Source organism: Camelina sativa, chromosome 2, assembly GCF_030686135.1.
Source record: "Camelina sativa cultivar CO46 ecotype springtype chromosome 2, ASM3068613v1".
NCBI classification, from domain to species: domain Eukaryota; kingdom Viridiplantae; phylum Streptophyta; class Magnoliopsida; order Brassicales; family Brassicaceae; genus Camelina; species Camelina sativa.
Genome location: NC_141881.1, coordinates 18,236,167 through 18,348,093, shown reverse-complemented (window position 1 = coordinate 18,348,093; position 111,927 = coordinate 18,236,167). Strand labels below are relative to the sequence as shown.

General features: G+C 34.4%; 10 protein-coding genes, 1 long non-coding RNA gene, 1 other non-coding gene and 3 pseudogenes across 15 annotated transcripts; 6 read left to right on the top strand and 9 right to left on the bottom strand.

Moving 5' to 3' along the window:
• The first annotated feature begins 13,644 nt into the window (after positions 1–13,644).
• Positions 13,645–15,681, top strand: LOC104724931 (adenine/guanine permease AZG2). The gene has a single exon (XM_010443504.3). It carries the CDS (start codon positions 13,695–13,697, stop codon positions 15,336–15,338), a length of 1,644 nt encoding a protein of 547 aa, XP_010441806.2. The 5' UTR covers positions 13,645–13,694; the 3' UTR covers positions 15,339–15,681.
• A 6,705-nt stretch (positions 15,682–22,386) lies between these two features.
• LOC104752099 (UPF0481 protein At3g47200-like) lies at positions 22,387–23,523 on the top strand. The gene has a single exon (XM_010474168.1). It carries the CDS (start codon positions 22,387–22,389, stop codon positions 23,521–23,523), a length of 1,137 nt encoding a protein of 378 aa, XP_010472470.1.
• A 5,506-nt stretch (positions 23,524–29,029) lies between these two features.
• LOC147948816 (uncharacterized) lies at positions 29,030–29,826 on the bottom strand. Its single transcript, XR_015573742.1, has 3 exons — positions 29,608–29,826; positions 29,267–29,537; positions 29,030–29,182 (listed from the first exon to the last, which is right to left on the bottom strand). It is a non-coding gene; the product is annotated as an uncharacterized LOC147948816 (long non-coding RNA).
• A 6,100-nt stretch (positions 29,827–35,926) lies between these two features.
• LOC104724915 (uncharacterized) lies at positions 35,927–37,671 on the bottom strand. Its single transcript, XM_010443488.3, has 4 exons — positions 37,239–37,671; positions 36,460–36,870; positions 36,255–36,305; positions 35,927–36,156 (listed from the first exon to the last, which is right to left on the bottom strand). The coding sequence occupies exons 1-4, from the start codon at positions 37,630–37,632 to the stop codon at positions 36,104–36,106; spliced, it is 909 nt and encodes a 302-aa protein (XP_010441790.1). The 5' UTR covers positions 37,633–37,671; the 3' UTR covers positions 35,927–36,103.
• A 77-nt stretch (positions 37,672–37,748) lies between these two features.
• On the bottom strand, positions 37,749–40,491 carry LOC104724907 (pentatricopeptide repeat-containing protein At5g50280, chloroplastic). The gene is made up of 2 exons (XM_010443479.3): positions 39,345–40,491; positions 37,749–39,249 (listed from the first exon to the last, which is right to left on the bottom strand). The coding sequence occupies exons 1-2, from the start codon at positions 40,220–40,222 to the stop codon at positions 37,941–37,943; spliced, it is 2,187 nt and encodes a 728-aa protein (XP_010441781.2). The 5' UTR covers positions 40,223–40,491; the 3' UTR covers positions 37,749–37,940.
• Positions 40,492–40,860: 369 nt separating this feature from the next.
• Positions 40,861–42,656, bottom strand: LOC104724899 (KDEL-tailed cysteine endopeptidase CEP1). The gene is made up of 3 exons (XM_010443467.3): positions 41,871–42,656; positions 41,402–41,778; positions 40,861–41,310 (listed from the first exon to the last, which is right to left on the bottom strand). The coding sequence occupies exons 1-3, from the start codon at positions 42,313–42,315 to the stop codon at positions 41,044–41,046; spliced, it is 1,089 nt and encodes a 362-aa protein (XP_010441769.1). The 5' UTR covers positions 42,316–42,656; the 3' UTR covers positions 40,861–41,043.
• Positions 42,657–48,328: 5,672 nt separating this feature from the next.
• On the top strand, positions 48,329–49,340 carry LOC104752088 (F-box/LRR-repeat/kelch-repeat protein At1g09650-like; annotated as a pseudogene).
• Positions 49,341–49,741: 401 nt separating this feature from the next.
• Positions 49,742–50,863, bottom strand: LOC104752078 (putative F-box protein At3g17560 pseudogene; annotated as a pseudogene).
• A 5,244-nt stretch (positions 50,864–56,107) lies between these two features.
• On the top strand, positions 56,108–56,214 carry LOC147948815 (small nucleolar RNA R71). Its single transcript, XR_015586158.1, has one exon. It is a non-coding gene; the product is annotated as a small nucleolar RNA R71 (small nucleolar RNA).
• A 7,993-nt stretch (positions 56,215–64,207) lies between these two features.
• LOC147948814 (uncharacterized) lies at positions 64,208–64,831 on the bottom strand. Its single transcript, XM_087468678.1, has one exon. The coding sequence runs from the start codon at positions 64,829–64,831 to the stop codon at positions 64,208–64,210; it is 624 nt and encodes a 207-aa protein (XP_087324804.1).
• Positions 64,832–68,187: 3,356 nt separating this feature from the next.
• Positions 68,188–69,901, top strand: LOC104724875 (RNA-binding protein CP31B, chloroplastic). Its single transcript, XM_010443436.2, has 4 exons — positions 68,188–68,874; positions 69,087–69,188; positions 69,258–69,542; positions 69,634–69,901. Exons 1-4 carry the CDS (start codon positions 68,476–68,478, stop codon positions 69,694–69,696), a joined length of 849 nt encoding a protein of 282 aa, XP_010441738.1. The 5' UTR covers positions 68,188–68,475; the 3' UTR covers positions 69,697–69,901.
• Positions 69,791–71,149, bottom strand: LOC104724883 (protein-L-isoaspartate O-methyltransferase 2). 3 transcript variants are annotated; one of them, XM_010443456.3, is made up of 4 exons: positions 70,874–71,149; positions 70,491–70,758; positions 70,239–70,403; positions 69,791–70,149 (listed from the first exon to the last, which is right to left on the bottom strand). In XM_010443456.3, the coding sequence occupies exons 1-4, from the start codon at positions 71,036–71,038 to the stop codon at positions 69,899–69,901; spliced, it is 849 nt and encodes a 282-aa protein (XP_010441758.1). In that variant the 5' UTR covers positions 71,039–71,149; the 3' UTR covers positions 69,791–69,898. The 3 variants fall into 3 exon arrangements, with proteins under 3 accessions (XP_010441758.1, XP_010441750.1, XP_087341459.1); XM_010443448.3 differs by having other exon boundaries at positions 70,491–70,761; positions 70,874–71,120; XM_087485333.1 differs by having other exon boundaries at positions 70,491–70,752; positions 70,874–71,120.
• Positions 71,150–71,294: 145 nt separating this feature from the next.
• On the top strand, positions 71,295–74,090 carry LOC104724865 (autophagy-related protein 16-like; annotated as a pseudogene). The gene is made up of 5 exons (XR_015580421.1): positions 71,295–71,605; positions 71,699–71,825; positions 72,326–72,507; positions 72,578–72,773; positions 72,870–74,090. The product of XR_015580421.1 is annotated as an autophagy-related protein 16-like (transcript).
• Positions 74,091–82,145: 8,055 nt separating this feature from the next.
• LOC147948813 (uncharacterized) lies at positions 82,146–82,745 on the bottom strand. The gene has a single exon (XM_087468667.1). It carries the CDS (start codon positions 82,728–82,730, stop codon positions 82,146–82,148), a length of 585 nt encoding a protein of 194 aa, XP_087324793.1. The 5' UTR covers positions 82,731–82,745.
• Positions 82,746–96,584: 13,839 nt separating this feature from the next.
• On the bottom strand, positions 96,585–100,469 carry LOC104724855 (quinolinate synthase, chloroplastic-like). Its single transcript, XM_010443416.3, has 7 exons — positions 99,002–100,469; positions 98,353–98,637; positions 98,055–98,273; positions 97,791–97,970; positions 97,223–97,714; positions 96,974–97,135; positions 96,585–96,890 (listed from the first exon to the last, which is right to left on the bottom strand). Exons 1-7 carry the CDS (start codon positions 99,737–99,739, stop codon positions 96,828–96,830), a joined length of 2,139 nt encoding a protein of 712 aa, XP_010441718.1. The 5' UTR covers positions 99,740–100,469; the 3' UTR covers positions 96,585–96,827.
• Positions 100,470–111,927: the final 11,458 nt, after the last annotated feature.

Genomic DNA, 111,927 nt, shown 5'->3' with positions numbered 1-111,927 from the left:
TGGCTATCCTTATGGGAAGAAGGCTTGGAGGTCTACGACATTGAGAGGCAAGAATTTTTTATGAGTCGTGATGTTATTTTTTTTAGGACAAGTTTCCCGGCGTCTCTCATCCTACTCCTGACCCATCTCCTCTGTATCCTACACCTCAAATCATTGATGACTGGTCATCCCCATTACGTCCTTCTCCTCCGTTGTTGGCACCGGATGCTTCTATACCGCCTCTCACGGATTCTGTTCCACCAAGTCCTTCGCCTCTCAAGGACTCTGTTACACCGAGTCCTTCGTCTCTTACTGACTCTGTTAAACCGAGTCCTTCGCCTTCTCCTGACTCTGGTTTCTCCTCTTACTGCACAGTCTGCTACTCCGGTTTCATCACCACCGATCTCTCCTCGGTCCGCTGATCTACCGATCATTGAGTCTCCCTCTTCGTCTCCGTCAGTCTCTTCGGTGTTACCTTATACGTCTGACGTTTCTTCACCTAGTCTTCATGAGTTACTCGGTCATGGTCAAAGGGTACGCAAACCCTCTGTTTTACTCCGGTTACTAAGCCCACGACTGTGCGAGTTCTACTTGAGATTGCGGCTGCTAAACGATGGGAGGTCGACCAAATGGATGTTCAAAATGCGTTTTTACACGGTGATTTACATGAGGAGGTTTATATGAAGTTCCCTCCTGGTTTTGAGAATCCGGATCCTACAAAGGTTTGTCGACTGCGTAAATCTATCTACGGGCTTAAACAGGCGCCTCGATGTTGGTTTGCCAAGCTGAGCACTGCCTTGAAGAATTATGGTTTTAAGCCGAGCAAACCCGATTATTCACATTTTTCTTACATCAAAGGGAATATTTGTTTACATATCCTGGTTTATGTGGATGATTTTGTCATAGCTGGTAATGATATCTCTACCATCCAGCGGTTTAAAAACTATCTTGGTCAGTGTTTTCACATGAAAGATCTAGGGAAGCTCAAGTACTTTCTTGGCATTGAAGTGGCAAGGAATACCGAAGGCATTTTTATTTTTCAACGTAAATACGCTTTGGATATCATTGCCAAAACCGGACTACTTAGCTCTAAACCTGCACCTAATCCTATTGAGGTTAATCATAAGCTTCTATGGGATGCTAGTCCCTTCTTTGACAAACCAGAAGCTTATAGGCGTTTAGTGGGTCGGCTCATTTATTTGACTTTCACCAGACCCAAGTTGTGTTATGCAGTTCACATTTTGTCTCAGTTTATGAAGGCGCCTCGACAAGCTCATTGGGACGCTGCTCTTCGTACAGTTCACTATCTTAAGGGTTCTCCAGGCCACGGTATTCTCTTTCGAGCTGACTCTGATCTTTGTCTAACTGCTTATTGTGATGCTGATTGGAATGGTTGTGCGTTGACCCGTCGCTCTCTTAGTGCCTACATTGTTCTTCTTGGATCTTCTCCTATTTCTTGGAAGACAAAGAAACAAGATACCTTGTCTCAGTCCTCTGCTGAATCAGAATATCGTGCTATGGCGTTTACTTTGAAAGAACTAAAGTGGCTTAAGCAGTTGTTGTCTACGTTTGGTGTTGCGCATCCTCAACCGATGCGTATGTTTTGTGACAGTCAATCAGCCATATATATTGCTGCAAACCTCGTTTTTCATCAACGGACCAAACACATTGAGTCTGATTGTCACTTCGTTCGTGATGCTGTTCAAGAGAAGCTTATCACTACTGATCATATTACTACTAAGGAGCAGCCTGCCGATATTCTCACTAAAGCTCTTCCTGCTCCGACATTTGACTACTTGCTTTCCAAGTTGGAGATACAAGATCTTTTCCCTCCAACTTTGGGGGGAGGGGAGGGGGAGGGGTATTGAGATAATGATCACTACATATTATTGTAATCTACATAATATTTAGGCTTATCGTATATTCCTTATGTTTAGATCTTCTTTGTATAAATACTTCTGTTAATCTAACAATTACACTTTTATTCATAACAATTATCAATTGAGAGTACATACTTTCAACTAAGCTAGAGGAAGGGATTTGACATAATGAAACTAAACGTTATCTTCTTTTTATTGTGGGATTCTGAAATTTTTCGTAAACAGTAAAGCATCATACACATCATAATTATAGCATATGTGATTTGTGGGTGCTCTTTTGTAATATTGTTCTTTTTGCCCATAATTAATTCAATATGTGTTTCTTCTATCAAACACACGTGCATTGACCATATATAGTTGATTAAGCAAATGCTATAGAAGTTAAAATTATTTCATTCGAGGAAGATCAAACTCCATAGGAGCAGCATCAATGTCTATAGATATCAGTCTCCATAGGAATATGATCATCAGTGAGATCATCATGTGGCTATACAAGAAAATGAAAACGTAAAAAGACCAGCACATATTTATCTTAGTAATCAGTACTGTGGCGTAGAACAAATTGTATATTTATATTTCATAAGGTTGGGTTTAGTTATCAATAATCTCTAATTCCCCAAAAAGAAAAAAAATTGTCGATCATCCACAAACAAAAAAAAATATACATTATATTTTCGTACTCTATTATCAGTGATAACGTTTTGCTGGATATCTTAAGAGCTTTAAATTCATATGGAACTACCGCGGGACAAAAATTTATAGATTATATTTTTTGTTTTTCATGTTCTTTACTTAAGAGTTTGTTTATTAACTTTGATACTATTTATGTGATTTTAATAATATGTTACGATTTTAATACTATTATTAGTGGATATTGTTTAAAAATTATATATGTTAGTTACTTATATTTACTCATTATTTTAGTTACAAATTAATAATTGATTGGAACCTGTAGTACACCGCATGATAAATTTATTTTATTGCAATAATTTTTAGTTTATTCATTTTTATAATTTACAATATAATTTTTTAATTAGTTTATTTCACATTATTATTCATATAGTTTAAAATTATAGACATGTTTTTTAGTGGTTGTATTTGCTTAGCAAATGTGTGAATATATATTAGTGTATTAAAATGATTTTAGTGTAGTAAGTTCGGGCAGAACAATACCTGTTATCCATATTTAACCATTTTGAAGAATAATAGTACCAATAAATATATAAATATTATATTCATTTACTCATGGTAAAAACCTAGCATCGGGGATTGATTTTTTACTATATGTCCCGTTACTCGACCCGTTACACCCAAATTATCTATACTATTAAAAGGGAAGCGCTTTTAATAAAAAACATAGGGTTAGACATTATTACAATGAAATGCACTTAAATATGAATAAGGATATGTATAATCCTTGAAACCAAACAGATTAAATTCAAAATTAATTGGAACCAAACAGATTAATAGTCATTACACTAGCCAAACAAATATTAAAAGATATTAAATCATAAAAATTGGAATAATTAAGACCTACCACAAAATCTAAATAAAGCAACCCACATAATTACTAATTAGTGTAGATTTAAACAACCAATTAAAACTAATTAGCGTTAAATTTATAAGGGAGATTCATAAAATCTTAGCAACTTAATCTAGGAAAATCTCGAAAATTAACACCAAAATCTCAGAAAAATCAATTAAACATAGATAATAAGGAAATCAGAATCAAATATATACCTAATAATTTGTGCTTTCCATTCGACAATTAAAAATTAAGAATCATTATTTTCCTAAACTACTAACCATTGGAGTAATCTTAGGAACCATAACTATTAAAAGATTTTCCTTCTAAATGATAGCTTATTTGTTGTTGTATAAATATGGCTTCTATTGTCAAGTCGATCACTCGGATTCATAGGTGTAGTTCTATTAAAATATTTTTTTGGTATTATTATTTTTTTTTTGTAGTGTTTTTGGTGTTTCTTTGGTTCCATTAAAATCAAAATATTTTTTTTGATGTTTTTTCTCACATGCCTCAACTTATTGATTTGTTTCAGAGTTTTGTTCTCAGAGATTAACCCAGTGGCATCTTGAGTATGAAGCAAAAAAAAATACGTGAACATTAGGATAAAAGGTTATGATAATTTCTTGAAAACGAAAACTTGCATGATTAAACGAACTGGTCTATTGTCTAATCAAATTATTGAAATTGATTGATTAAAAGACTTTTAAAAATGATATATGATTGTAATGTCTGTATTTTCTAAGGTAAAACAGGGAGAAGTAAAATCGAGGCACTTCTTACGTGAAGTATTACTTGTGATTTATTTTATTGTATTTAGAGTTATATAGATGAAAACAACATGTAATTCTGTACTAGATATATATGTGTGGTATAAAAAATAAATTATTTATTAATATATTACATTTTTTATTTCATATTTTACGGGTAAAATATTTTTGATTGGAAGATAAATAATCAAAAAGATAATTTTGTTTTTTGGTCGTATAGACCAGCTAATTTTTTGACCAGTTGGATTCTGGTCAAATTAACTTGTGGATCTTTCTTTCCAAATTACAAAATAATTGAAATTAAATCAACAACAACTTGATAAGTAGCCAATAGTTATGAACGTGTTTAAAAGTGTTCATAACTCATCAGATTATTAATATTGATAATGTATATATTGGAACTTATGTAATTTTAGTAGCATATTATTTGATATTTCTAAAATGACCATCTAATTTAGAAAATATATATATTATCTAAACTATTGCGGAAAAAAATATGAGGATGATAATTTTGGGTAACACGTATTCAAGCATGATAGATGCATACATAATATTTACTTATGTGGATTACATGGGACGGGTTTTTTTGTGGATTAATATGATGTAAAATATTACAGGGCAGACATAGCAGACGAGTTTAACCTGCTTGATAACTATATTTAGGTCATCCGGTTCAAGAATTTTTTGGTGTTTTTAGTTGGTTTGATAGTTATCGAGTTAAACAGAACTCTAGCTGATCATTAATGCAGATCACAATCGATTCAGGTTTGCTATTGATCCAAAAATTATGGTGAAGCAATAACAATATTATGAAAAGCAACCCAATATAAGTTTATGTTCTAAATGTCATATCAAATAAATATATCTACCAATAAAACATCGTACATATATGTAGTTCTGAATCTCTTACATATTGGACTAAAATATAAGCTCTCTAATAGTTAAATTATTATTAAAAACCTTAGTTATGCGATGGAAAAATCTTTATTAACATATACGGGATTAGACAAATTTTCTGTCCCAGAATAAATATACCATTTTCTGTCGCAGAACATAGTAAGTCCTTAATGTACAAGACACTATTACACTAGGGATCGAGTACTGCTCCCTACGAATGTAGGAATTTGGCTAATGGGCCGACCTGTTATGATCCAATGATTTACAAAAGAAAAAATATATACCGTTTTCTTTTACTACTTTTTTTTTTATGTAGTTGTCTTTATTGATAACAAAATCAAATTATATCATTTTTTTGTCTAAACCGAATGTAGAATGTGGATCTTGAAAATGAATGACATTCCTAAAAAATTGTTGACAAACATGTTAAATAAACTTAGTTTTTGAAATCAATCCCGCACGTATGTGCGGATCCAGATCTAGTTACCTTTAATGACTATGTGTTGTACATGATCGACTATTCCTCCACACGGTTAATCTTTCATTTTGCTATTTCTGTTTCCATCTTAATAAAAACGAAACAGAAAAAATAATTTAACTAAAAACCCTGTTAAAAAAAGACTCTAAACGACATCTTCTTAGTTACTATCGAAGAAACAATTTCTTGTCGGCAACACACACCCGTCTCTTGTTTGAATCTATTTTTTTTATTTGCGAAATAATTAACAATAAAATGAAGAAGTGCACTTGACTCATCTCCATGGACCCGTGAAACAAAGCCGCTTCGATTCGATTTGATGTATGAATAAATTGTTCCGGTGTCAGCATCTACGTTAGGGTCTTCTTCCTTGGACTCGCGCTTGATTCTCCACGAAATAGTCGATCCAAGAGACAAAGCCATTGAATTGAACACTACAACTTCGATTCAATTCTTAAAGACACCAGCAAAGGTAATTTATATAAAAATTATGTTTCTACGATAGAATTTTGGATATTTTGGTCGAATTTTTGTGATCTTTCTTTGATTGGTCTTGGATGATAACTCTGCAAAAAATGTAGTCACATTAGTAAAAACAACCCTTCTTAAAATAAAAGAAAAACCAAATTATTCATTAGATGATCGTGATCAAGCACAAGTACACCAATATAACCAACATGAAAAAAAAAATTATATTATAAAGTTCAGTAAGCAACAACTAAAACCAAATGAAAAAACTTGTATTGTATTTCTTCTCACTCATCCATCTACTAATTCTTCATTTTGCAATAATCTAGCGTTCTTTTTTCTTGATAAAAATAATCTAGTTTTCCCTCCATCCACCTTATCACTCTTCACGCTCTCAGTCTTCAGTTTAATCGCTTCATTCTTCATTTGAGCATTGGTTATCTATCAAAACTGAAAATGCAAAATAGATGTTTAGTTTAAAGAGAGTAAATCTAACCAAACAAACAAACAACAATCTTACCAGCATCATTCTCCATTGTCCTAGAAAATAACATTTTTCAAAACGTCTTAGATGCTCCTTTTCACGAAAGCATGGAGTTTTGTACCCTGTAAAAGAAAGTTTATGTGAGTATTTCTACATGATATAATAGTTTAAAAAGGTGAGATAATACTATAAGAATATGTATATTACCTTCACATCACTGAGCACCATGTCGAATGTTCCACCAAATCTTGTTGTGTATGTATTTCAGGTATGGAGGACCTTCATTTTCACACACCACAACGTCTTGTACGGGTTCACGTCATTGAAGAATGCTAGAAACTGAGTCGCCATTGTTAATTAATAATTACTATGAAAAGAAGAATTAAAAAAAGTTTTTATTATGAGGTAAGTTAATGGCTTGATGAGTTAGGATATCTAATGATATTCTATATTTATAGAGAACTTAGATAATTAGGTTATTACTTTGATCGTTGATTGAATAACTTGGAGAAGAAGCACAATATCTTAGATATGATCAACTGTTTAAGGGTTTATTTAAATTAAAAGTGGAATGAAGATACCATAGTTTTAAGCAAGATTAGAAGATATATAAAGATTGATTGATCGTTATGATCTTTTTTTGATTGAATGATTGTTTATGATTGAATATTTCACGTAATTCTGTTTAGGATATAGCCGTAAAAGTCGAACATGTAGTTAATACGGTGGTGGAATAAAGAGAGAATATGCATGCTTTTGATTGAATGGTTAAGATTGCATCTATCATTTAAAGCTTTAAGAACCCGATTAGTAAATCGGTTATTATTTGATCCAATTAAAAGACCCATGGTTAAACACGCGGATCCTATGTTAATTTTGCAATCGATTAATTATTCTCACATTTGTCCTTTTGATTTCAATTAAACGTTTCCTTTTGTCATAATTCGATGGCAATTGCTGTAATTAGTGAAGACATTTTAGACATTTTTTCAAACGTACTCCTCTTTTAATTATAAGAAGATGTAGACATATAATTCATGCTATATTGGTTGCCAGTGGCGGACCCATGTGGAGGAAAGGGTGCCAGATGACCCCCTTAAAAATAGATATCAAATATTTTGTATACTTGTCGCTGATTTGGTTAAAAGACATTTTTTACCCCCAAACCAAGGATCATATCGATTCTTTTTTTTTACCATAATTTATATGTTTTAGTATCTCTTATATATTAAAAGAGAAACATTCTCACACAAAATGCTGATGTATCGCACTCATAGAGCTCCAGACACTATTTCTTTTATTTGTCATCAGTTTCTAATAATATAATATCTACATTTACATACCATTGTATTTTTCCAAAATATAATTAACACCCAAAATTAAATTCTTATATTCTCTTTCTAACTTAATTATATCTTTTAATTACATTTTCATAAAATCTTTAAAATGAATTTTAAGAACTCTTTGTTCATATGATATGATTATATAAGATTGATATTATAATAATTCTCACGGATTAAATTTTAATTATTATATCAAAAGTTTATATATATTTTTTAAATAAATAAATATATATATACTACACAATCGAATTTTAGATTCTAAATACCGATAAATAAAATAGATTTTGTAAATAAAAATTACAGTAAAAATATTTAATAATTATTTTATATCGCATATAGTGCAGGTTGTTACCTAGTCTTTTTATTATCGGACTACACAGGCTATACAGCCCATTCTTCAATTTTTTTTCGCCTTATTTTTATCAATTTTTGTTTGTTTCCCTTATATAACATCTATAAAATTTAGTTTGTAAATGACATACCTATTTTAATAATAAATAGGTTAATATAAAAAGGTAATAAGGTACATACTTTGTTGAAATATATTATATTATATAAGAATATAAAGTATTTATAGAAATATACCATTTTCTATTTAATTGATCTCAGTAAAAGAATTTCTAGATCAACACTGGTTGTCAAATGTCTTTTTTTTTTTTTTTTTTGTCAAAAGGTTGTCAAATGTCTAGACTCAAGAGTACCTGTAAGTAAGATAACATAACGTACGGTAAATTAATTACGAGGATCGGTGCGCTTGATTTTTCATGTTTTCGAATAATATATATATATATATATATATGTTTTATCATCTGAATTTTTTATTGAACCTAAAGAAAGATGCCAAGTTAAAATTACAACAAGCGACGGACAACTGGATGTCTTTGCGATCATTAGGTGACGCCGCGACAGACTACTGAATATCCCCGTGGTCTTTAGCCCAAAAGAGTGAAACAAGCCCTAAGAAATTAGGATACATAAAAAACAAACACAAAGACACAACTATAAAACAAAAGTTTTGGAAAAACTGAAATCTAAGCCCTATAATTGACAATGGCATGAGAGACTCTCACAAAACTTCCCTATAGAACCATTAAACGTCGGATGCACCAATAAAGCTGGATAGACCTCACACGGAAGCCAAACTAGAAGCAAACCGACAGGGAGGAAAGCAAGATACCAACGCGACCAAAGACACAAATACAACTCCCATAGCAGCTCACCAGCCAGACGGAGAGAACACAAAACGCTAGTGTTAAAGAATAAACTTTAATATCGACTGGAGACAAACAACGCAAGATCAATGTTCTTATACGCGGACAATTGTCGACCACAGTTTCAGCCACCTATAGACATAAAACTAGTGATTTCCTCGCAAGAGAAGAACTAGAGACCGATTTTACTGCTTCGACTAAAACCTAACTCCAAAGGTTCCAAAGAAAACTCAAAGAGAGGCTAGTAGGTGACTCAGCAGCAAAATCCCTCCAAATGGCTCACACCAAGAACGAACCTAGAGCAAAACACAACCTCAAACCAGCAAGAGGACTCAAGGGAGAGGTAGATCAAATATCCAATTTCAAACCAAACAACAAAGCCAAATCCATCAATTCAGGCCTCACATACCACAAACAACCCTAAATGAAACCATGGTCACACCACACAAACCCACTAAAAAACTAAAGCCACCATCAAGCGAACATGGAATATACCAAACACGCTTAACTTGATGAAAATGACAACGATTACCAGTCAGAGAATCAACCACACCTCCCCATAAGAAGAAATCCCTCGGGCGTACACCACTGAGCATCACAACGACAAAGATCTGGATCTTCAAAGGAAGGGTGAGACTCCACCGAAACAGCAAAAGAAACCAATAGATGGCCGAAGAGAGAGAGATACACAAGAAAAAAACAAACTAAAAGGACAAAGAAGGCACAATGCCGGGGCTATAAAGCCACCAGACGTTGGCCGAGAACAAGAGCGGCACTGTTTTGGGTTTTTTAGAGAGGAGAGAGGTGGGAGAGAATTAGTTTTTTAGGCATGTTTTCGAATAATATATACTTGTTTTTTGGTTATAATATGTTCCGAATTAAAGACAATGGGGTAAACTTCTTTATTCATCGAAATAAAATTTATATACATTATTATAAAATTAAAATTTAAACCAATCTTTTATAAACCACTCCGACATATAATTTCGTTTTAATTGTAAAATCTAGATCTTAACCATCTTAATTATAAAATCAAACTGATATATAATTTCATTTTAATTGTAAAATCTAAACTCTAATCACCTCATTTGTAAACCCAAACCGATATATAATTTCTTTTTAATTGTAAAATCTAAACCCTAACCACCTCATTTGTAAACCCTAAAATTAAAAACCCAAACTGCTCTTTTATAAACAAAACCGATATATAATTTCGTTTTAATTGTAAAATCTAAACCTTTATCACATTATTTGTAAATTCAAACCGACACATAATTTTGTTCTAATTGTTAAATCTAAACTCTGATTCTCATTTATAAACTCAAACCGATATATAACCTCATTTAATTGTAAAATCTAAACCAAACTAATATTAATTTTTCTTTAATTAAAACTATACGTAATTTGTTTTCTTAGGTTTTTTCTCTTTTTAATTTAGTTTCAATTTATTTTTTAAATAAAATATTATATAAAAGATTCTGATTGGTTGAAAAAAAGGAGGTGAACAAAAGACCTAAATATTTTTCCTAATTAAATGTAATTTATTGAGACATAGTATTGAACTTTGGAAAGAAGTGAATCAAGTTAACAACTTCATGTTTATATTATGCTCAACAATCATCTAGTTCACCCAATTTTTCATCTATTTTTTTTTTTTTTGACAACCAATTTTTCATCTATTATATAGAGATATATAGACATAATACACTGGATTACTCCATATAAATGACACTTGGTTGTCTTAATTTGTCCATAAACTTTGAATAATATATTTTCTGCACAAATTAAGGATATTGCTTTCGTTAATTTAAGATGTTAATGTTTGTCTTCTTAAAAGCCTAAAAGGGTAACCCTCTTTTCAATCTTTGGTCTTAATAAAATTAAAATATACACTGCTATTATTTTAACATAATCTGCACATACGCATGCCAAGAGTTTTTATTTTTTATATATATAGCATCTATACATTGAAATATTTTAATTGGAACAATATGAAATTTTCTAATAAATTTATCGGGATGATTTTTTTTTTTTTTTATTATTATTATTATTATTATTATTATTATTATTATTATTATTATTATTATTATTATTATTATTATTATTATTATTATTATTATTATTATTATTGCTCTTGGCTTTTATCAATAAGAATAAAAAAAATATAGCTACTTGCGAAAAAAAAAATAGTACTGTTGTTGCTTATTTCCTCTCTACCTTTTTAATCTACATATAGACAAATATGATGATCCTTTAACGTTTTGATTCGTATCCTTAAATGTTATGTGGTATATCGATTGCATCGATGATCTCGACGTACGTCATAGTAGATTATGAATGTATTTAAATGGTTAATAAGATGCTTTTGACAAAACAAATATACGTATGACGTTCTTTTTGGTTTTAGGTGTGAGAACATTCTTGTTTTATTAAATTAAAATATTCATTTTTCGTGTTTGTCATTTATCCTAGCGAACATAACATAACCATTTGTATAAATATTTGTTTCAGTAATTTCAAATGTTAAATAACTTAAATTTTAATATAGTAATCATTTAGAAAACTTTTACTTTTTAAAATTAATCATCTACAACATTAAACTCTATTTTAATTATAGAAAGAAATCTTCATGATCCCCGACTCAAATTTAAGTTTTATTCGACAATTATAACTAGAATGCTATGGCACAAACTTCATTACGTTAAACTGCATAAGATAAGAGCATGCCTATGTGCCACTTTATCGTTTTTGTTGAAAATAACATATATAGGTGCCATAGCAGTTCATTTCTATAAGTTAACATAGAAGGAGACAAAAGATCTATGTTTATTTCTCTTTTGATAAACAATAATTTACAGAAGTTAAAATTCGACCGATGGAATCTTCACGAGCTGCGAGGACGAAAAAAGTTTTGGGGACAAAAACCAAGTGCATGTGGAGTATTGTGGCCTTAATGATTAATTTAGCTTTTGTGCATGTATATAATAAATTTCAGTTCCTAGGAAATCAATATTGTATTGGACAAACTGCTTCAAATTCTGCATTTCCATAGGTTTTATCTATTAACACTTTAACAGGTATACTTAATTATTTCAGTTATTCCATTAGTATCTATATATACACGAAAAACTAAAATTTATGAAAAAGTCTTACCAATTATGTTACATCAATAAGACAATAATCGATTCCAGTAGTCAACTAAGTGCTAATTATATATCCGTTATGGTTTTACTTTTTGTAACACAACTTGTGTCATATAGTATAAATCTACGAGTGTTTTAGCCAGCTATCTATTCTTTATCGTACAAGAAAATAGCATAAAAATCGTTCAACTGTGGTAAGTGGTAAAAATACTTCTTATATCCATACAAATTTGTTTTAGGACTAAAATATAGAATGTTGCTAAGAATCATGTACAGCTCTTGTGGAACAAAAACGGACTCTTGCATAAACGTAACTAAGACAGACTGTGAACTAAATATGCAACATTTAGTCGAGTCACAAGGTAGATAAATGAGATGTCCAACTAGGTGAGGTCAAGGAGAATAACACTAGTTGACTTTCCTAGTTTATGGCTCTCCTCCATCGGAAAACTGGATGGTATCACCCCCGAGAACTCTTGATTAAAAAATGTAATGACCAACGCATACTTTCTTTAAAACCAGACAATATTGTATGGAGTATGAAAAAGTGTAACGCTGAGAAATTAATTCTTGACATTATCCCGACAATTTGCTAAAATCATATAATCTTTCATAGAAAGAAAAAAACGGCTGAAATGCGCTTTTGACTTGAAATATGGATAACTGAAGTCTGAATGCGATCAAAAAGTCATAATTACGGTTATGATATACATAATAAAGACATGTAACATTATATCTTGTGGAAAAAAAAGGAAGAGTGAATATGAGGTAGAGATATAACTTTCGAAGAGTGATAAATATATGTGGTAAGATGCTATAAGATAAATTAAATAGCGTGTTACATAACGTGACATCGGAATATAATAAGATGCTAAAATAAAATGTGTTATTGATAAAATAACATAATACATGCTTAAATAACGTGTGAAATCAACTGTTAACCTACATAGGATTTCACATACAAAATAGAAAAGATGTGGATATATTTTAACAGATAAAATTATTTACATGTTTTTTTGGCGAAGACAAAGTATCTACATATCAAAGATAGATTATTCTGACTTTATCTTATAAGAAGATTCTCAAACATATATAGTTTGAAAAATAATTTGAAAATGCTATCAATGCTAATTATTCTCTTCTAATTCTGATTTGCCAAGTTCACCAAAAAAAAAAAAAAAAATTGATTTGATTCTTGGTCCTTGGACCGGAGCCAATGCCTATAACTTCTAGACAATGACTTTTTGCGGTCCTTTATCTATTGTAACCCAAAAAAGTAACAATTTTCTAATCAAAATTTCGGTCAAAATAGGCTTAGATATTTAGATTTTCTTCCATAGATACAAGAGACGAGAGTATCACGTGGTCGTGTTAGCTTTTTGTATTATTTTCTCATTAGTTGAAGAGAAATATATACTTGTTTTCTTTGCAATTTGATTACATTTGAGTTTCTTTTTTGTCAACTTTGTATATTTAAGTTCGTGTTCACATATTTATATCAGTAGTATATATATGTATGACATCCTCTTCCTGCATTTGCTCCCTATATTCCTCATTATTATTAGTCATGGGGGGAGAGAAGAAGTTTTGCAAGTCGTGGAGCGACATGAAGAAACACTTAAACGACACCATTTCCAAGAGCTTCGCCGGTCGTTTCTTCAAGCTAGAAGCAAGAAAAACAACTTTCACAACTGAACTCCGAGCTGCGACCGCCACATTCCTCACCATGGCTTACATCATTACCGTCAACGCCAATATTTTAGCCGACTCCGGTGCCACATGCTCCTTCAACGACTGTTCTACCGTGGCCGGTTCTTCACCACCAGGGCCAGAATGCGTCCTTGGTTCTAACCCTGGCTACGAAGAATGTATTTCCAGGGTTAAAAAGGACCTTGTTGTAGCTACTTCTTTATCAGCCATGGTTGGTTCATTAGCAATGGGTTTGTTAGCTAATCTCCCTTTTGGACTTGCTCCCGGTATGGGAGCCAACGCTTACATCGCGTACAACGTAGTTGGCTTTCGTGGCTCCGGTTCAATCTCTTACCATACCGCGATGGCCATCGTGCTTCTTGAAGGATGTGCGTTTCTCGCAGTGTCCGCTTTAGGACTCCGTGGGAAGCTAGCTCGTCTCATCCCTCAAACGGTGAGACTAGCATGCGCGGTTGGTATAGGAATGTTCATCGCTTTTGTTGGTTTGCAAATGAACCAAGGCATTGGGCTCGTTGGACCGGATAAGTCAACGCTAGTAACGTTAACCGCGTGTGCGAAGATGGACCCCGTCACGGGAGCTTGTCTAGGAGGGAAAATGAAGAGTCCTACGTTTTGGTTAGCAGCTGTTGGGTTTCTCATAACGAGTTATGGTCTAATGAAGAACGTCAAAGGTAGTATGATTTACGGAATCGTGTTCGTTACGGCTGTTTCTTGGATTAGAGGCACTGAGGTCACAATCTTTCCACACACTCCTCTAGGAGACTCAAACTATAACTACTTCACAAAAATCGTTGACTTTCACAAGATCCAGTCAACGTTAGGAGCTATAAGCTTCACGGAGTTCAAAAACAGCGAGGTTTGGGTTGCGTTCGTTACACTCTTCTACGTTGACCTCCTCGGCACGACCGGAGTACTCTACACGATGGCTGAGATCGGAGGGTTCGTGGAGGACGGGAAGTTCGAAGGAGAATACATGGCTTATCTAGTCGACGCCGGCTCCTCCGTGGTGGGATCGGCGTTAGGGGTCACTACGACGGCGACTTTCGTGGAGTCATCGGCGGGGCTGAAAGAAGGAGGGAGGACGGGGCTAACGGCCGTTATCGTCGGATTTTATTTCTTGGCGTCGATGTTTTTGACGCCGTTAGTTACTAACGTGCCGAGGTGGGCGGTTGGGCCGTCGCTGGTGATGGTTGGTGTGATGATGATGGGAGTTGTGAAAGATATCAGATGGGGAGAGACTAAAGAAGCTGTTACGGCCTTTGTGACGATCTTGCTTATGCCGTTGACTTATTCTATTGCTAATGGGATTATTGCTGGTATTGGTATATATCTTGCTTTAAGCATGTACGATGTCGTTTTGGGAGTTGTGAAGTGGCTTAATGGGGTTAGGAAACGGGTTATGAGAGAGCATAATCAAGTTTCATCAGTCGCTACCGTCGAGATCGTTTGATTATTGACGATATCACAAAACCGGTTTTAGTGGTGTGTGTGAGTGTACACCGGAAGTGGTGGAACTTTTCACATGGTCGGTCGCTGGCTGACCATGCAAAGACCCGTCATGATTGCTCGGTGGTTTTTTTTCTTTGTTTTACTATTTTTTTTTTTGGTAATTTAGTTTGCGTAGGCGAGCGTAGTGAAGTAACATTGGATGCATCAGCTGCCATGAACGTGTGTTCGATAATTCATGGCTGCTTGTGCATGCATTGTTTGTACTTTGTAGGGTTTAATGTTTCAACTAAATGGCTTCTTTTGTTTGTAGCCAATATTTCAATCAAAGACGTTTGGATCCTAAATCGCATTCTGGTTTCTTCTGAATTTGGTATTATGATAATTTACCTTAATAGGATTTAATTTTGAATCTACTTCATTAAGTAAACTGGGTTTAATTATAAATTTAAGAGGATTCAACCCTTGGCTAAAAAACTTTTTGGGGGCTTTATTGTACAATTGGCTGTTTGCAAATGTCATTAGGCATGGACATGTTCATGGGCCTGGACATACTCCTTTACTCTTTTGGATTGGCTTCTTCATACTTATTAACTTACAATGCCTTCTCAGTTTCTCACCTACACAAAAGATTTTAACAAAATTTTAATAATGCGTATTTCATTTTTATTATGGTTTTGGTTTTGGTTTAGGTTTTTTTTTTTTTTTTTTTTTGAATAAATGTTAAATTATATTCAAAGAAAAATAACGTTTTACATCAGCGTTTGTTTAAAAAGACTGTAAATTATATAAAATTTCTGTTTATCCCTGTTGAAAAACTCTCTCATCAAAACCGTGTAGCGAGCCAAAGTTGCAGACCCTGAGCATAACGTCGATCACCCATCCTCTCAATAGCCAGTAGTTGTGCTCTTATCTGCTTATCAATCCAGCCTATAAGAGTTATCGGAGAAGCAGGAGTCTCCCCATGGCGCCTAGCGTTTCGCTCGCGCCATACAGAGTAGACCGTGAGTTGAAAAGCGTATCGAATTAAAAACCCAGTCACCCGATCAGTCTGAATGCCAGAGATAATGTCAAGAAGCTGTAACCAGGATGTAGTGAAGCGAGTCTTATAAAGTGGTTTCGCTATTCCAGACCAAACTTCAGCAGTATAGGGACATGAGAAAAACAAGTGATCTCTCGTCTCTACCGGAACAGAACAGAAAACACAGCTCACATTACAACCGTTTCTCCAAGTGATCATTCGGTCCCCTGTCGACAAACGATTATGTACTGCTAGCCATGTGCAGAAAGAGAATTTCAGAGTTGCATGAACAAACCAAACACCCTTGTGCCAAGCTACCTGATTTGAAATTGTTCGTATATGATTCCAGGTATCCCTTGTTGAAAATGTGGCCTTATAGACATCGCCTTTACCACGCCATAGAGCTCGATCTGTCTGGGAAGGAGTTCGAGATTCATACGCTTGATGAAGAACATCTTCAATGTCACTTAAGAAAGGGATGCGGTGTATCCTTCGCCGTCGATGGTGCCATGCGTCCTGGAGAGTCATATTTTCCCGTATACCCAAATCAATCATGCCTCTTGAACCAACTTTTTCCAGCAAATACCCGTGGTCTGACCAGTTATCATACCAGAAGGACGTAGTAGCACCATTATTCACTTCCACCTTAACAAACGTTTTAGCCAAGTCTCTGTATTTTAAAAGTCTTTTCCACATCCAAGAGCCTGAAAGTGATGCAGGCTGGACCGACCAGAAACAACCACCCTTAAACAGATTCCTCTTTGACCATTGAACCTATAATGATTCCCCAGCAGAGACCAAACGCCAGACCAATTTTAAGCAGCTTACATCATTTGTCTGTTTTAAGGACCTTAGCCCTAATCCACCTTCACTCTTCGGTTGACACACCGCTGACCAAGATAACTTTGCCTTATTTTTATTCAAACTCGGACCAGACCATAAGAAAGCAGAACATATACTGTCCAGCTCTGCAATGCTTTCCCATGGGAGTCTAAAAGCACTCATCCAAAAACTGGCTATACTCCATAGCACCGACCTTATGAGATCAAGACGACCTGCGAAAGAGAGATTACGTGCTGTCCACGTTTTGACTCTATTTCTGATTTGGTCTAGTAAAGGGGAAAGATTGGCGGTACTGATGTTGTCGCATCCTCCAACCGTTATCGTCGCACCAACCACAAGTGGAGAATTGTTTTCACGGAGAAAACATCTTTGGAGACTGTTAAAAAATGACAATGCTCTATTGGTTTGATTATTTTAGGTTCTCTACTTTTTCATACTTGCTTAGACAAGGGTTTAGGAGCTTCCAGGTAACAACCTATTTTGCACTGTTCGTATTTCTGGTATCCTAGCTTCCACTTTGTTCTTCAGTATATGATTTATATCTACATTTACCCACTCACCAGATGTTGTTGGCAAGATATCCTCATCTCGAACATCTGAAAACAAAGATCAAAACCACCCTTCAAGACAACCTTCAATTTAACACTGACTTGCATTTTAGAAAGGTTAGCTTAAATTTCTATCAAAATATCAGTTTCAATGTTTAGTCATAAATTTATATTCCAATCTCTTATTCTCTTCATCTAAAATTCTATATTGTCCCATAAATTTTAAACGGCCAAATTCTGCTACTATAATGGCTGACTGGCTGGTTCCTTAATATGTATATTTCATGTGTCTGTATTCTTACTCAAATTATTGTTATGATTTGAGGAAAGTTCTAATGTCTCTGAAGCATTTTTTTCTTTAGATCACGTAAATGATTTGCTCATTGCACTATTTATTTTTAAATCCCATTATCGCCTTTAAAATCCCAATAAATTAGCTCACATTTATATCAAAAAATCAAATTCAATGTATAGTCATAAATTTATATTCCAATCTCTTATTTCTCTTTATATAAAATTCTAAATTATCCTACTTTTAAATGGCCAAATTCTGCTACTATAATGGTTGACTGGCTGGTTCCTTAATATGTATATTTCATGTGATTTTATTCTATTTCGTACTCAAATTATTGTTATGATTCGAGGAAAGTTCTAATGTCTCTGAAGCATTTTTCCTTTAGATCACGTAAATGATTTGCTCATTGCACAATTCATTTTTAAATGAAAATGGAGGATTTAAGATCTCAGACAAGGAACTGAAGTTTATGCAAAAATGTAAAGTAGTAGTCTGGACTGGTGGTTAGGTGGAGGAGAAAACCTTTACGGAATGACCAAACAATCAAATAAAAAATTTAGTTACTCTTATTTTCTCCTTTAAGCTTTTTTCCTATTGCCATATTGAGTAAGCTGTAATAACATTTTCTATTTTATCTCAATGAGTTTAAAAGATTAATTAAGGTATGGAGACATCATGAGCCTACGTGCATGTACACTACGACGTATTCATAAAGTCAAAACAATGTAACTTAGCCTATGATATATATCACACAATGGTATAATTGTGTTAGAAAATGATTTTTTGAGTTTAAATTTAATTATAGATTCTTTTATTTATATATTATTCTAATTTGGATATTTGTTAAAATTACTACGGATAGAGAGACCTAAAGCTTAAAATAGATGATCATATCTCTATTATATATATGTCAAAGGAAGACATTAGAGAAACAACGTTAGACGAGGTGATTTGTAATTGATTTTAGTTAACTTGTGATATGGGACTTAAATTTCAACTTTCGCTTATGTCTTTACATAACAACTAAATAAAGATGATGAGGATTTGCCTTAAACAATGTCAAAGTGAATAAAATCACCAAAATATAATCTTTATTTTATTTTGTTTTTGAATTAAAGCCACTAAATAGGCTTTGAAGTTTGAAGGATTCATATCATTTTCCGTCTTTGTGTTGACAGGACAAAAAAGGTGTTTTTGATGTTAGGGGTTACCAACAATTAAAAGGAAAATAAACTACACATTATCTGAATCTGAGGATGAAAAATGTGCAACATTAAGAAATATAATATTTATTTTATTTCTCCAAACTTCATCATCTTTAATAAAAGATTATTCATGGGATAAATTCAAAACTCAAATGATGGTAGATCTCAGCTATTTCTGTAAGGCCACAACGGAAACAACGTCCAAACAAGTTATTAAGTGACATGTATTGATATGACTATATGAGTCTATCTTCTATAATTTTTAGTTGACAAATTACGTCTTGACCCAACAGAAAATTCAAAGTTGATGATCATTTACCCATACAGCTTACATCAAACATGTTACTATTCTCGAAGTTGTTTAAATATTGATTGACCATTTTAATGTTAAATATCATTTCAATGTTTACAAATACATTGCATAAATCATATAATTTGTAATCACAAAATTTGCCAAGAATGTATTGCAATGTGGTTACATCACAAAACAACATGTCCTAGAAGAGAATCAGTCTAAGCTTTTAAACATTTTGTTATTCAAAAAAGTAAACATGATTAATAAAATCCAATATACATGAGGGTGTAGTTTAATAACTTTTTTTTTTAATCGCCAACTGTTTTCATTAAATATCTTAAAAGGATTACATGGTAAATAGGAGCCTAATTACAAGATATAAAAGCCCAATTAACCCAAAAGTATTATAAGCAGAGAAACAAAATGAATGGGTCAATAAGGGACATGTGTATAACATGTGTTTGCGTGCACGTTAAAGGGGAATTGCGACGACCGATCCACGTCACTACCACCGCCTTTCTGCCGGAGCTGAAACTCTGACCACATCCAAATTTCCGGCAAGTATAGCAGTTTGTCAACAATATGGTCTGTCAAATTTCAGCTTGTAACTCCAAAATTCACCAAATCTTTTTGCAGCTTTCTCCGAGTATGAAAGAAACAGAGAAACTTGAATTTTCAGATTTGTTAAGCCCCGGAATACGCGAGAAGGTGAGATGTCAGATCAGTCGCAAAACACGCTCTCCTAATCCGTTCTTCACCAGCCACCGAATTCCTTTCTTCACGATTCACAAACCCAAGGAGAAACCGCCATCCATAGCCGATCTAACGGCCCCAATAAGTTATGAAGATTTACACCCCTCATGAATGGAATCGAGCAATTTGACAATCCAGAAGCTTCGTCCACTACTCAGCTTTGCCTCCTTAAACCATAAGGAGATCTATGAGGTTCTGCAACAAGAAGAGAAAACTAAAGAAATAGCCACCAAAGTTATGATACACTCGCACTTAGCCGAGAAATATAACCGGACTTAGCCGGAGACAAAAAGCCAACGATAAGTTTCGTTGGAAAATGAGAACGAAAGCTTTCTCTCTCTGAAAGATTTGAGAGAGAGAAGAGAGAGAAAGCGTTCCAAAGAGGGGGTGTAGTTTAATTACTTAAGATACATACTCTTCCCCCAAAAATTAATATCATTTTTATCAATAATAAAAACCAATTAAAAAAATAAAATACAGAAAGATGAAAATCTAACAGTAAAAAAAAATTGCCAATAAAACAAATATGAAGATAAGCCCGTGCGGAACAACTCCTAATATATTATAAAAGTAGCAATTTACGGGAAATGTAAATGGTTACAACATATCTCTTCGATTGATCCCACCAGAGTCAACCCGCGTAGTAAGAATTGTCTAATATTAAACCAGCAATTCACAAAGATTATCTAGTATTAAATAAGTGCTAGTATGTGATAACGTGAAAGATCGAGGCCAGAGAGCATCTATATCTATATATAATTAAAGCAAACTGCTTATATATATCTTGTTTGAACCTAGTCTTCTCTCAATCTCTTGTTTTCAAGCTGAAATATTCCAACGATCGATGTGTTCTTCACACAGAGAATCTTTATACTAATAAACAGGTATGGTTTAAAAATAACTTTTGTAAATTAATATTTGAAACATTAATAAGCACAACATATTGATTTTGGATTGTTATTCATCATGAGCTAATTTTGCATTTGGCCACCAATATGGTTGTGTGTTTTCAATTCTTTTTCACATTTTGGAGGCAATAATGGTTTTTTATATTTTCTTATATATGCAGGTAAGGAAAAGATGGATTGTCTGCCCAACGACGCTAAACAAGAGAAGATTATTCTAGGGTCCTCATCAGGCGCCATCTATGGGGTATATATATATTCATTCATCTTATTAAAAAGGTTTTACGTTCAACAAATCAACGACTTGTTTTTAATTCATCAGAAGCGTACTTTTGGGATTCACCTTATTGCATCTTCAAGATCCCTAATTTCTATATACTATGCATTATAAAAGTTAAAAATTTAAGTTATAGGGTTTAAAGTACAGGGTTTGGAGTATAGGTTTATGATTTGGGGTTAAGCTTTGAATTTATGATTTATGAATTAATTTCTAAGATTTAGAGTTTATGATTTAGGTTTTGAAGTTTAGTTAAGGGTTTGGAGTTAAATTTTGAAAATTTTGATTTTCTTAATTAGCGACTGATATGTGACTTCTTAGCGACATTTACTATGAGTCCCATATTAGTCGCTAAATAGTGTCACTAAATCGGTGACTATTTAGCGACTACATATTTTGGTATACAATATAGTCATAAAATAGTGGCTAAATTACAACTAAACTAGCGACTACGATATGTAGTCGTAAAAAAACGACTGATATACGACCAAATATATATAGTCGTAAAATAGTTGCTAAATAGTTGCTACATAGTCGCCAAAAATGACGACTACATATATAGTCGCCAACTGTAGTCGTAAATCCATGTTTTCTTGTAGTGAACCACAATGCATATGGCTATCAACCCACAGTAGTTGCCATAGGCCCTTACTATCGTGGAAATCAACAACTAAATTGGATTGAAGAGCAAAAAAGAAAAATTTAAGAAATTATTTATAAAGAATACAGGAAGTGGTGTGAACGAAGAGGCACTATATAAAGCATTGGCACTCAAGAAAAACGACATTAAAAAATCATATTTAGATCTTTCTGGAGCGGTGTCAAAAAAAAGAAAGAAAAAAAAGATCCTTCTGGATCTTCATATGATTATGATCAAGATGCTCGTGATAATGAAGCTCTAATCAAAATGATGGTTCTTGATGGTTGTTTTCTTCTCGTATTGTTCCTAACTAATGCAGGAAAAATCCCAAAGGAAAATGCAATTTTTAGTATGCCTTGGGCTCTTCCATCTATTAGGAGAGATCTTCTTCTTCTAGGAAATCAAATTCCACTGGTTGTTCTACAGACTCTACTAGACACAGCAATTTTTTTGCAGCCAAGTGATTTACAAGAAATCGCTCTTAAGTTCTTCAACGGTTGCTTTAAAGTTGGAGAACAATCTTTGGTAAAGAAACACCCCAAATTTGAAGCAAAGCATCTTCTTGATCTGATCCGTCAGACTTTGATTCTCATTCAACCTCACGCTGAAGGAGACAAAAATGCTGCCATTCTCATTCAACCTCCTCAAACTACTAGTGTTACAACTCCAGCTGAAGGAGACAACAATGCTGCCATTCTCAGTCAACCTCCTCAAACTACTAGTGGTACAATTCCAGCTGAAGGAGACAACAATGCTGCCATTCTCAATCAACCTCCTCAAACTACTAGTGTTACAATTCCAGCTGAAGGAGACAACAATGCTTCCATTGCACGTCAGACTAGGTTAACATTGCCAGTGAACAAGCTTCGTAGCCGTGGCGTTAAATTTGAGGTCAAGAAGGGTGCACGGACATTATTGGATATAAGTTTCAAAAATGGCGTACTTCAAATTCCAGAAATAATCCTGGATGATTTTATTAGCGTTTTTTTGTTAAATTGCATTGCATTTGAGCAGTTCCATGCAAATTCAACAACCGAGATAACAAGCTACGCTATGTTCATGGGCTGCCTTATTAACAGTGAGAGAGATGCAGCATATCTTGCTGAGAAAGGGATCATACAGAATTATCTCGGAACAGATCAAGATGATGTGTCTCGATTTTTCAAGAGAATCTTAAATGATTATGTGTTTGATGACGAAAATAGCTACTTGGCAGATGTAATCAAGGATGTAGACGAGTATTCTTCGAATGGTTGTAATGTGAGGTGGGCAAGTTTCAAGCAAACTTACGTGGGTTCTCTATGGATTGCTTTATCAAAGTTAGCCGCTTTAGCTATTCTTTTGCTTACGATAGCTCAAGTGGTCTTGGCAGCTATTGCTTTAAAAAGCGGCAACAAACAAGGTTGATTATCGTTCTTGGATTTTGTGTTGTCATGTTGTTTAATTGTTGTGTGTGTTCCATGCAGCGCATCTTGACTAGCTCGTGTATGGACTATTACGTGTATGATTCGATGGGTCTGTTTCTTGTAACTTTCCATTTGTTTTCAAGTTCTCTTCTTAATTCACGTCTGGTAATTGGGAATGGTTTTGTAACTTATGTTTATGATTCAAAGCCCTCTGTAGCTTCTAGCATTTTAATTATAAACTTGGGTTTGCAAGAGTACATTTGATTTTTATAAAAAGAGTCGTGAGAGAAGTTCTCCAATATATATTTCTTTCGACATTCAACTTTAATGAATCAAGAATTTAACTATTTAAGCTAAACGCCCTTCAATTCACATAATACTAGGGAGGTACCCGCGCCTAAAGCGCGGTATTAAGATTTTAATAATAATTGTTTTGTTACTTTATGATATGTTATTTTTCTAAACTAATTTTTTAAAACTTTATAATATTTTATTGGATTATAAATACATTTTTGTATTTGCATATATAGTAAAAGACTTATTTCACTAAAGAAAAATAATTTTCTAAATGTGAATTACTAATTGAGTCTTTTAAATAAACTTCTAAACTGTAGTAAACAGCTATTGAGATTCAATAAGTAATACCAAATTTTGTAAGAGCGTAAGCAATTTCCAAAAGTTCGATATTAGAATGTATTATCTAAATTACAAAATAAAGTTTAGAGTAACGGAAAGTTGGATTTGAGTAGCGGTTAATACAAAAACTAAAATATAGAGTCCTTCAAATAGAAGAAAAAGAGACAGCCAACATCCCATTCTTTACATTTGAGTTACTGAGCTTTAACCTTGTTGGTTCATCACATGTTTTATATAATAACGCCCAGCAAATTCAGTCCTGCAAATATATAAATTCTTTTAAGAAATTTGACTTTAACATCATACAGAACTTGATTTCATAAAAATAATTACATCTTACATAGCCTGATGATGCTCCAGTCCTTCGTACTCTGGTTTTATGAAGATCTTCGAAGAGTTTAAGGTATTTTCAAGACATGGTGAACCTATGGACATTTAGAATTTTAGGTAATTTTATTGATTACCTTATGATAATTAAAACTTACGTTACATACCTTCATATTCTCCAACCCTCATAAACCGCATTACACAGAATACAGGTTCGGATTTGTATATGAGATGGCACCCGCTTGATTGCCATATGGTCCTGAATTCAGTAGCGTGGTTGTCTTTGAGACGACACTTCACAGTCTCACACCTACATGTTTATCAACTCAATTAAAATGTTGACAGAAACTAATTTGAATTGTAACAATCATAAAGGGAAATTAAATATCTAGTACCTGCCATTCAACAATGTGAGAACAACTTCATTAATATCAATGATACTCCCAGGCCGTCTTCTATCTTCAACATCCATTATACACACACAAACATCTAATTTGGGAAAATAGAGAATATAGGTTTTCAAAGTGTTGCTAATCTATTATTGGTAAAGTGTTATTATTCCTTTTTTATGTGAAGAACCAATACACAAAGTTTCATAAATCCTAAAATTAAGAATCTACTTTTCAAACACAAAGATACCAATTAACTATATAGACGGATTGTTTCAAACTAATATAATCAATTTAAAAAATACTTACCGAAAGTTATGGGATGATATATTCTTCCATGTTTTATGTCATCCAAATCCTCGAACCTAAAGTAATTCTTAGGACTCAATGATTCGAGCAGCGTCATTGTGGTTTGACCCGTAAATTTAATCTGATAGGGGTGATGAGTATTCATATCCTCCAGGGTTGGATAGATCACTTTGAAATTTCTAATATTGTACCACTCACCATCGTATATATATTTCGGGAGGTTAGCGAGTGTATCGTTCAAATAAGGAGCTTCAATAGTGTCACCCTTCACAGTTTAACAAAAAATTTGTAAGAAGTCTTTTATAAAACAACTGTTAGAACTCAAAATTTAAGTAAATATCATTCAGATAATGACTCTAACCTTTTGATCCACAAGAAGCAGAACTCGTTTTTTGAAGAACTCTCTGACTGTCCAAGAGTGTAAGACCTTGACATTGATACACCAATTAGTTCTTTCTCGAACCAGATCAGCAATATAATCGAATTTCATGATTCTCTCTAATTAGGTTTTGCTTGATTCTTCAATGTTAACGAAAACAAAAAGGGGATTTTTAATTTGTAAGAATACAAAGAGTCACGACTAAACGTTGCGTCTCAATCTTTTTAGTTTCTCGCTTTAGTCTGATTATTTTAAATTATAATATTATATAAATAAACACAGTTTTAATATAAGGTTCATCACATTTTTTAAGTAGAAAATATAATTTATGTTAACGTGTTTAAGATGTTTATACGTACTCAATTTTCAAAACTTAACACTTGGATATTAATATGTTTTTCCGTACTCATTTTTAAAAACTTAACACTTGTATATTGATATTTTAAAAATATGAGCATTCTTGACCATAGTAACAATAATCCAGTATTGAAATTTGAAGATTCGAAAGTAAAGGTGAATAATTTAAAACATAGAGACGTAGACATAATAAAAAAAAACACATGTTGATGTATTTTTTGGCTTTGTTCTTGGTGGGAGATGACTTCCAGGTATTCTTACAACAATTCAATCATTTTTTTGTGCGTGCTCTCTTCCTGGTGTTCCTATAACACAAATCATAAATTAAAAATATATCTTCGGAACATTAATATAAGAAACTAACAATAAAGTGTAACATACGATCGTCTAAATATTTCAACTTCTGGAATCTCCGGGTTAAGTCTAACTTGAGTACATATAGTGTTGGATACAGACCTCCTTCCTACAACACATTTGATTTAGAATTCTGATTAGTTATGTATTATCAAATATAATTTAAAACATTCTAAACGAATGAATAGAGTATGTACCTTGGAAGACATCAATTACACCCCATCGAATAACACATATAAGGCTTTCACCTATAGAATCTTTGTAAGTCTTATAGAAATCGTCAGCCGCTATTCCGGTTAACTCACACCGCAAAAGCATACCACTAAATAAAAATATTTAAAATATCAAACGTTAATATATTTAAGGAGTGTCCATTGGATAATATGTTTAAAACCAAATACCTGGAGTCACGAAGGTCAAAGGAAATTCTATGGTACATAGAGTACTCTAGTGTTTCGTTCCCTTTTGGAGAAGAAACTTGCTTCTTGTACTCTTCTTCTTCAGTCTCAGCATCTTCACTTGTTTCAGAATCATATTCGTCGTCTTCAGTATCATCTGTGTCATCCTCATAATCGCCTTTACTATCTTCTTTGTCTACATACAAAATTTCATAAAAGCCTTCATCTTCTTTACCTTCCTCTTCTTCACAATAATCCTCATCAGAACAATTTCCGTCATCGTATTCATTTTCGGATACATCAGAGTCGTCATCATCCGAGTCAGTGTCATCTAAATCATCCACATCGTTTGCAAAAGTATCTCGGCAGCACATCTTTAGCAACTTACGAATATGATCACTTTGTGATCTAACCTCATACTTTTTGCCATCATTCGGACCCATCGAGTCTTTTTTATCATTCCAAGTATCCATTTTACCAACATTGGTAACTTCTCCAATGACATCTTAAAATATAAGACGCAAACTCATATCAAAATAATATATAATATATAAAGATACCAATTATGAAAGTTTCTAAAGTAGATAAATAAAATAACTCACCGATCATGTAATCATCACAATAAGAACCATTTAATATTCGATTATAATCGATGAATTCAAAATATTCTTCACCTCCAACAATCGAAGTCTTACTAATCTTGGTCTTATACAAAATAATAATCTTGTATCGATGCGTGGTAGCTCTGCATGACCCATATTGATCGACAACTTTAAAATTTTCAAGCTCAATCAATCGCCAAGATGAAATTTGGACACAAATCTGTCATAAACATCACCACGAAAACTACACTGGATCTTTATACCCTATTTAAATAAAACAAATATAATTAAATTTCTATCAAAATTTGGAAAACCTGATTACCTAACAATTTAAACAATTAGCAAACCTGATTATCACTTAGGACCATCTCTAGGGTTGAACCAAGACGAAGAGTTTTTTCTTCCCATAAACACAAAATCCTAACACGAATTTTCCATTCGTATTTTGAAGGATTCAAACGTGAAACACGATCAGTCGGACAATTCGTAGCCATAATTTAACCTGCACTAAACTAAATCAATTATTATATACAAATTATGATTTTGAAACATAACTAAAGAATTATGTGTCGAAAGTTTTAAAGAACCTTGGAATATTGAAGAGTTTTGGATATTGTACTTAAGATCTGTCAAACGTCTCTGTATATATATAACCTTAGAAATTAGTATATTTTCCTAAATACTAAAATAAAATATTATGAGATTCGTGTATTTATAATTAATAATAGATATATGCAAATATATCACATATATATCTATTATAAATTTTTATTTACTTATTTAGACAATATTTACTTGCATCATAATCTTTATATTATGTAAAATCTAATTAATATATTTCATTTCCAAAATATAATTATTTTCATGTTTATCACTTTAAGTTTTCAATAATTATTATCATTCAGATAATGATCCGTATGAAAAAAATATATATAACATATTATAAAGATATATATGTCATTCATCTGATTATATAAATGGCATGCATCTGTCATTCATGAAAGGTACTCTGTCAAAAGTATCTTTAAAAGACATATTTGAACATAAATTAAAAATCCCATAAGAGTTATTCGCATAATATGCCAAAATATAGGTCTAATATTAAAACAACAAACAGCTTAACTTAATTCAATAGTAAGTAAACGAAAGTTTTTTACGAAATTTAGGAATAGGCGAACAAATCTTAACATTAGATCGAATCATTAGAATCACTCTCATCTTCTTCTGAGCCGTTGTAATCTTCATCGTCTGATGATTCATGGAAACAAAGACTGCGAAAGATAAAGGAACATAATAACTAAAACATCTTATAATAAAGATTCCATATTAATAATCTGTCATAGTATAGGAAATTTAAGAACTTACAGTGCAGGATCTGTAGTGAATGCTCTTGCTTCGTTACCAAGTAAAAATTTAGAACATCTTATTTGAGACATTAGACAACGCCGACCTTTTAAAAAAAATAAGTAAGTTCCAAATCTTTAATTTGATATATTGGCTTATCTAAAACAAATGCTTATATATTGCTTAATACCTCCAAAGACAGAGCAAAACGTAAGCACACACAATATTGGTTCACTGGCATAGGAAGGACTTGCAACATGTTGTTCTCATTTTTCACGAAATTCCGAACATGTATCACCGACGGCAATACATTCAACCTGTTCGTTACTTTGCATTAAAAAAAACAACAATTGACAACTTCAGTCTTAATAATTATGTACTATTTTCATTGGCAAAAATAAATCAAATGAGGTAGTACTTGTTTTTAAAATTTTAAAACTATAAACTTACTTGATGTCAATTACAGTAAAGGGAAGAACCTCTTTCAGACCATTGAATCCAACTTCATTTTCTAGGAAAACAATTTTACGACCTTACCTTACCCTTACCACCGTTCCACAAAAATCTGAAAAAATCAGAAAACTATGAATCTAAGGAAATAATGTTTTATAAAAACAGTAAGTTAAACAGTATATTTAAATTAATTTACCAACACAACAATTACTCTCATCTTCTGCAGCATTTTCCACTGTTAGTGCATCTATTAGATGAAAAAAATTGTCTCCACATCTAGGAGGGATCGGAGTGATGCGAGTTTGGCGAGTGATCAATATTTCGAAAGAATTGTTACAATTCCTGTAAATATTCTGATTTTCAACAACTTGGAACTTGTAAAGAAGAAACCATCTTCCTTCTTGCAACACGTCTATGTACTCAGCAAAGTAAAGCTGACTTCTGAATTTAGCTTCAATTCTTTTTCCCTAAATTATATGAAAAAACTAATTTCAGATTTAAACTTTAAGGAGATGATGGATATAAATGGATTGTTACCTTCTCATCAACCAAGATCAAACAAATGTAGGTAGGCTGCATTATAATGATTTCGGGTATCCACAGCCTCAGTACTTTAATAGCAACACTCAACCTATCTGTTGATGGATTCAAATCTTCTATGTATGCAACCATCTCCTTGTTTGGTACTTGGTTATTTTTTAGAAAGAAGAAAGGTGAGAGGTTAGACGTTAGAAAGAAGAAAGGAGAATAGGAAGAGTGATTGGAAGTTACGTAAAACAATTATGTCAATTTGGTAATGTCAGTTCGAAATTGTTTTAACCAATGCGAAGACTTTGAAAATAACAAAAAACTTTTTTATTTGGACTTGCATCCATACATGCATTCGTTCATATTCTCGGTTTGAATTTTGCTGTTGCTTGAATTAAAGTTGTTACTAATCGCATATACCATAATTTTTTCAACGATCTCAATTTCTATTGAAATAAAAATATGAGAAATATGACGATAACAGCTTTATATTGTCTTCCATATAATAGCTTTATGACGATAAGTATTTTATATGTATTGAGAAGACTGTATATCATACAAAACTCATTAAAGTGAAATAATTTCAAAAAGATGAAAGATAAATATAATAAATTTAAGACTACTGTTACATTTAAAGAAATTTCAAATTAATTTAACGAAACAAATATTATAGGAATATTGTATGGCGATTGAAATTGTCTTCTCCTTGATTTTCTCTTCCATATCATATCTCTAGGACACCAAACAAATGGTTTTGGAATTTCAGAATAAGTAATTCCTTTGGCTTGAGCAACTTGTGTATTGAATATAATCCATTCCGAGAATTTAGCTGTCGTAGCCATCAGACGATTCATACCATTATCCTCAGGACCATCTTCATTGTAGCATTCCCTAGGTGAAACCTGTTCAATATTTTAGTTAAAAGTAAATCAAAATTACCAAATAAAACATGTTTATATAACATTTTAAAAATAGATAAAACATGGTAGAATTTAAGTTACACATAAAATTACATAACACGATTTAAAAAAAGCGAAATACCCGTAAATCGAATCCATGGATATCTACGATCATAATAGTCCTGAAACATGGCAATCCAAGTTTAGACAAAACTACTATTTATTATTATAAACTATAAATAATTTTTAAAAGGAAAATACAATCATGATAAGAATTATAATTATAAGAAATTATACCTGATATTATTAAGTATCAAAGTCTCCTCCACAATACCTAAATCAAAAAATTATTATTATTCTATTATTATATATGAAACAACCAGACAAACAGGTAAATACAATTACTCTGTAGATCTGTAGTGAAACTAATATATAGTAAAATATAGTAATATATAATCTCTGGCTCGCAACCAATATAATTTTGAGATCATGACAAAAGAAACTAATGTAAATCATCATTCAAAATAGTAAAATGTTATACCCCTTTTTAAAGGTGAACCAACAATAACCGAAGCTTGGTGAGATTCGAATGTTGGTTCCCAAGAAAACACTACACGAACAGAAAAACACATTAAATTAGGTGAATAATACAAAACAGTAAGATTTGAAATTTTACTTTCCAAGTAACAGCTACACGAACATGAAAATAAAAGTGAATCATAAGAAACAGCAAAATCTGAATACAATTATTATATATGAAACAACCATAGAATCAGGTAAATACAATTAATCTGTAGATCCGTAGATTATTCATAAACACATTATAGGAACACCAATATAAATTTGAGATCATGACAAAAGAAACTAATGTAAATCATCATTCAAAATAGTAAAATATTATACCCTTTTTTAAAGGTGAACCAACAATAACCGAAGCTTGGTGAGTTTCGAATCTTGGTTCCCAAGAAACCACTACACAATCAGAAAAACACATTAAATTAGGTGAATAATACAAAACAGTAAGATTTGAAATTTTGCTTTCCAAGAAACAGCTACACGAACAGGAAAATAAAAGTGAATCATAAGAAACAACAAAATCAGAATACAAATTAGAAATTGAGAATATGAACGAATCTATAAAACTCAACAAAAAAAAAACGATTTTATACCTTGATTAGAAGATGAACCAACAACAACCAAAGCTTTATGATTTGTAGATCTTGCTTTCCAAGAAACCACTATACGAACAGGAAAATAAAAGGGATCAGTCGATGTATCATTAAAAACAGCAAGATCGGAATACAAATAAAAATTTGAGAACATAATAAAAGAATTATTAAAATTCAAGAGAAGAATGCTTTTTTCGGGTTATGGTGAAAGCATACGAAATTATTGTATTTATAGTTGTAAAGCATCTATATTTTTAGGGTTTCTAGGTTTTTAGGGTTTACAGAAAGACGGTGTTTTCTCATCGGGCTTTTTTCATGCATAAACCCATAATTTTTATTTACGTGGATCTTTAAAAAATCTAACCTAAGCCCATTAATTACCCAATTTATGCGTGTTATATTATGGTCATGTATCCTTTGATTAAGCGTGAAAGAGATCTTATTCATAAAATTTAGGGATTAATTTAGCAAATTCTATTTGTGCAATTAACTTTTTATGCAATTAGATTATTTCTAATCTGATTTTTGATTTATTTTTAATGCGAAAAATAGGTAATTTTACGTTCAGGGGCAAAATATTACAACGTGAAGGGCAATTTCATTAATGGTATAATGGTAAAATTTTGCTGAGATTGAATGTGGGACGTTTTCACTTCTCGTTTAATATAATTGATATGAGCCTTATAGATTATCACTTATCAGACCAATGTCAAACTTTGGTTATGAATTAATGGCAATACTTTTTGTTAAGATTTTTTAATTTTCGGATTTTGGATTAAATCTTTAATGATAATATATATCTTTTAGTTTTTCGTTTGTTACCGATAAAGAATGCATACTTTATATATATAGCCTTATCTCATGAAATTATTTAGAATTATATGAGAACTTTGCTTTTATGTAAAGAAAAAAATATTTAATAAGAAAAAACAAAGAGACTATATTTTGCAATTGAAAAAAAGTTTATAGTGGAAACTCATGTAATATATATTGTTCTTACATGAGCAACAGCGGCTGGTTTTCTTCGCTTTGATATTCGTGACTAGTATTATACTTCTCTGAAGGCAGCAAATTAAATAAAAATCATCTTGGCATTGTTGGTGTTATCACATTGTTTAATTATCCATGTGCACTACTTGGTAAGTCTTGTGTCCCAATTTCAAAACTTGATAATGCATTACAAAAAAACGATTTTGTGTCTTCTCTCCATGTCTTTTTTTTTCTCCATCTCTCACAATTTGACCCCAAGTGTTTTAAGAACCAAAACACATGGATTTTTTATGCCAAAACACTTAAACACAAATTTTCAAAAAACTAATTTTTAAGAACCCGAAATGAGGTTCAACCATTGGAGAGTTTAAAAATTCAAAAACTTTTAATGAGTTTCTAAACTTTTGAATTTGCAAAATTTAAATTATAATTTAATATTAGTAAAAACCTATGACCATTGGAGATGTTTCTATTGGCTAATGGACTAAAATACCAATGGCTAAACGTAAACCCTAGTCTATATAATCCGCTTTTCACCTGAACCTGAAAAAACAAAGAAAAGAACCATGGATCTTGTCGGGAATATGGTGGTAATAAGATACAACAATGTAAAAAGAGTTTAGTTTAGTTTTTAGATCTATTATTGTTTATCTCCTGTTTTCTTTTCTTTAACTGTTTTGTTATCTGTGCAACATTTTAATTACACTCCATGGGATTACGAGGATTACGAGAGATGAGGTAGGAATTTTTTTTGAAGCTTGAGATGAAGAAGATAAAAAAGGGACATTGATGAGAAATTTTATTTCATTTTTACATCTAACATTTGGTTTTTATATATTGGTTTGCTCTGGGATAATTCCTTGTCTTGTCTGTTGTATTCGTTGTATAAACAGTATAATTTTTAAAGTAACTTTTAATTTGTATTTACTTACATGAATTGGAATTGCATCATAATTTCTTGTAAAGATGAGGTAAGGAGAAAGATTTGTTTTGATGAGAAATTTTACATATCCTATTTTTTATTAAGAACTAAGGAGAAATGTAGATGGCATCAAACCTTTTGTTTTTATAGATAGGTTTGATATGAGATATTTCTCTGATATTGATGACCACAATTGCAGCGGTCCACCAGGCCTGTTCGTTTGCGTCGGCCAAACCCACGGTACATGGATTAAGTCGACCAGGGGAGCAGTTATCCGGTTTTGGTTTGGTGCTTTTAATGTTTTCATTAGATAAGACTTTATCATGTTAGGATTTGGCTTTGTAGGATTGGTGTTATCTCTTCTTAACCTCCTGTACCTCAATAGTTATGTTCTTCTATAAAACCCAAAAATATATTAGTAAAGAGGTAATCTTAACTATCCACTTAAAAACTCTTGTGTCCTATGTTCTCTTAAACTCTGATCGGGACCTTATCAAATATTTATTTGATATATGTTTGTTGTGTTGGTTTAATAAAAAATATTTTTTTAAGTAACATTAAAATTGTATTTACTTACACCAATTAGAATTACATCATTATTTATGGTATAGCTATATTTCCTTCTATATTATGTTTAATTTTTTTCATTATTGTTTTTTTATATTGTCAATTTTTTTAGTATTGTTATGGTCACAAGTCACAGTTATTAAAAACTTGATTGGATATAGTTTTTAATTCATTAATTAATACACATGGTAAAATATATTATAATGGCATTCTAATAAAAGTGAAAACTAATTTTTTTGTTATTGATCAAAGTCATATAGATTGAACCTAGCTAGTAGCTACTAGATGCATGCATACTCAATAGATCTGTTCTTCTATAAAACCCAAAAATATATTAGTAAATAGGTAGTCTAACTACCCATTAAAAAACTCTTGTGCCATGTGTTCTAAACTCTGATTGGGACCCTATCAGATATTTCTATGATATATGTTTGTTGTGTTGGTTTTATAAAAAATATATTTTTTAAGTAACATTAAAATTGTATTTACTTACACCAATTAGAATTACATCATTATTTATGGTATAGCTAAATTTCCTTCAATATTATGTTTAATTTTGTTCATTATTAATTTTTTATATCGTCAATGTTTTTTAGTATTGTTATGGTCACAAGTCACAATTATTAAAAACTTGATTGGATAAAGTTTTTAATTCATTAATTAATACACATGGTAAAATATATTATAATGGCATTCTAATAAAAGTGAAAACTATTTTTTTGGTTATTGATCAAAGTCATATAGATTGAACCTAGCTAGTAGCTACTAGATGCAATTTTACTTAATTAGTGCATATTATTAATTAATAACAACCCCAAATTCAAAAATAAATTGAATTTTAAACGTAATTCTCTACGTCAATGAGCATGCATGCACATGTATGGATCTACTTATTCTATTGTGTAAAGAATAAGAAGTGGCAACTAGTTTAATGTTCAGACTATGTACAATGGTTGAATTATTCAACACCTTTTTTTTTTTTTTGGGCAAACCCTCTTATTCATTTTTAATACTCTATATTATCTTCTCTCTTCCACATCACATTTCAACATCTAATTAACTTTTATCCTCTACAAAAATTTTGTTTAATATAATTACAACACCTTAAGCTACCATTTTTAATGCTTTTATTTTTTATGAAACAGTTTATTAATAACATTAGTTAATTATTGATTAATATTAAAATAAAATCAAGAAGAGTTACTTATTTTATTAAATAATGTTTGGTTATGTTTTTATGATATATGTATATATATATATATATATCAAATGCAATTAATATAGAGGAGAAATAAAGATAGTTATTAAACACATATATTGACATTTTTTATCCAAATTAAATAAACAAATCTCTATTTACACTACAAAAAATATGCTTGGAGACATTGGTATTTTTAAGTCATTTCTTTAACTGACGCAAAAATGTTAAAATAGGACAGCATTTAGCATTGTTTGGTTAACCAACATTATATTTTATTATACCAATATTTATTAAATTTCTGAGGCGCTCTAACACTTCGAGAAAAAAAAAACATCATTTGTTTAACTAAAGCAAATATATTTTACATCGCTCAATGTTACGTCAGTTTAGTAACTAATGCAAAGTTTTTAGAGTCGGTTATAACCGACTTGAAAAACCTTCTTTTTTTGTAGGACATGAAAATGATGAATTTTGGTGCTAAATTATTTATATACATATATAATTATTCTGAAATAATTAATGTTAAATAATTGAGGGAAAAGATAATGCCAACATCTAAAGATTCAATCAATGTACTCCATTTGTTTCCATCAACATTTTATTGAGGCGGCAAATTTGGTATACAAAGTCAAAATTTTGTTGAAGTATACACAAAACGTTACATTATGATTTCATGTAATGAAACTAGCAAATGTGAAGAATGAAGTAAAAGTAAAATTGGAAGCTTAGTACGATTTTTATCAATGATGATAATTACTCATTGTCTTCTTTGAAAGCCTATGCACATAGTTATGAAGTAGATGATCAGTGCTGCAAAAAGAAAAAGAAAAAAAAGGTAATAATTTAAACTAAGATGAAATAAATTTGTAAAAAATAAATAGTACACGTAAATGCATTTTGAAACTTACATCCAAAACTTTTTAGTTGAAAATGGGATGATGCACCGGATGGTGTTATAACTATACATTAACAAAGAGAATCATTAACTTTTCATTAAATTAGTGAACCAATTGTTTAGAAAATTTGGTATAACGCTAAACTGGTTCATTTGGACCTACTCTGTATAACCCAATTAACTTTTTAGTATAAGAGAAGTGATGATACGATACTGACCTGAATCACAGTTTGTAGTGGAATTGTGGTTGTCACACATACAAACATGCCTGAGCCCTCCACCATCAGCAGATTCATAGCCACAAGTCCCAGAAGTTGCAACACACGCACGACAAAACGCATCACTTCCTTGCAGCTCGTACTTGACACGTATCCCATAAGCCCAATCAGACGGTCCTCTAAGCTTCAAGGGTGCGAGATTATACGCACTACTGTATCCTTCACACTCCAACTTACTTAGATTGATCGCTTTTACGGACTCGAACCCGACCGCACAACACATGGGTGGACCTGACCCGGAATGTATACCCGGTTGTCTGTATCCGACCATGTCCCAAGCTGGACACGACATGTATTCTTCGCAGCTCATTCCTGAGATGTTGCGGCACGGCACTTTCTTTTCCGGGAAGCCTATAAACCAAATTTAACTGAACTATTAACCAAAATCTAAATGTGTTTATAATTTGATTGGTTTTATTTTCTTAAAAAAACAAAATGTAACCAAATTGAGTTTAGGTATATAAAAAACTAAACCAGATTATTTTTATAATAAAACAATTAATTGTCGATGTATGAAAAATACTTGTGAATTTGTGATCGTATTAATTAACGTAATAATAATGCACTCATATTTGAAAAATATCCAAAACAAAAACGAATCAAACCAAAATTGCACAAACCAAACCGAATAGAAATTGGTATTTCATTCTATTGTAAACCATATTATAAGAATTTTTTTTTTTGAAGTATCTGTTGTAGACTTGTAGTAACTTACTAACCTTGAAATATAGGAGATTTAGGAGAACATCCAATCAACATAAAGACATTATCAGAGGTAGGATTGAAATAAGGAGCTCTCCAATCCTCAGCTTCAAAGCCATTGCCTTTGCCGCCGAGCACGATGGTTTGGCAGGTCGACATGTGAGGATCATGCAGTGTTATGGACTGATATGCGTAATCGATGTCCAAAACTCTATAAGAACCTGAACTTATGTGAAACATCAGCACATCGTTCATACAAAACAAGAGATCTCTATACCCTGGATGCCCACATCCATTTCGGATGCCAAACGGATAGTCAATGGTTATGTTTCCACAGTATGATCGGCATGCATCCACAATGTAAAGCTCCATGAGTATCAGAGAGGATAGAATCAAGATCAAGATTTTCATTTTCTTTATTTGAGTTGTTTACAAGAGAGTGATGTGTGTGATCTTTGATGCAGAGAGTAAAGAGTTATATCTGAAGATTGCTTGCAGCCTAAGAGATTCTTTGCTTGTCGGAACAATAAAGCTAAACTTCTGCACTTTTTACTACACATGACCAAAGTATGTCCTAGGGACAACATAAAATAAGAATGCTAATAGATATGGCTACAGTACAAATAACAGAGAATATATTGAATAATGAATACAGCTAGATTTGTATAGCTTGAGCCTCCTCACTATATACCAGTAAAGCATTTATATAGCTTTCAGGCTCAAGATCGGCGAGGATCAGGAGAAGTAGTTCTGTTCTTTTTGTATTTCCAGAACTCATCCTTCTTCCCTTTCGTCTTAGCTTTAACCCGACCAAATTTGCTATTAATTATACCAAGTATGGCAGTTTTATCCTTTCTGTTCTTTGTCTTCGCCTTGTCTTCAAGAATCGCCCTAAGTTTCTCATAAGACCTCGGGTCTGGTACTTGCCCGCTTTTAACCATCATCTTGTGGTAAAAGAAAGCCCTTTTGAAGTCTCGAACACGAACAAACGCGTAGATCATGGTCGAATATGTGATGGAATCAGGTTTTAAGTTAAGAGCAGCCATTTCCTTCAACAGCTGTGGCAATTTCGCATCTTGTCCTCCCCGTGCGTACGCATTCATCAGCATATTGTAAGTCAATACACTTGGCTGCAAACCCATTTTACCAAACTCAGAAACAACATCCCTTGCTTCGATGTAGTGTCCTTGTTTGGCAAACCCATCAAGAAGAGTGTTATACGTTATCCGTGTCCCTTTAATTTTTTCTCTCAACATTAGTTTCCAAATTTCCATCAGCTTTGCAGTATCACCAGATCGTCTGAATGCATCGAGAAGTGATGTGTATGTTTCAACAGACGGTTTAATCCCCTCTCTACACATCTCTTCAAAGGAAGCATAAGCTTTTTCGTGCCAACCACTGACCGAGTAAGCATGAATAAGAGCTGTGTAAGAATGTGACGAAGGTCTCAAACCTACTTTCTTCATCCGCAGGAAAGCATCAGCAGCCATATCACTCATCTTCTTCGTCCTCCCATATGCACTAATCAAACACGTGTACGCTTTCACATTTGGCCCTAAACCTAAATCCTCCATCTCCCTCAGAAGTGTCTCAACAATATCAGGCTGCATCCTTCTAGCATAAGCATCCATGAGAATGTTATAAGTTGCAGCTGTAGGCTTCAAGCCTTTAGCTTTCATTTCAGCAAAAAGACCTTCCACTTCTTCTATGTGGTTGGATTTGTTGTAAGCATCCATCAGCGTATTATACACAATCGTATTCGAACGAATACCTTTCTTCTCCATCTCTGTTTGAATCACAAGAGCTTCTTCTTTTAGCCCTTCATCACAAAACGATTTCACAAGGCCACCAAAAACATCCTGACTCCACTTCACACCTTTCTCGCTCATCTTCTCAAATATCTCCCAAACTTCTTTCGCACTTCGTCCTGCTTTCCTCATGGTATTTATCATTATAGCACAAGTAACATTATCCGCATACACATTGATCCTATCCATAGCTTCATACACTTCCCAAGCATCATCATACCTAACAAAAGATCACCAACTACAACATTTGAGTAAAGCTTGAACAAAGACTACAACTTTACATTCTCCATGGTGCAAAGAGAACAAAGCACATACCTTTGAGAAGCTGATAGGCCAGAAATGGCGGCATTATAGAGACGAACATCTCTAAACTCGTCCTTGTCTGGTAAATTACTTAGCAGAAGCAGAATCTTATCAGCCATTCCTTGTCTACCTAGCAATGTAAACAACACAGAGCAAGCACGAGGCGAAGCAAGAGAAGGTTCTTGCAAACTCATCCATTCATAGAAATACAAACAACTCTTGACAAAACCAGATTCACCCATCATCACCAATGCATCTACACACTCTGTATCACTAACCCTTTTTTCGAAACCTGATAACATCTCTCCCAGAGTTTGATTCTCTTTCAAATTCTTAGCAAGTTCCAAGATTTCCCCAGCGACGTCGCCATTTTCAAACGGAGTAAGCAGCACACAAGGTGTTTGTTGATTTGCCACAGAGACTGGTTCCTCGGACTTGGACTCGATCTGGGTTCCAGAGTCAGCGAAGTCTGAAGCCAAGTGCCAGGACGTTCGACGATTCTTCTGGAGGGAGAATTTGGATTCACGAGCTGGGTCTTCGGTTGATTCTGATGTTAAAGTTCGTGACTTGAAGAATTTAAGAATTGGGTCTGTGAACTCATCTCCTTCTTCTTCTTCTTCTTCTTCTTCTTCATCAACTTCATCTTCTCTGATAATATTTGTCGAAGAGTCTGGTTGTGGAACACTATCTGGTAAGGATTCATCGAAGCAGGAGAGGAAAATGGAAGAAGAAGATGATGAAGACGAAGGGGAAGTAGCAGAGAGAGAAAGGGGTTTTCGATAGAGTGAAGAGCGAAGAAGAAGATAAGGTTCAGGGAGGTGAAGTCGATGAGATAGAGGAATTGAAGTATAAAAGGATTGGGTCGCAAGAGAAGAATACGCCATGGACATGGCTCAGCTTCAACCTTCAAGCCAAGTAAATAATATTTTGCAAAAGAAAGGTTTACTACTACTACTCTGTTTTGGACTTTTTGGTTTAGCTGTAGTAATTTTTCTTTTTACTTTTAATCACACAAAGTCTAAGATTGTGTGCAAAGTTTCTAAAACATTACAACATTATATACAAATTAGCCATTTGTTCTGAAATTTCATAGCTTTACAAATCATCTCACAATTTTTTCTTTTCATTTTCACATAATTGTTGGAATAAGAAAATAGTTAACGTAAATGAAGCTTGATTAATATCATTATAATGGTTAGGCTTGTGTTACTCATTTATGAATTATATTGGTTAGAACATGAACAGAAACTGCAATAAAAACAATAGTCTTCATAAAAACGTGTAAACAGTAGAAGATACATAGATAACTTAGCAAACTAATCCTGTTGTTTGTGTGGTGTAGTATCTTCTTCCTTAGTTTTATGTGTTTGTATCTGAGTAGCTTGGTAATCTATCTTTCTCATTAATCTAATATGAGTTGGCATAAAGATGAAAAAGGTTGCGGATCAAAAGAAACTTCATTTTATCACCGACTCACTTATTTTCTGCCAAAAAGCCTTAAGCTTGTGTGTTCTTTGGTTTTAGAAACTAACATAAAAACCATATATTTTTTTATCATTGATGAATTAAAAAGGTTCCCATCAACTTCATACGTACATTGAAAAAACATAATATCCTATAAATAAATAAATCTAAAAACCCAAACAAGCATCATAAACAAATGATGATCAAACTTATTATTTTCTTTTATAATATAAAGATTAAAGAGCTTTTAGAGTTCATCTTTAAGCGAGTCCGAGGAAAGTCCAGTAGGATTAGTGTTGGAGTTCTTGAGAGGGTAAGAAGCCTCCATTGCAATACCACAAAGTCCTTCTTTATTACGGATACCTCTTTGCATTCTTATGTATCCTTTCTCTCCCCATTCCTCTCCCCAAGAGTTCTTCACGATCCAATACTTTGTTCCGTCTATCGTTGTTCCATAGCCTACGACCGCAACTCCATGGTTTAGCTCTGTTCCACATCGTCCCGTAAACACTCCCTAATGAAACCGTTGCATGTGTTCAGACAAAGAAAGATTAATACGTTTTTAATTACTGAAATTATAGTTTGTGTGTTGTGAGTTATCTTACCTCCGAGTAGAACTGAAAGTCTGAGCCTCCAGCATCAATAGCAACCGAGACAGGTTGATTAGCAACAGCTTTCATTAGATCATCCTCGCTGTTCTTGGGAACATCTTCGTGTCCATCGATTGAAACTACCGGAGCGTTTTCTTTCTTTGTGTCACAAGTTTCATCAGAAGCTTGGTAAGGGTACACTAGCTCGGTCGTGAGTCCTCCTTTCTCCTTGATGAAATCAAAAGCAAGGTCCATTAACCCTCCGTTGCATCCTTGGTTCTGGTTTGTATCGCAGTCCACAAGCTCTTGCTCTGATAATGATGTCAGCTTTTGAGTTCTTATTTGGTTGATCCCTTCCACCGCCACAACTGTTGAAAACGCCCAACAACTCCCTGTAATAACCACATACCTAACGTTTTGGTGATTCTCATTTTTATATAGTATTTATTTTAGATTGAAGTATTAATGAAAAGAAGAGTTTTACCGCATTGGCCTTGGTTTTTGACAGGAGTGACGGCTCCATTCTTTCTCCAATCAACGGAGGTTGGGAGAGTATCTACATTTGCATACATGAAGCTCTTTGCGGCCTGTCTTTCCCCTTGAAGCATCCTATGATGTTTGATGTTTGAACCAGCGTATGTTCTCCTAAATTCCTCACTAGTCATGTCACCAAACTTGTTGAGCTTGAGCTTGTAAGATTTGTCCTTCTTGTTAGTCTCGTGGATGTGCTTCACGTTGTGCTTGAACACGTTGAACCTCTTAGCCTTCTCTTCAAGGCTCCTAGCAGCAACCGTGTGGTGACTCCTCCACCGTTCGTATAGCTCCCACAAGCTATCCTCTGATTCCACATCTTTGTCATGGAAATCTAAACCTTTTGTGGTTTCAAGAATCATAAGCATGCAAAGTGCAAGAACAATGAATCGCTTCATCTTTTCGTCTCTATGGTGCTTGTTGGTATGTTCTTTTGATTTGGAATGAGTTTTGTGTGGATGGTAATGACTAAAGAGAAACTGTTTATATATAGGGAATGTAAATGTTGATGAGAGAGTATTGTGATGACGTTATGTAATTAATATACCAAAAAGGTGTTAGAGGATTACTTGTGGGATTCAACAAAGATTTCAGGTTAGTGACAAGGATACATTAATTAATTGAGATGTAAAGATCAAACTTATAATTATTGAACTTTATGTTGATGTAGTGGTGCAAGCAAGCTCTTTCATTTTATTTCTGGAAACATTCGGTGATGAAATGACTCAATTATAAGTGTAAAATGACATTTTTATATGAACAACGTATGTGTACTGATAATTGAACAAAGCACAACTTGTACGCAACGATTTGTCTATAATAGGAACTCTGTTATTGATGTAACCTAACTATGATTAATTATAGTGATTATGTATTTTTTTCTACTTCTACAAATATGTATGCATATGATAATTTGGAAAAGCCGTATGTGACTAACTATTTACATTATTTTTTATTTTTATTTTCCTTTTCAATAAGAGAACAAACTTGTTTGGTATGTCATATTTTCTAGATTATGGTTTTCTGGAGCCGATTAAATAGAAGTCATTTTTAGTCATTGAATTTTAACTTTTAACAAAGCTTTGAAGTTTGAACTCAACTATTTTTACTCCCTAACTTGTGTCATTCAACTAAAAGACATTACAATAACTGTTGTCCAAAGACTTTTAAAGAGAGATGTAAAATTTTAGAAATATGAGTATGTTGTCAAAAGAGGATTGTGAATGCTAAATTTCAGAAATAAAAAGTTAGGAAAGTGCTGGGAAGTGTGTGTAGTGATTTAACTGATATTGGGGGAAAAGCAAATAAAAAAGATAAACGCGGACACACACACAGCGAACACGCACATCACATCACCAACCAAGAGGATGCAGTGTCATGGGTCATATGACTCATGAATTGCGTTTGCTTCTAACGTTTGTTTCGTTTTATTATTATTACTTTTTTTTTTTGAGAAAATTAAATGGAATGACAAAACTATAATTGAAAAATCCAATCATCAGTGAGTACCGTTTAAATAAAAATCGTTAGCAAACGGTCTGCATACATAGTTGTCTGCATATCTTAATCTAATCCACCATGGCACCATACATAGTTTCCTAAACGGTTGTGCGTGACCGTAAGTATAGTTCCCGATTTCGCCTAGAGATTTCTCTCAAACGGTTAATCGTGGCCGTATGACTCAAATCTTCTTCTTCTTCCTTGCACAAGTGACCCTTGAGATACAAGAATCCTGAAGGTTCACTGACGAAGCTTTTAATAATAGCTTTGCGTTCGACATGCTGGCCAATACCATCAGTGGCCAATGCTTTAAAATTTATGTAGAGGATTGAATTTTTGGCCTGGAGCGGCGCCTCCTCAGTAGTTTCTATCGCCACTTGAACAATCTCCAAGTTGGAGAGAACGTCCTGCAACAACAACAGTTTTGAAACAAGAAAATTACAACCAACAGTCACGCTCGGTGGTCTGTGCATTGATATGCAAAAACAAAGAAAACGATAGACTTACATCTGAAATCTTACTATCACATTTTAGAACCGCAAGCTCCAGGTACAAAGAAATCCAGCGTGTGTACGGCAACTCTGATCCCTGCACCTAATATCACACACTTGATTCTTAAATGATCATGAGCTATAAAAAAAAAAAAAAAAAAAAAAAACTGTGGAGACTAAACCATACTTATTATATGACTGACACATGTCTTCTCTTAGTTTTAAAGGCCATTGTTTTTAAGTTTTCATATTAGGCTTGACAAAATAAGACCAATTACAAGCCCAACAAATATAATTGACAGCCCTTACACTCATCAGAAGTATACGAACCAAACATGTCGAATTCACCTGTACTCACCTTCTCACAACCATTGTTCCCAGCAGCTACCACCTCCGATGTACCTTCACAGATCTCATAATCATTGAGTTTCTTTGGTTTAATTCTCCTACTCCACCTCCAAATTCTAAATCATTTCCGGTTTAATGTCTTTGTCAAGATCCCGAACACCTATTTGAAGTTCCAAACAGTATGTAACATTAATCCTGTCCAAAATCGTTTTCAAATTGTTTGGAATCAAATTTAAATTTTTTTTAAAAGGGGTTTAGATCTGCACTACCAATTAGAATCATATTAACCATTATTATGATTACATTATTTGTATTACTTATTACAATCTTTAAGGTAATTAAAGACAGTATGTAACATTAATCCTGTCCAAAATCGTTTTCAAATTGTTTGGAATTGATGTCAAAAAAAAAAAAAATGTTTGGAATCAAATTGAAATTTTTTTAAAAAGGGGTTTAGACCTGCACTACCAATTAGAATCATATGAACCATTATTATGATTACGGTATTACTCATTACAATCTTTAAGGTAATTAAAGAATTTCATTGAAGTATATCCTTCATTTTCATCTTTACGTTTACCACCAAATTATAATGTAATGAAACTAATACCAAACACCTATGATTTCATGGTCATTAACATTTCATTCCAATCTCTGATTACTCTCCCTCAAACACCTAAGTTTTCTTTTTAAATAACAACCTTTGACGACACTAACCTTCTCTCTCTTACAGCATGGGTAAAACTAAAACAATACCGCCCTACTCTACCCTTTATTCAACCTCCAACGAAACACACAACACTGGTATCAATAGGATTGTTGTTCGGGTCATCCATATTTGGGAAGTTCGAGACTTTCGAAGAAACAATATCTTACTTATTGTTCCTGATGAAAATGTCTCCTTCCTGATGAAAATGTATATTATCTCTATTATTGTTCCTCTTGACCCCTGATTTACCTCCATTTTAACATATTCATTTCGCCTTTGTTTCAGGATTGTGCTATACAAGCTTCAGTCCTTCCTAATCGTGTGCCTAAGAAGAGAATCAGTCTCAATTCTCAATTCTCAATGTGGTTACATCACAAAACAACATGTCCTAGAAGAGAATCAGTCTAAGCTTTTAAACATCATCAATGATTAAAGGCCAATTGTACATCATCAATGATTTGATGTTATCGCATCCTCCAACCGTTATCGTCGCAACAAACACAAGTGGAGAATTGTTTTCACGGAGAAAACGTCTTTGGAGACTGTTAAAAAACAACAATGCTCTATTGGTTTTGATTATTTTAGGTTCTCTACTTTTTCAGACTTGCTTAGACAAGGGTGAGGAGCTTCCAGGTAACAACCTATTTTGCACTGTTCGTATTTCTGGTATCCTAGCTTCCACTTTGTTCTTTAGTATATGATTTATATCTACATTTACCCACTCATCAGATGTTGTTGGCAAAATATCCTCATCTCGAACATCTGAAAACAAAAATCAAAACCACCCTTCGAAGACAACTTTCAATTTAACACTGACTTGCATTTTAGAAAGGTTAGCTTACATTTCTATCAAAATATCAGTTTCAATGTTTAGTCACAAATTTATATTCCAATCTCTTATTTCTCTTCATCTAAAATTCTATATTGTCCCATAAATTTTAAACGGCCAAATTCTGCTACTATAATGGCTGACTGGCTGGTTTCTTAATATGTATATTTCATGTGTCTGTATTCTTACTCAAATTATTGTTATGATTCGAGGAAAGTTCTAATGTCTCTGAAGCATTTTTCCTTTACATCACGTAAATGATTTGCTTATTGCACAATTTATTTTTAAATCCCATTATCACCTTTAAAATCCCAATAAATTAGCTTACATTTATATCAAAAAATCAAATTCAATGTATAGTCATAAATTTATATTCCAATATCTTATTTCTCTTTATATAAAATTCTAAATTATCCTAATTTTAAACGGCCAAATTCTGCTACTATAATGGTTGACTGGCTGGTTCCTTAATATGTATATTTCATGTGATTTTATTCTATTTCGTAGTCAAATTATTGTTATGATTCGAGGAAAGTTCTAATGTCTCTGAAGCATTTTTCCTTTAGATCACGTAAATGATTTTCTCATTGCACAATTCATTTTTAAATGAAAATGGAGGATTTAAGATCTCAGACAAGGAACTGAAGTTTATGCAAAAACGTAAAATAGTAGTCTGGACTGGTGGTTAGGTGGAGGAGAAAACCTTTACGGAATGACCAAACAATCAAATAAAAAATTTAGTTACTCTTATTTTCTCCTTTAAGCTTTTTTCCTATTGCCATATTGAGTAAGCTATAATAACATTTTCTATTTTATCTCAACGAGTTTAAAAGGTTAATTACAGTATTGAGACATCATGAGCCTATGTGCATGTACACTACGACGTATCCATAAAGTCAAAACAATGTAACTTAGCCTAAGATATATATCACACAATGGTATAATTGTGTTAGAAAATGATTTTTTTGAGTTTAAAATTTAATTATACATTCTTTTATTTATATATTATTCTAACTTGGATATTTGTTAAAATTACTATGGATAGGGAGACCTAAAGCTTAAAATAGATGATCAGATCTCTATTATATATATGTCAAAGGAAGACATTAGAGAAACAATGTTAGACGAGGTGATTTGTAATTGATTTTAGTTAACTTGTGATATGAGACTTAAATTTCAACTTTCGCTTATGTCTTTACGTAACAACTAAATAAAGATGATGAGGATTTGCCTTAAACAATGTCAAAGTGAATAAAATCACCAAAATGTAATCTTTATTTTATTTTGTTTTTGTTTTTGTTTTTGGTTTAATCACCAAAATGTAATCTTTTTTGCAGCTTTCTCCGAGTATGAAAGAAACAGAGAAACTTGAATTTTCATATTTGTTAAGCCCCGGAATACACGAGAAGGTGAGATGTCAGATCAGTCGCAAAACACGCTCTCCTAATCCGTTCTTCACCAGCCACCAAATTCCATTCTTCACGATTCACAAACCCAAGGAAAAACCGTCATCCACAGCCGATCTAACGGCCCCAATAAGTTATGAGGATTTACACCCTTCATGAATGGAATCGAGCAATCCGACGATCCAGAAGCTCCGTCCACTACTCGGCTTTGCCTCCTTAAACCATAAGGAGATCTATGAGGTTCTGCAAAAAGAAGAGAAAACTAAAGAAATAACCACCAAAGCTATGATACACTCGCACTAAGGCGAGAAATATAACTGGACTTAGCCGAAGACAAAAAGCCGACGATAAGTTTTGTCAGAAAATGAGAACGAAAGGTTTCTCTCTCTGAAAGATTTGAGAGAGAAAAGAGAGAGAAAGCATTCCAAAGAGGGGGTGTAGTTTAATTACTTAAGATACATACTCTTCCCTTAAAAATTAATATTACCTTTATCAATAAAAAAACCAATTAAGAAAGATGAAAATCTAACAGTAAAAAAAATTGTCAATAGAACAAATATGAAGATAAGCCTGTGCGTAGCACGGGACAACTTCTAGTATATATATATATATATAAATGCACAATTCAGTCCCTCTTAGTAGTTACCTTTAACTCTAGAACAAATCACATCCAAAAAGCCACACTGCGTTTCATCAACTCGAACCTGAAAGGTTTGACTCGGACTATTGGCAACTGGATCAACTGCAGCCAAAGTCATGAGGAAAGAAGAAGAACCACTAGACCGGAAGTTGAATTTGATTAGATGATGGAGCTCGAAGTTGGAAACCTTTAAAAAAAAAAAAAAAGAGAAATTAGTGTTGACTGTGGTATGATAACGTGAAAGACGTAGGAAACTAGTTTATACCTCCTTCAAATTGTAACGATGAAGACCCAATCTAGCATAACGGTTGACCAAGGGACGATAAGGATACAAGAGGGAGTGGAAACCTAGACAGCTGAAGGGCATCAATCCACCCATAGTACCTGGTGGTCCAGTGATACCCTCGATGTCGAAAAGAGATCAATCGAAAAAGAAAAAGAGAGTTTGAGAAGATTCATACACCGAACGATATCGTCGAATTGAAATCATGGTGAGGCTTCCGGTGAAATCTCGATCTCTGATCACGTCCAAGGGTTTTGGAGAAAGACACAGGGCTCTTGAGCCAAAGCAAAGAGTGCAAACTTCTTCTTGTCAGTTATCATGTTGAAGGAAGCCAGTTTCTCTTTGAAAACAGTTGCCTTGGAGACGACGTCAGCTTCTGTGGTAGATTAAAAGACTTTTAAATTCGAAATATGTAGTTCGGATCTCTATATTTCCGAGAGCTGCGATGGGCTTGTCTGCTTGTACAGCACTAAAATAGCAGTAAAAGTGATATAAACTAGTATGGCTATATTTTGTCAAAAAAAAAAAAAAAAAAAAAAAAAACTAGTATGGCTATATAATATACAAATTTGGTATTGACTGCTACTACGTGCGAGGTTTTGGATTTAGAAGACAAAACCTGGAAGTTCGTGAATACTATTAGTCTTATCATCATAATATCTTGAGTCATAATCTGTGGAGTGATCCGGGTCCGGTGTTTGCAAACGGATCACTCTTGACTCTACTGGCTCACGGGAGATGAAGATGGACATTCAACTCCAAATACCAAATTCATAGTTTTTGATATTCACACTGCAGAGATGTTTCAAGTCGTTCAAACCCCACCTTTTATTACCTCTGATGATTGTTATGGTACCTACTAGATGATCTATGCAATCTTGATGGTCGTCTCTGTATATCTGAGCTGTAGGGAAATAAGCAAGACTTTTGGTGGAGGGTTAAAGACGGCACATATATGGGAGAACATCTTCTCGGTTCACTTACCCTCCACTTACACTTTGTTTGGTATTGACTCTCCACGCCTCCTCACACCTTTGGCCATTTGCAGGGACACCAATAAGGTCATCCTCTCACTTTTCCGTATAGAAAACCTCGTCGCTCTTGATCTTGATCCTCACTCTAAAGGTTATCATTTGTATTTCTCTGGTTACTACGGTTTAGCTGTTCCTTATTTTCCATGTTTATCACTCTTTCATTTTATTGAAAGAGAGACCTAGCTCTTCATATATTGGCACTTTTCATTCCTAGTTTCCAACAGAGTCCTTCTTATATTGGTTCATCTAGGTTTCATGTTGGTTTAGTTTTATAGTAAGCTGGCCTAAAAACAACTGTGGCTTGGGCGGTTTGTTGTATCTCTTATCTTTCGCTCCCTTGCATTTATTTACCTTGAAGAGAAAACGAAAATAATTCTAAAGAGCCCTCATAGAGCTTTTTTCATACAAAATTGTCAACAATAATAAAAATAATATACAAAAAAATTCATAAAAATAAAAAAATGGAAAAGTGCCTTTATTCCGGTGGTTAACTAATCGAGATTTTAATGTAGATTGGTGATTTTGTATTCAGAAAAATCTTTCTTAGATAAACTCAACTGTCTAGTATATATTTATTGCTGGATTTAAACTAGTCTTGGAACATAACCAAACATAGTTGGGCAACTATTGTAGCCTCTATAATCGAAAAAACCAAAACCGCGAGACACTTTGTATTCATCTTCTCCAACAATGTATACCTTGTTGAATATCCTATCCTCTTGGTCTTTCTCACAACACACTGCGATTTTCTTCTCCTCGTCAATGAAAAAACTCATGTCACGCGAAAACATATGGGGATGAGGTTTAAAATCCACTGTTAAGAACCTTTTCCACGACACAGATGTGGTCTCAATCTCATTGGTTATCCATATTTCCATCTTTTGTGTCGCCTCTCTCTGATATAACAACGAAAGATGTTCTTCTCTAACAGCCGATAGAGCTATTGTATCGTGTCTACCTTCTTTCCATTGAAATGGAACACACAGACATTGTAATGTTTCCGTCCAAAAATCAAAGCTAAGTAGAGAGTACTCATTGCCTTGATTAATCCGCTCAAACAGCCAATAAACATCTCCCTTCAACGACACGCCACGAGATTTTAAGTAGCCTTCAGGACTGAAGGCATCGAGATTTCTCCATGAATTTGAGCTAAACTCATATATCTCCAATTCTTTGTGGTAGCTATCCCGAAACTTCAAGATTTTGTAGCCATGGCACAGCTCTTTGTATACGTATCCGAGAGCATACACATCGTCTATCTGGCATTGGGTTTGCTGTTCGACCCATTTAGATTGCCCCGTAAACATGTTCCAAACCACAAACATGTTACTTTTGGTGGTGCATAGCAATATGCCCTCACAGTGAAAGGCTTGAGACAGATCGACTTCTAAATTATTATGATAGGGATCGTTTAGCTTAATTCCACGTTTGAACAAGGGAGCATCATTCATGGCAATTTCATTGATGTAGGAGCACATTGAATAAACCCTATATTTCAACACCACGAGAACATGATACTTCCTTGTAGATCTAGCATTAGCAATTTGCTTTTTGATGAATATCGGATCTTTGAGTAGATCTTTCAACCGTTTGAAATCATACCGTAGCCGTCTCAGAGATATCATCGTAACCCTTGAAAGTATCTCATCTATCAGTTTCTGTGGAAGATCGGAGATCTTCGTTGTTTCTCTTGTGTGTTCTGACATCGATCTTACAGAGGAGAAAGCTTTGAGAGTAGTAATAAGAGAATATTAATTAGGGTTTTAAGTAACCTTCACGCGTGTTCCCTCAATTTTATCTATTATGAAAAGCTTATAAAACAAAACAGAGAATGTGAGTCTCCTTAAATAGAGATCAACCAATCAAACAAAAAAGAAAATTCAGGATTTTTTTTTTTTTTTTTTAAACTAAAATAGAGAAAAGATACATATATTATATTTTCCTTAGTCAAAAAAGAACATAAGGAAAAGGAAACAAGGCTGAACTTGTAACACAAGCAAAGCTTCTACTTCTCAAGCTAATAATAATAACAAATGAAAATCTTTTTAATTTCAGTTAATAATTATCTCGTCTGCTTTTGGTTATTATCATGAGACTGGTGCTCGAACTCGATTTAATCATATGCAACGAAGGATTATGATCAACAGGTCAATTAAAACCTAATGTGTACTCCACCACGATCTAGTGGTATCGTTGTAACACTTCAGGATCGAATCCACAGGGACCAAACAATTACACTATGAAATTATGTAGATTAAATATATCTAAGACAAAAGAGGAAGTTTTGTGAATAAATTAACTAATCAAAAACGGAAAGTAAATAAGTTGTTTCTAAATCAAAAAGGAAATATTGGGCGCAGGGAATCAGTTAGGAGACATGACCACGAAATTAGATGATAAATTGGGATAGCATTAAACACCGTTCTTGAACTCAAATCTCGAATGTAAACCAACCTACTGTCGCAGCATTAGCTATCTAGGCAAGGAATTGATAAAACTCTAAACCGTCGTTTGAATCTAAACAATCCTAGCAAGCAATAAGTTCAAGTTTGATTATGTTCACAAGGTGCCTCAACTTCAACTGTCGTTGGCTAAGGATCACCTTGCTCACCTATGTTCTTTTCAAGCAACTCAACAACACTTTTGGTGCCCCGATGAATTAAACCTAAGATCTTAATCTAGGTGATCAATCTAGCTTAAGCATTAAGAACAACAATAGACGAAGAACAATAAGATCAATCCCTAATCTAACAAATCTAGCATCAATTAATCATAGAAACCCTTCTGAAACCCTAAACCCAACAGTGAAACTACTCAGACATGGAGAAGCAGAAACAACAAATCAATAATGAAGAAAACATAATTGAATTGCAAAAGGATAGAAAATAGGATTTAGAAATCTTCTCCAAAGTGTCAAGAAGGATTAGAGATCTTCTCCCCTTTGCTCTCAATACAAAATAGTCTCAGAAAATAAAGCTTATGTCTCTGGAGGCCGTGCCTCTAACTTAAATATCAAAATAAAACCCTAAAAGTCGGTTTAAAACAAATAAGGAAAAGTTGCGTCGGGGACGGGGACTGGTCGATCTCGAAAGGATCAGTCGATCCGGAACGTTTTTCTGCTTTCACTCCATCTGCTTACTAGCCCGAATCAGTCTTCAACCAATTAGCTCCAGATGCATGTTTTCACCCCCAAAACGCTCAGATTCCTTCCAAAGTCACCTAGGACCTGTAAAGACTCACAAAAGACAAAAAGGACTCTAAAAGCACACTTGGACCTAAGAAAAGACTCAAAACAATCCTAAAAACTATAGTTAAAACCCTATAAAATACAGACACATCAATTCCCCCGGACTTGAATCTTTGCTTGTCCTCAAGCAAGAACGGACAGAAACTCAAGAACAAAGAAAAGGTTTGAAAGTGGAAACTCACATATTCTTGGGAACTTCTTCTTTGCACTCTTCATCACATCAAACTGAGAACTACTTTTTGTACTCTGCCCATGATTAGGATCAACACTCCCTACTCTGAACTCCACAGCCTTAGAGAACCTTCAGTCTCCCCATCGTTGTCTCTCTACATCAGATTAGTAAAAAGGTGTGGTCTTACCATGGGAGTATCGATCATCGAACTGTTGACTCCTTCAACCTCTTATCACTTAAGACCTCCTCTTATGCTCCCTTTCCTCTCTCTTTTCTCACTTCCAAAGGATTGATTTCTCCCTAATTTTCTAGGATATCATTTTATTTTTTTTTATCAATCCTTTGCTCTTTTCTTGCGGACAGGTTTCCATGAGTTCCAAAAGATGCACGGGTTTACGCACAACCCTCGGTTCACTTCTTTTATTACCTATATCCTCTTCTTCTTATATTTTTCTTTTCTCTTTTTTTTACTGAGTACTGAAGGGAAGAGAGAGGGGGTGCATACTTTGTGAGGAGATGCACGTCTTGTAAGGCTTGAAGGGAGGAGTCTTGTCCGATGTATACCAAGCCCCAAGGTAAGAAATTAAATCCGGTTAAGTCCTGTTAAAGCTAGAGACAACTTCTGGTTCAACTTAGTGTTCTCCTTGGCGAGTGTCTTTTGGGGCGTGTTGAGACTGCTCATGTTCATTCCAAGCTTCATTCTAAATCAAAAGTACTAAAGCAATCATAAGAGTGTTAGGTCAAAGCAAAAGATTCCTAGAATTGATCATAGTTTCCCAAATTTTTTTTGTTTTTTTTTTTAGACTCGATAAAATGACTCAAAATAAAAGAAAAACTAGAAGAAAACAACTAAAGAAAACGACATTAGTAACTTGGAGACATCCTCCCCCGGACTTACTTCACACCGTCCCGGTGTGAAAGCAAAGCCAAGAAAAGAATGAATCCGACAAAGAAAATAAGAAAAATGAAAAAGAAAAAGAAAAGAAAAGAAACAAAAACCGGTGATCTCGCATCTGGTGGTGGAGTGGTGTTGGCAAGGGTGGGGACTGACTGGTCTCAGGGTGGTATCGACCGATCTGCAACATTATTGAACTTAGAGACACCCGCAGAAAACCACCGGGATCGGTCGATTTGTAAGAAGGATCGATCGATCCGAAGCTCCTGGAACAAAAAGTTTTGCATCTTCTGCGTTTGGAACCTGTTCCTGAAAACACTTAACACCGGACGTGATTTCACCGTAATAAATTCTAAAAACAAAACCAAAATCCTAAGACAAATAAAAAGAAAAGGGTAAGCCAGCACAAACCCATGGGTTGCCTCCCATAAGCGCTTGTTTAAGGTCTATAGCTTGACCGTGGTTTCAGGTGTCAAGTGATAGGAGGATGAGAACTCATATCAGAACAAGCTCTCCAATTCGTCAACTTAAGCTCCAAAGTTTTTTTCAGCATACCATCCATTGCTTCTTGGCCTTTTTCTTTAAACTCCGGAGTAAGGATGGCTTTAACTTTAGAGAAAGGCCGAGATATTCCTTTGCACTTCACCTTGTACTCAATGGTGTCTTTAACATATTTCTGGGGTACCAAGGTTATGTGAAGATCTGGTATTACTCTCTCTATCTTTGGCTTATCTCTCTTCTTAACCCTCTTAGACCTCTTCTTAGAAGAATGACTGTCTCCATCCAGGACTTCGTTGACCTCATTCTTATCACCATTCTCTCCCATTGTCATGACATCCACCTTCTTCTCATGTTCTACGACTAGACAAGAGCCATGTCGTATAGCTTCATTTGCAGTGATTGCGTTGTAGAAGACTTTATCATCAATGTTAGAGAAAGTGATCCTCTTATTAGGCAAGTCAACAACTGCTCCCACTGTTGCTAAGAAAGGTCTCCCAAGAATCAAAGGCATAACAGAACCCCCGCTCATTTCCACAACATGAAAATCTGTAGCAACCAAGCAATTCCCAACTCGAACATCTAAATTATTAATGAAGCCTTGTGGAGTCGTGGTGACAGCATTTGCAAACTTTAGAGAGACCATAGAAGCCATCATATCATCAATCCCCAATCTCTCTGCAATAGCCTTAGACATTACATTCACACTGGATCCAGTATCACAAAGGGAATCCTCAAAGTTCACTCCTAGGATGGAGCATGGAACAACAAATCTTCCTGGATCTTCTAACTTGGGTATCCTTTTCAAAGATGGAGCATGAATGCTCTTCTCTCGAGCCAAAAACGCCTTAACCTCCACCAAATCTTTTTCTTCAACCACAACATCATTGTAAACCTTCTTAAACAAAGAGATGTGCTTTACTGCCTCTGTAAAGGGAATGTCAGCGATGAACTCACTTATAGCATCTTTGTACCGACCATACTTCTTTTCATCTAGAGGTTTCTTCTCTTGTCTTCTTGGAAAAGGAATTTGTGGCCTATAGGGCTTTGATTCCACAAGAATTGATTCCTTGGTATCTGCATCAGGAACAACTGAGCTGGGTTTTCCCATACCTGCAACAGGGACCGACTGGTCTGGACGTGGAGCGGTCGATCTAGGACTTTTTGAAACTGGTTCTGCGTCAATGACGAGATCGATCGATCTATAAGGGGGATCGGTCGATCCAACTTCTCTGGGGATCAAACTCGAATTAACAGAATGGATGGGACCGGCTGGTCTAGTCTCAGGATTGATCGATCCCGTCTATGCGGAAGCCAAACATGAGTTGATCACAGCACAACTCAGCCCATCTTCGATCCCACCATGGAGTGTTATAGCATTGCATGACTCTTTGTTCTTAGAGCTAGAAGAAATAGCAGAGACTCTCTTATCAATGGAATCAACACGTGAACTCAACCTCTCAAATTTCCCATTCAGATCATTGAACATGCTATCAATCTTGACATTAATCTCAGCAGAACTTTTCTTATGGCCCTCCAACAGTGCTTGCATCATCAATTCAAGTTTGTTATCTTGTGGAGTTGTAGATGGGGCTTGGTATCCTTGGATATTTGAGCTACTAAATCCATCACCTTTGTTCTGAAATCCTTGCGAGAAGTTACCTTGTTGATTATGTGGAGGATACAGCTGATCTTGAGGATTCTCAACGTTGGTGCTTCTGTAGGAGAGATTAGGATGATTCCTATAATTCTGATTAAACCCATGATTCTGATAATTCCCTTGTCCTCCTACATAGTTCAGCTCCTCTGTCCCCTCAAAACCTGAATTTACTCCAACTTGATGATACGCACCCGTCTGCCTGTCGCACATGTTGACAGCTTGCTGATCTCTCTTCAAAAGAAGGTCTACCTTGGCATTGAGACTCTTAATAACATCTGTATTCACGGAGCTAACGACACAGACAGAACGGTCATACTCTTGACTATGATTGCTATTACTCGCTGCAAGGTTTTCGATCAAAAGGTTTGCTTCAGCGGCAGTGTTTGTAGAAAAATCTCCTCTGCTGGCAGTATCGAGTGCCATCTGGTACTTCTAGTCAATACCTCCATAGAAGATGTTCATAAGATTCTCTTGTGAAAAGCCATGATGAGGACAGTCCCTCATACACTCCTTGAATCTCTCCCATGCTTCACAAAAAGACTCTGTACCACCTTGTGAGAAGGTAGTGATCTTGCTCCTTAACATAGCTGATCGTGACTTAGTGTAGAAGTGGTTCAGAAACTGTGCTCTACACTGTGCCCAAGTGGTAAGTGATCCTCGGTCCAAGAGATTTAGCCATCTCAAAGCCTTATCTCCTAAAGAGAATTGGAACAAAGTCAACATGAGGTAGTCATATGGAACTCCATTAGACCTCGTGGTACTAGCCAATCTCTCAAAAGCTTCAATATGGTCCAGAGGGCTCTCTGATGCTAATCCATTAAACACACGGTTCTGGACCAAATTGATCAGGCTATGCTTGATCTCATAATCTTGTCTTGCAGGAGCAGGAGGTTGAATCGCAGACCGATTCGCAAATAGCCTGTTGTGAGCATCTTCATCCCTCAAAGTAGTTCGTCTTGCTGGTGGATTCAGCTCAGCTGCATTATGCTCTTGTGGTGCAGGAGGAGGAGGTGGAATAACGACCTCTTGAGGGTTAGGTTGACGAATTTCAGCGTTGTATCTGTCGTCCATAGTGTCTGACTGGGCTTTTGCTTTTCGGTTCTCTCGTTCAAGCTGTGCTAACTCTCCGTTTTGCAGATTACGCAAATCAGTAGGCTTGTGGCTCCTTGTTTGCATGCACCTAAAACACAAGAGAAAGAACACAAGAACTAATTAGTAAATATAAAGAATAAATCTTAGACTAAATTTAAATCTAGAATCTCAAAGGCAATCGTTTTGGTCCCCGGCAACGGCGCCAAATTGATCAACAGGTCAATTAAAACCTAATGTGTACTCCACCACGATCTAGTGGTATCGTTGTAACACTTCAGGATCGAATCCACAGGGACCAAACAATTACACTATGAAATTATGTAGATTAAATATAGCTAAGACAAAAGAGGAAGTTTTGTGAATAAATTAACTAATCAAAAACGGAAAGTAAATAAGTTGTTTCTAAATCAAAAAGGAAATATTGGGCGCAGGGAATCAGTTAGGGGACATGACCACGAAATTAGATGATAAATTGGGATAGCATTAAACACCGTTCTTGAACTCAAATCTCGAATGTAAAACCAACCTACTGTCGCAGCATTAGCTATCTAGGCAAGGAATTGATAAAACTCTAAACCGTCGTTTGAATCTAAACAATCCTAGCAAGCAATAAGTTCAAGTTTGATTATGTTCACAAGGTGCCTCAACTTCAACTGTCGTTGGCTAAGGATCACCTTGCTCACCTATGTTCTTTTCAAGCAACTCAACAACACTTTTGGTGCCCCGATGAATTAAACCTAAGATCTTAATCTAGGTGATCAATCTAGCTTAAGCATTAAGAACAACAATAGACGAAGAACAATAAGATCAATCCCTAATCTAACAAATCTAGCATCAATTAATCATAGAAACCCTTCTGAAACCCTAAACCCAACAGTGAAACTACTCAGACATGGAGAAGCAGAAACAGCAAATCAATAATGAAGAAAACATAATTGAATTGCAAAAGGATAGAAAATAGGATTTAGAAATCTTCTCCAAAGTGTCAAGAAGGATTAGAGATCTTCTCCCCTTTGCTCTCAATATAAAATAGTCTCAGAAAATAAAGCTTATGTCTCTGGAGGCCGTGCCTCTAACTTAAATATCAAAATAAAACCCTAAAAGTCGGTTTAAAACAAATAAGGAAAAGTTGTGTCGGGGACGGGGACTGGTCGATCTCGAAAGGATCAGTCGATCCGGAACGTTTTTCTGCTTTCACTCCATCTGCTTACTAGCCCGAATCAGTCTTCAACCAATTAGCTCCAGATGCATGTTTTCACCCCCAAAACGCTCATATTCCTTCCAAAGTCACCTAGGACCTGTAAAGACTCACAAAAGACAAAAAGGACTCTAAAAGCACACTTGGACCTAAGAAAAGACTCAAAACAATCCTAAAAACTATAGTTAAAACCCTATAAAATACAGACACATCAGATTAATTCGTGTATAGTCCGAATTCTTAGCACAAGTAAGAGCCGTGATTCATACACTTTTTATGTTTGAATATTTATACAATTTGACTCTGTAATTGAATTTCTTATTGGACCTAGGTGCTCTTCAATGTAGAAGAATGGACTTTGAGGAATTATGTGCAGCAGTATTGAGTGTCCATCAGCTGGAAGCTTTTGATCGATGGGAACAACACGCTCGTTGTGTTTATCAGCTTTTCGAAAAGGAAAGAAACTGACCCACATCAGGATCATTGAAAATTTCCTTAACAAATCTAAGATCGGAGTAGGTTGTTGTTCTGCTAGCATCTCCTTCATTATATTTGTTTAGTTTCACTGAGAAATTATGTTTTCATATATCTGTTCAGCTGTTCTATAATTGCCTACTTGCTGAAACAGAGGATTTTTTTCTTTTTCTAATGTGTTTAGTTCTTGTTGCATGTCAAGCTCAAGACCGTACTTTTTAAAGATTGGTCTAAGCTAGAGGTGTCAAGCGGGCTCCATGCCCGCGGGCCTAGCCCAAATAGTACCTCTGCGGGGCGGATATGGACACTAAATATTAGGCCTATTAAAAAGCAGCCTTGCGGGTCTAGCCCAAGCGGATTGCGGGTTATAGCGGGTTATGTCTGCGGGTTAGCGGGTCGGCCCGCGGTCTTCAAATATTAAATAAAAATAAATATTTAATATAGATATATAACTATTTTTATATTATTTTAAATATATATCTTTTAAAATTATGTGACAATACAAATAAATTTAATATAAAAAACTAAAACATCTATAAAAATCAATATAAACATTAATTTTATTTAAAATTATAATTTATTAATTTTATTCAATTTTGTTAATATATTATTTAGGCCCGCGGGCCGGCCTGTTAATCCGCTGGGCTTAGCGGAGCGGACTTGGACATAACTTTTATGTCCACGGGCTTAGCGGGCCGGCCTGTCGCGGTCCAAAAAATTAAAACTGTCCGTCGCGGATGGCCCAAATGGACGCGGGCCGGCCCGTTTGACACCTCTAGTCTAAGCTAGTCTCATGTAATCAGCTTATTATATAATTGATATGCAATTTCCGAACCCGAAAATCTAACCCGTACCCAATTTAAAATACCTGATTCGAATCCAAAACAAATGTTGACATTGTACCTAAACTAAAATAGTGGTACCAATTACGGTTTGAAATCGGAGTATGAAACTAAATAAATAAATATATCAAATTATAAAATGCATATAGTAAATCAAATAAAAATTTTATTATTATTTATAAATAACGAATCAAAATTTACATAAATATTTCCTCATACTGCAAAGTGAGTTGCAATCTAGTACTGTAATCTAGTACTGTAATATGGTACTATGGTGATATAATAAAGTGAGTTGCAATCTAGTACTGTAATATGGTACTAATATGGTACTATGGTAATATGGTACTATGGTAAGTGAGTGAGTTACATAATATGGTAATATGGTAATATGGTACTATGGTACTGTAATAAAGTGAGTTGCAATCTAGTATTGTAATATGGTGATATATATATTGTCTATTATATCATCATTAGAGATATTTTGATCTAATACTTTTTTTGAACAACCATTTTGATCTAATACTATTATGATGATGATATTCAACTATTTGTAGCATATATGATTATGAGAAAAAATTACATAAACAACAGTTTCAAATCACATCTCTTTGAGCAACACTAGTACACTACATAACTGTCTCATGTAGTATAATTAAAATAATGACAGAAATGAAGTATAATTAACTATCATCGAATATAAGAATAATAAAAAAAAAAAACTAATTGTTCTTTAGATTTAACTTCATAGTATCACCATATGTTTCGTGAAAATTTTGGTTGTTTTTTTTTTTTTTTTTTTTTCAACCAAACATTAATAGATTAAAATAGAACTCCAAGATTGGTTGCCCAAACAGGAGGATAAGAGTTTACAAAAGATGATTCAGAAAGTAGAGATCTAGAAGACCGAGCAAGATAATCCGCCCGTACATTGACATCCCGTGGTATCCTGTCAAGGGTGAAGGAAGGGAAAGAAGTTCGGAGCAAAGCAAAATCCTCCAACAAATTTGAGAAAGCAGGCCAATCGTCTGGTGTCTGCACCATCGCAACTAACTCTGCACAGTCCATCTCGAAAGCTTGGCAATCAACTCCCGCCTCCATCAAGGAAGCCATAGCCCAGATCAACGCTTGTAATTCCGCATGTAAGGGAGAAAGGCTTCGTCGTTGACTCCGTGCTCCCAACAGAAGCGTTGAATCTTCTTCACTGTAGCACCACCAGCCCAGACCCTGAAAAGAATCCGTACATTTCCAAGAGCCATCCACCTGACAACGGGGAAAGGAACCCCTCTCCTCCAATAAAGGCGGAGGTTCCAGATAACGCGCCGAGAAGGATTTGGCCTCCTCCCACAATAATTTATCATTTGCTGCTTAATTTAAAATATCTGTTGGCTCAAGCTCAATACCTTGATAAACTTTTTTGTTCCTATCTTTCCAAATTGACCATACCACCCAGGGAAGACGAAGGGCTATATCTGAAACCCCGGATTAGGAAGAAGCCTACCAGAATATGAAATCTAAATTCGCATAGATCGAGTCATAAGGAAAACCTCCCTGATCTAGCACTACTGGAGACAACTCCCAAATACTTCGCGACCGTGGACATCCAAAAAGTGCATGATTAATAGTCTCTACTGCAGAATCACACCTCTTACACAAAGCATCACACCGGACACCCCGATTCGCAATCCGTTCTAACACCGGAAGAGTACCCGACCCAACCTGCCAGAAAAAGTGTTGAATCCTCGAGGGGACATCCAACTTCCAAGACTGTGCCCGCAAGGCCACACAAGTCGGCCCATACTCAACATCCGCAATTAATTCCCGGGCCAACCGATAACCGGATTTGACCGAATACTTTCCTGATTTAGTAAAATGCCATAATAGTTTATCCGGCTGAGAAGTTTTACTGACCGGCATGCTCCGAATAAGAGAGATATCCACTTGATCAAAGAATTCCTCCAGAGTAGGCAAATGCCAGTCCTTCGTAACTGGATTAATTAAATGATTAACCATCAAACTCGGCAACCACAACCTTCCCCGACCATTCGCTGGTCGTGGACGAGTGTCAGGCAACCATGGATCTCGCCAGACCGAAATCGAATAACCTGAACCTACCGCCCATCTCGCTCCCTGTTCCACCAACCCCTTAGTAGAATAAATACTTCTCCATGCAAAGGAAGGATTATTTGGTTTCCTTGCCATAAGAGGATGTTTGTTCCTGAAATATCGTCCTTTCATCACCCGGGCCATTAAGGATGTCGGATTATGAATTAAGCGCCAAAACTGTTTAGCCAACATGGCTTCATTGAATTGTTCCAAAGCACGGAAACCTAATCCTCCTTCACATTTATCTCTACACAATCTATCCCAAGCAACCCAATGCATACCTCGAGCCTTATCATTAGACTTCCACCAGAAGGTAGCTATCACACTCGTTAATTTAGACGTCAAATCCTGTGGTAGCTTGTAACAGGACATAACGTGGGTGGGAAGAGCCAACGCCACCGATTTAATCATAATTTCCTTACCACCCTTTGATAAACACTTGGCATACCAACCGTTAACGCGATCATCTAAACGATCTTTAATATAACTAAAAACCTTAGCTTTTGAGCCTTGCAGGTTTTCGGGAATACCCAAATACGAACCCATACCGCCTTCCTTAGAAATACCAATAACAGATTTCAACTGTGATCATACATCATCCGGCACCTTTTTACCAAACATGATAGAGGATTTATCCAGATTAACCTCCTGTCCTGAAGCTCTACCATAACTGCCAATTATGTCCATCACCGTCCTACATTCATTCGGCGTTGCCATACAAAAAACAGACTATCATCCGCAAACAACAAGTGCGAAACCGTAGGACTATCACAGGCGATAGTGATACCCGTTAATTTCTTCTCCCGTTCTACCTTTTTAATGTTAGCTATCAAAACCTCCGTGCAGAGTATAAATAAATATGGCGAGAGAGGATCCCCCTGGCGTAATCCCCTTTGTGGTCTAATAAAGCCACGGGGTTGCCCATTTAGAAGAACTTGATACGACACTGACGAAACACACCACATTATCAACGAAATCTATTTCCTGTCAAATCCCAGTTGGACCAAGACCGCCTCCAAAAAATCCCATTCGACCCGATCATAGGCCTTACTCATATCCGTCTTAAATGCCAGAAACTCCGAATTACACCGACGGTTAGTATTTAGCCCATAAAACATTTCCTGAGCCACCAGGATATTATCTGTAATTAACCGACCGGAGACAAAGGCTGATTGTGTTTCTGAAACCAAGAGAGGCAAAAGACGTTTCAGACGAAAACACAATACTTTAGAAATAATTTTGTAGCTCACATTGCATAGACTAATCGGTCTGAACTCTGCCATCCGCTGAGGCCGTTCAACTTTAGGAATAAGGCAAATATTAGTCTTATTTAAAAGCGGATCAAAGCTGCCAGTTCGGAAAAAATCCTTAACCAAGGCCACTAAATCGCCTTTAAGAGAGGACCAGAACCTCTGAAAAAACAGAGCCGTCATCCAATCAGGTCCTGGAGTTTTCTCCGGATGCATAGCAAACAAAGCCTTTCTGATTTCTCCTTCCGAGATATCCCGAGTTAAAGCTCTATTCATGCTATCCGTAATAATTGGGTTAATTGCTTGCAACATTTCCGAAATACCCCCACCGTCAGATTTCTTAAACAGATCCCCAAAGTAAGTCGTAGCAATGTGCTCCATACCCGCAGATGATTCATCCCAAACATTATTAGCATCAAATAAACCAATAATCCGATTACGCACCCTACGTTGTTTGGTGGATGCATGAAAGTAGGTAGTGTTTTTATCTCCAACCCGTAACCAAAATTTCCTACTCTTCTGCTGCCAATAAATCTTCTCATCATGGTAAGCCTCCTTCAATTTCCTCTCAATTCCCCGAATTTCCTCCTGCGTGATCGAATCATCCATCTTCGCATCTTGTAGGGCCGTCTTCAAAGACAAGATGATCGATGGACCAGTACTGACATTATTTTTCCGCCACCACGAAATCGAATTCCTACAATTTCTTATCTTGTCGACAAAACCCAGAATCCGAAAATTCCTTGTTCGATTCCACCCCGACTCTACCGCGCCAACTAATCCCGCCTTCCCCAACCAGCGTTTATCAAACCTGAATTGCCTCTGCCGTCGCCGGACCGCTATCAAACAGGTAGCTAAGATTGGACAATGATTGGACCCTATCATCTCCAGATAATCAACTCTCGAGTTTGGGAAGAATCCGTGCCAATCCTCGTTACCCAAAGGCCGATCCAATCGACACCGGACCACCTGATTATTGCAACGATTCCCTCGCCAAGATAATTGTTCCCCATAACAAGGAAATTCCAACATCCCACAATGACGAAGCATAGAAATAAATGGCTGAAAAGAAGAAGCTGAACGCAAGGCACCTCCCTGCTTTTCATGATTCTCAACTAATTCATTAAAATCTCCAATTATAAACCAATGATCAATGCGGAATGAGCCAATATCCGTTAATTTATCCCAAACTTTGTCACGGTATTGGGGGACCGGATCCCCATAAACAAGAGACATAAATACGGTTTGTTGCCCAATTGAAACTTATGTATCAATAATATGATCATTATCAAAAAGAATAGAAAGGTTTAATTCATTCTTGAAAAACAAAGCTAAACCACCACTAGCCCCGCGGGGTTCAATAGTAAACAATTTATTATAGCCAAACTTATTTTGAAATTTCTGTAAATAAGAAAAACATTTCTTTGTCTCTGATAAAAAATAAAATATCTGGCCTATTCTTCCTCCACAAATTCCCCAAATAATTCTCTGTCAGATCAGCCCCAATGCCCTAACAGTTTTTTTTTTTTTTTGTCATCTGATAGAACTTCAAGGAAAAAGAGTCTAGAAAAGTACAACCGAAGATCAAAAAAGAAAGACTGAAAGACTGAAACAGAAAACTAAATCGCCTCATGTCTAACTTGATTGTGGAGCCAAGAAGGCCCTCCAAGTGAGAGATAAGACTGAAGTCTACCATCCCTTGTTACACTCTTCGCAATTGCCACAGCCACCGTGTTTGCAGAAACCGCAACCGCTGAAGCTCTCCAAGACGTGAAGTTTGATAACTTCTCATGTATGTTACTCAGGAGAATACTGAAACGCGGCCAAGCAGAAGGACAGTTAATCGCCTCTATGACCATCCTGTTATCCAACGCAAGCTCGACTTTGTCAATATGTAGAATACGTAAAGCATCCAATGCCCACAGAAGGCATTGCAGGGCCGCTACAAACCGGGAATCCGCAGGTGAAAGAGCATTCCTCGCATGGTATAGAACCTGGCCAGTCTCATCTCGCAGAATCCAAGCACCACCATTTAGACGCGACGAGTTGTACCATGAAGATCTAATATTACACTTAACATACCCAGCCATCGGCTTTATCCATTTCTTTTCCACATTACCTTGCTTCATAGGATCTTGTGCCGTGATGTCTACTGGCCGAGACTGAGCTTCCTTCCACTGAGTAGCATCTTCCTGTGCTTTGAAGACTAACTCTCTTATATCCCCATTTTTTCCTTGGAACATCACAGTGTTTTTATGTTTCCAGACCCCCCAAAGAATCTACGGAATCGCTAACCTTACAGAACTGGGGATCTCCTCATCCTGTATGACTTTGAGCAGGTGTTCCCAGTTTATGTCAATATTCGTAGCAGAGAAACCACCAATAGGGCTAGGAATATTGGCTAAAGCCAAAGCTTGTCAAGCCACCGGGCATTCAAACAGCAGGTGACAAATAGTTTCAGTAGTTGAGCCACACCTCAAACATCTCGTATCTCCACCACAACCTCGTGATGCCAACCGTTCAGAGACTGCTAAGGCACCGGACAGCATTCGCCAGAGGAACGTTCTGATCTTGGGAACAGTTTCCACCTTCCATACGCTTGCCTTTAATTCATTGAGTTTAATCAAATCATCAGAACGAGGCTCGTAGAGTGTAGAAAGAGTCTGCACCAGCTAGTATCCACTTTTAACCGAGTATGAACCTGACTTTGTGTATGGCCATATAAATCTATCTCGATGATCAAGCTTCAACCGCATAGATAAGATCCGCTTAGCATCATCTATAGGACACAAACAAAGGACCTTTTCCTTATCCCATGTTGCAGCGCCTGGTGTTCTGAGGTCAACTACTTTCATGTTGAAATCAAAGAAAATCTGGGACCGAAATGGAGCTCGTGGATGTTTGTCCATTATCCATTTATCTCTCCAAACCAATGTATCACAACCGTCGCCAATCGACTTCATCAGACCAGCCTTCAGCAAATCACGCCCATGAAGAATGCTTCTCCACGCGTAAGATGGTCTCGATCCAGCACCACACTCAATGATAGATGTTTTGCGAAAATATCTACTCTTATAAAACCTCGTTACCAAAGAGTCAGGGTTATTAAGAATGCGCCATGCCTGCTTGGCCAATAAAGCCTGATTAAAATCTCCTAGGTCCTTGAAACCCAACCCACCTTCTGACTTTGATTTACACAACTTCTTCCACGCAACCCAAGCAATCTTCCGCCTCCCCTGGCAATTACTCCACCAAAATTCACACATCGCACTCGTTAACTTCCTGCAAAGATTTTTACTCAGCCGAAAACAAGACATGGCGTACACCGGTAATGCCATAGCCACCGCCTTCAATAACACTTCCTTACCACCCAAAGATAGTGACTTAGCAAACCAACCCTGCAGTCTGTTTTGGAGCTTATCACCAATGAAACCCAATAGCGCCTGTTTAGACCCACTAAAACACTCAGGCAATCCTAAGTAAGTTCCTGTACCACCCTCCTCATAAATGCTTAGTGTTTGCTTAACAACATTCTTTGTTTCCTCACTTATCCTCTTCCCAAAAGTAACAGCGGACTTGGAAAGATTTATCATTTGGCCAGACGCCTTACCATAACTTTGCAAACAAAGCATAAGCTCCTCACATTCTTCTTTCGTTGATTGGCAAACAAACAAACTATCATCAGCGAAGAGTAAGTTTTGTATGACTGGGCAAGACTCATTGAACCTGAACCCTGTGAGACGCTCCTGTTGATGACTTCTCTGTAATGCATACACTAAAGCCTCTGCACAGAGGATGAAGAGGAAAGGAGAAAGAGGATCTCCCTGTCGAATACCACGTCCCGGTTTGATCAGCCCAAAGTCGCAACCATTGATGAGGACTGAAAAGGATACGGATCTTACACACATCATTATCCACTGGACCCATTTTACAGCAAACCCCATCTTGATGAATAACTTCTCCAGGAAATCCCACTCTACTCTATCGTATGCCTTCGACATATCCGTCTTCACCGCAATGAAATGCTCATCAAACTTCACATTCGTCTTAAGAGCATGCACGATCTCATGAGCAATTAAAATGTTGTCTGATATCAACCTTCCAGCAACGAAAGCTCCCTGAGTTTCCGAAACTAGGTCTGGAAGACAACGTGTCAAACGAGAGCAAAGTACCTTGGATACAATCTTGTACAAAACAGAACACAGACTAATCGGCCTCATGTCACTCATTTGGTTTGCATTTGGCTTCTTAGGGATCAAGCATAGTTGAGTATGATTCCATCCTTGCGGCATCACCCCTGTCTGAAAGAATCCTTGTACCTCTGTAATGATATCCGCACCCACAATATGCCAATACTTCCTGAAGAAAGCACCGGTCCAGCCATCCGCACCAGGTGCACTATCACCCTTAATATTAAAGGCCGCTTGTTTAATTTCCTGAGCCGAGACTGGAGCTGTTAAACGCACATTCATGTCCTCTGATACACGCGGTTCCATGCCTTCGAGTAGATCCTCAATGCCAGTGGGGTTTGAAGTCTGGAACAACTGAGAGAAATACTCCGCAGCTATATCACCTTTAGAACCCTCTTCAAAGCATTCCACCCCATTTTTGTCAATCAGAGACACCAGACGGTTCTTCAATCTTTTATACTTGACACTCCCATGGAAATATGCTGTGTTTTTATCCCCTATTTGCAACCAAGTTTCTCTACTTTTAGTCTTCCAGTATACCTCTTCTTCCCTGAAAGCAACATTTAGTGCCCATTTGATCTGTTGCAGCCGCCTAAAATTTGGATGAGTCTTTGTAGATTCAAACTCCAGATCTTTTCTGAGCAGCTGGATTTGTGAAGCAGAATTAGTCATGTGTGTTTTCTTCCAACGAGACAGAGCACGACGGCACTGAGAGAGGCTTGCCATCACCAGACTGCTTGTCATCCTGTTCCCCGCTTCCCACTGCTCTCTAATGATTTTCTCAGTATCAGGTTTGTTGATCCAACGTTTATCAAACATGAACCTCCCTCTGAACCGTGAGTCCGCATCCACCAAACGAGTGATTATTGGTCTATGATCTGATCCTAACAGGTCTAGATACTCAGTGTTAACTCTGGGAAATAGATCAAACCAGCCACTGTTTCCAAAACTGTGATCCAGTCTGCACTGCACCCATACATTCTCTCTTCTGCCTCCCCAAGAGAAATGATTCCCAGTACTTGGAATCTCCTTTATTCTACAGTCTCTTGCTAACGTACGAAAATGGTAAAAAGAGCTCTCCGGTTGTCTTGGCCCTCCCACCTTCTCAGAGTTGTCCATGATTTCATTGAAATCACCAGTAAGCATCCACGCGGCATCCCGTTGAATCCCAATTCTGGTAATCCTCTTCCATACCTCTGATCGCAAATGCCGTGCTGGATCACCATATATAAAGGTAATATAGAATTCTAAAGTACCTTTGATGATTTTTGTATCTATCAGCCTGGAATCCGAATGAAGTACTTCCACCTGATAGACATCTTTCCAGAACAAAGCCAGACCTCCGCTCAAACCAATCGGGTTCACAATGTGAACTTGATCATACCCTAACCAATCTCTGACAGTTCAATTATTAATTTTTGTTGTTTTAGGTGAGAAATATTATAGATTTTTAGAATAAGGGATTGACTGGTTCAATTATTATTATTATTATTATTTGAAACAGTGTTTTTTTGAGGCTGAATATCAAACACTGTTCAAACAAAAGCCCAAACACCGACCCAGAAGAAGCTGATTTGATACTATTTTAAAGAGAGGAAAAAGAAATTATACTATTGCAAACCCTCCTCGTCTCTCTCACTTTTACTCTTCTTCCTCTTCAGTCTTCACCTTGTAATCAATCTCTCCAAAATCAGAAAATGACTTCTTCAGTACTAACCTCAAGCTTAAAGCTTTTAGCTATGGCCAATTCTTCCTCTTCGACCCCTTTCTGTATTCCTTCTATCTTCAACATCTCTTCCTCTAAGCCTCACCGCTCCAATTTTTACTTCCCTTCACGACCCATTGATTTCACACTCTCTCTCAATTCCAAAACTCTCCGTAACTCATCTCCTGTTGTTACTTTTGTTTCCCAAACTTCGGATTCGGCTGAGGAAGAAGAAGGTGAGGATGGGAGCATCGGAGGTACTGTAGACGGTGGCGAATTCCCGGAGCCACCGGAAGAAGCTAAACTGTTCGTAGGTAACTTGCCGTACGATGTTGATAGCCAAGCTTTGGCTATGCTCTTTGAGCAAGCTGGTACTGTTGAGATTTCAGAGGTAAATTCCTAATTTTTGTGTTTTGACATTGAATCCAAATGTTGTGGCATTGTTACGTCTGGAGAGAGTTAGTTTAGAGTCTTAAATTTCATTGTTTGATTTGCCTTAAAGGAATGATTTTTTTTTTCATGGGTGTGATTTGAAATTTGGTTTTATAGATTGATTTGTTTTAAAGGAATGATTTTGTTTCATGGGTCTGTTTTGAATTGCAGGTTATATACAATAGGGAAACTGATCAAAGTCGTGGATTTGGGTTTGTGACAATGAGTACAGTTGAAGAAGCAGAGAAAGCTGTTGAGAAGTTCAATCGCTATGTAAGCCAATTTAATCATTAACTTGTCTCTAAATTCAGATGTTGAGGTTGATTGGTACAACAAATGCAGGAAGTGAATGGGAGGCTTTTGACTGTAAACATAGCAGCTCCTAAAGGATCAAGACCGGAACGACAACCTCGTGTATATGAGGATGCTGCGTGTAGGATCTATGTTGGGAATCTGCCATGGGATGTGGATAGTGCTCGTTTAGAACAAGTGTTTAGCGAGCACGGTAAAGTGGTTGATGCTCGAGTGGTTAACGATAGAGAGACAGGTCGTTCGCGTGGGTTTGGGTTTGTTACAATGTCTAACGAGAATGAAGTTAATGATGCCATTGCTGCTCTCTATGGACAGGTAAAAGGAAACAGTTCTCCATGAGTTTATTTGGTTTATCTTCTTGTGACCTGTGGCTTTCTGTTATCTAATTGTTCCTTTGTGGTTTCAGAATTTGGAAGGCAGAGCAATTAAAGTAAACGTGGCTGCGGAACGACCAAGGCGTGCATTTTGAAAGTTCAGTGAGTCTTGATATTGTGAGATATGATTGTAAATGTTCTCAGTTGCAACTCCGATGTAGCTATGGGAAATCAAACTTGAGTTCAAGCTTTTGTAAACATATTTTCTTTATTACCCATCAAAACATATTACAAAACATTACACAACCTCTACATGTATGTACACTAAGATGGGGGATATAGAGTTTTGTTTCTTGGTCAGAATCCTCCTAACTGTTCGTCACGGCTAGTGAGGGGCACATACCTAACTGAAGTTTCTGTATGTGCCTTGATGGAACCATCCTCGCTTTTGTCAATTACCTTGAGGTCTTGAAAATAGGTTCCTAGTGGAATCACCATTCGCCCACCTGGTTTTAGCTGATCCAAAAGAGGCTGTGGGATTTCTGATGCCGCTGCTCCTACGTGTATCGCATCATACGGTCCAAACTCTTGCCAACCCTTTCTTCCATCTGCCATAAGGTAAGAATGAGTCGATGATTTTGCTCATAAGGGAAAGTTCATCCATACAATGTTTTGAAGTTGGAAAGCGAATACCTACCACCGACATGTAGGGAGAGAGATCCTTTCTTAAGCAAAGAAGCAGCGACACTCTTTTCTATATTCTTGATCGACATATCAACCAATTCAGGGATATGATCCACACCAACAACACGTCCCTCAGCTCCAACCATCAGCGCAAAACAGCCAGTCAAGTACCCGGTTCCTTCAAACATAAGCTTATTGTCATGCTAACTCCTACCCAAAACTCAAACAACTTAGACTATTACATAACATCAAGTATAAAGGTAACCTGAACCAACATCCAAAGCACGCATTCCGGGCTGGAGCTTATCTTCCAAGAGTTGCAAGCAAGTAGCATGCATATGTGGAGCAGAAATGGTGGCATTATAACCTATAGGCACAGGAGTATCAACATAAGCTGAAGAACCAGCTGGTACAAAGAGACCTCTATCCAAATCTTCCATAACTTGAGCTACCCTTTTCGATGATATCACACCGTACCGCTTCAAATTTTCCACCATTGTTTTCTTGCCACTCGAGCCAGCTCCACTCTGAAACTGCTATCACTCCACATATTAAATTCGTCTAAGCACACCAGTCACAAATTGAACCAAATCCTTAAGAAGTAACCACAGTGAGAATAAGTGTTGGGAATAAAACTGAAACATATACCTCCATGTGGAAGAAGGAAGTGAGGAGACGACGGGAGAAGCGAGAGAGATTGAGATTTAGAAACTGAGATGATGAGCCGTGGCAGTGAAGTCTACGTGGTGCACAACAGAGACGACCGTATGCTCTTAATGTGATTGTTGGGCATATTAAAACCGGAGCTCTCATTCTTGGTTTGTTTTGTTATAGATTCTAGTTTCTTCTCTCATGTTCTGTTTACTCTGTTCGTTGTGTTCATACTCCAGTTGGATTCATATCTCGCCACGTAGCCCTCATGACGTGATCTACTACTCTAGTCAGGAATTAGGAAACAATGTAAATGGGCTTTTATAGGCCCAGTAAGCTGATATTCTGATGTTGCTTTCCGGCTACTACTATAACAAAACTTCACGTAAAATGGTATGAATAAAGATTAATTTAATGTATAGTTTACCAATTTTAATTTAATGAAATTACGAAATCATGTAGAAAAATTCATTTTCTTGTTTATATATATTGATCATAAATCATTAAGTAATCATTAATTACAAAATCTGATTTTAATCAATTTTTCAATAAACTAATTTTGTTGGGAAAAATCCAAAAAAAAAATCACATTGCAGAACATTGCAGTTTTTGTATTGTTGTAATTTTGGGGAATCGTAAAGCAGGCGGTGGAACTTAAAGTCGCCACCGTTTCCGATCAAAATCAACCTCTACTCAAACCCTAATTCCGAACTCTGATCGAGAGATGATGTAAGTCTTGATTTGGATCTTTTGTTAAATAAGGTTTTTTTTTACGATTGTGTGAAATTTTTTTGATTCCGACGATCGTCGGAACTTTTTCAGGTCAGTTGAGGAGAAAGCTATGGAAGCGATCAAAGACGCTTTGAGAGCTTTGCGGAAGCGTCATCTTCTTGAAGAAGGAGCTCATGCTCCTGCGATTTCTGCTCTCTCTAAGCCTATTCTTTCTCAGGTAACCTTGTTCGTTCCTTTTATCAATTGCTTCGTATTTCGCCATTTTCATCTTCATATTGCTTAGTAAACATGGAAAGGTTTAAGGTTCTTTCATATAATTTGCACTATGGAATACTTTGCAAGAAATGTTATGTAGTGCTCTTCTTTGAATTTCTTAACCAAAATTGTAGCTCTCTGTATGTTGTTTGTTGTGAGTTTGTCTTGACCTCTGCTTGTGTCTCCTGCAATGGATGATATAAAACATTGATCCATTTCTCCGTTCTTTAATCTGCTTTTTGTTTTTGGTTATGTTGTTGTACTGTTTGTGTCACAGAGTAGTATAAAAGTATGTCTAGTTTAGTTTTAAGTTTATGCTTGCTTCAGTTGAGTAGTATGCCTCGAAGTTTGTATTGGACCCTTTTGTTTTGGTTCAGCTTGGCAGTTCATTTGGTCTTTTCTCTCTACAATTATCTGAAACATGTCCTGAACTCCGGATCTGGTTTATCTATATGCATGTAGGGGTCAGAATGGAAGGAGAAAACAGAAAAACTGGAAACAGAGTTACAGCAATGCTACAAGGCTCAATCCCGACTGTCTGAACAACTTGTGATAGAAGTAGCTGAATCAAGAACTTCAAAAGCTTCTTTACAAGAGAAGGAGTTGTTAATTAATGACACGCAGAAGGAATTAACCCAAAGAAGGTAATAATTGTTTTGCACTGAGTGTAAGGAATTAAGTTGTGCGATCCTTAAAACTAGAGTTGTTCTGTAGGGAGGAGTGTACACGATTACAAGAAGAGTTAGAGGAAAAGACCAAGACGGTGGATGTACTTATTGCTGAAAACCAGGAAATCCGGTCTCAGCTGGAGGAGATGACAAATAGAGCGCAAAAAGCAGAGTCCGAGAATAAAATGTTAATTGATCGATGGATGTTACAGAAGATGCAGGATGCTGAACGTCTTAACGAGGTACATAAGGACTTCCATTTCATTGAGAGTTTCTAATGGCAGAGTTTATTAGTCCCCTTTGGTTAGGCTGGCCTTAATTATTTTTTTCTTACTTAGGCAAATGATCTCTATGAAGAAATGCTAGCTAAGCTGAAGGCAAATGGTTTGGAAAATCTTGCGCGGCAACAAGTTGATGGCGTTGTCCGCCGCAATGAAGATGGAACCGATCACTTTGTTGAGTCAACCATTCCGTCAACATGTGGACACCGTATCCATGCTCATGAAGGTGGCTGTGGTTCAATAATCTTTGAATACAACTCGGGTACTCTGTTTACTGGTGGGCAAGACCGAGCAGTAAAAATGTGGGACACCAATAGCGGGACGTTAATCAAAAGCTTATTCGGTTCCTTGGGGAATATACTTGATCTTGCCGTAACCCACGACAATAAATCCGTGATCGCAGCAAGCAGCTCAAACAATTTGTTTGTGTGGGATGTAAGCTCGGGTAGGGTACGCCATACACTCACAGGCCACACTGATAAGGTTTGTGCTGTGGATGTGAGCAAATTCTCCAGCCGACATGTCGTCAGTGCAGCATATGACCGTACCATAAACTTTGGGATTTGCAGAAAGGTTACTGCACTAACACCGTACTCTTTACCAGTAACTGCAATGCAATCTGCCTCAGCATAGATGGGCTTACCGTATTCTCAGGCCACATGGATGGGAATCTTAGATTATGGGATATTCAAACTGGTAAACTTCTCTCTGAAGTAGCTGGACATTCTTCTGCTGTGACCTCGGTATCATTGTCCCGGAATGGAAATAGGATCTTGACGAGCGGGAGAGACAACGTGCATAATGTTTTCGACACCCGGACTCTTGAAATATGTGGGACGTTGAGAGCATCAGGGAACAGATTGGCATCGAATTGGAGCCGATCATGTATAAGTCCAGATGATGATTATGTGGCTGCGGGATCTGCTGATGGGACGGTTCATGTATGGTCACTATCTAAAGGCAATATTGTGAGCATTCTCAAGGAGCAAACATCTCCTATACTGTGTTGTTCTTGGAGTGGGATCGGGAAACCATTGGCATCCGCTGATAAAAACGGATACGTTTGCACATGGACATGATTATGAAACAGTTTGAACACACTGGTTTGTTAACTCAATGCGTCGTATGCTTCCCAAAAGGATGGATGGGCGTGTATACTTTTGTCTTGTGGTGAATTCTTACCCTCTAAAGAACTTGCATTTGATGAAATGTTTCCTACCGTATATAATTGTTTTCTAAGGTTCATTTCAGTTTATTGCTCAATTTTTTCAAAACAAATATATTTAATTATCGACACCATGAGCACCACTATTTGGGTATGTTCAGTGACGCTTCGGATACTGTAGTTAGGAAGTTAGGAGGTTGAATTTAGATGTCGTGTGACCCTCAAGACTCGAATTAGTATGGTATATGTCGAGAATTATCTTGGGTCCATACACTGCTGTCAATATGATTATGAATTTTTCATATAATGAGAGTTTTTGATGATTTTTTTTCTTGGAATAATAATAGCATTTAAATCCAAAAGTGTTATAAAACATAACATAAAAATATAATATATGTATATCTGTATATATGTTTTTTTTTTTTTTTTGTCAAACAGTATATCTGTATATATGTATGTATAACTATATACACTATAATATATAAGGGGAGAGAGACTGGAAAGTGAAGGAAATTGTTTCTTGTGTTGTTCATATCTTTTACAAGTGAAGCAAAGTACATATATATAGGGGTTTAGTAAATGGATAAGCATTGGTTACTTGATTACTAGGTAACTTGGGGACCAAGTGATTAGAAGATAAGATCAAGGTGATGGATAATCAATCTTATGATTATTCGTTTATAAAACTCCCCCTTGATTATCCATCACCATTTACTTATTGTATAATGATCCATTAAAAACTTTATCATAGAAAAACCATATAGGATAAAAACTACGATAAGGGAAAAGGAGTACAATGACACAATCTCCCGCTAGAATAGACAAGTCTTGTTCTCTTCATAGATTTCATAGATGACTTATATCGTTCACTCTTTACTTCGAACAAACGAGTCTACTTTTCTTCATGTATTTCGTAGATGATTCATATCAATCATTCTCTTCATTCTTCTGATCTAGTCGATATATGACAAAGATTTTGAAGAGAGATAAACCTTCACCATTGATATTTTTTTTTTAAGTCGATCTTCTGCGTGTTATTTGTTGCCTCATTAAAAACCTTATCATGGGAAAACCCAGTGGGATAAAAACTATGAGAAGGGTAAAAAAGTGCAGGCACACGAATCATCAAATTACTCCTCCTGGAAGTATCATCTTCAAAAGATGTATTTTGATCTCTAAAGATGCATTCTGAATGAAATAGCAGGAATGACCTTTGTAAGTAACTCTACGACATTGTTAATTGAGCTAATGTACTGGCTATCAACTTCCTTAGTTTTCTCAAGTTTTTGAGTGTAAGTGAAACAACCCAATCCGTTTTTTTAATATATAATCTAATATCTAGTGATCTCATACTCACTAGCAACCTACCCCAATCAATAACAATAGCGGATAATTAATAAGAAATTCCAATAAACCAATAACGAGTAAAAGAACAACTTAATATCAATTCAGGAACAATCCAAAACATAAAGCAAAGTCATAAAACCGTCAATCCTAACAACTGTTCTAGACAACTAAGTTCCACTCTAGCATCTTCTCAAAGACACAAAGCAAACAATTGAGCCTCTAGAACATCCTCCTCTTCATAGTCTTGATTCCACGATCACACTTTGCATTTACCTGCGCCACAACACAAAAGAGAGGCATAAGTATTACCAGAAATACTTAGTGAGGCAATCTTTTCATCTACTGGGCTATACACATAAGCAATAAGATCTCTCATGCCACAATCAACAAACAATACACAAAGCAAACATGTCGTCAGCCGCTGCTGAAGGTTGGTGTCGACCGACACCAACTAGGTGTCGATCGACACTTGCAAAGGGTGTGTCAATCGATACCACCTTGCGTCAACTGACACACTCCTTGTGTCGATCGACGCATGCTTGACATTTCACGAAAATCCCTAACTGCATCGACCAACACCTCCACAAGGCATCGATCGATATTCGTAGGTCAAACGCACCGTCCTCGCATCAGTGTCAACCGACACAAGACTTGCACTCCTGTCGAGCATCGCCTCCTCACGAACAGAAACTCCAAATCTCGCCTCCACGCTTCTCCTATCCGTCCCACACGATCCCAGGTACAGATCTAAGCCTCATGAGTCACGAACAACACATAGAACTCACAAAAACAATCACATATCACACAAATCACAGAAAACAGATATCTTAGCTTAGATAAGCCATGGTCATGCACTCACATTTGCCAATCAATGAGATCTAAGCCCAAACAACGAAGCTAGCACCAAAGCAACCTTCTCACCATGTCCATAATCTTGAATCCTCACTCTTCAGGAAGAAACTCACCACACAGATAATGAATTTGTTTGCCAATCAACCAATCTTGTTATGAATTTGTTTCAAAAACTTTTTTAAAAAGTAAATATTTTCATTTGTACTTTTCGATTAGTTTTATTGAGATTGTTTAGAAAGAGAGACATAGTCAGAGATTTAATATGTAAATACTTAAAGGAACTAGATTAGGACCCGCGGTACACCGCAGGGTAAATTATTTATAATTAAGATATTTAAATTATAAGTTGTATTTATTGGTTAAATAATTATATAATAATTGTTAATTTTATAGTTTAAACCATAATATTTATTTAACCAATTTAATTAAATATATATATTCTCTGGTACCAATAGTGTTAACAAAATAATAAAATGATGTTTTACCCATGTAACACCGAATTAATGATACTTTCAACTTATATAAATATCGACAAAATCCGTCTCGCTATATAACCCCGTCCCGAGATCTTTTAACTTGTACTATATCATCTTAATTTTTAATATTTAATATTTTGTATGATAAATATTAGATTGAGTTGATATGTTATTTATTAAGATTGTAACCATTTACATTTTATAAGATTGACTCTTCTTATAAAGTTTAAATATTTATAATACTTATAATTCTTAAAACGGTTGAGTAATTCTCATAATTGAAGTTTCGTAAAAGTTTAAATATATTATTAATATTTTAAAGGTCTTCTAACTTTTAAGTACTATTAATATATTATAAAGTTTAACTTTGTAAACATATAAATATTAATAATATTTATATGTTTTATAAATATTTATAATATTTATTTTTTAAAAGTTTTAAATATTTCTAATATTTAACTTTTAAAAAATATTTAAAATAAAGAATCGGAATAAACCAAATAAAATTTTTTTAAGTTTGAATGCTTGATAAATTAAGTTTTCTACTCATTTGTATTCTAAATCATTTTGGTCTCTTTTATAATATGACTTTGAACTATTGCTCAATTTTTTAGGCGATGTGGGATATTGTACCCGTATTTTTTTATTCATCTATTGAGTAATATATGTCCATTTTAATTTTTTTTATTACATCATATGCAAGAAAAAATCACAATTATTATTAACTAAATATATTATAAAATAATTCAAGATAATTTAAATATAAATTCAAATAAAAATGAAAAAGAATAATATATTTATGTTTAAATGAGGTAGACGTATTTTCTATTTTTTTAAATCTTACCTATAATTAATTTTGAAAATGGTAACAAATAGTAAAGTTAATGCATTAAATGCAAAAACTTTCCAAAAAATATTTTTGAGCAAAAACTGCTGCAAAAATACTAGTATAGATAGAGATTATACGAAAAAAAAATATAAAGTTGGAGTTGCGTTGCATTGACCGAAACAGTTTTGGATTGTACCTAGAAAAGGTAAAAGACGTAACAGCATCCCATTTATCTTTGTATTGTACTTACAAATAAAAACAAATGTATGTAACATTTAGGCAATGAATGGTGACATAACAATCACGGATTTCGAAGTGTTGTTTTTTAAAAAGTGACTTTTACGTAATTTACGTTTTACGTTAAAAAGTAACAATCACAAAAATAAAGTAATTTACGTTTTTAGGAGAGAGAAAAATAATTATTTTTCGTTTTTCAAAGAACAAAATTAATATATAGACCGCAGTTGGGTATATAACTCACCAATTAACCAGCGTTTTTGTTTAACAGTTACCTACTTGATATAAGTATTTTCTGTTTAATTTATAACTAATAAAAAGAGTTAATAATCGACTTATTTTTTAATTGTTAAAACTTCTCATAGATAATTTAGTTTTTAAATATAATAATTAGTTCATTAATATTTCATAAGTTATAAAATAATGAGTTTTTATATTAAAAAAAACAGATTTAAAGAAAAGAAAAATAAGTTTTTAATTTTAATTTTTTAATTCACTAATATTTGGTATACATATTATACTTATCTTTCAAAAAATCACATATACAAAGAAATCAAAAAAATTTCTTATAGTATTTTTTTAATTCAAAATTTTATTACAAAAATAGAATATATATCTCATTTGTAGATAGATAAATACACTTAATATATAACTACATATAGTTATTTTATTATAATAAATTTTAAAATATATAATATATACTACATCACCATTTTTACAACAAAAAGGGTGTTTTGCCATGTACTTTGATAATTTTATCTATAATTTGTAATATGTATCGCTTTTTGTATTTTTACCATTCAAACATATTATTGTAAACCGCAAATAGTTTTTTTTTACCAATCAAATTTTGTTCTGTACCGATTATTCTGTGTAAACCGTACTTTTTCTGCAAATGTTCTTTTTATGCATATACCGCAGTTGAACTATACCGGACTCTAAATCCTCTTTTACCGCACAGCCAAATAAGCAGTCACCATTAGGACCCTTAGACTGAAAGAGCATCTCAGTTGCCTTTGCATTGTACTTCAAGATAAAAACAATTGTACTTAACATTTAGCTTTAACCTTCTTTTTTTTCATTTAGCCAATCAACCAATCTTGTTATGAATTTGTTTCAAAAAACATTAAATACCTCACAACTACAAAACACAGTTCATTATAGTCTCTTTTAATGATGTCCTAAAACGTTCCACTATTTAACCAACCACTACGAATACAACTATATCAAGAATACAACTATATCACTTATACAAAAACTATGTCTCCACTTTCATTAACCAAGCAAAATCTCCTCTACTCATTGCCCAATCATCTTCAGCTTTGCATAATCCATCGTTTAGGTAAATATGGTTTCCAATACCTCAGACCACTTATGGCTACCGGTAAAACTGGATTAGCTATTGTGACCCTTGTTTTAAAAATCGGTCTAGGCGCCCGTGTAATCGCCGGTTACACGCTGGACGGGTCCTTGACGCCGGGATTTTACCCTAATCGGCCAACAAATCGGAAAACCAAAAAAAAAAAATTTTGAGGACTTTTAAACTTCTAACTGTGATTTTCTTTCATAGATCTATTATTTGAGAGTTAAAACTATGATAATAACAAGGTAAAACGGCTAATAGTTGAAAAAAAACAAAGAAGCAGTTTTAAATTAGGGTTTACAGATCCTTGCAGTTCGACATACACAAGGAAGAAGACGATGGCATTTTCGTCATTTTGCATTTATTAAAAAAAAACACAAAATGAGAAAGTGGGGCTCAAACTCATGAACTGTGGGCATTTTATACATCCTTAAACTACTGGACTAATGTTAACTCTTGACAATATTTTACAGATTTAATATATTATACACATATATTGATAAAACCCTTAAAACTAGTCCCCGATTAATCCCCGATTTAAATCCCATTTTTCGATTAATCGCTAGGCGCTACCTCACCGCCCGACTAACGCCTAGCGATTTTTAAAACAGGGATTGTGACTAACTCATATGTCCTTAAACATACTTGTCTACTTACTTTTCAACATGCACCTTTTCTTATTGACAAGTCCTCAAAGTTCCACCCTTTCTTCATAAGGTGTGTTAAGGCTGGCAACCCGTACGCCTGTTACCTGGAAAGTCTTCGCCTTGTAGCTAGAGAAGGTAAGATTGACGAAGCCATCAACCTATTGTTCAATACAACCCCATTTTCTGAAGAAATGCAGTTTGCACTTGGTTTGTTCTTAATTTGTGCTGGTCATTACCACGATGGTGTCTCCACGATCACCTCATTTACGGATCGTGTTGGCTCATATGCAATGGCTGAATAATTTTCTGAATCGGTTTTTGAAAACATTCGTCAACTTGGCCCACGTAGGATCAAAAGGTATTGCGATACTTGGCGGTTTTATAATGTTCTAAAGTGTGCCGGTTATGGCTACACATGCACCATGGATTCCCGTTGTGAAGCTTGTTTTGTCTGGTGGAGGAGTATTCAATTCATATGTATGTTTTAAGCTTTAACGTCTTTCCATGTTACGGTGGACATGACATCTTCGCCATGTCCACCATTAAACAAAGTCTATGTCTTCGTTTGCATGTACTTCAGTGTTCTCCATTAATTAATGGACATATCTTTATTCAATGCTCCTTACTACTCTGTGGACTTAACTTATAACTTTGGTCCAGAATGGCAACTAAACTACACTAAAAAAACCTAGATAACCATCATTACAACCAAACTATATTCTGGAACTCAACCAAAACGATAACGTTTGACTGTACTTTCTCGATAACGTCAGGTCGCCATCAATCAGGTAAGACATTGCTCCTTGCCACACACAATGTCCAAAACACTTTACAGGCTGTAATGACACATCCTTTTAAAATTTGAAAATAATTGCCAATTACCTATTAAAAATTTAAAACCAATAAAGTCCAGAGAACATACACCATCACTTTCATTATCCCCTTTTTCATCTTAACATTGTCTCGGATTTACCAACAACATGGGGCGATACAATTACAGTCAGCCTTCTTCCTCCTCTGCTGATTCAGTTAAGTCTCGCGACCGCCAGAATCAAAAGTACGGGATACCCAGGAACTGCTGGTGTGGTGGAAATCTTGAACTAAGTACCCACCAGGACGGTGCAAATCAGGACCGTCTTTACTACAAATGTGCTAGATCTGAGGTATTAATTGTTCCTTATAATCTCTGAAGCTCTGTTTCCATTTATTACACTTTAAATATCCTAGATCTGGAATAAAAAATTGTGGTTTCTTTTTAAACAAGGATGGCGGTTACACCTCAACAAGCTGTGGCACGGGGCCATCCTCGAGGAAATCCACGACCTCCACTGCAAGCTCATCAGCGTGACGACCTTATTAACTACTTCACTCTTGGACCAAATGGCACAAAGGTCTACCCTTCTATGCTGGCTGCCCAAATGGAACATCATGGAGAAGAGATTGCCCACCACAAACAACTTATTCGTGAGTTCAGTGATGGTTACAAAGAACTTGCTTACAACGTCCACAACCTTACACCAAGGAACAATCACCCTTCTACTCCATTGATCTTTCTCCAAAAAGTGTTTAAAGGATTTACCCTTGGCTTTCTCTTTTTTCTACTTATTGGCATACTTTTTTACATTTTTAAGCACTAATGTGTTCGCGACAAATCACAGTCTTTGATGTTGTCTACCAGTCCCAGATTGTTGTCTACCAGTTGTTTTTCAGTGTCCTCTAATCTTTCCTTTTCCTTTTGTTAAGTTATGTACTCTCTGCTTCCCCTGGGCTACTATCTTTTCTGTTGTTTTCATAAGAGTAATTAACTATGCCTTTAATTACAGATCCACAATTTAATTACTTGTCCATCATCACGCATTCAATCTTTCATATAATGCAATGTCCACAGTTTAATTACCTTTCCATCATCACGCATAACTCAGTCACATGTTACAATCATAGTAGCCAAATGTTGAAGGAAATTGTTCATAAAAAGGGTTCCCAAATGCTGAAGGGCATTAAATCTTACAACCATAGTAGCCAAAAGAGTCTTACAACCATATCCCCCAAAATAACAGCCACGTAGCCTAAAGAGTTCCCAAATGCTGAAGGACATTAAATCTTACAACCATAGTAGACAAAATAACAGCCATACTAGCCAAAAGAGTTCCCAAAAGCTGAAGGACATTAAATCTTACAACCATAGTAGACAAAATAAGAGGGGACTCAAAGTGAAAAATCCATCAGCATCCATAACACTTCCTTAACCAATCTTCATTTCTTCAAATTAACGTCGAGCATGTTTTCCTGTTTTGACCTTGTCCAAAACATCTCCCACATTTTGTTACTCTCTCTCTTCTTCTTCTGGAAAACATTGATATCCAACCAACAAATGCTTAGTTACATGGACCATGTTTTTTAACAGTGGACATAAATGTTTAAATATAGTGACTTACATGATGAATTTCACCCTGTGATGGAATCCTTCTCTTTTTTGGCCTTCCCCCCGGGCGCTTTGTCCTTGGTGGGTTTACAGGTACCTCTGTCAATTCTTCTGGGATGTCGACGTCTTTCTCATTTGGAAGAGGTATTATAATTCCTTTGTACTTTTCTCTCCATGGTCCAACAAAATAACAGCAGCTTATAAGTGTGTATGGGTCAATGTTTCTTATCCGACCAGCAGCCAGAGCATGACAGCAAGGTACCATAAGTACGTCAAACACTCTGCAAGTACAAGTTTTTTTCTCTAGTTCAACTGTAAACTCACACCCAATCTCGTCGTTCACTTGGTAAATCCAGTCAGTAGCTCCAAGAACCGCACATTTGAGTGACTCATTCAGATGGTCAATCAATAATTCTTCAATTTCTGGTGTATACCTTGTCCTTGTCTTCCCAGCGAATGTCCTTCTACACCAAAACCACCTCATCAACATTGCTCTTATGAACTCTACCATTGACACTATCGGATAATCAACAGCCTTTTGCATTGTGGTGTTCAGTGACTCTGAGATGTTGCTACTCATCAAATTGTAACGGTTACCAAGGAAGTGTGATAGTGTCCAATGTGGTAGTCCAATCTTAAGTAGATACTCTGCACACTCTGGTTTTGTTTCCTCGATTTGCCTCCACCAATAACGGAAATCACCAACTGTATATGCTCTCCCTGATTTTGAGACAAGCCCAGCAAAACCACAGCAATTATATTTGTGTTTAACATTACGAAAAAGATGAACTGCGCATGCTGCATGATGTGCTAGTGGATACACTTTTGCCAGTGCAGAATAGATTGAAGCATGCCTATCAGATACGAAAACAAGGTCTTCTTCGTCTGGAACAAATTTTGATAGATTATTCAAAAACCACACCCACCCAACATTATTATTCACTTCCACTACCCCAAAGGCCAGTGGATAAATCTGCATATATCCATCCTGGCCACTAGCTGCTACCAAACAGCCTTTGTACTTACCTTTCATCGATGTACCATCTATCACTATAACCTTCCTAAGAAACTTGTACCCATCAATACATGCCCCAAATGCAAAGAAGATATATTTGAACAAAGTGTTACCCTTCTTGTTGACTGTTGTATGCAAATCTGTTATTGTCCCAGGGTTTGTTGACTTAACGAGGTGTAGATACGTTGACAGAAATTTGAAGCTTCCTTCTTCAGTTCCTCGTGTAGCATTAACAGCCAATTCCTTAGCGCTCCATGCTTTCATGTACTTTATCATTACGTTCAACTCTGACAATACCAGTTCTGGTAACTCGCAAGCCCTTGGTCCTTTCTTCCCATTAGCAAATTTGCCTCGCAAAAGTCCAGCCAATATCTTTGCCTGTTGCTTTCTCTCCATATCTAGACCTAGCTGCAACGTTGCAGTCTTGTTCCATTGTAACGGTTCTCACTTCCAAATTCAAGGTGTTTGGAAGATTGACAACATAAACCCTCCAACCACAATTCTTGTCCACGCAGGATGCGATTACTCTTGTTTTGTCGGAAGCAACTATTCGAAAGCAAAAAATCCTCTTCCTAGCATAAAGTGAAAGCGCCTTGTGCATCTCTGCCTTATCTGCAAAGATTCTACCTACATGGATTGCATCACCCGCTCTTTTTAAATCCATGTTTCTTTCATGGCTTGGTAAGCCTCTCATATTATCATGGCATGGTGGAGCGTCATTCAACAATAGAGGATCAGTTTCATCTATCACAGGTCCTCCAACAAAATCAACAAAATCAGCATCCAAACATTGATAACTAGATGAGGATCCCACTGCTACTACCGCATTGTTCATTGGGATTCCGCTAGAGTTTCCCTCTTCCATAACCACATCCTCATCTTCATCATCATTTACACCCGTCCTCACCATGTTAGGATCCCATTCTGGAGGATACTCTTTGTTAATCCTTTCAGTCCACTCATCGTAATCATATTCCGGATTGCTATCCCCAACTATACCATTGTCCACTACTGCTTCTACAGTGGACAATGGACCTACAACATCACCAGATGTGCCAACTATGTCGACGTTTATCATATTGTCCCCCATCTCTCTCATATCAGAAACCGGTACATCACAAAGCCGATCTTCCCCATTGACCACCACCTAAACATGGTCACCCACCATTACATTGTCCTCAGGTTCTAATTCAGTAACCACATTAACCTCATATAGACCCGCTTCACAATTATTGTCCATTCCAATCCCATTGTCCACCGACGGAGCTCTTGTGGACAACCCCTGATTATCCTTGTCCACCACCAGAGCTATTGTGGACAAGCCCTGTTTACCCTTGTCCACCCTTTGAGCCATCTTAGCCTTATGACTTGCTTCTACCTCCTCCACAAACGCCACCAAAACTTCATCATCAAGCCCATCATCTCCTTCATCCGCAACCATACCATCGCACCCTATCCCTATGTCGTCACTCTTTTCTCCATCAGCCGACCCTTTAAAACTCACATAGAGATATAGTTCACCGTAATCCGCCATCAACCCCTTGAACTGATTCCAATCAATTTTTGATCTTAACGCAACCGGGGGCATTTTTCTTTGACTCATAATTCCCGCATCTCCTCTAAAGCAAAAGCTCAAGATTAATTTTGTCTCCCATAAGCGCACCCTGAACAATTTCGCGATCTTCTCTTCCAACTCTACCAATGTCGTCCCTTGATTATACCCTACACACCTCGCCAATTCTCCCACGCGAGGAACAAACTTCCAAATCCCACTAGTTTCACAAGTCCAGTCCCCAACTAAAACACAAACACTTTCTTCCATCTCCTACAAATTTTATGCCAACTAAAACATGTTACGACATTTTCAAAATTTCTTCTTTTTATACTTTCATAAGATGGACATTTATTGCAGCACAATGAACATACCAACTCACTATAAAAAAACTTGAAATAAAAATCTTTGTCTCAATAAATACTAACATACCTTCGTACCAGTGTCTTCGTCCACCATAAAAACTCTCAATTCGTCTTCTACTCTTAAACGCAAGGAACATGTCCGTTAAAAACAAGAAATTCATTTATTTTATTATTAATTCTAATGCTTCCTTTTACCTAGCATTCTGCTCCTTTGTCCACATTAAATGCCAATTCAACTTACCGATGTAATTAATGCCAAGTCATAGGTTGTACTTCCTCGCCGAACACCTATTTTCTTTTTCGCAGGCAGAGAATACTGGGGGTATAAACGCCATGTGATGCGGCTCCTTTTGGTAGATTTCAAAAGGTAACTCAAATGTGGTAAAATTGAAAAACTTTATATGCAATGTGGTACATTTAGTAAAATTCCCTAGAGTTTATACGAAAAAAATATATAAAGTTGGAGTTGCGTTGCATTGACCAAAACAGTTTTGGATTGTACCTAGAAAAGGTAAAACACTGTAACAGCATCCAATTTGTCTTTGCATTGTACTTACAAATAAAAACAAACGTATGTAACATTTAGGCAATGAATGGTGATATAACAATCGCGGATTTCTAAGTGTGGTTTTAAAAAAAGTGACTTTTACACCAATCACGAAAATAAAGTAATTTGCATTTTTAGGAGAGAGAAAAATAATTCTTTTTCGTTTTTCAAGAAACAAAATTAACACATTGACCGCAGTTGGGTATATAACTCACCATTTAACCAGCGTTTTTGTTTAACAGTTACCTACTGGATATAAGTATTTTTTTGTTTAATTTATAACTAATAAAAAGAGTTAATAATTGACTTATTTTTTAATTGTTAAAACTTCTCATAGATAGTTTAGTTTTTGAATGTGTCCTTTTAAATATAATAATTATTTCATTAATTTTTCATAAGTTATAAAATAATGAGTTTTTATATTAAAAAAACAGATTTAAAGAAAAGAAAAATAAGTTAGTCAAACTAAAATTTTCATTTTGAGTTTTTCATTCACTAAGTTTTGGTATACATATTATACTTATCTTTCAAAAAATCACATATACAAAGAAATCATAAAATTTTCTTATACTATTTTTTTATTCAAAATTTTATTACAATAATAGGGTATATATCTCATTTGTAAATAGAAAATACACTTAATATATAACTACATATAGTTATTTTATTATAATAAATTTTATAATATTTAATATATAATACATACCATTTTTACAAAAAAAAAATGGGTTTTGCCATGTACTTTGATAATTTTATCTATAATTTGTAATATGTATCGCTTTTTGTATTTTTACCAGTCAAACATATTATTGTAAACCGCAAATAGTTTTTTTGACCAATCATATTTTGTTCTGTACCGCTTATTCTGTATAAACCGCACTTTTTCCGCAAATATTTTTTTTTGCATATACCGCAGTTGAACCATACCGCACTCTAAAACCTCTTTTCCCGTACAGCCAAATACGCGGTCACCATTCGGACCATTAAAATGAAAGAGCATCTTAGTTGCCTTTGCATTGTACTTCAAGATAAAAACAATTGTCCGTAACATTTAGCTTTAACCTTCTTTTCTTCATTTAGCCAATCAATCAATCTTGTTATGAATTTGTTTCAAAAACTTTTTAAAAAAGTAAATATTTTCATTTGTACTTTTCGATTAGTATTATTGAGATTGTTTAGAAAGAGAGACACGGTCAGAGATTTAATATGTAAATAGTTAAAGGAATAGAGTTTATACAAAAAAAGAATATAAAGTTGGAGTTGCGTTGCATTGACTGAAACAGTTTTAGATTGTACCTAGAAAAGGTAAAAGACTGTAACATCATCCATTTTGTCTTTGCATTGTACTTACAAATAAAAACAAACTAGATTTGGACCCGTGCTAGAGCACAGGTTAAAATTCATTTTATCTGTATTTTAATTTTAAAATAAAATATAATTTATAAGACGTGTAGCATTGTAAATTGAGAAACGATTGTTATTATTTTTGTTTTTTGTATGAATATGAGAGATGTATTTTGGTGAATAGAGATTTGAATGATTTATATCAATGTTATTTAACCAGGACCAGACCGGCCGGTCGGTTCGATCCAACCACAATCCGATAGGTATTCTGGTCCGAGTAACCTCTAAAAACCTAACAAATAAAACCCACTAAAAACCCGCTAAAATCCCGGGAACCGGTGCTTGAACCGGCGGGTCAGATCGGGTTGTCGGTCTCAAATTAAAATATTTTATTTTGGCACTTTAAACTTAAACCAAATTATTAATAAATGTTGTTATTTATAAAAGAATCAGTTAGTTATTTTATCTAATCATTTAAAAGTTTAATTTTTGTTGTTTACTACTTAATTATAAATGTTTTGTTCATATGTTTATAGAAAAGTAGATGTTATATTCATAAAATGTAATCAAACTAATAAACTAATTGACCCGTAATTCAATCGGTCCAACTTGTTGACCCAGTGACCCGAAAGACTTCCGGTTTATCTTCCGGTCCGATTTTAAATACATTGATTTATATTAAAAGCTTGGAAGGGTGTTAGGTCAAATTTGGAATATCCCGTTTAAGATTTTCGGTTACAATTAAGGTCTTATGTATTACTATTAATATATGAACTATCAACTTGTAACCAATTAATTAATATATGGATTAATTTATAATTTATGTATAACCTATTTGTAACCATTTATTAAAATTATAAAGTCTACCAAAACAACGTTGTGTACTTCCCTTTATTAAAAAGGGGATGTATTTAACATTTAAGCAATGAATGGTGAAATAACAATTGAGGATTTCTAAGTATGGTTTTTGAAAAAGTGACTTTTACACCAATCACAAAAAATAAAGTAATTTGCGTTTTTAGAAGAGAGAAAAATATTTTTTTTTTTGCTTTTCAAGGCACAAAATTAACACATGGACCGCAGTTGGGTTTATAACTCACCAATTAACCAGCGTTTTTGTTTAACAGATACCTACTGAATATAAGTATTTTTCTATTTAATTTATAACTAATAAAAAGAGTTAATAATCGATTTATTTTTTAATTGTTAAAACTTCTCATAGATAATTTAGTTTTTGAATGTGTCTTTTCAAATATAATAATTATTTCATTAATTTTTTCATAAGTTATAAAATAATGAGTTTTTATATAAAAAAAAAAGATTTAAAGAAAAGAAAAATAAGTTAGTCAAATTAAAATTTTCATTTTAATTTTTTAATTCACTAATATTGGGTATACATATTATACTTATCTTTCAAAAAATCACATATACAAAGAAATCAGAAAAAAATTTATAGTATTTTTTTAATTCAAAATTTTATTACAATAATAGGGTATATATCTCATTTGTAAATAGATAAGTACACTTAATATATAACTAGTTATTTTATTATAATAAATTTTAAAATATATAATATATAATACATCACCATTTTTACAAAAAAAAAAATTGGGTTTTGCCATGTACTTTGATAATTTTATCTATAATTTGTAATATGTATCGCTTTTTGTATTTTTACCATTCAAACATATTATTGTAAACCGCAAATAGTTTTTTTTCACCAATCAAATTTTGTTTTGTACCGCTTATTCTGTATAAACCGCACTTTTTCCGTAAATGTTTTTTATGCATATACCGCAGTTGAACCATACCGCACTCTAAAACCTCTTTTCCCGCACAGCCAAATACGCGGTCACCATTCGGATCCTTAGACTGAAAGATGATATGATCATGAGACCATCCAAGAAGATCCTTAAGCCTTGTTCAACACGAACCAAGTTGAAGATCAATTCTTCCAGCCAAACAACCATTTGGGATACATTCCATTTGCCAAAGAAGGTTAATCTAGTTGTTCACTTGAAGAGTTTTAGGACCAATTGGTTTAAGAGCTTCCAGAATTATGTATGGCAACCAGGTGTTGTTTCTACTAAGCCTAAGGTAAAGAAATGGTACAGCTTATGTTGTTTCTCATCAGCAAATTGGACCAAAGAGTCAAAGGGAAATAAGTTCAAGAATGCACTTAATGGGTTAATTGAAGAGCTTATGGTCAAAGAGAACATGGGAATTTCTATTGGGGATGATATCTATCAAGCCCAGCCCACTTTGAGTCAAATACAAGCCCAAGAAAGCCCAAAATAATCACCTTATTTTGTGGTCAAAGAGGAGTGACAAAAATGGAGTTCAACTCACCTTGGGAAGAGAAATATGCACCAAGACCAAGAGTTGGGTCTTCATTCAACTATCTATATTTATTGTCTTTTAGTTTCAAGAATAATTAATACTTGGCTTTGTTACCATGTTTCTTAAACCTTATATAAACACATGTAATCTCATTTGAGAGTCATCAATCAATTTTCCTTTTTCATTTTATGAGTCTATCTCTTTGTTCTTTGTCTAGAACATTTCTTTGTTTCTTGGTGTGTAATATCCAAGCAACAGCCTCCTCTTGCTGGACTAGTGTGTCATATCTAGCAGCTATTGGAGTTGGAAATATCAGCAGCCTTCGGCAACTTTTGTGCGATCCTTCAATCCATTAAATCTCCCTTGTTGCTCCTTGCACCCTGGCGAGTTTCTATCTTTTCTAATCCGGCTGAGTGATCCTTTGACTTTGGGCGTATCAAAAGAGCATCTCAATTGCCTTTGCATTGTACTTCAATATAAAAACAAATGTACGTAACATTTAGCTTTAACCTTCTTTTCTTAATTTAGCCAATCAACCAATCTTGTTATGAATTTGTTTCAAAAACTTTTTAAAAAAGTAAATATTTTTATTTGTACTTTTCGATTAGTATTATTGAGATTGTTTAGAAAGAGAGACACGGTCAGAGATTTAATATGTAAATAGTTAAAGGAATAGAGTTTATACGAAAGAGAATATAAAGTTGGAGTTGCGTTGCGTTGACTGAAACAGTTTTAGATTGTACTTAGAAAAGGTAAAAAACTGTAACAGCATCCAGTTTGTCTTTGCATTGTACTTACAAATAAAAACAAATGTATGTATCATTTAGGCAATGAATGGTGACATAACAATCGCGGATTTCTAAGTGTGGTTTTTTAAAAAGTGACTTTTACCCCAATCACAAAAATAAAGTAATTTGCATTTTTAGGAGAGAGAAAAATAATTCTTTTTTGTTTTTCAAGAAACAAAATTAACACATGGACCGCAGTTGGGTATATAACTCACCAATTAACCAGCGTTTTTGTTTAACAGTTACCTACTGGATATAAATATTTTTTTGTTTAATTTATAACTAATAAAAAGAGTTAATAATCGATTTATTTTTTAATTGTTAAAACTTCTCATAGATAATTTAGTTTTTGAATGTGTCTTTTTAAATATAATAATTATTTCATTAATTTTTTCATAAGTTATAAAATAATGAGTTTTTATATATAAAAAAAAACAGATTTAAAGAAAAGAAAAATAAGTTAGTCAAATTAAAAATTTCATTTTAATTTTTCAATTCACTAATATTTGGTATACATATTATACTTATGTTTCAAAAAATCACATATACAAAGAAATCAGAAAATTTTCTTATAGTATTTTTTTTCAACCAAACCTTAATAATTAAAAGAGAACTCCAAGATTGGTGGCTCAAACAGATGGATCACGCCAAACCGAGATGGAGCAACCGAAGCCTACCGCCCATCGCGCTCCCTGCTCCACCAACCCCTTTGTCGAATAAATACTTCTCCATGCAAAGGAAGGGTTATTTGGATTTTTGCCATAAGAGGATGTTTGTTCCTGAAATATCGACTTTTCATCACCCTAGCCATTAAAGACGTCGGATAATGAATTAACCGCCAAAATTTAAAATTTTATTTCAAAATTTTATTACAATAATAGGGTGTATATCTCATTTGTAAATAGATAATTACACTTAATATATAACTACATATAGTTATTTTATTATAATAAATTTTAAAATATATAATACGTCACCATTTTTACAAAAAGAAAATTGGATTTTGCCATGCACTTTGATAATTTTATCTATAATTTGTAATATGTATCACTTTTTGTATTTTTACCATTCAAACATATTATTGTTAACTGCAAATAGTTTTTTTCACCAATCAAATTTTGTTATGTACCGCTTATTCTGTATAAACCGCACTTTTCTGCAAATATTTTTTCATGCATATACCACAGTTGAACCATACCGCACTCTAAAACCTCTTTTCCCGCACAGCCAAATATGCAGTCACCATTCGGACCCTTAGACTGAAAGAGCATCTCAGTTGCCTTTGCATTGTACTTCAAGATAAAAACAATTGTACGTAACATTTAGCTTTAACCTTCTGTTCTTCTTTTTAAGTAACATACGAAATATAAATCGTTATGTATTTTGAGTAATAAATATTTTCCATTGAGTCTATTCATTGTTAGTTTCTCTCCATAAAGTTCTAAAAATTAAAAAATCTATATTTTATTTAGTTAAAGAAATCAATCCTAACTGATTTTATTTAACTTTTTTTGACTACTTTCACATTCATTTCAGATTTTCTTTTCTTTTTTTTCTCGGTTTACTTTACAGAAAATAATATTATGTATTTTCATTTAAATTTTTAGTCTCATTTTTTTAGAGATATATGGAAAAATAATACGTTTTTCAAACATAAAAAGGAATCACATACATTCATTATTTATAATTGGGAAAAACACATTTACCATTGTTCAGCTATTTCTACAGTCTTTTTTTACCATTCCAGACTCTACTTAATTACATCTCATGCTATTGTTTCTCATTTTCTTTCCTTTTCTTGATTTTTCAAATAATTGTTAATATAATATTTTTTTAGAAAACTTTTTAGATGCAAAAAAAACTATAATTTTTTTTTACAATTTGATATGAATTTTGTTTAATCATTTTTAAATATATTATATAAATCTTTTGTATTCGTACATATTTATGATTGTACAAATATAACTTTTACAAAACCATTGCAGTACAAACATATGAAACCCTAAGAATTAAACAAATTACATACACTTAATAATGTGTACAGACATCTGTACACTTAATAATGTGTACAGATATTTGTACACTTAATAAAGTGCACAAATACAAAATTTGTAAAAAATATTTAACATTATCAAAAAAACATAGATTTTACATATCTAAAAATTTTTAGAAAACAAATTTTAATTAGCCAATATTTATGTTTTTAGATTGTATGGAATATAATAAAGAAGACAAAATTTAAAAAAAAAACTCTTAATGCCCACATAATCAGTTTCCTTCTTCCCACTCTCCCTCTCTTTCTTCTTTCTTTTCCATAACTCTCGACCATGGCCAATCACTTTAAATGATGTTCCTTCCATCGCCTATGTTTTGCGCAGAGACCCTTGAATCAGTAGGGCTCTGATACCATGTTATATAGAGTGCTACGGTCGTAACCGTTTGATTAGTAACGGAAACAACGCAAGTATCTAACAAACACCTATTCACGTGCATACAGTAATATACATACCCATATCTAAGTATATAATTAAACATGTAGCATATGACCAAACTCAATTATCACTAACATTCCCCTTTAATTGAGTTTCGGTCTAACTCTAATTGTCTGTCAACAATCTTGAAGTCTCCATGAGCTTCTTCACGTCTACTCCATGATCTTGTCATGATTTCTTTGACTTCTCTTGCAACCTTCTTCCACTCACTTTCTCTAAGGAAATCTTTCTTCTTCTTTCCTTTCACAACTGGCTGTGTCTCCCTTTTATCTCTTAGGTAAGCAGCTTCCTTTCTTGCTTCGTGTCTTCCTCTGATCACCATCACATTCACATCTCTGTGACATATCATGCGTGAAATGAAATTTTTTCACGTCTTCTTCGGTTATCTTTTCAACCGGTTACTGCTCCATTTTTCTTCGAGGTAAGCATCCTCTTTTTGTGCTTGTGCTTGGTGTCTTCCATTAATATGTTCATGTTCATGTTCATGTTCATTTTCTTTTTTCTTGAGCAAGTTTAAATGTAATCTTCTTCCAATCACTATGTCCCACCTAATTTTCTATCTCTTCCTACATCAATCTCACACCACCCTATTTTCCCAATTCTAGATAGTGAGTGTATGTTTTTCATAATTATTATGTTTCAAAAATGTACTAAACTGCTAACAAACACTTTTTTTTTATTATACAAACAAGTTCTAAACGACAAAAATCTACACACCAAAAAGTACTGAATTAGTTTGTTTCTATTTTTTTGCATTTCGGTAATGAGGTTATTTTACAATTATATATGGTTCAATCTCTCTTTTTCCGATTCTCTCTTCATCAAAGAAATCTTATCGAACTATTTTAATAGCTTTCCAGAATTTTCCAAGATTATATATGGACACGCATGTTGAGTACGAATATAGCTAATATCTTTTTTTTTAATGTTGAGTACATTTTTAAGAAATATTGAACGAAAGAATCTGCAAAATCGTTTTTGCAAGTCGTTTTAAATAGCTCGATCGTCCTCGTCTCCGTTGATTAATACTGATATGAGATATCACAACCATCATAGAAATTTTATATAATAAAGATTTGTATATGTAACTTTTCTGGACGGTTCATGATCATTATTGCGGTATAATTCCATCTGTTCTCTCTTTCGTATTCCTCGAAAGATCATCATCTTCGTAATTACTTGCACACAACTAATTGGTAAATCATCGTTTTTTGCTTTTATCGTAATTCGTGAATCATCGTTTACATTCGGCTTTTCAAAACCTGTATCATCGTGGTAAATTCACACAGATAAATAGGCATCAATGGCCTATATATGGAGTATTTTTCTTGGCACTATGCAAATATTCCAAGCGGCGTCGTGTTTGAAGTGGAATTATACTTTGAGGTTAGAACAAGTCGGTCATCGTTCTATCACTAGCCGATGTTTGAGGCGGTACTTTTCCTTTTTTGTTACTGTGAAGCAAATATTTTATTAAAACTTGATGTAAAACTTTTTTTTTTCAAATAAATTTTACATTGTATTCAAAAAAAAAATAGTTTTTTTTTATTTCTTCCAAAAGTGTACGTGAGAAGAGATTTCTTGGTAAAAATGACTGCCAAGGCTTGTTAGTGAAGCTAGAGTTTGTGTTTTCTTTTCTTTCCTACACTATTGCGGGATCATTTAGACACGTATTAGAAGAAATTCTACGGTAGAATATATAGCAGCCCCAATATACATCTACATCATAGTAACAGCTAAGCACATTCATTTTTCTGAAGAGAATCTTAGGGGTTACTTTCACATCACAACGTTTCTTTTATCCTCATACGATTCACAAATTTGGTTGAAATTCTATTTATGCCAGCAGTTTTCTTATGTATGATGATAATGGTTTGACACATTCAAGAATTATATTATGCCAAATTGCCAATACTAAAACTTTCTTTTATCGTAAGTCTTAATTTATCTATTGTTAAAAGTTATGTCCCATCTAAACCTGGATCCAGCAAAAGTTCTGCTAATAAATACAAAGGGAACGGTCACGAAACAACGTATACCAACGTTAGAATTATCGTAAATATGTCTATACATGTGCGGGAGGTGCTAGAGCACCGGGTCCACTAAATTTTTGCATTTTTTCTTTACTGAATTAGGGTCCAAACAAATTTTACCTCAAAAATTACAGGAGAAAGGGCCATTTTTTTTTTAATTTTTCAGCTCAGGGACCTCAAATATTTTGAGCAGGGCTGATCGTGAGTTTTGATCTTAAGTCTGAAAAATTTTATCAGGGTGAGGCTACAAATTTACCGAATGAACACTATTCAACTCTATTAAACTACCGTGGGAAGTTTTGACCCAAAAAAAAAAAAAACTACCGTGGGAAGTTAGGCTGAGAAAAACAAGAATGGTCCAAGATTATCTTTTACGAGATGGAGGGTTTTCAGAAATAGCGCATTGCGGGTGCCACTCGTTGTGGTGAGATTGTTTTTTTCGATAGGATATTACTACCTTTTTTTTTTTTTTTTTTTGTATGAAAGATATTATGATCAAACGTTATATGTCTACTATTATGATCCGAAGCGAAACAGTATGAGACGACGTGTTGAAGGTACTATGGTGGAGGGTACAGAGTATAGACATACATTTCTTGTTTATATATTTGCGGTTCCCGATTATGTCGAGAATACAATGCGTTTGTAACTTACCAACACATACGCCCAGATGTTCATGATATTGGTGGAGGCGTGGAGCATGCTTACTGTTTTAAATTTATTAACATTTTTAACACTGCTTAATTAGCAACTCATGCATATACAAAAAAAAGAGGTGCTAAACTATGTTTTAGATTGTTAGTTCTAAGTTTAAAACGTTACAATTTTCAGAAGAACAGAAAAAAAATATAAATCGATGAACAAAAAAAATAAGTCAACTGTTAAAAACATCGACTATGTTATAAATCCACTAGTCATAACATAAGTCAACTATTTTAATATAAGTCGATGACAAAAATAATTAAGTCAACAGAAGTCAAAAACAAAACGATTGTTTAAAAAATCGACATTATAAATAAATCAATATTGATTAAAATAAGTTTAAAATATTGATATATATATTATAAATTTTCTAATCTTGAATTATTTATTTTTAAATTAATTTAAATCTAAATAATATCAACAAAAATATTTAAATCCTTTTTATTCAAATTTTTAAGATCAAAAATTTATTCATGTAATCATTATTTAAAATACAATAAATACGTTTTCATTATAATTTTTATTTATTAAATAATTTATTTCGTATTTAATAATTTTAAAAAGTAATTTATTTTTAAAATTGAATTATTTTTAAATATAAATTAAGTTTTTATTATTTTTATTTAATTGTTAAAATTGTTTAAAAATAAGGGTATTTTTGTCCATTTTCATTTCAAAATGTGTAGTTTTCAAATAACTATAAAGTTAAATGTAATTTTCAAATTTCTTTTAAAATTTAGTATATTCTTAAAAATGTCCCAAATTGAAAAAATTTGGATCAAGTGACATGTTATCTTGTCTCTAACAGATTTATTAGTAAGGGAAGTTTCATATTTCAAAGTGTTGATACAAACAGTAAACGTCTTTTAAATGATTTATTTAGTTGTCACACAAGTTGTTATTATGTTGAAGAGCTTTTGCTTCACTCAAATGCTACACTTGTATGGCTTTTGGAGGTGGTAATTCTCTACCAACCGGATGGGACTTTTTCCATCATGAGTAGTTTTGATGATGCCTAATCAGTTTTGGCAAAAGCTTCCACAAATGTTCCGAAGTCCAACAAGATCATCATGGAGGACACGAAGAGGTTTGGTTTCAAGCACATAAATCCTTTCTTCCTTGTCCATGCATAGTGTCTACTTTTGGAACTTCTTCTCCGACTCCGATGTCCACATGCATGTTATATAATACAGCAGTCCATTAATTGCTGTATTGGTTATTAGATCCATGTTAAAGGAGACCCTTGCATCACCAACTTACGTAAAAACACGTTTACAACAGAAATGATAGAAAACGTTTCAAGTTTGTTACAATGCCACATTTTAAGCTCATTGCAAAGAGCCTCCCAAACAATAATAATACATCAATAAGCTCCTAATAAGCCTCTCTAATATATCCACACGCCTCTTCTGTGTATATAAATGTAGTGTATCTCTTTGTGATCATTATTTTCTTTGTTGATAACTAATAAACTCTCCAAATTTGTTCATATAGGCAAGTCATCTCTTGCCCTCCCAACTTAATACCTGATGAACAAGCTTCTCTGGTAGCTCCTTATTCGCCTGCAAAAGCGGGATATAGATTCAGGACTATAATCACATTACTGCAAAAGTTTATAAGAGATGAAACATATTTGATAACTCACTTGGAAGTGCCTCATGTGAAGTATAGGCTCACACCCGACATCTGCGATGAGTTTTCCTTGAGGAGTTTGTTTTTTGAATCGCTCTGCTATGAATCCCCCGAATATGTTTTCCACATCAGGTAGATTGTGGCAAACTTTCAAGAGAGAGCTAAGCGAGTTCATCTGCATTATCACAAAAAGCTTTGTATTTAGTGGAGTAAAGAGATTCATATCCATATTGAACAAATTGATGATAAAGCAAGAACTGACCTTCATATATGGACATGACGCACATCCACCATGAATAGAGCAGCCTTCACCGCCTGCTACTCCCGGTACAACCGGTAATGCCACATCACCAACTTTAGTGGAGTTTGAACTATCTGAAGTTGTTTTTGTCATCGAGTCTGATGATACAGGAAACACTACTTCAACCTTCACTTTCGAATTAGCAGAAGAACGTAGCAAACTCCTGATCACCGCGACAATAGCTGTAACCATTCCTGACTCTGTTCCAAGAACAAACTGTAGGTGGTCATCCACATTACGGTCCACTGCTTCCTGAACCTTCTGCTTGATGAAGTCTAGTATGTTTTGTGTGGATCCAACAACACCCATATCTCTTTTCTTTGCTTCCATTGCTAGTGAAAACATTTCACCTGGAACCTCGAGGTGAGCAGTAAGAAAGGCGTCACAATACATGTACTTTAATCTCTCCACTACCTCGTGACCGAAAAGATGATGTACAATACATGTTCCTTCCTGAAAACACAATCATATAAGCGAACCTTCTTTTGACACTTGAGTACTGCCACAAACAACAAAAGCCAAAAGTTACCTGGAAATAGTGAAGACGCGGCAGCAATGATTTTATGGTACTTAAGCTGTGCTTAGGGTGAATCTTGGCGATTTCTTCATCAGTCATCACTGTCATCTGCTGGAATAGCTTTACAATATTTGCTCCCATGTAAGAATCAGGACCGTACCAAACATTTAAATCCGGCATTTGAGCAAACGCCTATTGACATGAGACAGGGAAAGAGTTTAGAACATCAAGAATAAAGCAAAAGAAAAAAAGTTGAAAGAAAGCAAGAAACAAAACCTGCAGAATCGTCTGTACAACATTAGATGAAGTGCAAGTAATGGTAGGTACAAGCTCATGCGCGAAAGCTTTTGTCTCCAGAGATGTATTGATATAAACAACATGCAGTGAAGGCGGAGAAAGAGAAGCAGCTTCAAGATAATTCAAGTAAGCAGGAGCTGAAGCAGCATCAGCCAGTGAACAACCAATGGTCTCATCAGACATCCTGTATACACCAACCTACAAATCCAAAAAAAAATATGTAAAAAGACTCACAATCACAAAACAATATAATAGAGATAAAAGAAGACTCTCTAACCTCTCCAAACCCAGCTTGATCTAGGATAGCACGGACATTTTCAGACATAAAATCAACACCAAGAACTGTTACAAACTGACATCCAGCTTTAGCCATGGAGACAGCTGAATCTGCCATGACAAGAGAATCAGAGATAGAGATATGTGGCCAATGCTTTTGAGCAGCAGTCAAGACCCCTTGTACTTCTGGATCCATATAGAAATGAGCAACCACTCCTATCTTCTTTTCTTTCAACACATTCACAAGTTCTTGAACCCTTGACTCCTCCGGAAACAAATATTTCGCCTGCAAGTAAAAAACAAAAGCCAAACAACTAATCTTAACGGCGACGCCTGTAATATATACATTGCTGCAAATCTCAGCTACATACATCCGCACAAGAGTGACACAAAGTTGCAAAAGAGGTCAAGAAGAGGAGAAATACTATTGGATTGTGACATCAACATTGCCTCAAAACTCAGCTAGATACATTCGAACATCTTACATTGTTTCTGTAAATCATATATATAACTGATTTAAACGAATCCAAACGAGCTAGAGACTCTCTTCAATCACTAACAAAGAGAGTTCCTTTGTTCATCCTCAAACTCTTAATACTTCAAATACTATCAAATGCAAACTGAGACTTTAAACAGAGACAGAATCTCACCTGAGCTTCAGCAAAGCTTCCTTTAGCTTCAACTCCATCAGCCGTTAACACAAGTGAAGGAAATGGCTCAAAGGATGGCACTTTACCTTCCCTCTCCGCTACTAACCGTCGAGTCTTCTTCTGCATACTGACCAGAACATTGTGCCACGTGTTCACCCTCGATCTCTCCACACCCAACAATCCAACATTGAGCTCAGCCAAATCCTCAATCTTCAATTCCATCACTTCTTCAGGGGAAGCCTCGTCAAGAATTTGAATCAGACACGAACACATCCCTTTAGACACATCTGAATCACTATCCGCCCAAAACCTCATCTTCCCATCTGAACCCAACTCAGCGTCTAGCCAAACACGAGCCGTGCAGCCCATGACTCGGTTTGATTCAGTCCGGGATGACTCGGGCATCGGAGGAATAACACTCCCGTAATGAAGAACCCATTTGAGCCGATCGATTGGCTCTGTAAAGGATTTGAATTCCTTGACTAACCTCTGGAGCTTCTCAGGCACAAGCTCTGTAGTCTGTGACGAAGAAGCAATAGCAGAGATTGAGAAAGGTGACGCATTTACGTCTTTTGAGGATGACTTAAGACATTTAAAGGATCTAAAGAGAGGAGAAGTGTTGTGAATCCTCCTCTGAGACCCAAAATTCAGATGGGTTGTTCTGAAATTGGGAGAAGCGTTTGGGTTCAGAGAGAGGTGGGAAGAAGATGTAGGTGCAATGGAGAGAGTTGACGCCATTGGAAGACCCAAAAGCTTGAATCTTTAGACGATGAAGAAGATGAGAAGTAGGAGAGGAGATGATGATGGTGGGGAACTTAATGCTCAATGCAAGTGTTCCACCTTTGAAAAAGCTTATATTATGCAACATATATTATTACCATTTCCATTTCCAATATAAATTATTTTTAAAAAAATATGCAAAAGTTTGGTGGTGTGTGAGAATTGTTTTTGGCTATTGGGATTTTGAAAGTCATATATTCTAATAGTATTTTTCTACTTTTTTTTAAATTGGTCCTATAGAATAATAGTATGAAACTTTTCTTTTGACAAAAAGAAAAAAAAAAAAAAAAAAGAGAATCTATTATGGTTTCTTTCTGTTGAGTTTTAGTTTTCTTTCTAATTATTATATTTGCCTGATCGGGAAAGCATCGTTGATGGAGGCACTGCCGCACTGGTACAACAAGGCTGACTCTATTATTACCTTAAAAAATCAAACTAATTATTACATGTCGCATTTTTTGTTAACTTGGGTATGAAAGTTTTGCTTGTTATAAGTTACCAAATAGAGAACGACATCTTCAAAACTTTTGTATCCAATTCCAATCCATTTTTGGCTTTCTAATAATCCTTCTTTAAGCGTGTAAAACAGTTAACAAGGAATATTAGATAAGTAGATAAAAAGATAAACCGAGAAATCTAACCTTTTTAGGAGAAACCTTTTTTTTTTTTGGGGGACAAATCTTGTTTGGAGTTTTTGGGTGGAGTCTTTTTATTTATATGAGAATAGTATCAACTGCATCATCAAAAAGACGTACCCAACTTGTTTAACTATATAAAAAAAAAAAAAAAAACAAAAGAAAACCCTTAGAAAAGTAAAGGTGTACAACTTGTGACTTGTGTAACCCAATTGGTTTGTTTGTTTGTTATGCATCATATGAAATTGTGGTCCAAGTCTAACGAGACGACGGTCGACACACATTAAACGTGAAACTGTGGTCCAACGATGGTCGACACACATTTATAAAGGCCTAAATAGAATTAGGGAAAAAGAGTTTTCACTACTTTCTGGGCTTGGGCCGTTTAAAACGACTCAAAATGATAACTTTGTCTAGAATTTGATTTTCCCACAGTTTAATAATAAGCATCGTCCACCCACTTTTGGTTTTCTATAAGAATCTTCTAGATTCACTGACAAATGTGATAATCAGGAGTTAGTTGATCTATATTCCAAAAAAATAACAATGTATGTATTAGAGGTTAGAGCTGCGTTATTCACTCAACCGCTAAATTTTTGTATATTGACTAGCGCAATATTGTATAACAATTGTAGGAAAAATTATAGTGAGATTCTAAAATAGACATACATATGCATAGAATATACATATGTCATTCACACACTACCACTTTAGTTTCATATCCAACTTTGGAGCTAATGATCTTTTTAGCAAAAACATAGGTTGCACTTCCATCTCTTTTAAATTCTCTCCCCCCCCCCCCCCCCACCCCACCCAAATAGAGTATATTGAACATAATATAATTTGAATCAAACTTAGGTTGGAGTGACATAGGAAGTGACGTGGAATTGCAACTATTATACTAAATTGAACATGTGATATTGTGACCTATGAAACAACCAAATAATTAGGTTGGAGTGACATAGGAAGTGACGTGGAATTGCAACTATTATACTAAATTGAACATGTGATATTGTGACCTATGAAACAACCAAATAATTTTGTATTAAACCGAATCCCATGTTTTTAAAGTAGGCTTTCACATAAAGTGGATATAAATATATCATAACAAAAATAGTTTGTTCGTGGTGCATTTAATATTATATTTATATATTTATTTAATCAACTCTTTAAATAAATAACCATACTCCATGTAAAATATTACACAAACTATCACTGTATTTTAATACAAAATATAATAATAGAATTTTAATATTAATTTGTTGTAACCTGAAAATGATTATCCAAAAAAATAGTAATTATTAATTTATTAGATTATAAGAAATCATTAATAAAATAATTTCAAAATTTTATTTAATAAAATAATAATAATATTATTTCGAAATTATGTAATAAATTAATTAAATATATTATATTTATTGTTTAAGAAATCTTAGGAAAAAATAACAAACTATTTAGAAAATTATAAAACTTAAATTTATTTATAAAACTAAAATTAAATATTTACATATCTAAATCATTTAATAATAACAAATATATATTAAAATTAGAATACAACATTGTTTATATTTTTAAAATATATCTATATACTTTCATTCTTCATTAATTTGAAACCGATAATACAAATGTATCCATGAGCGTATACAATAAAGTTCCGCATACCATACAACCAAAACTTAAGAATAACAAAATATATGAGAGAGTGAAAAAATATGTTGCTTTCTGACATAGATAAGCTTACACGCTAACAGATTATACGATCTGTTATTTTCCTTCATCGTCTTCGTCGTCTTCGTCGTTACTGTAATTTGATCTTCTTGTTGGGCTATCTTTCTTCTTATGTAGCACCAAATTTTATGAAAATCAAAAGGTTGCGATCCATCAGTTACATCGCTAACCACACAAATATTTCCATCTCTCGCATCAGGCAATGGTATTATTTTGGTTGTAAATAGCACCCATGAGAAAATTTACGAAAATTTAAGCTATGTTGTTAAAAATTTAACCATTTCTGATGTGACATATTACGAAAATACTATTATATTTTAATTATTCTAATAACTAGCACTGTAGAACTTTACAAATTTGATTTAAACAAATATTCTCATGACGACGAAGAAGAAACTCCTCCCACCGAAATACCAGAACAAAAAGAAAGCATAGCAAAAAAACTTAAATCGATCAAAAAGGCAGTTTATGGGACCATTCATCAATTCGATCTGAACGAACCGTATTACGACGAAGGAGCCTCTCATCTGGAAAAGTCATGGGAAGAAGGAAGCCGTGACTAGGATCATCTTCTTCTATTCTTGGAATTTGGTTTAAATCAATCAAAACTTCTGCCTCATGATTTAGGATTGGAAAATTCAAATCAATATTGTAATCCATGAAAAATTTGGTAAATCATTGTTAGACCAAAGAAATTATATAGAGATAAACAATTGGAGTTTCTTGGTTCGTATGGCTCCATAGTGAAAATTTTGAATTTTAGTTTCAAAGTGTTTACAAAAAAAATGGCTCGCATCTGAAATTTTTTTCTTGTAATTTGTTAACAACCCCTATTTAAGTGGAATATAATGTGTCTCTTAATATTCTTAATTATCCATTCTATTTTTTTCTTTTTTTGTGGTCAATTAATGTGTTCAATTAATGAGTTATTTTGTGTTAAAATTTTCCTTAATAAGTGTGCTTTTAGCCAAACAATTCTATATTTTGGAACAGAAGGAGTAATAACAAACTATTTAATTGGCTAAAACTTAATTGTTTATACACAATATTCACTATATAAACAATACTAAGTGTATAATGTTGATAATATACATAACCTTTGTAATTTTCACCTATAAAATTAATATACAACATGTTATACCAATAACTTCAATTTGTAAATTTGGTATATTAAGATCTCTAAACACGATCACATCAATTTGTAATACTAAATCACGGATCAATACATGTTTTGTTGGATTTTTTTGGCTTTACCGAATGTATACTTAATGAATTTGATATTGCACCAAACCAAAATAGTAGTACCAACTACGGGTCGAAATCAGAGTATGACATAAGTAAGTTAAATATATGATTTTATAAAATGTATAGAATTAATAAATTTTCTACTATTATTTTGTACCAAACAAATCCAAATTTACATAAATATTTCCTCACGCTGGTAACATTATTCTACAAAATATTAACATGTATTTATGAGTCAGGTAATAAAACGGGTAATAAGACGGGTAACGAGACGCTCAAAAATTAAATTAATATCTGATACTTGATCATTATTCATGGATAATATAATTATTATACCCTTCACTCGATCCTAAAGCTGCGGGTACCTTTTTTCGGGACGGATACAAACCAAAAAACGGGTCCAATACGAGTATTGGTAGTAGTTTACAGGCCTATCTATTAGTAGTTTAATATGAATCAAAATTCACCATATAGTACTATATTATATAACATGTAAATGAATGATACAATATAAACATAATATTAACAAATAACAAAATTAAAAATTTATTTTTCAGAATAGTAATTATTTTGATAATGTTCAAATATTTGCGGATAAATGTTTTTTAAAAATTTATTCTAAAACTTAAATTTGTGATTGTCTTTGAAATAATTAAATTCTTCTTTGCCAAGTACAACAAAATCATCTCAAAGGTAAATCACATAGAAAGGGATTTGAAGAGTGAAGACCAGTCTGATGTCTCTGATCAGACAGCAAAGTTACTTCCGGATACCAAGACTGACTTTGGCCAAGTATGTGCATGCGCATTTGGTTTGACAATTTAACTATAGTGAAGTGGATAGCGACTATTTATTTTTCGATTTTTTGTCAACAAATAAATATAAAGTATATAAATCTATTTTTATCATGTGTATTTTATTTTCTTACTTTATATAATATATTAATATTAATACACATAAAGTGTATATGTATGTAATATACATATACTAGGATATATCTCGTGCTTAAAGCACGGGTCAACATTTTTAAAAAAATTTATAATACAATAATAAAAAATTTTGTTTTTAAAAAAAAAATTATTTTGTTTGAGATAAAATTTATTTTTAATTGTTATGTAAATCTATTAGTCTATTTGGAATACTAATTATTTTAGAATATTATAGTATTTTATTTTTGACGTATTATTACAGTATTATATTGTTTATTTGTTGTATTTGCATCATATTTTTTGAAATATAAAATAGTAATTTTAATATTATAATTGTGAGTAAATTAAAATTATTAATTTATCATTTATATAAATTTAGTTTTACCAACCCGCCAATGTAAAAATTAAAACACACATTTTCATACATTGAGTAATATATCTTCGTTTTAAAAAATTCAAATCACAACATATGCAGAAAAATATGCATTTTATTAATTATAAGTATTATATGAAAGTTCTAAACAATTTGTAAATAAAATAAAATAAATATGATAGGAGAATCATAATTTGAAATCTTAACAAAATTTTCAAATTTAGTTATTAAAAATAATTGTATTGTATACTTGAATATAAAATCTTAGTTTTTTAAATTCTGATTGGTTTATATGTTTTTTTAAAAAAATAATTAGTAATTTCGTCCATAGTTTATTAGAGAGAGAAAATATTTTTTTAGATTTTTTAATATTTGATATGTGAGTGTTTTTTATTTTTAATTTAATTATATTTATTTAAATTAGTTAATTAAGCTTAATTAATTTTTTCTAATGGTAATTGAATGTAATTTTTTACACATTTTAAAGTTAGTTTCATATTTGTACTTCTCAAAATAAATATAGTAGGATATTACTATTTGCTTTGTTTAGAGTTATCAACTTATCATATACAGTATACAATAAATTTGGGGATCTTACTCTTATCTTTGAAAATATTATCTTGGGGAAATTGATTTAAAAGGACATTTTTTCTTCAATTTGTCCCATTATGCTTTTTTTTTTTGAAATTTGGTAGAGTAGGTTTTAGAATACAGAAAAAACTCAATTGTACCCTTAATAACTCAATTAAACTCTTAATTGTAGAAAAAACCAAAATTTCCTTTTTCTGTATTTCTTCTTTTTTGTATACTTCCTAAACTTAATCAAAAAAATATTTTTTTTTCTTAATCCATTTCCTCATTTGTTTTTACAAAATCTCGACATTATTCGCCTACCAAAAATAAAAAATCTCGACATTACTCTCTCTCTCAGGAGATATCGACACCCTTTTGTAAACTACCGGCGAGAATCGACGACTCCGGTAGCTTCTCCACAAGCGTAGGAAAATGTTGAAAAACTTTTAACAAAATCGATTAAAAATGTTTAATGTTTTCAGAAGACGTTTTCTAAACATGTTAGAACGTAATCTTAAGAATATATATGATTAGCATAATTTCGGGATTACGTAAATATTTTGTTTCCTTAAATTTCGGATTCAGTTTCTAAATTATGGAGAACATAGAGTAAAGTGTAGAATTAGTGTTCTAATTTTCGCAGGACACATGATAAAATGTAGATTTCATATTCTGACTTCAGTAGAATATGTATAAAGTGAAGAAAACAAATTCTAAAATTTGTAGAATATAGAGTTATGTGTAGAATATATATTCTAATTTCTGTAGAACACATACAAAATCCGACTTCTAAAAGTTTTAGAAGATATATTGATTCTAAAGTTTTCAGAATAAGTAGAGTGCGAAGAATTTGTAATCTACATTATTTAGAACATGTATAGTATGTAGAATTTATAATCTAATATCTTCAGAATATATACAATTAGTAGAAAATGTATTCTAAATGTTGCAGAATATTTTTTTCAATGTTAAAACACCAAATTTTCATCAAAAACACCTTATGGCAACCTATTTCTTATTTCTAGAATTTGTTTTTAGGTGACTGAAATTTTAAAATTGCTTAAAAGTTAGTTTCATTTTTTTAAAGGGTAATTTAGGCATAATGACAAATTTAGCGTAGAAGGTATAATGGAACAAATTGAAGAAAAAATGTCCTTTTAAATCAATTCCCCTATTATCTTTCTTTTCATTGGTTTAATGATTTTCTATTTCCAAAAAACAGAAAAATGATAACGATTGGAAACTGTCTTAAGGACAATTTACCCAACTCAACTTAACGAGTCACGTCGCCACATATTCTCAGTTATACATTCTTCTTTTCATATATTTTTTGTTTCATTTATATCTTGATATTTTTAATAAGATAAGGTTTGCAAAACCAATTTGGCAGTTTCTTCCTTTTTCATTGTTCAAAAGATTAGCATGATTAAGAAAAGATAAAAATATAGTATAATGTTTGTTTTTGGCTGACCATAAAAAAAGGTACTACCTCCGTACAGAGAACTTAACCATGTGAACGTGGCTTGTTTGGCTCCATGTCTCTTGGGAATGGGTTCCACCACCACTTCTAAAGGATGAGAAAGTCAATGTATCGTTACTGATAATACTAATAAACTACACGATAATGATTTCGTCATTCGATCGGCTAATATGTAATTTTGTAATAACCAGCACAGCTTATTGATAAGCCCTATTGATTATGACATGACCTTTTGGTTTCCCCAACAAGTGGCTCAATTTGGTGGATGATGAGAGGAGACGGTGGGCAACAACTCTTGTAGAGAACCAATTTACATATTTTAATCAGACAGCGTAACAATGACTTTTGCATGAACGAAATATTAAACGATAGCTGTATATTTACATTTTCGCCTCATTGTACGTATGTATTTGTGCGTCCTACTATATTAATTGAGAAGTACAAATATGAAACTAACTTTAAAATGTGTAAAAAATTACATTCAATTGCCATTAGAAAAAAATAATTAAGCTTAATTAACTAATTTAAATAAATATAATTAATTAAAAAAAAACTCACAGATCAAATATTAAAAAAATCTAAAAAAATATTTTCTCTCTCAATAAATTATGGACGAAATTACTAATTATTTTTTAAAAAATATATAAACCAATCAGAATTTTAAAAACTAAGATTTTATATCCAAGTATACAATACAATTATTTTTAATATCTAAATTCGAAGATTCTGTTAAGTTTTCAAATTATGATTCTCCTATCAACTTTATTTTATTTTATTTACAAATTGTGTGGAATTTTCATATAATACTTATAATTTAAAATGCATATTTTTTCTACATAGGTTGTTATTTGAATTTTTTAAAACGAAGATATATTACTCATTGTATGAAAATGTGTGTTTTAATTTCCACATTGGCAGGTTGGTAAAACTAAATTTATATAAATGATAAATTAATAATTTTTATTTGCTCACAATTATAATATTAAAATTATTATTTTATATTTCACAAAATAATGATGCAAATACAACAAACAAAAAATATAAAAATTTAAAGCACGGGTCAACATTTTAAAAAAAATTTATAATATAATAATAAAAATTATTTTTTTTTTAAATTATTTTGTTTGAGAAAATATTTATTTTTAATTGTTATGTAAATCTATTAGTCTATATGAATACTAATTATTTTAGAATATTATAATATTTTCTTTTTGACGTATTATTACAGTTTTATATTATTTATTTGTTGTATTTGCATCATATTTTGTGAAATATAAAATAGTAATTTTAATATTATAATTATGAGTAAATAAAAATTATTAATTTATATAAATTTAGTTTTACCAATCCGCCAATGTGGAAATTAAAACACACATTTTCATACATTTAGTAATATATCTTCGTTTAAAAAAATTCAAATCACAACATATGCAGAAAATATGCATTTTATTAATTATAAGTATTATATGAAAGTTTTAAACAATTTGTAAATAAAATAAAATAAAGATGATAGGAGAATCATAATTTGAAATCTTAACAAAATTTTCGAATTTAGTTATTAAAAATAATTGTATTGTATACTTGGATATAAAATCTTAGTTTTTAAAATTCTGATTTGTTTATATATTTTAAAAAATAATAATTAGTAATTTCGTCCATAATTTATTAGAGAGAGAAAAAAATTTTTAGATTTTTTTAGATTTTTTTAGATTTTTTAAGATTTTTAAATATTGGATATGTGAATGTTTTTTTTATTTTTAATTTAATTATATTTATTTAAATTAGTTAATTAAGCTTACTATTTTTTTCTAATAGCAATTGAATGTAATTTTTTACACATTTTAAGGTTAGCTTCATATTTGTACTTTTCAATTAATATAGTAGAATAATATTTTAAAATAATTATTATTCAAATAGACTAATAGATTTACATAACAATTTAAAATAAATATTATTTCAAACAAAATAACTTTTTTAAAAAAATAAAACAATAATTTTTGTTATTATATTATATTTTTTTTAAAAATGTTGATCCGTGCTTTAAGCACGACATATATCCTAGTTAATATATTATAATCATACACACATTAACTTACGTCAGTGCATCTATCATATTTTATTACAATTGTCTTTATTAATCGTCACTATGTGTCGACATATTTGACATTTTAAGTAACCCCAAACTAGATTTTAATGGTGATCAGGATCGCTGTCAGCAGTTCCTCATGCTTATCACTTTTAAAATTTAATAAGCATATCAAATTTTCAGGTTTAGACGACAAACATTAATTGTTTCTTTCCATCTCTTTCCAACTTTGCAAGAAGTCTTTTTTTTTTTTTTTTTTGCTTTTGTTAAAGGGTAAAAAGAAAAGTCATATATTGTATCTTAAAAATTATAAATATTTTTACATGATATGTCTCCATCTTCAAAACTATTATTAATAGTTGTGAATGTGAATATTATTACAAAGTGTAACATCCGTGAACCAGAATCTCGGTTTGGGATGTGCATCGATCGATGCAGTAGGAGCAGTGGTCGATGCTGGTTCAATTTCGTGCGTTTTGACTTAAGTCAAACGCTGCGTTTTGGGCAAAGGGGAAGAGAAAAACCTTAAGTCGATCTTTTTGTCTTATTAGACGACTTTAGCCGTTTTTGAGAAACAAAAGAAAGAGAGAACTGTTCTTGAACGGTTTTGGTGATTTCTGAAGATTTGTGGCGTTTCTTGGTGAGATCTGTAACTGGGATCGTTGTAGGAGCTTGTTCTTGTTTCTTAAAGGTTCAGATTCTTCTGTGGCAAAGGTAAGTGCATGACCATGGCTTATCTAAGCTAGAGAACTCTTTAATCTGTTTGTTGTGTGATGTTAGACTTGTTAGATCGTTGCTATTGACGTTAGGAAGCTTTCTTGTGGCTTGGGATCGAGTTTTGTGGTTGTAGGAACGAAGATCCGGCGAGAAGCTTCAGGAAAAACACGATGCTCGATGTTGCGTCGATCGATGCATATCTTGCATCGGTCGATGCAAGTGCGAGGACGGTGCGTAAAACTCTAGGGTTTTCGCGTTACGTCGAGCATGCGTCGGTCGATGCGGATTGGGTATCGGTCGATGCAAGTTACACTTGCATCGGTCGATGCAGCTTCTGTATAGGTCGATGCATCCCCATTTGGCATCGGTCGATGCATGTTGGCGTCGGTCGATGCCAAGTCCTGGTTTGTTACTTGTCGTTTGTTGATTGTTGTGTGTTGGTTATTGAGACTCTATTGCTTGTGTGTATAGCTCGGTAGATAGGAGGGTTGCCTTACTGAGTGTTTATAAAATACTCATGCATTGCAATATGTGTTTGTGGTGCAGGTAAAGGTAAAGTATGACCGTGGAATCAAGGCAATGAAGAGGAGGATGTTCTAGTGGTTCGCTTGGTTATCTATCTTATGCTAGGTTGCTAGGGTTGAGTCCTAGAATGTTGCTTAGGATTGCTGGTTCACTGGTTATGTTGTTTGGAGCATTAGTTTATGATTGAAATTTATACTGGATATTATTCTATTGGTTATTATATTTATTGGATATTATTTATTGGATATTGGCATTGTTATTCCGCTGTTGGTTGTGATTGTGGTTAGGTGGCTAGTGGATATGAGACCACTAGTTGTAGTTTATTTATTATATTATATTTATTATTTATTATTCATTATTAAAAAAAAAAGGTCGGTCGTTTCATTTTGGTATCAGAGCCCTTACGGTTCTAGGTTTGGGTTCACTAGGTTTCTGTGTGATGTTTGGGATTGCATGTCTTGATTGATTATGTGAGTTAGTCAATTGTGTGTGGCATGGAGTCCTAGAACATCCTCTTCGAGCCGACTGTATGATTCCACGGTGAGTTTATGTTTCTATGTTGTATTGGAAATTGTTTGCTTAGCCTTCTGTTCATGGTAGTGCAGATGGTTAGAGGTGATGCTGTGGCTGGTCGAGGTCGTGGACGCAGACGTGGTCGTGGTAGGGGCAGAGTCCCAGTGGTTAGTGAGACCGAGGACCAGAGTGTGACAGCTGAGGGTGTTGGCGAGTCACAGGGTGTTCCGGGGGATTCCATGAGTGTGGCATGAGGGGGCAGTGTTGATGCTCCAGTGGCCGGTGATGCTAGGGTCCCGGGTGTGGGAGTCCCAGCGGGTGGAATCCCTGGTACTGACATTGCGGCTATGCTAGCAGAGATGTTAGCGCGGTTACCACTAGTGGTACCGGCTCAGGCTTAGGTAGTGCCACCAGTGGTGGCGGAGGAGCGGCAGCCAGTGGTTGCGAATGTGGGAGCACATGGACTTTATTTGTCTATGCTCAAGGAGATGAAGGGTTTGTTCACTGAGAAGTTTTCGGGTGGTACAGATCCTACTGTTGCGGATGCGTGGAGGACGAGTGTGGAACGTAACTTCCATACTCTGAGATGTCCTGAGGAGTTTTGGGTGGACATAGGGGTCTACTATTTGAGTGGTGATGCTGAGTTGTGGTGGAGATCAGTGGCTGCTAGGAGAGTGCAGCGGGAGATGACTTGGGCTGACTTCGTCTTGGAGTTCAACCGCAAGTATTTTCCTAGGGAGGCATTGGATCGGTTGGAGGTGCAGTTCCTTCAGTTGTCTCAGGGGACACGGTCAGTGAGGGAGCTGGACTTGGACTTCAGTCGACTTCTTTGTTGTGGGGGTCGGGCTTTGGAGTCTGAGGAGGCTCAGATCAGGAGGTTTTTTAGGGCTCTACGTGATGATTTGAGGGTTCACTGTAGAGGGCGGAGTTATGCTACGCGTGCAGAGCTGGTTGAGACTGCAACAGAGATTGAGGAGGATATCCAGGCACAGTCAGTGGTGGTAGCTCCAGCAGTTCAGCCTAGTAAGGCTCAGCAGCAGGGTGGTTCTAGCAGGAGCGGTAGGCCTGCACAGGGAACCAAGAGGAGGTGGGAGGCTACGCAGAAGCCGAGTGGTGCGAGTTGCTTCGGTTGTGGGAGCAAGGATCACAGGGTTGCTAGTTGTCCCAAGAGGAGTGCTCCGACGGCAGGGCCTCAGGTATGCTATCATTGTAGGGAGACAGGGGACATCAGGCTTTTTTGTCCCAAGTTGCAGCTGGCAGCAGTGGCAGCGTTGCAGCAGGTGCAGCCTGGAGGTCAACAGGTGGCACGGATTGAGCAAGCGCCACGGGTTTACACGACAGC

Coding starts and splice junctions, on each gene's coding strand:
- LOC104724931 (XM_010443504.3), top strand. CDS start 13,695: ATGACATCCTCTTCCTGCATTTGCTCCCTATATTCCTCATTATTATTA.
- LOC104752099 (XM_010474168.1), top strand. CDS start 22,387: ATGGTTCTTGATGGTTGTTTTCTTCTCGTATTGTTCCTAACTAATGCA.
- LOC104724915 (XM_010443488.3), bottom strand. CDS start 37,632: ATGAAAATCTTGATCTTGATTCTATCCTCTCTGATACTCATGGAGCTT. Junction 36,871..37,238: donor TAAATCTCCTATATTTCAAG/GTTAGTAAGTTA, acceptor TTTGGTTTATAG/GCTTCCCGGAAAAGAAAGTG. Junction 36,157..36,254: donor TCAACTAAAAAGTTTTGGAT/GTAAGTTTCAAA, acceptor TTCTTTTTGCAG/CACTGATCATCTACTTCATA.
- LOC104724907 (XM_010443479.3), bottom strand. CDS start 40,222: ATGTCCATGGCGTATTCTTCTCTTGCGACCCAATCCTTTTATACTTCA. Junction 39,250..39,344: donor GGCCTATCAGCTTCTCAAAG/GTATGTGCTTTG, acceptor ATCTTTTGTTAG/GTATGATGATGCTTGGGAAG.
- LOC104724899 (XM_010443467.3), bottom strand. CDS start 42,315: ATGAAGCGATTCATTGTTCTTGCACTTTGCATGCTTATGATTCTTGAA. Junction 41,779..41,870: donor CAAAAACCAAGGCCAATGCG/GTAAAACTCTTC, acceptor TGGTTATTACAG/GGAGTTGTTGGGCGTTTTCA. Junction 41,311..41,401: donor ACTTTCAGTTCTACTCGGAG/GTAAGATAACTC, acceptor CGGTTTCATTAG/GGAGTGTTTACGGGACGATG.
- LOC147948814 (XM_087468678.1), bottom strand. CDS start 64,831: ATGTTCCAAGGAAAAAATGGGGATATAAGAGAGTTAGTCTTCAAAGCA.
- LOC104724875 (XM_010443436.2), top strand. CDS start 68,476: ATGACTTCTTCAGTACTAACCTCAAGCTTAAAGCTTTTAGCTATGGCC. Junction 69,189..69,257: donor TTGAGAAGTTCAATCGCTAT/GTAAGCCAATTT, acceptor CAACAAATGCAG/GAAGTGAATGGGAGGCTTTT. Junction 69,543..69,633: donor TTGCTGCTCTCTATGGACAG/GTAAAAGGAAAC, acceptor TTGTGGTTTCAG/AATTTGGAAGGCAGAGCAAT.
- LOC104724883 (XM_010443448.3), bottom strand. CDS start 71,038: ATGAGAGCTCCGGTTTTAATATGCCCAACAATCACATTAAGAGCATAC. Junction 70,762..70,873: donor CTTCCTTCTTCCACATGGAG/GTATATGTTTCA, acceptor GTGGAGTGATAG/CAGTTTCAGAGTGGAGCTGG. Junction 70,150..70,238: donor TCTCTCCCTACATGTCGGTG/GTAGGTATTCGC, acceptor ACCTTATGGCAG/ATGGAAGAAAGGGTTGGCAA.
- LOC147948813 (XM_087468667.1), bottom strand. CDS start 82,730: ATGAGTAGCAACATCTCAGAGTCACTGAACACCACAATGCAAAAGGCT.
- LOC104724855 (XM_010443416.3), bottom strand. CDS start 99,739: ATGGCGTCAACTCTCTCCATTGCACCTACATCTTCTTCCCACCTCTCT. Junction 98,638..99,001: donor GAAGCTTTGCTGAAGCTCAG/GTGAGATTCTGT, acceptor TTTTACTTGCAG/GCGAAATATTTGTTTCCGGA. Junction 97,136..97,222: donor CGTCATGTCCATATATGAAG/GTCAGTTCTTGC, acceptor GTGATAATGCAG/ATGAACTCGCTTAGCTCTCT.